Source organism: Brassica napus, chromosome C9, assembly GCF_020379485.1.
Source record: "Brassica napus cultivar Da-Ae chromosome C9, Da-Ae, whole genome shotgun sequence".
Classification (NCBI taxonomy): domain Eukaryota; kingdom Viridiplantae; phylum Streptophyta; class Magnoliopsida; order Brassicales; family Brassicaceae; genus Brassica; species Brassica napus.
Window position 1 is genome coordinate 11,493,611 of NC_063452.1, and position 126,387 is coordinate 11,619,997.

The following is a 126,387-nucleotide window of genomic DNA, read 5'->3' on the forward strand; positions in this document are numbered from 1 at the left end:
ATTATTATTATGATTTTTTTTGAAGGACTAGTTATTATTCTGATTAAACTAGGGAAATACCTTAAGATAGCAATAAAAAAAATTATGTCATAAATATAGACTCTAAAGATTAAAATGACCAAAATGTTTCATTAAAAAGTTAAATATACAATTATACCCTTATGGTTAACTAATCCAAACCTTAGGATTTAGAGTTAAGGGTGGAGATTTGGGATTGAGATTCAAAATTTTATAAAATAAAAAATAAATATTAAAAATTTGAAAATAAAAATTTTGAAAATAGTTTCAAAAAGTATTTTCGAATTACAAAAAAAAAATTTGGAAAAAATAAAAATAAAAATTGATAAAAAAAGTTCGAATTTGAAAACATATAATCTAAAACTATAAAAAAAAAATTTTTTTCAAATTTTTTTTTTAATTTTAATATTTTTTATATATATCTAAGGTATTAGGGTCATTTTACCTATTAAATGAAATATTTTGGTCATTTTTTTTCTTTGTGATTTATTTTTGTGATCAAAACTTGAAAATGATCTATTTAAGAGAACTGCCCCTTAAACTATCAAATTAAACATAGAAATAAATCAACTATTGTTTCTAAGCTCAGCTAAAAATTACTAACAATTAAACCTACTTTACCTGTCAAAATATTATTTGGTTGTGCCCTCCACTTTCCTCCCATATTTTCCTATCCAATTCTTTTTTTTTTTTGAAAACCAAAAGTTTTATCTTTTTTCTGTTTTATTGAATTATTTTTTTTAAAAAAGAGAGGAATCATATGTTTTAAATTATTCTCATAAACGCATGTTTTTAGTGTTATATGTAAAAATAGTATTCATTTACTAGTTTATCCATGCTAGTTAAGATTGATATAATGCTATAAACGAATAAAAATATATTTAGATTTGGTATTGCAACATTATACTAAAATGAAAAATATCATTTTTGAAAACAAATATGTCGGAATTTAAGTCAAATAATGAATAACTATTTTAAAATGGGTTTCTTGCTAGGATTAAAAAAAACAGTGTATGAACCTAATTAATTAACGTATGGAGGCGTTGGCGGTTGCAAGCGTCAGCAAAACGCAGTGCGTGGTGGCTGAATCAGCAGCGGCTCGTCACCGTTCAATTTGGTTATGTTTTGACACAAATACAACACATCTTTTTGGATGAAAAAATTACACTCAGAGCTACTTTTGTGCTCTCTCTTTGCGTTTACACATACTTTGGACATGTAGTGTACTTTCCAATGGTGTATTGACTAAAAAGTCCTTCTATTTTACCTAACTAAAAATAATCTCATCCGTTACAAATCTTCTTGCCTCCTCAACGTCAATAATATTTTTTTTTTTTGTTTCCTGAAAAAATCTAAAAACTAAAGAAATAAAAAATGTGTTTATGTCGGTGTTTTAGATTATCAAATTTTTTAAAAAACCTAGAAGTCTCTCTTGACTAAAGCAAATAGTCGTTAGCTTGTGTATCTACTCCAGTTGATTTCGCTCTCTCCGACGGTATGCACGGTGTCTCTGACGGTTGTTGGATGCGACTTGTACCAGATCTGTCTGCGGCGAAAATGTTGCAGGTTAGAAGACGGCGGTCTTATGGAGTTCCGGCGAGCCGTGTGTAGAGCAATCTCTGGAGAAGTTGCCGTTTAGGGTTTGATGGTGAATGGCGACAATCATTTTCACGAGATCTGTGGAGGAGAAGGAACTTAGCTTTGGATTATCCCCTCTGGAGTAGATCTAAAAGTATGAGTCTAACTAACCACATCAGTATTTGTGGTTGTGAACCACTCACCACTAACCACACAACCAATCACTGACCACACATCAATCTGGCAATCCATACAATATGAATATGTTACTAACCACTAACCACATGTAACAAAAAATACAAACACTTGCACCATGGGTACCTTAACTCACAACAACTTAGTTACCAGACTTCTTATTTTGTTTTTGGTTTCTTGATGTTATTTTGTTGTGTAAAATTTTGCAAATTCCATTAATATTTGTTTTTGACCACAACTATCGTAAACAACTCTTATGTGTCTTGTTAATGTTTTTCACATCCATTATTCTATTGACCACGTTTTGTTATCCACAATTAATATATTTGTACCAAATAAAAAAAAATGATAATATATATTTGATATATATACATATGGATGTCAAAACAAAAAGAAAAAAAAATATGTTTATTTTATAGATACATTTATATATATATATATATATATTTATATATTCAATATGAAATATTGATGTATAAGATATGAGGCTGTAAAAATTTTAACTAAATAAAAATATATTTTTATTACATACAGGAAACTAAAACTAACTAATGATACATAAAGTAACTAGCTTGTTACTTTATACCTAGCTAATAAAACAGAATCATGTTACTGAGATGGCAATTTAGGTATGTAACATTCATAAAGCAAGAAAGAAGTATACATCAAGCGAGAAGTATGTCAGGTAGTTACAACCTAAGAGCACCTACATCAATGAACCCCCTCTTGGGGTTCATCTTTTTAATTTTTTATTATTAAATTTTTTTTCTTTTTCTTTTTGATTTAAAAAAAAAAAAAAAAACTAGACCAATCGCGAGCCGCTACGACACGTGGGGTCCGCGAACTTTAGGAGAGAGGGGTTCAGCCCAGTGAACTTTAGAAGAGAAGAATTCATGGGATTAAATTATTTTATTTTATTTTTTTCTTGATTTCTGCGTGAACTCCCCGTAAATCCGCAATGCGGAAGCTGTAAGAGAAAATAACTCTAGCCCTAAACTACTCTTTTTGGATTTGCTATCATTGTCCAAAATAGGAAACCGAAAAGGCCCACGTACGATAGGTGCAACAATTTTGTTCATGTATGTCATTATTTTTCTTTTTTTTTGTAAAAAATGTCATTATTTTTCTACATGTTTTTAGTCAGATTTTCTGCTAACCTTATTTATACACTACACCATATTTTAAGAAAAGATACTCATTTGGGAGTGCAACTTATAAAGCGTGAAAATTTGTAACTTTTCATAGTTTTGCTTATTTAACATGCGCGATTCTATATTTGAAAATATATATACCTTTACACCACGAATAAAAAAAGAGAATATGCAAAAAAAAAATATGCTCAACCATGCTGGACTCCTTTATATTCTTTACTGTCCGTACGAACACGTGTTATGTTTGGACGTATCTTTCAAAACATGATTATATCTATATTATTAAAAGAGAAGTACCCATTTGAAAATGTTCTTAATTCGTTAATTAAACTCCTTTTTTCTTGTCTTTTTCAGTTGCATTTATGAAATATTCTAAAACGAATAAAACTGCCTAATTTATTACTTGTCTTTTCAGTTACATTAATGAAATATGCTTAAATGAATTTAAACTTCCTATTTTATTGTTTATCTTTTTAGTTACCTTAATGAAACATCCTTAAATAAATTTGAACATAATGTCATTTAATCAACCAAAAAAACTCATGAGTTATCCTTACGTGCATAATTTTAATAATGGAGATTTTTAAAAATGTGCATCATTAAAATGTTACCTAAAACATGCAACACTAATATATAACATGCATCAATAAAACTAGAATTTGACTCACACAATTGTACGGATATTATTTTCAGTTGATTAAATTTAAAAATAATTATTTATTCAAAAAATATTTAAGAATGACTATGTTTTTAAAAATTATATGATATTATTTGCTCATAACTCATTTGTCATTTGATAAATTGTTAGAAATAAAATTTTAGCATAATATAACTTAGTTGTCATTTGCTAAATTTATGGTTTTTATTTAATTATAATATTTTCATTTTATATTTGAAAGATAAATGAATTTTCTTTCAAACAATATTTTTGTAAATGTATTTTTTAAAAAATAATCAATTAAAATTGTTATTATCATTGAATATCATTATTTTTGACATAATTTGAGTTATCGTTTACATCAAAACTTATCATATTTTAGGATAATTTTAATTTAAAATGTAATTTTCATATTTTTCACAAAAATTCTAAAAATATTTTTTAAATGTTTTGTTATAATTGTTAAAAAAATATTGAGTTGCATTTCAAATAAAAAGGTAAAGATATTAAAAATATTCAAATTAAAATATGTAAAATTTAATATAGTTTTAAGGAAATTGTCAAAATAAAAAAAATTACACATAAAATAATCATGATTTTTGTTAACTGGGCGGATCATTATTTATATGATATCGCACACGAAAGAAAAATTTCTGTTTTTAAAATTATCTAATTAACTCTATACTCATTTTTTTATATTTTTTATATGATATCACGCATTCGTAAAAAAATAGATAGTTTAAGATGGAAAAAAAATATTTACTTAATGAATATAATATGAACGAATATTATAAATACATCATTTAATAAAATAAATAATTAAAAACTGAATATTATTACATACACATCTTGGTCTAACTAACCACTAAAAACAAATGCATTATAATTCAAAAAAAAAACAAATGCATTGATTTTTGATACTACATATTTTTTTGTTCACAATACTACATATGAAAACGATAAAACCACAACATTGCGAGCAGAAAAAGAGTGGACAATAAACAATACAGGAAATTGCAAATAAAAATAAAAATTGTATTTTAATAAAACAAAATAAGAGGAAGAAATTATTTTCGTTACTTACGTAATGATATCAGTAACTGTCAGAGCAGCAAACACAAGAAACAAAACTCCTCCGACATAAGATATTGCCTGTTTTAAACCAAGCAACATTTTGTTTACCTTCCCCTGAAGAAATCTTTCTTACTCGAGCACTTCATTCCTCATTTAAAAAAAAAAAAGTTCTGCACACCTCTCAAAACAGGTTTACAAAGTTTCTTTAGATCAAAGCAAAATTGATATAATTCTTCAATGTCAAAAACTCAGCATATTGTTTTTATATACATATTTTTGAAAGATTTGTCCGTGATCAGCTTCTTTGTTTAGGAATATCATGCGTCGTAGACAGATTGGATAGGACATAAGAAAGAATAAAAATAAGAAAAGATGTGATCGGACGGACTCTAGCTTTCTGGGGAACGAGGTAGGAATAGCTAGATACCAAATGATGTGGGAGGATTGAGATCAATGAAGCTTATAGTTGCCATTTGCCATAGAATGAGCACCTTAATCTCTACTTCACTCACTTTTCTTTAAATCAAGTGTAAAATGAGATCCTTTGACTTAAAACAAAACTCAAAAGTTTTTTTCAGAACTGAAATGAAAAGCAAAGAGGATAAAAGCAAGTAAATTGCCATTGGAGTCTGTTTTTTGTGTAATAAAAGTTGAATAATCCAAGGATATGCTTACATTAATATATTCACCCTTCATTTTTAAGATAACTAAGTACACACGCCAGTGCTCCAGCGATGACACCCAATGGCGATGATGTAGCGACAATAGCTTCAAATTCTTTGAAGCTCTCGAAGAATTACAAGTTTTGGAACTGAAATTCTTACGTTATCACGGAAGTTTGAAGTTGAAAGGCTCACCGAATTATTGAGAAGAAGGATTTATCATCCGATTCAACAACAAAAACAATTGCGAAAGTGCTGATGATGGTGTTCGTGGCTACTAGTATGATAGTATCCCGGCTCCGTTACCTGAAAGCTCCGAAACCGCTAGTTCTTTCTGCCTGTTGAAAAACAACTCAGCATAAATAAATTGAGTTCTTGAAGGTTGCATGGAGATATAAAAGTAAAAAAGAGATTTTACTTCTCTGTTTTTCGTGGCTTGAAGTCCATCGTCTGAAGTTGCTTCTGATAACGTTGAAACACCGAAGTAAACCTAATTGATGTAACAAAATTGTTTACTGCTACTATTTTATGGTTGAGTATGGAGGAATATTTCTGAAAAATCAAAAGAAGACAACTAAGGTGATGATTGTTTGGTTAGTTTCTAGATTTTGGATTTTGGTTTTTGGTTTTTAGTTTTTGGATTTTAGATTTTGATTTCTGGTTTTTGATTCTGCAATAGATTTTAGTTTTTGGAAAATCATAAATGGTGATTTTAGATTTTGGTTTCTGGTTTTTAATTTTTGTTTTTAAAATAATAAAGTAAAAAATTTATTAATAGTAAAATATTTATTATGGAAATAATAGAATATAAAACATTATTATCAAGACACACGTAACCTTTTTTTTTAAAGCAAACACAAAATAATATAATTCTATATTTAAACATAAACTTAAAATTAATTTTGTGTTGAAACATACATTTTTATATATATCTATACACTATATATTATAACTTGTACATATAATATATGCATATATCATACATATTAAAAGTAAAATGTACACACATAATTTTTAATAAAATTTTCCATAATTATAATATATATTCATCAGCGGTTAACTACAAAAAATTAATTATATGTGTAGAATTTAACTATACATGCATTAATTTTATGTAAATTTTAGAATTAAATAATTGTTGATAACTATAATTTACACATTTAAATTTAAAAGTTAACAAATATTTCTAAAATTGGGAAAACACAAGTCTATAGAGATGGTATAGTACACAATAATAATGATATTTCTTCATAAACTAAAAATTAATTTTATTGGGTAGAAAATGGATTTTGATAAATACTATTAATAGTAAAATATTTACTCTGGAAAATAAAAACAAAATAGCATTGTAATAACACACATAAAATTATTTAATAGTTTTGAGGTTCATGTTTACTTTGCGTGTGTTTGTAGAGTTGGTCTTATATAGTACTACTATTTAATAAAATTAACAATTTTATTTTTTTTAAAAAGAAGAAAAGCATTTTTTTTTGGTTTTGATCGTAGGTAATTTTACGAAAAAAACAAGTAGAATATGGATTTTCGTGTTTAAGAAGGAACTAGTAAGAGGAAGCAAAAACTAGTTTCCCTATTTGGGAATCTATTTGACCAAAATCATGATCGGGTAAAAAATAGTTTTTGAAAATTAAAAACAAAAAGCTAGTGTAGAATCTACAAAACAATCAACCTTTCGGTTTCCGTACTTACTCGAAATCAAAATTAGCTTATGCATTAATTAATTAAATACACACAGTTTCAAACCATGTACCATCAAAGTTTTTAGAACTGAGATAAACAAAAGTCATTAGCATACAAGCAACTTAGAGTTTTGTGTGTTCGATCCTTTACAGTGAAATTGAAAGAAGACTTCTGGCTGTCTATGTTTATAGTGCCACCAAACTTGTTATGCACCCGCACCACGTATGACGTATACGATTCATTGGTCGTGTCTCTGTCGAAAACTCAAGCGATTTATTCAATAAATAACACACCCAGAGAGTTAAGAACCGACTAATAACTGTATACTGGGCAAAATAAACCACATTAAATGCTTTTCTGTTATGGCTCATTATTCATTAGAGTAGGCATGGGCGTTCGGGTCTCCGGGTCGGGTTCAGGCCGGTTTCTTTTGGGTCTGGGTTCTCTGAGTCCTAAACATTTGGACCTAATAGGTATTTGTAAATTTTTGGTTTGCGTTCGAATCGGTTCTTTTCGGGTCCGGGTCGGTTCGAGTCTATAAATAAAATACCTGTGAAATACCCGTAATTTTCGAGGCCGTATCGGTTCCAGATCAGGTTCGGGTACTTAGGATTTTAAAAGGACATGAAATACCCAAACTCCATTAATTTTAGTCGATATTTGTCATATATATCTAAAATCTTACAAAATAACTTAAATTAAACTATTAATAATTTAAAACATTTGTAAACTCTAAATTTTACATTTTAAAGCTTCATATTAGCTAAAAATGTTACAAAATAATAAAAACTATTGTTAACAAAAGATATTTCAACTAAATTATAAAATAATATATATAAAATAGAACACAAAACATCATAGTTTTGGATGTACAAGGTTTTTAAGTTGGGTAAAAACCGGTTCTTATCGTGTCGGGTCTATTCCGATCGGTTTTTTCGGGTCCGGGTCTATTCGGGTTGGTTCTTTTCGGTTCCTATTTTTTTGGGTAAAAAATTTTGGACCCAAAAAATACTTGTAAATTTTTAGTTTGGTTTATGATCGGATATTTTCGGATAGGTTCCAGTTCGGGTTTTCAGGTTCAGGTTAAAATGTACAGGCCTACATTACAGGTTCGATACTAAGGCAATGTCAATTTGTTTGGATAAAAATATTTGATGATTTAAATGATTCCGATCATTTGGATAAAAGTATTGGACAATTTAAATATTTTGGATAAATTTTTTAATAATTTTTAATAATAATCAATTAATTTAGTTACTTTTTATTATTTGAACTAAAAATAAACAAACCTTTTGATCTATACTATTTTGTTTTTGACATCACCTTTTCATCTATACTAAAAGACAAGATAATATGGTGAGCAAAGTAAATCTTGATGAGAGTTCAACTGCATGACAGTTAGAGATGGCAATTCATGTACTTGCCAAAATGCCTGTGTTCAATTCATGTACTTGCTCAACTGCGTTATAGTTATAAGTCACATTTAAAATTCTGCAATTTGTTTGCTTTATTGGCTGCCAAAATGCCAGTGTTCAATTAAGTCGGCTAAGGATAACATAATTAATATAAAAAATGGGTGCATTGATGATAAAACGGTCACTACTGGATTTATTATATGGCAATGAATTTTTAGATTTGACATATTAACATGATTAGGAATCCCTTGCTTACTAAAGGAGAAGCATTCATAGAAATAAACCTTGGTCTCATATATTTATTACATGAATATCATTTTCTATGTGTCATCACCTCATGCACTCTTACTAACTTTTTAAAAAAAACCTTTGTGAACTAGAATAATTACAACCAAATGTCATTGGTCATATACATTATACTATATGATTACAATCCGATTTGAAAAAAACGGAAATTTATGACAGGCAGAATATTAACTATTTTGTAAAAGACAACAAAATAAGTTCGACATCTATCAAATCGTTTGGTTATTTGGTCAAATCTTAGAATCAAGATTCCTTTATATTTGTTTATTTCTTAATTGCAAAACTTTCCAACTTTTAAAAATATAGACTAAAAGTTAGGGATTATTAGTACTAAATGTAAGAGAGTATTCGTTTGTTTTGAATTTGGGTGAAATTAACCCTGACTATGGAGTACTATATATAAATCACGTGAACTATACTCTACGGTTTCACGACCTATAAGGATTAAAAGTAGCAAAATAAAATGAGTGTCATGAATTTCATTATGAACTGAAACCAAAAAAATCAACGTGAAAGATTAAGGCGAAAGTCATTAGATTTTGGAAGTCATGCTCAGCTATGTTAGAATCATAATCATAATCATAAATTTTCGGTCCGGTTATATATAACGTGGACTATAAGCTATATATATAATGTGGATTTTGCTAAATATATATATAACGTGGACTATAAGCTTATTTCCGGTCCGGTTATCTGAAATACAAAGATCTATTTATTTTTTTAAAAATGTCATACATTCTGGTAAATATAAAAATCTATTTAAGCGGACAGTATTTGTATGAAAATTAATCAATGAATCATAATCATAAGTCTTGAAGAATATTTAAAATTAATGAATGTATTTAACTATATATGGCATTATTTCCTGTTATATATTTACAAATTAGGAGTCAAAGAAGCATTATAGGAAAAATTTGACTCATGCCGGTATATATATATGGAAATTGGAACAATTTGTAAGTGTCTAACACCAATTATGACCAACGATTTGTTGAATAATTATTTTCAGAGTTGATCATGTATTTTAATTTCGTCAATTACGTCAATAAGTATTAATATATTTGTGGAGATTGATTATTCTCCGCAAGAGTAATTGTTGTATCAACAAGTAATTGAAAAACTAGACTAAATATGGATAACGTATTTACACAATCGTAATGACTCAGTCCGGTGCGGTTTATATAGGAAAGTAACTAATATTTTTCATATTTCGTAATAAGGCCGGCTTAAGAGGGTTACTACCATTGATGGGATTTCCAAAATTGTCTTCGACCCCATTGGTGTTCCAGAAATTGATGCTTTAAGATTGAGGTAATACATGCATTCACATATTTTGTTAAATAATATTTTTAAATTCTCTAGATAATCTATTTGCTATTGCTCATAATAGGATTGCAAACGAAGACTTCTGAAGGCATTATTGACAGCAGTTATTTTGTCTCTATTTTTAATTTTCTTTTGTTTTTTATACATTGTTCCTTTTATATTTTATTAGACTATTGCTTATGTTTCATTTAATATTATATTTATAATTTACCCGCATGCAAACAAATATACAATTTAATTTTAATGGCCATCGCATATAAATTTATATTTACATATTAAAATTCCTCGCTGTAATCCGTACTTTCTTACATATATTTTTTTTACTATGCCTTTAACTTTTAATATGTCTACATATTAAAAGTTATAATATTTTAATAATCTCTACGCTCCGCGCAGGGCGCGGGTTATCACCTAGTCCATAAAGAAAAGACACAGGTAAATTTAGCAGTATCCAAATGATTTTGAGAAGAAGAAAAAAAGTCCTAAATTTCTATATGTGGTTTCGTGCTGTGACAAAAAAAAGGTGGTATCAAAATTTTGTAAACCCAAACTTACATTTGATCTAGACATCATATATATATATATATATATATATATATATATATATATATATATATATAGGGCAGGTCCAATGTATTGGTTTTTACAAAATACATAATTTTGTGTAAATTTTCTTCTTCAGTTGGTTGTAAGTGTGAATATGTTAAAAGAATGAGATTGAGTTTTCAATTACCAGATTTTTTTACGTCAGCGTATCTAATACTGTAAAAAATAAAGTTTTAATTTTGAGGTAATCTTAGTCACTAAAAATATATTTTGTAGTTGTTAAGGACAATGTCATTGCTATTATTAGTACTTGTTGTTGATTTTTTTTTACATTTATGTTATATTTGAGGATTTATTTTTGCTTTATGTTATGTCAGTAATTTGCTAGAGATAAACTAAAACAAATGTAAAACACACCAAATAAACAGAGGAATAGTATGATTTGATGATTATATATTTATACTTACATGAAATTTTAATCTGGCTATAGAATATTATGCACAAACATAACTTATACGACCATATATTATTATGTACAAAAATATTATAAATCAGCAAAATATATATTAAATTAACTATTATTTTAAAATTATTTTATTGCGATATAATACATGTTAGTTAATAGAATAACTATATATACTTTTCGATATTTGTACTTAAATTCTTTGTAAATCTAAAATATGAATAAATTAACATCTCAGATTGATAGTAAAAGAAGACCTTTCTTATAATTTTTTTCATCTAATATTTAAATATTAAAATTAAGAATATATTTATAAAATAGTGATAATAATATTTCTGAAGTTCAAAACATAACTTTAAAAAAATTAAGTAAAATAACTAATGTACATAAATTTAATTTTTTATAAAACTTAAATTATCTAGTTTGTGGATATAAAAATAATTTCTATCTAAATATTTTTTTGAGGATAATATTGCACTCTAAACTAAACCCGGCTAATATAAATTGCACTCGCATCCAAAATGTGCAATTTTCCTATATATTTGTTTTAGTTTCAAAATCATAATAATCCCCGTATAGTACATTACATCTATTTATTATTTTTTTTTTCTTCAAACTAAAAACTAAAACATATTATAAGCACATTTTTTTCCTTTTTAGTCTAATTCACTATTACAATATATGTAACATAAATCGAGTACTATTTTCTATCTGTAAACATACTTGTTTAATATATATGCCTAAACATCTTATATAATCAATACTAACAAAGATATAATCTCTAAATAAGAATACTTTTCAATGATCCAAAAAAACAACTTTTGGATGTTTTAAAAATACATAAGCAGAACGAACTCGATGTCAGGCGTCGTCGATAATGTTAGATGCGCTCGTGACTGAGCCTTTGCTGTGTTTTATCTCTTGGCCATAACTAAAAGTTGTTTAAAAAAGATCTTAGAGTATTGTCAGGATATATAGTGGTTGCGATGGATCTCTTTATATACATATAAACGCTTATTGATGTGCTTTAAAGTGTCAGTTACATACTACTTGTATATATGGAAATGCGAAAAGATATATTCATTTAATAAAGTGGTGTGTTTTGAATGCAGGGACACGTGGCGCGACGACAGACAGCCTTCGACTTTTTGCGTGACATCCTATGTGGATGGTCTGAGTGAAAAAAACTATTTTTTATATATATAGATTTTTTTAATACTAAAATTTAAGAGACGGTGATTCTAAGTTTTAATAATAAAATAATAGAGATTCAATATTAATTATGAGTTAGAACAACACATTAATTTATTTTCGCATATATAAAACAAACTAAATTAAAAGTTTAAACATTAATTTTGTAAGAAAGGTGTTTAGTAAATCTAAATCCACATGCGAATATTATAAAAAGATAATGATTCATTAGCATGTCAGTGGCATTTGACTAAATTGGCATGTAAAATTATAAGGTATAGCGAAAACTCCCCGTGCTGATATTAGTGCTCCACCAACCCATGATTAAAAGACGATCGCACCATGCTAGTTGCTAAAATGATGTTTTATGCAAAATTTGAAAATATTTGGGAACTAACCAATTTTGGGATATAGTTTTATACATTCTTAAATCATCTTGAAATTCTGTAAGTTTTAGAGCAACTTCATAAGAACTCATGAAGGCAATAAAATTGTTTATTCAATTGATGGTCTCTAACACTGTTGGAACTCGATTTTTTTTTTTTTTTGATAGATCATATATATTTAGGTGACATTTCAAACGAAGTCGTTTGTCGGAAGGACCGGATTCGGGAAGGATGTTGTCGTTGCAATGAGCAGTATGCCAGTATTATAGTGTAGTTATATGTTAACATTGGAATATTTTTAAATGAAAAATGAAATTGAAAATATGTTGCTTGTATGAGACAAATGTAATTTGTCCCACACTGAAAACTAGAGATTAATATCTCTTGTACTTAAAGTCGAAAAATCCTAATAAGAACTGGATACACTTGAAATGTATTAGAGAAAAGAAATATGAAAATCATAATTTGGACAAATAACCAATAGTTATCATATATTTGATCTACATATTTTTGAAAATATATTGTAGATTAATTAAACAAATATAACGTTTCTTTTATATGGCCATTAATTTAGTTCTCTCCACTTTATGAGTAACGCTGGACACGGAGACTATAAGAAATCTTTGTCTCTTTCACATGTTATAGATTGCACATAGATCAAACTGATAAATAATCAACAATTCTCCGTATATTTGTTTTTGTTGTAAATAGAAGGTTTGAAACTGAATATTTCTGTGTTATTATTAATGAACAATAGGGGTTCTTTTATATAAGGATTATAAGATAGAGATAAAAGGAAAGAGTACAAATCCTAATCCAACAGGAAATAGGAAAACTACTAAAACATAGGAAAAAGAAACTATCTAAATCCTAAGTCGGTTAAGGCTTTGGCCGACTCTCTCTTCTCCTTGCGGCCGCGGTTGGGCTTGATGTGGCCGACGGACTTTCTCCTCTTGTCTTGGTTAATGGTAATCCACTCCATGATTTATAACACTCCCCTTGGATGCTATAACCATACAGGATTTGTAGTACGCTTCATGTTGCCTCATTAAAACCTTATCAGGAAAACCCAGTGGGATAAAACCATGATGAAGGAAAAAGAGTACAACACGCACTACTCCTCTTGATGTGAACCTCAGTGTAGGTTCTACATTCTACGCATCTTGGTGCGTGATATTTCCTGTATGTATAGGATGGGAGTAATCGGCCAGTTTCATTACTGAACCGTAATTAGACCACTTCGACTTCTTAGGTCGTTTCTCATGTCCTTTGACATCGAGTGTCCCAGTAAAGCATATGTGCTAAGCAATGTGAATCACATTGTCCTCGGAGATCACTATTGGGTCTTTGCAAATCGTGTTTGCATATGTCCATAGTCTAGACGTGATCGTCTACTCTTAACTCTTTACTATGGTCGGATAAACCAAGTACCCATGGGCAATTTACTAAACATGGTTATCATGAACCTATGTCTCGGTGTATCTTCTATACACAGATGTATATCAATGGCTTTATAATTTTACCATACTATGGCTTATTGGCCAGAACATATTCATGATCCATACATATGGTCATCGATCTTTCTTGCTTTAGAAAATACCATATGTATTTATCTCGGATATTGCAGTCCTTTATCCATCTCTTGATGGTGTCTCATGACATCTGTTGCTGTGGATTATATCACACACTGAAATATATATTATTAGGTCATAGATCTCGGCTCTCACAAGCTTATGGACTACAATACATTTGTATCCGGTTGATCTTTTGTCTCTACTGGCCCGTGATCAAGAAGAAGGGCCAGACGCCTTTTAGTCTTAAAAGCCGGACGCGTCTAGTAGAAGAGGTAGACGTTCTTTGCTGAAGAGCCGGACGCCCTTAGACGGACAGAGTCGGACATCTTTAGTTTGAAGGGCTGGGGCCAGACGCTTTTGGTCGGACACCCACATAGATTTATTCTATGCCTACTAACCTCTTTTAGGTTTAGTATAATCACAAGGAATTTCAAATATATGGACTGTATTGGATTGTCTTTTATACAACTCCAAGATCAATGATCATGCGTGATCAATTTCTTTTACATACTATATGCAGCTGCTTTATGTTTCAGTCCATGAATCAGCTTAGGAACGAAGCTGTTCTTTCATCTTATCCAGTGATCTATATGCTGCTTACTACATCATTGTATCTATTTTCTTATGACCAGACCTTTTGTCAATTTCGAAATTTGTAGCAGCATCCACCACATAGGAGTTTATCTCCTTATAATCTGTTCCTTTCACCTCTGTGAGTACCTTGTGTAACAAGCTATAATCTAATGCTGTTATTAGGAAACATGAACACTCTAAACCTCGTGATCATGTGCCTTTTCTCACGATTTCTTTATCTCACAAGATCCATCTATTTCACTGGTTTATCAGATGGCGTTTCTGTATATGTATATGGCCAATACACCCATCTCTCTTTTAGATACTTTGAACCTCCACGTTTTATCTTTTCTAATCTCTATGATCTTTTATGATTGTATGATCTTTATGATTGTATGAGTACTCATTCGTGGGTTCATGATCCTCGCTTATCTCTTTATGTTCAAGTGCTATAACTTTATGTATCTTTATACAAATGTGTGTGTGTGTGTGTCGACACTTTCATGTGGTTCCATTATGTTCCAGACATGATCTGATGACTTTGAGATTTCATTATCCAGGACCTTTGTTACCTAGTAGCTTGGCGTCCCAAGACTACATGGTTTGGTACCTTAGATGTGTAGCTGCGCAGCCTTTTCTCAATGTCTGGTATGGTTTCTCTTATAGTCTCGGATCTGTATTCTATGCACCATTCTTTTCTATCCGAGATTCCTTTATCTTATGGAACACTTGGTCTATCTTGTATAGACTCTATAGCAACTTGATTATGTCTCTTTTAGGACATTCATTTGGTGCTAAGCTGGTTAGTCATTTCTCGGGTCAGTGTATGGCATTTCGATTAGCTTCTCAATTAGCTAGCTTTATACAATATTTATTTGGACGTCTTAAATTATATTCTCTAGTCCGAGGATCTTTGCCAAGACAATGATGGTTAAAACCATTCTTATCATTCTTTATCCAGTTTATAATCTTTCTCATTTAATGTTGAATATCTGGATTCATTTGTTTTATGAAATCCGTACCTGGCCACTATTTTAATCACCAATGTTTTGGCTCACGGTCCTTTGAATTCGTGGAGAAGATCTTATTCTTATATATTCCCAATCATCTTCTGAGGTTCCATCTTAGACGGCACATATATGTATGTGGTGGTTTATTCAAAATCTCTTAAGATGGTGTATGTCTGGTTTTATGACCCGTATATAATCTGAGATGAGAATATCTATGCTCACTTATATGGCCTGATGCATATGATCATATTATCATTCTATACATGTAAAACATAATGTTCCAAGCTTATAGACTTTAGAATCTTAGTCTTATAGATAATGGCTTACATGGCCGAACCTTTATAGGTAATGGATTGTGTGCGGCCAAGCCTGCACTATGCGGCCAAGCCTGCACTATGCGGCCAAGTCACGGCCAAGTCACGGCCGAGTCATTTATTCTCATGGTCTCTTCAGCCGGGTAATGGCCTCTTTGGTTTGGCCGTTTGTATCATGGCCTCTACGGCCGAGGAATGGTCCTTAATGGCCGAGTAATGGCCAAGCCATATAACATGGTCTTAGACCATAGTGGTACACGAACTTGTAGTATTGATCATGGGTTTATCCTCTCTCCCCCTCATGACCATACTATAAGGTCGTGGTGCTTGGGATAATTAAGCCTAATGAGTTTCCCTTTGTGTACATGTTTCACAATGTGAGATCTTTTACGGGATAACTCTTTGTGCCTTTTCAATCTTTGCATCAAGTTTAGATTTTAAGATGGCTAATCCTATCATGCCATATAGTATAAATTTCGTGGGATATATCAATATAGTCACCACTTCTCTTGCCTCTTATCATACTGATCTTATAGCATAGTTTAAAATAAGTAGAGATCATAAGGTATAGTTTTGACCATTTTCGTATAAGGTCTTAGGCGATTTTTCTTTCAAAATCTAAAGGAACTTTTTTTTTTCTTTTTGTTTAGAAACCATATTATCATAACTCAATGGGTCACATTTTATTGGGTGTGTATAATGCCTTAGCCATAGTTTCTTTACTAGACTTTACTATACCTATTTTACGATTTCTTATTTGGTATTATGCCCATTAGGCAAAAATAGAATCATTTATATGTTCAAGTAAGATCAGGCAAGATAATGAACTCAAAATCAATTCTTTATTATATATATATAAAATCGTGAAACATCAAAGCAAATCATAAAGCAATAAGACAAGTCGTATCGAAATTTATTCCTTGAGACAATCAGAAGTCTCAAAGTCCATTTGGCCATCTTTAGCAATGTTGGAATCATCATCAGCCTCATATCCGGAATCATGAACCATGTGGGCCTCAGGGTTCTTGTTCTTAAGACTTTCTTGGTAGAGCTCACATAAATGCTTAGGGGTTCTACAGTTCTTGGCCCAATGGTTGCCCATTCCATATCTGTGACAAACGGATTTGGTCGAGTAAGACGGTTTGGATATGCAGCTTCGACCATGGCCATAACTACCTCGGCCACAGCCATAATTGGAACCACGACCACGGTTATTGTGGTTTCCTTTCCGGTCGGTCGAGTAGTTGTCTCGGCTGTTCGAGTAATTGTCACGGCCACGCCCCTTGTAACCATCACGGCCATTGCCGTGTGCTCTCTTATTGTTTTGGACGTAATTGCACTCGTTGGGTTCTTTCTTTTCAACCTCATTAGCTTCCGGTAATGGTGATGTTCCAACAGGTCTAGCTTCACTGTTCTTCATCAGGAGCTCACTGTTTGCCTCGGCCAGAAGCAGGCACGAGATCAGATCAGTATATGTGGTGAAGCCTTTCATTCTGTACTGCTGTTGCAGTATCACATTTGATGAATGAAATGTAGAGTAAGTCTTCTCAAGTAACTCTTCTTCGGTTACTACTTCACCACAAAGTCTCAGCATCGAGACCGTCTTAAATAAGACTGAATTGTACTCATCCACCGACTTATAATCCAAGAATCTAAGATTCTTCCAGTCGTTTCTAGCCTTTGGAAGTAACACTGTTTTCTGGTGATCATATCTATGCTGTAAAGCATCCCAAAGTTCTAGTGGATTTTCCATTATGATGTACTGATCTTTTAGACCTTCAATGAGATGATGGCGTATACTACTTATAGCCCTGTACCGATTCTTATCGGTCTCATTGTTGCCCTTGACGATAGTATCACCAAGTCCCTTTGATCTTAGACTGATCTTTGTATCTAGCGCCCACTGCAAGTAGTTATCTCCGGAGAGATTAAGGGCTGCCTAGTTTCTGTTTGAGTTTTTCGACATCTGAATCACATCATCATTCAAAATTAAGTTTCACAATGTGATCATGTGGCCGCAAGATAATCAACAAGCTCGGCCACAAACATGTCTTACGCATTTATGAAAATCAAGCAATCTAATCGACCATGGTGCGAAACAATCATCAAACCACACGGCCATGTAGTTCTACTTAATGCAAATGGTTTCAAGATTTTATAAACTACATGCTGGTCGATCCCTTTTAAACAGTATGAATGCAATCCATATTCAGATTCGAGTTTAAACAATCCTAGCAATATTTCTAGGTGATCAAACAAACAATCAAGGTTCAAATCAAACAATTAAAATCGATTTTCTAAATTAGTTTTCTTAGGGAATTTCGAAAACTTTGATCTTTGATCAAGGGAGTTTGATTTGAGATTCAAAATCATTAAGACTTTGATTTTAATTGATCAATGAATCAATCTCGAATTATGGTTTAGATCGAACTTATAGAGCTTCGATTTACTCATAGGGGATTGATCTATTTAACCTATGGCTTTTAGTTTTAGAGATTATCTTTTAGGGTTTCAATCTTTACAAACAATCAGGTTCGATTCTTGTTTTCAGATTTCAAATTACCTTTATTTTGTAGGGTTGAATCGGACCACCAAAGTCAGATGAATCTCTAGTTGCACACGGACAGACGCTGGCTCCTATCATGTCACGAGTTGGAGAACGGACGTGAGCTGTCTGGAACGGTCTTGCGTCTGGTCACATATGTGTATTGAGGTAGTCGGACGCGATCGGGACCCGTCTCCTTCTTATCTAGTTTGCGAGCTGCTGCCTTTGCAAGCGGCTGGTCTGAATTGCGAGCTGGCTGTGATGCGAACGTGGACTGGCTCTGTTGTGAACAGGAAGCTGTGAATGTCTAGGATCAGGAATGCTTAAGGGCTTTAGCTGATCAGGTGTTTACGAGCCGAAACGGAAGCAAGAACAAGTTAGGGTTCTTCGAGATTAGATCTTTGCACCAACTCCTCTCAGCTCATGAAATAAAAACAAGGAGTATTAGATTACATGAACATCATAATCTGAACAAGATACATCAAACAACTAAGGTATGATAAACTTATCTTTCACAAGATTTGAATTTGACTAGAAAATCTTGTTAGTTCGGATTAGGGTTCCAAAAGACCAAGACGGCGCCGTGTATTGTTTCTACGAGTGAGGGCGTGTCTGAGATCGGATCGACGAAAAATTTGCGGGGATGGATTCGTCTCGTCAAGAGCTTCAAGATGATATGTGGCTCGTTGTCTGGCTCCTTAGGGTTGGAGAGATCGATCGATTTTAAGTTGCGTCTGGTTTGGGGTTTATGTATGACGGATTTTAGGTTAGGTTTTGTCTCAGGGTTTTGGAGTCTATCGTGCTGATAACGTGTTGTAAATAGAAGGTTTGAGACTGAATATTTATGTGTTATTATTAATGAACAATGGGGTTTCTTTATATAAGGATTACAAGATAGAGATAAAAAGAAAGAGTACAAATCTTAATCCAACAGGAAATAGGAAAACTACTAAAACATAGAAAAAAGAAACTATCTATATCCTAAGTCGGTTAAGACTTTGGCCGACTCTCTCTCCTCCTTGCGGCCGCGGTTAGGCTTGATGTGGCCGACGGGTTTTTTCCTCTTGTCTTGATTAATGGCAATCCACTCCATGATTTATGACAATTTTTCTATTGTTTTATTTATTTATTTTGAGAATACAACATATTTTGGTTCGTTAGCTTCTGTTTCTGGGTGTTCAAAACAATCGATCAGGTAGTTGTATCATGTAATTTTTAATAACACTAAAGAAAGAAAGTGTGTATTCGGACAACCCGGTTTATCATTCATGATATTTTGCTATTGTTGTATTTTTACTCATGTTTCGTATCTTTGTTAATAACAAATATCCATTTAGCCGTAGAAATCATGTTAATACAAACACAAGTTCATAGACTTTAGAATAAGAGTGGAATTTGATGGTTTCTGGTGTACTGTTTTGGGCTTTATTAGGGAGATTGTGTGGCAACCCACAACGTTACTCTCTCTGCATAGGTATGGTAAAATGTGATGAGGTTTGAGCTAAGCCTATAACTATGAACTTGATGAGTCAGGATGATGGCAATGGTGGTTCTTCATATCTACCACCATTTCTTTCACATCAGATATGGTAGATGGTTTTTGGAAAAAATGTCAATAAAAAGAGTTTGATGGTGGCCAAAGTCTGTTATGTAGGAGCCTAACAAGCTGATCCTAATCTCTTGAATGCTAATTTGTGAATAGTCGCAACGTGTGAGTGCTCCAAATATCATAAGTTTGCTGAACAAATGTGTCCATGTTTTGCCATAAATAACCGAATTGATATCTCTCCGGCTTCTAAATTTATGTGGTGGAAGATGTTTTAGATCAATTAAAATTAAGCTATTTAGTATTTTTGATACTTCACAATGAATTCGTGTTATCTTAAACTGATTTCTTTATCATTTACAATTTGTGGGAATTGTTGAAAGGTGACTGAAACGCCTAATTTGAAAAGTTTCAGATATATCATCGTAAAGGATTTCACTTCGAGAAAAAGACAAAAATATCACTAAATCAAGTTTTCGTTCTCAAACTAGCATTCAAGGTCAAAAGTCACAAAAATAGCACTTAATGTTTTATCAAAAGTCACAAACTTAGGGTTTAGAGTTAAAGGGTGGGGTTTAGGATTTAGGATTTAGGGTTTAGGGTTTAGAGTTTAGAGTTTAGGATTTAGGGTTTAGATTTTAGGGTTTAGGGTTTAGGATTTAGGGTTTAGAGTTTAGGGTTTAGGGTTTAGGGTTTAGAATTTAGGGTTTATGGTTTAGGGTTTAAGGTTTAGAATTTAGGGTTTAGGGTTTAGAGTTTAGAAATGAGGTTTTGGGATAAGATTTTAAATTTTGAAAAATAAAAAAATTAAAATTTTCAAAGGATAAACTTAGAAAGGTGCTATTTTGGTCATTATAGTTTTTGAGTGCTATTTTTGTGATATAAACTTAGAAATGTGATATTTTAGAGATTTGCCCTTTCACTTTATAGTTTATATGCATAAACAAAGCTTTTCACCAACCTAATAAAATAAATATATTTAAGGTAGTCCACTTCTACATTATATTAACGCAGGCAAGAAAGCTCAAGTTGTATATAAACCCATCACACTTGCTAGTATATCAAGCAACACCTTCTTCATCAATTACATTTACACTCTCATTGTTCAGTTTAACATTTTCATAGACAAAAATATGGTAAGCCAAATAAAATCATTTCTCTTCTTATTCATCGTCATTGTTCTATCAAAAACTGTCATATCAGCTAGAAAACCATCCAAATCTCAATTAAAACCTTGCAAAAACTTCGTCCTCTACTACCATGACATAATGTTTGGCGTCGATGACGTGCAAAACGCGACATCTGCTGCCGTTACCAACCCTCCGGGACTCGGGAATTTCAAATTCGGAAAGCTCGTGATCTTCGACGATCCAGTGACCATAGACAAAAACTACCAATCCGAACCTGTGGCACGTGCTCAAGGCTTCTATTTCTACGACATGAAGAATGATTACAATGCGTGGTTCTCATACACACTTGTGTTTAACTCGACTCAACACAAAGGGACGTTAAACATAATGGGAGCAGATCTTATGATGGAGAAGACAAGAGATCTGTCTGTGGTCGGAGGGACAGGTGATTTCTTCATGTCTCGAGGGATTGTTACGTTTGAAACTGACACCTTTGAAGGTGCGAAGTATTTTAGGGTCAAGATGGATATCAAACTCTATGACTGTTATTAAAAGAAAAAGGAAAAAAAAAATGGGAGTGTGTGTGTGTGTGTGTGTTTTTGAGTACTCTGAACTTCTGATGATTGAATAAGCTTATGTAACAATCTTATTTTGGGATTTTATATGTTCTGCTAGATTTGTGTTTTGATGCAATTCATATCATCTAATATCTCTATTATGTCATGTCTTGTTCGTTTGATGAAAAACTTTTGTGTAATACAATTTTGGGTTTTACTACCGAGAGTTTATTTTTACTAACTTGTACTACTGAAAGTAAATCTAGCTTTACAATGAACGTGCAAGCGAAAGAAATGCCAAAGATGGTAGACCAAAAACAAATTCCTGCAAAGCCACTATCATGACAATCTTTAACAACATGAGTAAATCTATCCATCTAATTGTATCACTAATATTATTATTTTTGGTAAAAAGTATCACTAATTTTTAAACATATATATAATCTTACAAAACCTATACAAGCTCATGAAAAGGACTAAAGGAACATCATTTAATACATCATGTTGATGCACAAGATTTGTGTTACCCATCTTTTCAGTTTTTTCTTTTCATTTCATGGCGTCTCCACCACCGCAACAGAGACTGAACCCACAACGGAAGGATTTCTCGTGGTGTACTGCTGAACCACCAATACTGAAACCGAAGTTGATATGAGGATCAAGTTTCCAACCGGTCCAAGTTCCGGATAATCCATCTTCATCATAACCGGTAGCTTCGAAACAAAGGGCCTTTCCGAGGATTTTCCGACTAATAAAATATCACACTCGCAAAACTCCTGGATAATCTTAACCGCTTCATATGTCGAATTCACTATCCTCTCTTCAAATCTTGTCGAAATGGCTGCCTTGTTCCTGATTGCGACAAGGAATCGCTCGTCTAACAGAAAGGGAGGTGTTTCTTGCGCTTCAAGTATATAAGATTTAGAGATGTCTGAACCGGAGATAGCCACAATGGTCAACTTAATCCCAGGATGCTCCGCCATTCGTAACCCGTAAGCCAAGGCTTCACGATCATCGCCCCCACCAAAGAACAGAACATTGACGGAAAGCGAGAAGCTCCTTGAAGCTACCTCGGAATCATTGTCACTGAGACCGCCACGGTCGACCAAGATTCCTACAGAACACGGAGAATTTTCAAGAACTCTTTTGTTAATCCCCTGAAACTCTGATCTCACCGTTTCAAATTCTTGCTCAAGAGAACTCCACTGTCTGTGAAACGGCAGAATCACAAACGCTGCGTGTTTGCTATCCGCAGAGCTACATATATCCTCATGAACTGTTACCAAAGGTGAAATCGCGGTCACGGAACGCACTGAAACGTTTCTTACGTTACAAGACGCTTCGAACGCGACCAAAACGTTATCTCTTTTCTTGTTCCAAAAAGGCAGACCGTTTCTTCTCGCCTTCTGAACCATTCGAATCGAAGAAGGTCTCTTCGAGAGTTGGGTTAAATGCATAACGTAAACGCAAAAGGTCTCTTTATTTTGGTTTCTTCCGTGAGAAGCTTCGATTAGTTTCACCATCGGATTAATATCTTTACCGCTTTGAAGACATATCAAAACCTTAAGCTGCTGCGTTTGCTCTTCTTCTTTCTCACTCTCAATCTTGCGTCTGCGATTGCAGTTCTTGTAGCTATCGCTATCCTGCGTTTTCGTTGTCTCACTTGGTTTGTAAAGGGCCATGAGTAGTGGCGTTGTGATGAATGTCGTGAAGATCGCCATGAGAACCATAATTGCAAATGTCTGATCGCTCAAAACCTGCGTTACATAAAGTATATCATAATTAAATTATTGTTTAGTTTAATATAATGATTTAGGATTAGAGAAAAGACCTTTCTGTCTTTGCCAATGTTGAGAACAATAAGCTCGACCAAACCTCTCGTGTTCATCAAGACACCAAGAACAAGCGAATCACGAAGCCCTACCTTGCTTAACAAGGCAGCACTCACTGTCCCAACGATCTTCCCGAAACAAGCCGTAACGATCACCAGCGCGAGTCGTCCCCACGATTTCACACCGTGAATGGTAGTTATGTCCGTTTCCAAACCGCTCATAACGAAGTACAACGGCAGAAGAAGGCCCATGACGAGATCTTCAATCTTCTCCACAATCGCGTCTGCGAAATGCCCCTTAGGAAACAAACAACCGATTACAAACGCGCCGAAAATCCCGTGGATTCCAATCGCGTCTGTTGCGAAACCTGCGATCAGAACCGCGCAAAGCGCGAGGCAGACGTACTTCTCGGCTATCGGCTCGCCTTCGGGGCAGCGCCGAGAGATTAGTTTGAAAATTTGCGGCGCGATTGTAAAACAAGCGATCACAAACGCGGTTCCACTTAACAGAACCCAGAGAGGAACAAGTAAGGAACTCCTGTCGCCGGAGAGAGATATGGCGAGAGCGAGGAGAATCCAAGCGAAGACGTCGTTGATGGCGGCGGAGGAGATTGAAATACGGCCGAGATCGGTGGTGAGAAGCTTGAGCTCAGCGAGGATTCGAGCCAAGACTCCGAAAGCTGTGAGCGAGAGTGCTACTCCCATGAAAATGATGAACGGAACTCTGTTATTGTCACCGGAAGTGGAAGAAAATTCCGGGAAGGCGAAGGAGGTGACGACGCCCATCGCGAAAGGGAGGAGCATTCCGCCGGCGGCGATGGAAATCGCTTTTTTGCCGGTGCGTCGGAGAGATTTCAGGTCGATCTCGAGGCCTACGAGGAAGAGGAAGAGAAGGAGGCCGAGGTTTGCAAGTGTGTCGAGCACCGTCAGACTTTTCGCCGGAAACAATGAGTTCTTGTACGCCGTGACTCTGCCGAGAGCCGACGGGCCGAGAAGAATCCCACCCTGGGGAATTAATTTATGTTGTTACGGTTGAACCGGACATTATCAAATGTTTCTGAACCGATTTAGATAATTTATTTGAGAACTTATGATAGTTACTATTGGGCGTTCGCGGCAGCAGTAGATTTCGGTTCGGTTCATTCGAATTTCCGGTGAGACTCACAAGTCTCGTTCAAATTTTACTAATTATTGGTCGGTTTGGTTTATTTCAGATTTGGTTTGAATCAGATTGTAACCAATGTTTGAAATAGTAGACCAATATATTTTTTAAACCACAAACTTTAACCCAAAAAAAATTAAAATATAGAAATCATTCGCAAATCTAATTAAAATTAGTCAAATTATCTATTAATTAAAAAGTATTTAAAATAACAAATAAAACAAACTCTAAAAATATTTTAAATACTTTTAAATATTTAAATCATCTTAATATATATAAAAAGTAAAAACATTAACATATTTAACTATTTTCGGATCCTAATTTGGATTTCAGTTCGTTCGGATTATAACCAAACTCCAAAGTATTAAACTCATAATTTTCGTTCGAATATTTTTGTATAACAGTTCAGATCCGATTTTGGTTTTTCTGGTTTAGATTGAAGTAGGTACTTTGGGTTTGGGTTGGGTTGAAGTAGTTACTTTGAGTTTGGATTGGAGTAAAAACGTCCAAGCCTAGTTATTATTATTACTAAGGTTTGGTCCGTTTCTGTTTATAACTGATTTTTCCAAACGTAAAAACTAACCAAAAAATCTATATCTGAAGTCCTAACAAAGTTTTAATACGAATAACTAGGATGATACTGATTTTTCTTAATCCGAAAAAAAATTGAATCCGAATCCGACACAACTAAACTGGAATTAAAACTCAATTTTCCTAGAAAGAACATGACAAAATTTTTGATTTAAACCAAAACCAACTTCAGTTTAGTATATACTGGTTATCAGTAGATGGTTTGTCAGTTGTCAGTTTGTCACTATTTCTTATTCAAGCTCTAACAACAACAAAAACTGTACAAACGAAACCAAAAAAAATTGGATGTAACCATGATCAGCTCTCTAAAGAGACAACCAGAACGTCGGTACAGATCACTAAACCGAAAATTATAAAATAGATTTAAAGCGGTTGATCGAGGACTTACGATGATCTCAGCGACTACGCGTGGCTGTCTCATGGGACGGAGGAGGAACGCCAAAGAGCGAGTGACGGCGACGACAAGACAAATCTGTAGAATGACAAGAGGAAGAGCAAAGTCTAGCGGACTCTCTCCTTGGAACACTCCATTTGATGTCGCCTTCATCATCTCCACCGTCTCCGGAGATGTCCCGTTGACCAAAGTAGCCATCTTCTGTCTGAAAGTATTTTTATCTCTCTCTGTGTGTATCTTTGTAGTTGACAAAATAATTGAGATTGAGATTCTCTAGAGTATCTTCTGTTATGTCTTACCCAGGGTTGTCTTTACGGTATCTCCACGCATACCACAATTTTAATGCGAAGGATATACACTATTTTAATATATTTTTAATATTAATTGTTTTTCCGACTACAACATTAAATAGAAACCAAAACTGGATTTTTAACTTTTATATGAAAACAAATCTTTCAAAAGAACCTAAAACTCTTTTACCAAAAAGACGATAGGAAAACAATAGAAAGAAATTTTATTAAAGAGGCAAATTGATAATTATATACGCTTAGTCTATAAATATAAATCAATATTTTAATAAATAAAACCACATCGCGGTGGTCTAGTGGTTTCCACTAGAGTATGAGTTGCCCTGTTGGTCCAGACCAAGGATCGACTCTCCTCTAGTGCGAAATTATTAGCTCCACATGTGGCCACGCGGATATGGGCCCATGCTTACGGCCCATTTGAATACCCGGGAGAGGATCCATCCGTGGGTTGCACCTCCCACCCGGGGTTAGGTCTGTGTCTTTAATAGACCCGGGTTTAACCCTTTTTTTTTCAAAAAATATTTTAATAAATAATAAGAAATAAAACAACATTTAAAAAAACCTTTATTCAATATTCAAAAAATTTTGAATTTATTTTAAAAAGATTTAAATGCTATTTTGAAATCTGGAATTTGTTTTTAAATAATTTTAAAATTATTATCTTAAATTTTAAATCATAAATCCTAACTCTCTCAAAATCGCACCCTCAAAAATAAATCATAAATTTAAATTAGTTAATCTTAAAAATACAAATGTTTTTATCTTTTTAATAAACATTATTTTTAATCATGATCTTTGAAAATTATTTTTATGATAAAAACATTTTAGCGTATCTTGAATATTTATTTTTATATTATTAAGTTAGATATTTTCTTATTAATTTATATATGTATATATATAATAATGAAAACTTATTGTAACATCGTGAATATAAATTTGATGAAATATTATAATTTTATAATAAAATGCAATAATTTTTAGAGTTCGGTTAAAGAAGTTTAAATGTAAATATTATATTAAAATAATGCTTTACTATTGGATTTGAAATAGTTCCACAAATAGATGGTCGAACAAGATTCAAGTTTAAAAATAAAAAGATTTCAATTTTCGTTAATAAATATATAAATTAAAATCTAAAACTATAAAATTTAGATATATTTTAAAATTTAATATATATAATCTCAAAAATCGACAAGAAAACATTAAAATATAGAGATGAAATTATTAATATTAAAAACTACATCATTATCTCATTAAATCTTTTTAAACAGTAGAAAAAATTTAGACGGCACTGGTCTTATGTGGGAGTGTACATATATAATCTTACCCCCTGCGTTTATTGGTCTTATTTGTTCTTCATGTTAGCCATTTGGTTAGACAATTAATGTCCCGTTAAAAGTTAAAAGTTAAAACCGATAGTATCTACTAGCAATTACTTATAAAATATAATTTGTAACAAAAAAGTAAATTAATGTTCAGGATATTAATTTAGTTTCCGTTTAATGAATCTAGACAAGCATTCTCGTCCTGAACAAAGCCAAAAATGACAACCTATCTAAGTTGGATAAACCGAGTTCTTGTTCATTATTTATGTTATAAAATAAGGAAGATGAAAAGGATTTAATCTATATATTATTCATTCATAGAGGCTCGAAAATGTAAAGATACATATTACTAATCTAATTAGAAAAAAGAAAACTTAAGTACATAAGTAAAAGGAAAGTCGCTCAAGTAGAATGGAAAGCTTTCAGCTGCCTTTGGACATGTGGTACGAACCGGATGGGCAGGTTCTGGTCGGACTGGATCAGGCCGGTTATGGCTCGTCCACGTAAGGATTTATAACACTCCCCCTTGGACGCTATAACCATTCAGGGTTCGTAATGTGTTTCATGTTGCCTCATTAAAACCTTTCCAGGAAAATCCAGTGGGACAAAACCATGGATAAGGAAAAAAAGTACAACACACACACTACTCCCCCTAATTTGAACATTCCTGAATGTTGATATTGAAATAGCTCTTGCTGAATTGTAACTTGAACGTAATGCTTGAAATTCTCATGTCTTCTGGAAACTCGTGTGTGCATGGACAAGACGTGAATCTTTGCTGTCGACCACTCTATACTTTGGTCGGACAGATCTCGACTAAACATACTCATAGACAATATAGACTGAGCATGATACCATGAATTTGTAATTTCAGGTCGTAAACCTATGTTCTGGTGCATCTTCTCCACACGAATGTATATCAACCATATGCACCAATGTCTTGTCCATTATAGTTGATCTTTCTTTATTATCATCAGTCATACTCTAATCTGATCGATCCATGTTGAGTCATAGACCTCGTCTATACATGTCCATAAATTGTCTCATGAGTGTCTAAGATCATGATCAATGATCATTGCTGCAATGAGTTTCACAATCTCATCAAACTATGGCTCTGCGGCCAAATACACTCATGGACCTCATACATGGTTATCGATCTCTCTTGCTTTAGGTAATGTCATATACATTAGACCTTGACCAGACATACCCCTGGTCAATCTCTTTGGCCATTATGGTTCTACCTTGTCTATTGATATACATAATGGTCTATACTTACATTTGCAGTCCTATATTTATATCTTGATGGCGTTCTATGACCCTTCTTGCCGTGGATCATACCACTCACTGGAATATATATTAGGTCATGGACCTCGACCACACGTGCTTATGGACTGCCACATGATAGCTGGTCTTTCTTTTCCACTAGCCATACTACAATCTGGTCGGTCCATGTTGATATATCAACTTCAACTATAAATTCTTTTGGCTAGTGTTGCAGCGATGGTTTATAGTTTTTTATGAGATTTAATAGATAATCTGTATCAACCAATTAACCTCTCTTTAGGCTGGTTTAGTATAAAGTAAACACAAGGAATTCAAATTTCTTTGATAAGTATATAAGGACTGAATTGGATTGTTCTTATATAACTCCTTTACTAAGTATTACATACTATATGCAGCTGCTTTGTTTCAGTCCATAAACAGCTTAGAAACAATGTTGTTCTTTATCCAGTGATCCATATGCTGATTACTACATCATTATATGTCAATCTAATTTCTTTCTTATGACCAGACCTTTATCAATTTGAAAATATGTAGTAGCATCCACCACAATTGAGTATATCTCCTTATAAACTGTTTTTGGTCTCTGTGAGTATCCTTGTGTAACAAGCCATGTTTTAATGCTGTAAGTAGGAACATGAACACCTTAGACCACGTGATCATGTTCTTCATCTCACGATTTTCTTTTCCTCACAGGACCCATTTATCCACTGGCTTAATCATCATATGGCGTCTATATATCTATATGGCCAATACGCATATCTCTTTATATACTTTAATCCCATGTTCCTTTTCAATCTAATCTTAATCTTTACGAGTACTCTTACGTGGGTTCATGATCCTCGCTTATATCTTTATGTTCAAGTGCTACTTTCTTGTGCATCCTTATACAAATATATCATCTATGTGTCGACACTCTTATATAGTTCTATTGTGTTCCAGACATGATCTAATCGATTTGAGATCTCATTATCCAGGACCTTTATTACCTAGCTGCTTGGCGTCCCAAGCTATATGGTTTGGTACCTTAGATGTTCAGCTGGCCAGCCTTATCTCTATGTCTGGTCTGGTTTCGCTAATGACCTCGGATTTGTTTTATCTTTCTATGCACCTTTATCCTTTCTTTCTGAGGATTCTTATCTTATGGAACTCATTGGTCTATCTTGTATAGACTTTGTAGCAACTTGACTATGTCTCTTTCTAGGACATCAAATTCGTTTGTGCTAAGCTGGTATGACTTAGTCATTCTTTTCTTTTCGGGTCAATGTGTCTGGCATCTGATTAGCTAGCTTTGTATAATTTTTTTTTCTTTGGACGTCTTAAATCACATTCTTTAGTCCGAGGATCTTGCCATGACAATGATGGTTAATACCATTCTATTTCTCTTATCGTTCTTTTACTCTTTACCAGCTTATAACTTTCTCCTTCTAATGTTGGATAGTCGGATTCATTAGTCATGCAATCCGTGTACCTAGCCTTAATCTGATCACCCATATTTGGTTCAAGATTTCTTAAAACTCATGGGAGAAAGACATACTCATATCCAACATATATTCCCAATCCTTTTCTGAGGTTTCATCTTATACGGCATATATGTCTGTGGTGGTTTATTCAAAGTACCTTAAGATGGTATATGTCTGGCTCATAACCCGTATTCAATCTGAGATGCGAATATCTATGCTCACTTGTATAGCCTGAAGCATATTAACCTTATATACATGTAAAACTCGTGATGTCCCCAAGCTTTAGGGTGGATGTGGATTATGTGTTTTATAAAAGGGTCCAGCGAAGCCGTTTATAGCATGGTCATATGCCATGGTACACGAATTTGTAGTATGGTCATGTACCACAGGTTTATCCTCACTCCCCCTCATGAACATACTATAATTTCGTGATGCTTGGGACAATAAAGCCTAATGAGTTTCCCTTGTGTACATGTTACACAACGTGAGATCCTATGGGATAACTCTGTGTGCCTTTTGCAATATCAATATTTGCATCAAGTTTATACTAGGATGGCTAATCCAGTCGTGCCACAAAGTGTATAATTTCGTGGGGTATACCAATCTGGTTACCATGGCTCTTGCCTCTTATCATACTGATCTTTGGTATAGTCTAGATCAGTAGAGTACGCAGGTATAGTCTTGACCACTTTCTTATAAGGTCTTACGCGATTTTTCTTCTTAAATCTGAAGAAACTTTTTGTTTCCTTTTTGCCCATTGTTTCTATTTGGAAACCATTTTATTATAACTCAATGGGTCACGAATTCTTGGGTGTATATAATGCCCTTTAGGCAATGTATTGGCCATAGATTCCTCACTAGGCTACTATACCCGCAAATTTGTACTCTTTATCAATAAAATCATTCACATTATCAAGCAAAATCAGGCAAGGTATAATAGCAATGAACTTAAAATAATTATATTATTATAAGAAAATTTGTGAATGACAAGAAGGTCAAAGCAAAACATAAATCAAAAACTTAACACAAAATCAGTATGTCGAAATCTTATTTTCTTAGTCAATAGACAAGCCGGCCACACCATCCGTTACTTTGGACACGGCTACCTTGGATTCCTCCTTATCTACTTCAGTCTTATTTGCTTCAGGAGATCTCATCTCACTGCTTTTCTTTAGCAACTTATTCTGCTCAATTATCAATAGGCATGAAAGCAGATCATTATAGGTGGTGAAACCTCTTTCTATATAGATATGTGCTGACAACAGATCTCCTGGATGGAATGTGGAGTATGTCTTGAACAGTGAATCTTCGTCTGTTACCACTTCACCACATAGTCTCAGTTTGTAAACGATTTTAAACAAAGCAAAGTGATATTCATCCACAGACGACGTTTCAGCTCGTTCCAGCTAGTTTGCGTTCCCGATCAGCAACGTCCAGCTCGCGTCTCTTCTCATTGGTGGTCCATTCAACACATCTGAGGTTAAGGTAACTCGAAACCCTAATGATCAATCATTGAACCCAAAATCAAAATTTGATTGCTTGATATGAATTGAAAACATAAAACCATAAACCCTAATTCAAAACCTTAATGGTTTTGAATCGAAAACTTAATGATCTAATGATCAAAATCGAAACCCTAATACTTTAAATCCCTAGCCGCATGCATGCATAATGCATGTTATGCATAAAATCGATCCAAACCCTAATTAATCTTTGAAATCGAAATTGATTGTTTTGATTGATTGAATATGATCACATAGAAATCGTTTGCTAGGATTGCTAAACTCATACTTGAATTTGGTTGGTTGAATTGATGAACCGGTTGAATGTTTTGAGATTAAAAAAGTCGCCTAGGTTAATTGTTCTCATCCTGTTTAAGACTTAACCTGACCGGCTTTGTTCATATGTTTAAAAACCCTAATCGCATTGAATATGATCCGTTAAGTTGATAGTAATTAACACCTTGATGCATTGCTTGATTGCTTGATCACTTAGAAACCGATTGCTAAGATGTATGAACCGATTGCATTAAAATCATTTAGAAACCGTTTGATAAGATTGTTTATACCTTGTCTTTGTTGTGCGGCTTATCTTGCATCATACTCGTATGAACTGAATGCATCATATCCGTTTGGTCATGTGACCAATTCGCATTACATACCTGATTGTCTTATATAATCATAAGAACACTAAGAACTTTATAAATCTTTAAAGATCTAAATTATAAAACATATGATTTCAGATGTTGAAAATCAACAACTTGGATTTTGCTGCCCTAAATCTCTCTGGAGATAATTACTTGCAATGGACACTTGATGCTAAGATCATCCTGAAATCCAAGGGACTCGATGAGTGTATCACCGATGACAATAATGCTAGTGAGAAAGATAGATACAGAGCCATCTTGATCATTCGCCATCATCTAACTGAGAGTCTCAAAGATCAGTATCTGATCTTTGAGAATCCATTAGACCTTTGGACATAATTGAAAGCAAGATATGATCACCAGAGAACGGTGATCTTACCAAAGGCTATGTATGATTGGAAGAATCTCAGGATCCAGGACTATAAGTCCGTGGACGAGTATAACTCAGCCCTATTTAAGATTGTTTCGAAATTGAAACAGTGTGGTGAGGATATAACGAATAAGGATATGCTTGAGAAAACATTTTCCACCTTCCACACAAGCAATGTGTTGTTACAACAACAGTACCGTGAGAAAAACTTCACGACTTATGCTAATCTGATTTCTTGTATATTGCTCGTTGAGCAAAACAATGAATTGTTAATGAGAAACAGTGAAATGAGACCTCCTGGATCAGCCCCACCACCTGAAGCACACACGGCCACAGAGGCCAAGAAAGAAGCTACCACGTCCAAGGAAAGGGCCAACACGGCCGTGGTCGTGGAAAATGGCATGGACGTGGCCGTGGTCGAAATTCTTTTGGCCGCGGACGAGGAAATCAGTATGGTCGAGATCATGGTCGAGACCGTGGCCTAGGGCACTCGTTTGGCCGAGGTCATGGCCGAGGCCGTGGGACATCATTCAAACCGTAACACTCGACAAAATCAGTGTGACATAGATGTGGTATGGACAATCATTGGGCTAAGAAATGTAGGACTCCCAAACATCTAGTTGACCTCTATCAAGAGAGTTTGAAAGGGAAGAATCCTGAAGCCCACATGACATATTAAGATGGTGAAGATGATTTCAATCATGACTAAGACGATCCTATGGATTATGAAACTTCAGATTGTCTAAAAGATTGAAGTTGATTTCGACATTTGTGTTCTAAAACTTTTTGTGTTCTTTGCTTTGGTGTTTTTCTATGTTTTTGTTTCTTTGAACATGTTTTACTAAAACTTAATAAATGAATGATTTTCTATGAAGTCTCTAAAATATCATCCTATGAATCTTGTTTTAGAAATGAACGAAAATAAGGATGTATTCGTAGTGGACAGTGGGTCAAACCACACTATCTTAAGAGACAAAAGATATTTCATAAACTGAACCCTTAAAAACGCCAACATCTCCACAATTGCGGGTATAGCTAGTCTCATAGAGGGCCACAGCTAGGCTAACATTTTGTTGCCTATGGGTACGCATCTTGAAATATAAGATGCATTATATTCACCCAGCTCAAAGAGAATCCTATTGAGTTTTAAAGACATTCGAATAAATGATTTTCATATTGAGACTAAGGGCGAAGGAAACAAAGAGTTCCTTCAGATCATTGAAATCGTCCAAGGCAATAAGAAAGTTTTAGAATCTATACCAGCACTCTCTACTGGTCTTTACCATACCAAAGTCAGTATGATTGAGGCCAATGCCACATTTAATAAAATAGCCATCGAAAATTTCACTCTATGGCACGACCGGCTTGGCCATCATGGTTCGACCATGATGCGTAAATTGATCTCGAACACTAATGGCCATACACTGAAAGAGAAACGAGTTGTTCCTAAGCACATAACGTGTGTAGCATGTTCACGAGGGAAACTCATCGTTAGGCCATCACCAGTTAAAGTGACTAAGGAAACGATAAACTTTCTGGAAAGAATACAAGGATACATCTGTGGACCACAATACACCCATCTTGTGGGACGTTTAGATATTTCATGGTCATCATTGATGCGTCCACGAGATGGTCGCATGCATGTCCATAACCAGCCCATACTAGTGAGAGAGCCGGCGCCCTAGAGAGAGAGAGAGAGAGAGAGAGAGAGAGAGAGAGAGAGAGAGAGAGAGACCCTAGTTTTCTTTTCCTTATTGGTTTATGATTTGTACTCTTTCCACATTTGTATTTTCTTTTCTCTAGTCTTTTCATTATTCTATGACGGTGTAATTCTTTATATATAAAGGGTTCCTTATGTTTAAGATTAATAATAAGAATATATAGTTTTTATTCTCTAGTTTCACAACATTAAAAAGAATTATTGGCGTATTGGCTTTATTTAGTTGCAAGGTCCCCGTCCAAAAACACTTACAACAAAAATAAGAAAAGTTCAATGATGGAAATAGGCTTGGGTATTTTAACCTGGACCCGAAGACCCGAACCGGAACCGATCCAAAAATACCCAACCCGGAACTGGACCAAAAATTTACAAGTACCTTTTGGGTCTAAATATTTTTTACCGAAAGAACCGGAACGGATCCGAATAGACCCGGACCCGAAAAGAACCAATCTGAAAAGAACTGATTTGTACCCGACTTAAAAACATGTATATCTAAAACTATGATGTTTTTGTGTTTTATTTTATATATATTATTTTATGATTTAGTTGAAATATATTTTGTTAACAACATTTGTTATTATTTTTTTAACATTTTTAAGTAATATAAACTTTAAAATGTAAAATTTTGAGTTTTAAAATGTTTTATTTTAATTATTAATAGTTTCATTTAAGTTGTTTTGTAAAATTTTAAATATATATGACAAATATTCAACTAAAGTTGATGGAATTAGATATATCATGTCATTTTCAGATCCTAAATACCCGAACCCGATCCGGATCCGATATGGACCCGAAAAATTATGGATATTTTATAGGTATTTTAATTATAGATCCGAACCGACATGGATCCGAGAAGAACCGACCCGAACCTGGACCGAAAATTTCTAAGTACCTATTGGGTCTGAATATTTAGGATCCAAAAAGACCCGGACCCGAAAGAAACCGGTCCGAATACGACTCGAAAACCCGAACGTCCAGGCCTAGATGAAAATGGAGTCTCATTAATCTGGCTTTCTAAGTCAAAGTCAATGTTGTTACTTGTTAGTATAAAACTGTGCTTTAAGTATAAAATACCATGTAAAACTATTAATATCATATAATACAAGACAAATAGACTACCAGATTTGTTTATCACCGTAGTTTTGGCATAGTAATATCTGCTAACACCACAAGTGATACATATGTTTAGAGGGATCTAATCTCCATGGTAGAATTCAGTAAAAAAAAAAAAAGTTTGTAATATACTCAAACTCTTACATGCGCTTTCCATTTCTACCATCTAGGTTGTACTCTTACCTCCTTTGTTCGATGACTATGGAAAGTTAAAAGCATTCCCATACGATTAGAGAAAGTCTAAATGTTCAAGAACATGTAACTGTCACAAAGGAGAAGCAGCAACAATAATTTGACCGTAGGTACAAGGATATTTCTTTTTGGGGTTAAATAGTGAAAAACAAAAGTTAACATGATGCCAGTACATGCTCAGACTGTGACACGCACACTTAGGGCTGGGACTTCGGATATTCGGTTCGGGTTTGGATAAGATCCGATCGGGTCCGGGTTTTTCGGATAAATGAATTCTATACCCAATGGGTACTTAGTAAATTTCGGTTCGGGTTTCGGATCGGGTACTACCGGTTTCGGGTCGGTTCCGGGTACCCGTTTCTTATGTGAATTATATAAATATTTACAAAATAAAATAATTATATACCAGTTTTTTATTTATTTATTTTATTTTTTAAAAAAATGTTAATAGAAATCGTATATATATTAGTAATATGTATTAAATACAACGAAGTTGAACTAGTCTAGTGGTATTGCAGTTGTTGCTTTGCCTATCCAACCCGGGTTCAACCCTCGAAAGATACAAATCTATGTTTTTTAAGCATAGAATTCGGGTTAAACGGGTACCCGTTCGGTTTCGGGTAAAAACCGGAACCGAACCGATACCCATGGATAATTAACACTAATACCCATCAGATAAATTGCCTAGAACCGAAACCGAACCGAACCGGTCCATTTCGGGTCGGTTCCGGTTCGGGTATTCGGTTATGGATAAAAATCCCAGGCCTACACACACTCTTCTGTGTTGTTTTGTCTTCTTCGTAACATAAAAAATAAGATTGAATAAACTGATAAACACAAAAATTCGGATGATTACGAAACAAATGAATGGTCTACTAGGGCGAATTCTTAATTTGAGGTTATTAATTCATGATTTTACATTTTTTGTTTTTTGTTTTGTTTTTTTAATATTTTTTGGCTAAGAACCGGTTCTTATTTAAGAATCGATTCTTAATTTTTTTTACTTAAAAGCGAGGAAACGGTTCTTGACCGAAAAATGTCACCCGGTTAATCATGGTCGAACGAAGTGACAGACGAGTCTAACACTTTTTTTTTCCTTTTTGCGGCCGTTCAAGGAAACAAAACAAAAATCAAAAATTGAAGAACAACGACAACGGTTTCGTCTCCATGATTATGATGGACAGAGAAAAGGGGTTTCTTAGATCACTCCATTAATAAAAGAGAAAAAGGTAAGAACTTTTATTTCGGTAGCCGCTAAGCTCTAAAGAAATGAAAAGTAAAGAAGAGGAAGAGGAAGATGGAGGAGGAGGAGGAGGAGAAGGGCAAAAAGGGAAGAGCCTTATTGAAAAGTTAAGGAGAAGAGCCGTTTCTGTAGGCCATAGAAGAGTGTTTCGCCCACCTTCCACTCCAGCGCACATTAGCTTTAACCCTAATAACCCTTCTTCTTCTTCAAAATTCGCATCTTCCTCTAGAAAGCTTGCAGCTTCTCTCTGGGAGTTTTATCAGTACTACGACCAAGACCACGATATTCCTCCTGTAGCTAAAATGCACCGAGCTCCGTACAGTTCTGGTGGTGATCCTAGTAACCGCCGTCTCCGTCACGGCCATGGAAAGTCGGCGGTTGGAGATAATGGCCTTGATCTTACTGATGACCAGGTCTCTCTCTCTTTCCTTGTTTAAGATTCTACTCTTTCTCTGGAATTTTTAAGCTGATTAATATCTCATTGGTTTTAGGATTGGGCATCAGGTCTAGATTTATAGTGTTTTATTGACTCATCCAACTTGAATCTTTTATTGCTGAAGGGCACTACACATTACTGTTTACTCTAATCCTCATTTGGTTTTGGTTATTGATTACTAAATTTTGGCTTCTTAGAGCAGATGATGTGATTCTATCTAAAAATGTGACCCTTTAGTTAAACTGTGTAATCGTTTCTCGTACTAGTTTGTTTACTCTGCCCTTGAAGATGCCTTTTTTCCTCTGTCTTTTCAATTTTGGGGGTTTTTTTTTTTATGGTTTTGATTCTTTCTTGTGTCCCAGCCAGAGAGTGCGGGGAGCATAAGGAAACAGATAGGTCAAATGCTAATGAAGCATCATCAATTAACACAAAGAAACGACCATCCTTTGCAGCCCTTGTCTCCTGCTAGCTCCCTCGAGGTATTCACATTCAGTCCCCAAGCTTATTACTATCCTGTTCTTTTGCCATCATCAAGGTATTGAGATGAATCAATCTGCAGGTGGCTCCATATAAAGGAGCAATAACTCCGGGAAGCTCATTGGATCTTCATGGAAGAAGACGAGCTGGTGAGCCTAACAACAACAATCTCAAGACATCAACCGAACTTCTTAAAGTACTGAACCGGATCTGGAGTCTCGAGGAGCAGCATTCCGCTAACATCTCCTTAATAAAATCCCTAAAAAGCGAGCTTGCTCACTCACGCGCCAGGATCAAAGAGCTTCTCAGATGCCAGCAAGCCGACAGACGCGAGATGGACGAGTTAGTGAAGCAGCTCGCGGAAGAGAGGCTCTCAAAGGACACGAAGGAACGCGACCGGTTAAGCTCCGCGGTTCAGTCGCTGGAAGAGGAGCGGAAGCTCAGGAGACGGTCCGAGAGTTTGCAGAGGAAACTAGCACGGGAGCTCTCCGAGGCGAAGTCGACATTGTCTCACTGCGTCGACGAGATGGAGAGAGGGAGTAAGTCGAAGAAGATGCTGGAGAGGCTATGCGACGAGTTCGCGAGAGGGATCAAGAGCTACGAGAGGGAGGTTCACGGTTTGAAGCAGAAGGTGGATAAGAGCTGGGAAGGATGGGGTGAGGAGGATCAGATGGTTCTTTGTATAGCGGAAACGTGGCTTGACGAAAGGATCCAGAGCGGTGAGGAAGGATCTGTGCTGGAGAAGCTGAAGCTTGAGATAGAAGCGTTTCTTGAGAGTAAGCAGAAGCTGAGTGGTAATGAGATACCCAAGAATCGTAGGAGTTCACTTGAGTCGGCTCCGTTTCACGCCACGAGCGCGCCGATTCAGGAAGTGGACAGCGAGGAGGAGGAGGAGGAAGATTCGAATTGCTTTGAGCTCAAGAAACATGGAACGGTGGAAAGAAGACGGAGTCAAAGCCCGTCGAGTTTACAGGTGAAGTTCGAGGATCAGATGGCGTGGGCCATGTCTAATAATGAGAAGAAGAAGAAGAATAAGTCTAGAGACATTGAAGCTGATAAGGGGGAGAAAGAGGGGGAGAAAGAGAGGAACAATGCGGTTGGAGAGATGATAAGAACTCATCGGAGGTTACTGTCGGAAACTCAGGGAATCGATGAGGGTTCTTGCAGTTACCAACCAAGTAGGAGAGCAGAGAGCCCGATTCGGCATTGGAATCCGAGAGCCATGACGTCTGATCTAACGGCGCAAGGAGTGAAGGACAACACTTTGAAAGCTAAACTAAGCGAAGCGAGAACCAAAAGTTCCCGGCCACGGATTCGGCTATTCAAGGGCTAAGAATCTGTATAACTGCCCGTAGATGGAACAATCTGAGAGATTTTGTCGGGAAATAGACACAAGTTTGATGGCTATATTCCATGAGTCGGGCGGGATATGTTCAGTCTGTAAATTGTTTTTAACTATAGTATATCTGTGTAATATCAGTTTCATTTTCTCTGAAATTTGGTTTGTTTGTCGTTGTAGTAGAAAACAGAGTAGTGAAACTGTGAATCAAATGTTATAAAGAAGAGATCAAAACGGCATCGTGTAAGTTGATTTGTGGGGTTTATTACCGACGTGATCGTTGTTTTTTCCGTCTCTCTGGAGAGAGATGGCGACGGCGTCGTTCAGGTGGATTTTGCAGCTACACAAAGATGTACCAGAAGCGGCTCGCTTCTACGCGCAAGGTCTCGATTTTTCCGTCAATGTCGTCACTTTACGTTGGGCCGAGCTTCAGTCTGGTCCTCTGAAGCTAGCTCTGATGCAATCTCCCAGGTATTAATCGACGTGAATATCTACCGATGCAGATCACCTGTTCGATCATTTGTCTCAATGAAACTTTTTTTCCTAGGTTTGTTCTTCGAGAGTAGTTTTTCTTTTTTCTTGGTTACGTTCAGTTTACTGTTCCTGTCTGATGAAAAAGGGATTTGTTTTGTTCATTCATTGAAAAGATAAAGAAGATCAATGTTTTGGTGCAGCGACCATGTGGTGAGTGAAAAGGGATACTCTTCGCTACTATCGTTCACTGTGACAGACATTAATACATCAATCTCCAAACTTATGGAGTTAGGAGGGGAGCTCGATGGCTCTATCAAATACGAAGTCCACGGCAAGGTAAAAAAAAACAAGCAGCAACCATCTTCTTTATCTTTCCTGCAAATGCTCAAATCTCATATACATTGTTAACGTTTCTTTTTGAATCTTCTGATAAATCAGGTTGCATCTGTAAGATGTCTGGACGGTCATGTGCTTGGCCTCTATGAACCTTCTTAGGTTTTATCAATTTATGAGTTTACTCTGTTCGGATGATTTCTTAGTGCATTTGATTGAAATATTGATTAGACAGCCGGTCAGTGAACTAGTAGTAGCCAGACAAACTATAGAGTAAACAAAGATCAATGTAGTGCATTTCTTATTTTTGAAATCTTAATAAAATGCTCTTGAAACAATTTTGGGTTTAACAAAACCACCATAAGCAAGACAACGGTTTCACGAATACAAATAACCTCAATTGCTCTTCCTAGCAAGCTTAGTCCACTCCGTGTGGTACGCACCAGAACGATCAGTCCTCTCGTAAGTATGAGCTCCAAAGAGATCTCTCTGCGCCTGAACCAGATTCGCCGGTAATCTCGCACGCCTATAAGTATCGAAATACGCAAGACTCGCGCACATTCCAGGGGTGCTTATCCCAGCAGAGACAGCCAAACCCACCACTCTCCTCCAAGCAGCTTGTCTCTGAACCATCTCTTTAGCGAACTCAGGATCAACCACAAGGCTCGCCAAATCCGGGTTCCTCTGGTAAGCTTTCTTGATCCTATCCAAGAACACCGCCCTTATGATACACCCTCCTTTCCAAATCCTAGCCAACTCACCAAAGTTCAAGTTCCAGCTCTTCTCTAAGCTCTTAGCTCTAAGCAGATTCATCCCTTGAGCGTAACTACATATCTTCGAAGCGTATAGAGCTTGTCTAACATCATCAACCAACCTCTTCTTATCGATCCCGCTCGACGCAGAACCAATCTCTTCCTTCAACCCAGCTTCTCTCAACACTTTAGCAGCATTCTCCCTCTCATCTTTCAACCCGCTCAAGTACCGACAGTCCAACGAAGCAGCAATCGTCGGAGTTGCCACAGAGAGCTCCGCCGCCTGCTGAACGGTCCATTTCCCGGTCCCTTTCATACCAGTCTTATCCAAAATCTTATCCACCAACTCTCCATCACCAAACTCATCCTTAACCCTAAAGATATCGGAAGTAATCTCAACCAAGAAACTCTCGAGCTCACCTCGGTTCCACTCCGTGAAGATCTCCGCAAGCTCCTCGTTGCTCAATCCACCAACGTTCTTCAACACGTCGTAAGCCTCAGAGATAAGCTGCATATCTCCATACTCAATCCCGTTGTGAACCATCTTCACGAAGTTCCCAGATCCGCCTTCACCGATGTAAGTGACGCAAGGCCCGTCCTCGACCTGAGCCGCGACTTTCCCCAAGATGTCTTTGATGTTATCGTAGGCCTGAAACGAACCTCCTGGCATCAGCGAGGGACCGTTACGAGCCCCTTCTTCTCCGCCGGAGACTCCCATGCCTAAGTAGAGCAATCCTTTCTGCTCAGCTTCGGAGATCCGCCGCTCTGTGTTCTGGTACCACTCGTTTCCTCCGTCGATGATGCAGTCTCCGGGCTCCATGTACTCGGAGAAGGCGGCGATGGTCTGGTCGACGGGGGCTCCGGCTTTGACGAGGATGATGAGGGAACGAGGGCGTTGGAGCGAGAGGACGAAGTCGCGCGGGGAGTATTGGCCGGAGACCGGGAGGTTTCCTTCGACGGCGGCGCGATCTAGGGTTTCGTCGACTTTAGATGTGGTTCGGTTGTAGACGGAGATTGGGAAGCCTTTCTCGGCGATGTTCAAGGCGAGGTTCTGGCCCATTACGGCGAGACCGGCGAGGCCGATTCGGGAGAGAGCGGCGGACTCCATTGGAGAAGAGAGTGTAGAGAGAGATAGAGAAAGTGAAATGAGAGTGATGAGAGAGAGATTGTTGGAGGAGATATTTTTATACAGTGAAAGAGACGGGGCTCGTCGATGGAACCAAGGGACAAAACACGAAACGTGATTCGGACAATAACTGTGAATTTTATTATTTGGTAGACGACGATCTCAATGCTTTAAAACGTTGTCGTTTATTGGTTTTATGTGAAACGATGTCGTTTGATGTTGTTTGAACGCCATTGAATTTTGATGCTCTCATTTCTCAGGCTTAACGATAATAGCATCTTCAAACCATATCTTTTAAGGTCTTGTTTGTCGTTCTATGCAAGTGGACTTGTGCCAAAATGAAAACAATAAATCAATAACATTCATTTTTAATATCCAACTAGTGGCTGGTGGGTTGGGTTAGTTTAGTCTCTAATCATGTTCTATGTTTAATATATTTTCTTATAACTATATATTTTAAAAACTTCTATCAATATGGTGGTGTCCATGTTGAATTGGACTCTATACCCTTGTAGTCTCTTTTTAAGTTTTTCAATATTGTACATCAACTTGATATTAACCTTTTGACGATGTCCAATGGTCGGACAAGGATACATCTACATGGTCTCTAAAGGTAGAATGTAACTCTTTAACTGTTTAACATGATTACCAAATATCTAAAAAAAAGAAACAAAATTATTGATATAACTCCGAAAATTTAATAAATAACACATACGAAGAAGCAAAATACAAAATAAATAAGGTACTGTCTTTTTTTTTTCGTGAACAACATAAGAAAGACGCGATCTTAAATTACCATAAACTGTCGACTATAGCAGCCTGCCTGCGTATTTTTTCACTTTCTGATTTATCCTTTTTTATCCGCACAAATTATTCAGCTAAAGAAATGTTCTCTGTTTACAGGTAGAGAAACAAAACAACTAGTTTCTTACAATGCACGTCTTCTTCTTCTTCTCTTTGTTTCTCATTTACTTCGAGACTCTTGAACACGATAAGAAAGCTTCGCTTGTTTCTTGTCAAATTTCAGAGTATCTCTTCACCGCTGGAACCAGAGCTCTCCGGTTTGCCATCGCTGGACCGGAGTTTCATGCAGCCAAGACCGAGATCGAATTGTATCCGTTAGATTTCCCAGTGTGATTCCACCTTTCTGAAGATTCTAAGCCTTTAGAAAGAACCAACTCACCGGAAACTTCCCTTGTATGATTTCATCAAATCTCAAGAACTCGATTCATCTCTATCTACAACACAGCCGCCTCTCCGGTCCACTACCACCGATTCTCTCGGAGTTAAAGAGTCGATCTAATTTTGATCGGCCAAGCCTGACGCAAATCGACCTGTGGAACAATACAATACCAAAATCTTTTCAAAGATTCCAAAAGTTGATCCTTTTCTGGCAACATCATAACCCAAAAGGAGAAAGAAACACAAAGACTTTCCAGAATATCTTGTATAATGATGATCACTTGTTTCGGGAAGGCTAGAATCTCAGGGAAGTTTCGGAAGAGAGACTCTTCATCGTCTTCTCCTCCAAGAAACTGGACATCTAAAGACGATAACACTGAAGAAGAAGGCAGCAAGATCATCTTCTTCGGGGGAAAGAACCATTCATTTGATTTAGATGATCTGCTAAGCTCATCAGCTCAAGTTTTGGGTAAAGGCGCTTTTGGTACAACCTATAAGGTAACAATGGATGACATGAGCGCTGTCGTGGTGAAGCGTCTGAAGGAAGTAGTGGTGGGGAGAAGAGAATTTGAGCAACAAATGGAGATGATTGGCATGATCAGACATGAGAATGTAGTTGAGCTAAAGGCTTACTACTTTTCCAAAGACGATAAACTCGCTGTTTATAGCTACTACACTCAAGGAAGCCTCTTCCAGATGCTGCACGGTTAGCTACATATTATTTTTATTGCTCTTGAATCAAAAGAAAAATGTTCGATATTGTTTGGTGTAGGAAACAGAGGAACGTATGATCGAGTGCCTTTAAGTTGGGACGCTAGATTGAGGATAGCAACAGGAGCAGCGAGAGGCTTGGCTAAGATCCATGAAGGGAACAACGGGAGATTCATCCATGGGAACATCAAATCATCAAACATCTTCTTAGACTCGCAAGGCCACGGCTGCATAGGAGACATTGGCTTGACGACCATCATGAGATCTCTTCCTCAAAGGACTTGCCTTAGTTCAGGTTACCACGCACCTGAAATAACAGACACGAGAAGAAGCACGCAGTCTTCAGATGTATACAGCTTCGGGGTGGTTCTACTCGAGCTTTTGACTGGGGCAAGTCCAGCGATTACAGAGGCGGAACACAGTGGTGAGAACATGGATTTGGCTAGCTGGATAAGGAATGTGGTGGCGAAAGATTGGACAGGGGAAGTGTTTGATATGGAGATTGTGAGTGAATCAGGTGTGGAGGATGAAATGGTAGAGATGCTGCAGATAGGATTGGCTTGCGTTGGTGTGAAGCAACAAGAACGACCTCATATAGCTCAAGTTGTGAAATTGATTCAAGACATTCGATCAACCGAGTGAAGGAAGGAAGGAAGGAAGGAACACAAAGTTTTGGTAGCCTTAATCCACAAAACACACAAAATCAATTCTTTCTTCTTCAATGATCATTTTTTTTTTTTTTAAATTCAATTTGAACATGAATGTTGTTTTATTGATATATTGTTTCAGAGCAGCAGATTTGCAAAGAAGAAAACTTTTAAGTAATTTCAAATATATATTATAAAAAAGAAAACAGAACAAAGTTTGGAAAGTAAAGCAACTAAAACATTACGAAGATGTTTTCTAAGCCAAGTTGTTAGACGGGGCTGAGAAGCTGGAAAAGGTGAGTATTTGGATCTGACTTCACGCCGAGGATGATGATGAGAGGGATGAATCCATAGTGAGTCGCGACCTTGGCTTTCTTCAGCGACCAGTTGGTCCAATCCTTGAAGAGCTCGTACTTTGATGGCGATTCCTTTGATCCTTTTCCTTTCCCTTTGATCTTCAACGAAGCCTTAGCCGCCGCCATTGAGTCTGATCTGTTTGTTTCTCAGTGTTTTGGAAGCGGTGACTTTTTTGCTCAACCCCTTTAAGGGTTTAACCCCCTTTTAAAGCCTCCTTTTTTGCAAATACTCTACCTCACCCAGAAGGTTTCCAATAATGCTTTCGTTTTTTCTTTTTTTTTGGATATTTTATACTTTGGGTTGCTCAAAAAGAAGAAGATATTTTATCTACCAAAAAAAAAAAGAAGAAGATATTTAAACTTCGTCACTAGCTGGAAAATAGCTGGCAATTTGCACAAAAGAAAAGAAAAAAAAGAAGCATAAATCCCACCAAAAAGTTGGGTCTCGAAGTCTTTCTCTCTCTCTCTCTCTAGTGAACCGAGTTTGGAGGATCTGTGAAGAAAAGCAAGAAATGGCTTCGAAGCGGATCTTGAAAGAGCTCAAGGATCTCCACAAGGATCCTCCTTCCTCCTGCAGTGCTGGTTTGACTCCACTCTTAATCAACATAAACCATTGTAGATCTTGAATCATGTCATTGCAGCTAAGTAATAATATTCATACTGAATAAAACTGATACTGAATTGGGATTACCTATAGTGCAGAATACAAATTTGATATTTTGCTCGACCAGCCCTGGCTGGATAGGATACTCTGTTGCAGCTCTCTCTCTAGTTATCATAATCAATAAGAAAAAAGTCGTAACTTTTTTCTTACAACAAACTCATGGGTATCTAAGATCTGTCTTCTTGTCGTTGCAACTATCTTATGCTCATAGAGAAATTGATCTTAAGAGATAGTAATTGATTATAGTCTAAGAGATAGCATCTGAAAACTCGAGGCTTTATGTTTTGTTGCGTGTATTATTTTGTTTAAGAGAGGCTAAACTTTTATTTAATGCCTTCTATGAACAATTAATTGTGAAAACCTTCAAAGGCCCAGTTGCGGAAGACATGTTTCATTGGCAAGCTACAATAATGGGTCCATCCGATAGTCCTTACTCTGGCGGAGTCTTTCTCGTAACCATTCACTTCCCTCCCGATTATCCTTTCAAACCACCAAAGGTAACTTACAATCATTTCTTAATCTAAATCATTAGATGACTTCTGTTGGCTTGGATTCAGGATCCTTTTTCTTCACGCAGGTTGCATTTAGGACAAAGGTGTTTCACCCTAATGTCAACAGCAATGGAAGCATTTGCCTCGACATTTTGAAAGAACAATGGAGTCCTGCACTCACCATATCCAAGGTGAATAAAAAAAAACAACAACACTCTTTTACAATAGTCTGGACTCTGATTTATACAATGCATTGTGAATTTCTAGGTTTTGCTTTCGATATGTTCATTGTTAACGGATCCAAACCCAGATGATCCTTTGGTTCCAGAGATTGCTCACATGTATAAAACGGACAGAGCCAAGTATGAGTCTACTGCTAGGAGCTGGACTCAGAAATATGCTATGGGGTAAAGTTTCTGCTTTTGATCCATCAAGAATCGGTTTTTAAGGGAGGGAGAGAGAGAGAGAGGACTTTACAAAGGATCTTCCATAAAATTAAGTTAGATTCCTGTGTTATTGTTTGATCTCTTTGTTTCTAAACTCTTTGATATCACTTGTTAAACAAGAAAAAAAAAACATTTACTTCTCCTATTTATTTCCTGTTTCTTTTGTTTTTCCTTTCAACATTTAAAAAATATGTAGAAATAATATTTCTATAATTTTCTACACCAAACAAACCAGTTGACTTACTGTTTACCTCAAGGCTATATTTGCACAATGCTAATTACGTTCATGTTGATTAGCAAGATAAAACGCGTTTATTATGCAATACCATACGATATGTGAATCATTGTTGATTCAATAAATACCTCAACAAGTTTTCAAACATTTTTTCTTAAACAAGAATAGGAATCCGAATAATCTAAACGAAGAACTAAACATGAAGATGGTAGCATTGTTACTCATCACATTTGTTATAGCCTTGGCATCATTCCCTCCTCCGACAAGTTCCAAGAGCAATGCGAAATCATGTCTTACAAGTGCGGTTAAGGTTTGCTTTGATGGCATAGCTCGTGGAGCGCCGGTGAAGCCTGCATGTTGTGCGAGTCTGAAAGAGCATCATACATGTCTGTGTGATATAATTAAATCCCGTATGGTCGATACCAGTGTTCTTAGCTCTAGTCTCAAGTCTTGTGGTATGCCTAACCCCAAATGTTGAACACAGTAAAAGAATATCGATACACCATACCAAAGAATCTGTGCTTCTTTCTTATCTTTTTTCAGTTTTTATACAGTTTCTGATTGATTAGAATAAATTACTATAATTTGTAAACCATTTTTGGTAACCAATTCGAAATTTAAATAGTATTTCTATAAATTTCTTAACCTATTATGGAAAAGTAATTGAACTTTGCATACATAGCTAATTACGTACGTGTTGATAAAGAAGGCGAATCGAGTCTATTACGCAATACCATACAACGTGAATCCTTGATTATCCAATAAATACCTAAACAGATCTTCACTTTTTTTTTACCCAGAAAACAAAAAGAATCCAAACAATTTGGTAAAAAGAGATACAAACAAACAAATATATATACATGAAGATCGTAGCAGTGTTGCTTATCGCATTCGTCGTACTCTTGGCATCATTCCCTTCTCCGACAAAAGCTATCGCTGTCAAGGGAAGTCGTTCCAAGAGGAATGGAGAATCATGTGCGACAAATGCGCTTCAGGTTTGTTTCGACGGTATTGCTAAGAGAATGATGATGTCGACTACATGCTGTGAACAGCTAAAAGAGCACCATTCATGTCTATGTGATGTTATTAAAACTCGTATCCTCGATAGCAATGTCCTTAGCATTTATCTCAAGTCTTGTGGTATTACTGACCCCAAATGTTAAACAATTGTGATGGGAACACGGAACCATTTGTTTGAAACACTATATCGAAGATACGTTGAATAGAGTCTTTGACTTTGACTCATTTTCAATTTGTATTCACAGTTTCACACTTTCAATTAGTGCTTACTACTGGTTGGGAACATTTTGTCTACCTTTCACATTTTCTCTTGCTTCTAAGAATCAATGATTCCATATTTGTAGTTTATCTATGTAATAACCAATTAATAAAGGAGTGTTTCAAAAAAAAAAAAAAAAAAAAAAAACCAATTAATAAAGGTTGAAAATGCTAAACAATTATGGAAGAACCAGAGTCGGTCCAGACCCAAGACCCATGAAAAGGAGAATCAGGACATAGAAGTGGAGGATCCGAATTATTCCAAAAGTAGAACCAGAGTCGGTCCAGACCCAAGACCCATGTACCACGGTCGTCTAACTTTTCTAAACCGAGTTCCTTTGGTTTGTCAACACCGCCGAAAGAAATCTTGTAAAGTCCGTCGGAAGATTTCATGATGGTGAAGGTGCTGTCATTGCTCGACTTAGACCCCGTCAGGACTACAGCTTTGGTTGACGATGACCTATCTTCGACTCTCCAATACCCGGTCTCACGGCAGATAGGGGGCATTAATACCGACCTGATGTTAAGCTCTGTTGATACACGTACCACATCTGATGATAAGTCAAATGCAAATGCTTCAGGTGGGTTCATAATTCCAGCAGGGGCCGATACCACTCTTTTTGGGCATGGGTCGAAACTTAATATGCCACTTCCGTAACGCGAAATCCATGATGTCCTTTCCGGACTCTGGACCTTGAGGAAATACAGAGCAGTGGACTTTACTGGATTCCCATTAGAATCAAGAACTACTTCCTTCTCACCAGCAACAACACCGAATGGTGTTGTAACAACGAGCAAGTCAGATATCATCATCAATCGTAATATTGTGATTGCAACATCTTTTTTCATCTTTTTGTTTTTCTGATTTCTTGATTTGTGCTCTTTTTGTTGAGTTCCCTCTGACAAATGCTTTATGCTTACTACTCTATTTATAGAGATTAGCTATGGATATAATATAATGGGGGAGGGGGTTCAGTACCCATTTTTTCTTTTGTTCTCCACTCGCCATGTTGAACACATGCTTACATTTATTTATTCCTTACAAGCTGGATATGGATTACGAATTGATCTCAGTCAACACAAATTGATGCGAATGGCTATGCCTAATTTTGTGAAACAAGCTTCAGGCGAGCTTATAAATGCCACACTGTCTTTATCTCTACTTGAAAAATGGAAAGTGCTTCTGAAGCTCTCATTATCTTTCCTTTTCCCTCCTTGCCAGCTGGAGATTACGAGTGGATACCTTAGTCAACGCCACTGATATGAAGATTTGGAGCGCTAATATTCGCAATTATGAGATTTATTCAAATAAGTTTTGCTTAATTGTTTGCGTATACGATTTTACATAAGTTCAGTATAGGATATGATCATTCATTCATCCCACTTTGACAAGAACCTTTTATTTATTTTTTGGGGTTTCCTTTATAACTGAAAGATAGATTTTGCATAAACAAGTGTCAATCTCTGCGGAATCCATCTCAGCAGTAATATATAAGGAAATCATCTCAGGAGTAATTTGCATAATCTAGTGTCAGTCTCTGCCGAATCCATCTCAGGAGTAATTTTGCGTAACCTAGACCTTTTTAACACTTGTAGTTCAATAAGTATTCTTACAGTTCAAAAAAAACTCAAAAGAAATACCAGTAGGCATTGTTAGACTAATCTCATACAAATGTGGGTAAGAAGTAAAATTCAGAAACCCAAAAAGTCATGAGATTGTGAAAGAGAGCTAGATTCACAAAGCAAGAGTCACATAGATGTTTTTCAACCTAGCTCTCTCACGGAGTCACGGTGTTAGAAACCACCTTTCCCAAGAGAGACCATTTCTCCATCACCAAGAACTCATGGCTTCATAATCCGGCAAGTTAAGTATACATGTCCTATTATTCCGTATCTCGCCTCTTATGTAATCCAACTTCGATGCTAGATCTGGCTCAACATTTACAATTCACCTCCTTTTGTACTTGTTACAAATCAGCTTCATATTTATATGAAATTCACATATTTAATGAATTAAATAAAATAAAAATGTTGGATGCATTGAAACTATGAGATGAACATTAAGCTTGAAACAACTTCCGGCTGCTGCAGACTAAAGTGCATCCTGAAAGTTCGTGCATGAACGTTGCCAAACGTTTGGAGAACAGTTTCTTGTTGACCTTAAACTGTGGTGATAGCAAGGGAAACTGAATATTATTTTGGTTCTTAGAAGAAGATAATTAGTAGATAACCATTTGTCATTTTTTCACACTTTGCTTCTTGTAAACTCTGTAACACCATCACGGGTTATTGTTATGGTACATACCTGCGATCTAAAACACAGGATGTGTATGAAGAATAAAATATATGACGCCTATGGCCAAAAAAAAAACTATACGACGGCAACTATAGACAGTAAACAATCATGAAAACAGAATAATATATGGTGCAGCGAAAAAAATTACCCCAAGAGTCTCAGCGACGCCGATGGTAGAGTTTAGACCTCTTTCCAGCTTTTGATTTGGACGTGGAAGAAGACGAAGCTGAGAGAGAGGAATTTCCATGTTCCTCCTTGTCCTCAGTATAGGCCTTCTTCACAGTCTCCTGTATTTCCATGTACCTCTGCTTCTTTTGTAATCTTTTCTCAGGTGTGTCGCCTTCTCCGCAAGCCAGCTGAGTCAAATCGTCAGAGTCCATAATCTGATCAAGTACTGCCGAACATCGTGGGAAGAAGCGTTTCCCCAGTTCCACTGATGATTGTTAAATAAAGAGAACAAGATCAATGATGACATGGTTTCTTTCAGTTATCTATTACAAGTTAGAAAGCAACTATGTTTAAAAGATCGATACCGGTTTTAGAAAGCGCTTTTAATCTGCTTTGATGCTCTTCTAGGATTTTAAAAGGTGATGTTCTCTTTGCACCAGCGAGATAGTCAGGGTCGAGGCTAGACACAGTGAACTCGGATGTTCCCTTCACTTGGGCGATATTCATTGCAACTTGTGCTTCCGTTGGGAAGAGACGTTGAGCCAGTGCAACTAAACAGTAAGTGGATACAAAGTATAGTTTTATCATTAATTTCATGGAAATTTTCAAGTTGCCACATTGTTGGTACCTTTATTAATGAAATATTTTCACAAATACTTTTTCATTAAAGAGGTAAAAGTGAAATTTCCCATATATATATAAATAGTTATTTAAATAAACAAAAATAAAAAATAATATTTTTTACAGTTTTCGAATTATATCTTTTTTAATTCATTTTTATAATTTTTTCTTTTTTCAAATTTTTTAAAATGAAAGCATGTATTTATATATTTATTTGAATCATAAACTTCACTTCCTAAACCCTACTCAGCCCTCGACTCTAAAACCTAAGCGTAGATGAGATAGCTCTAGAGCTATAAATATTTGTTTATCTTTTTAAAAGTCAGAATAAAAGTAGCTAAGATAAACATGCAAATTGGTATGAGAATTTGGTAGTTTAGACAATTTTCTTTAATTTCACTGCTTTCTTAATAGAGTTATAAAGAATTCGATTCAAACATAAAAGGAGTGAGAGAATACTACTACCTCTGTTTTCAAGATCGAGCAGCCTCATCTTGAGTTCATGGTCCGCCATTGCAAGAGAGGGAGAAACATCCCAAGGAAATGGATCTCCTTTGTCCGCTTGCTCTAGTATCTCCACGCATATCCTACCTTTGAGAGAAGGCTTGCATTGCTCCGCAAGATTATTATACTCAGCCAACATAGTGACTTGCTTCGCAATCAAGAGAGCCGTTCTACCTTCCAAAGACGTTTCCGATGCACGTGACCCTTTTGTCAATAGAGATAGTATCAGATCAGGCTCCTTGCGCATGGCGGCAACATGAAGCACCGTATATCCCCTTGGATTCCTAAGGTTAACGTCGGCAATCTCTAGGTCAAGGAGATCATTCGCGGTCTTGACATCGCAATACTTAACAGCGAAATGAAGAGCGTAGGCATCATCAAGATTAGTGTGGCCTTCGGTCAAAAGCATCTTGACAAGCTCGACATCGTCAGAGTCAAGTGCCTTGTATATATTCAAGACATGTTTCTCTAGCTCAGGCACCTCAAAGCCGAGATCGTTACGGAATTTAACTATCTCTTTGACGATGTGTTGCGGCAATGACTTGTCAAGAGTAACTAAGTCGACATCAGACTTGACAATAATCTCTAAGCACTTATCTGTTAGCTTCTTGCAAGCTTCACCACAGATACTAGAAAGCTTGAGTACGAGCAATGTGTCCTCTATTACAACAACTTTGTCTACAACGTCCAGTAAATGCCTCTGGTAGAGCGTAGCTAGTTCATGAATCTCGAAGACGGAAGCTATATACAGAACCTCCACCATGAAATCCACCGCCGGCCTGTTGGAGCAAATTCAGAGCCGAGAATAAAGGAGTCGTTAGAGAAGTCTGTTTTGATTAAGTCATGTTTTGTGTTTTGGTTCAAATAAAGACCGAGTCTTGTGGTCTTAGTTGTTAGCGTAACTTTAGCATCACGTTACGTCTTTCCGTTGAAATTGTAAGGCTATATATAGTCATTGATCTTTATTCAATAAGAGAAGAGTATTATTCAGATATTTACAGAGCATTTGGTCTTTCAAATTGGTATCAGAGCTCTGTTTTTCTGAAAAACAAAAGAAGCCGAAGCTTCGATCATAAGTGAGAGGAAAGATGGGAGACGACAAGATGAAGCTTCCTCAGTTCGATGGACACTGGGATCACTGGAGTGAGGTGATGGAGAACTTCTTCCGTGCGAGAGGTTTATGGAGCCTGATCGAGAATGGGTATGAGGAACCGGCGGTAACAACGGTTCTATCAGATGAGCAGAGGCAACAGCTGGACAACGCCAAGACAAACGATCACAAGGTGAAACACTACCTTTATCAGAGCATCGATAGAGTCACTTTTGAACAGATCTTGGACAGAAAGTCATCCAAGATCATTTGGGAGTCGATGAAGGCAAAGTTTGGTGGGAATGCACGAGTGAAGAGGTCACTCCTGCAGAAGCTGAGAAGAGATTTCGAAGTATTAGAGATGAAGGAATCAGAGAACATTGAAGAATACTTCACTCGCGTGTTGGCAATCACGAACCAGATGAGAAGCAATGGAGAGACCTTGAACGACACCAAGGTCGTGGAGAAGATCCTCAGGACCCTCAGTGAGAAATTTATGTATGTTGTGGTCTCAATAGAGGAGTCGAAGGACATTGAGAGCATCACACTAGATGAGCTGCAGAGCTCTCTTGCAGTTCATGAGCAGAAGTTTAAGAAGCCAGAGAAGGCAGAGGATCAAGTGTTGAAGGTGACTTACGGGAGAGGAAGAGGCTTCACTGGAAGAGGAAGAGGACGTGGTCGAGGCAGAACATTCAACAAGAGCACGGTTGAGTGTTACAAGTGCCACAAGTTGGGGCATTTTCAAAACGAGTGTCCCAAATGGGATGAGGAAGCAAACTACGCTGATCTTGAGACCGAAGAGATGCTGTTGATGGCATACATTGAAGATGAAGATGATAAAGCTTCAGACGTGGAGGAGGGTGTGAATTGGGCTCTAATGGCTAAGTCTGAAGAACATGGAAGTGGAAGAAAACGAGCTTGGTTCCTTGACTCAGGGTGCTCAAATCACATGAGTGGAGATAAGGAATTATTTTCAAACGTTGACATGGAGTTCAAGCATTCTGTGAAGCTGGGAAACAATAAAAGAATGGAGGTTAGTGGCAAAGGGAGTGTCAAGTTGGTACTAAATGGATCAGCGTACATCATCAGCAACGTCTACTACGTACCTGAGCTGAGGAACAACTTGCTGAGTCTTGGACAGCTACAAGAGAAGGAGCTGACAATCATCATACGAAGGGGAACCTGCAAGATCTTTCATGATGAGAAAGGTCTGATAGCTGAGAGCAGAATGAGTTCAAACAGGATGTTTGTGGTGTTCGATCAAACCAAAGATGACACATTCAGACATCAACAATGCCTACAGACAACCGCAGAAGACATACCAAGACTGTGGCATGAAAGGTACGGACACCTCAATCACCGAGGAATGAAGACATTACAGAGGAAGGGAATGGTACGTGGACTCCCAGAATTTGAAGCGCAAAACTTCACCTGTTCAGAGTGTCTTGTTGGCAAGCAACCAAGGACTGCTATTCCAAAGAAGAGCACATGGAGAGCTAAAGAAGTGTTGGAGCTCATACACTCTGACATCTGTGGACCGATCAATCCCATCTCCACAACTGGAAAGAGGTATATCCTATGCTTCATTGATGATCATAGTAGAAAGGCTTGGGTTTATTTCATACAAGAGAAATCAGAGGCGTTTAATCTCTTTAAAGTGTTTAAGAAGAAGGTAGAAGTTGAGACAGGAAGGAGCATAAAGTGCTTGAGGACAGATAGAGGAGGGGAATACACCTCACTGGAGTTCACTGACTACTGCAACACGCATGGGATTCGAAGGCAACTCACCACTGCCTACACTCCGCAGCAGAATGGCATCGCAGAGAGGAAGAATCGCACAGTCATGAACATGGTGAGGTCCCTACTCGTAACAAGGAAGGTTCCGAGATCTTTCTGGCCAGATGCAGTAATGTGGACTTTCCACATACTCAACAGGAGTCCTACACATGCCGTTAAGGATATCACACCTCAAGAAGCTTGGAGCGGTGTGAAACCAAACGTGGAGTACTTTCGTGTATGGGGAAGCCTTGCACACGCACACATTCCAGATGAGAAGAGACACAAGTTGGATGACAAGAGTACCGTGTGTGTTCTAATTGGTTTCTCTGAAGAGTCTAAAGGTTACAAGCTATACAACCCAAAGACTAAGAAAGTCATCATAAGCCGAGATGTGGTCTTTGAAGAAGGAAAAGGTTGGGATTGGGAAGGAGAACTAGATCACAACTCAGATGGTGTTTTGACCTGGAATGATGATGCAGTTTGGGAAGAAAGCGAAGCAGAAGGTAGTGAAGATGACAGACAGATTGGTGAAGAAGAACCTGAAGAAGCAGAGGAACCAGTTGCAGCCGCAGATGATGTTCAGAATGAGGAGATCGTGGGAGTCAGGGAGGGAAGAAGGACAAGACCCCCACGATATCTCAATGACTATGTCACTGGTTTCGCACTCATTGATGAAGAAAACGAGGCAGACATGGCGTACATGGTGGAAGTAAACTCATCTGATCCTGCAACTTTTGAGGAAGCACAAAAGAATCTCAAATGGAGAAGAGCTATGGATGATGAGATGAACTCCATCGAGAAGAATCAAACCTGGGAACTCACTGATCTTCCAGATGGAGCCAAGTGCATTGGGGTGAAGTGGATTTTTAAAACAAAGCTTAATGAGCATGGAAAAGTAAACAAGTTCAAAGCTCGCTTAGTGGCCAAGGGTTACTCTCAAAAACACGGCATAGATTACACGGAGGTCTACGCCCCAGTTGCTAGAATGGACACGGTCAGGACAATACTGGCTAGAGCTGCTCAGAAGGGTTGGATTGTGTATCAGCTAGACGTAAAGTCTGCATTTCTACATGGAGTACTTGAAGAGGACGTGTACGTGCAACAACCAAATGGATATGAAGCTGAGGGTCATGAAGAGAAAGTCTACAAGCTTCACAAAGCCTTGTATGGCTTAAAACAAGCTCCAAGGGCATGGTTCAGCCGCATTGAAGAGTACTTCATCAAAGCCGGGTTTGTCAAGTCTCAGAATGAAGAAACTCTGTTTCTGAAGAGTAACAAACACGGTGACATTCTCATGGTCAGTGTTTATGTTGATGATCTCATATATACTGGAGATAATATGTCAATGATGGAAGAGTTCAAGAGATCAATGCAACGTGAGTTCGACATGACAGACTTGGGGAAGATGAGATACTTCTTGGGGCTAGAGGTGTTGCAGACATCACAAGGAACTCACATATCTCAGCTGAAGTATGCCCTTGAGATTTTGAGACGTTTCGAGATGGAGGGATGCAATGCAGTCTGCAATCCAATGGTTCCAGGAAACAAGTTGGAGATGGACAGAGAAGGAGAACCGGTGGATGAGATACTCTACAAACAAATCATTGGGAGCCTTATGTACATCACAACCACAAGACCAGACCTGCAATTTTCTGTAAGTCTCTTAAGTCGCTTTATGTCTAGTCCCACAAAGCTACACATGCAAGCGGCTAAGAGGGTTCTGAGATATTTGAAAGGGACTATGGATTATGGAATCTGGTACAAGAGAGGAGGAGCTAGAGACGTTGTGGTCTACACAGACAGTGATTTCGCTGGTGACATTGACAGTAGGAAGAGCACATCGGGTTATGTGTTCCTCATGGATGAAGCTGCAGTAGCTTGGCTATCTAAGAAGCAACCAATAGTTACACTCTCCACTACTGAGGCTGAGTACGTTGCTGCATCCGTGTGTGCTTGTCAAGCAATTTGGTTCAAGAGAATACAAGAAGAGTTGGGATATGAAGTCAGTAAGAGTACAAGGATTATGTGCGACAATACATCAACTATCAAGCTTTCAAAGAATCCTGTATTTCACGGAAGGTGCAAACATATTGGTGTCCGTTTTCATTTTCTGAGAGACTTAGTCAACAATGGTGAAATCAGTCTTGAGCATTGTGGATCGCAAGAACAGGTGGCTGATATTTTCACTAAGGCATTGAGTCGTGAAGCGTTTGAGAAGCTGAGGAGCAGACTTGGAATTTGCTCAGTTGAAGATAAGCTAAGCTTTCACCAAGCTTAGTTTAGGGAGGGTTTGTTGGAGCAAATTCAGAGCCGAGAATAAAGGAGTCGTTAGAGAAGTCTGTTTTGATTAAGTCATGTTTTGTGTTTTGGTTCAAATAAAGACCGAGTCTTGTGGTCTTAGTTGTTAGCGTAACTTTAGCATCACGTTACGTCTTTCCGTTGAAATTGTAAGGCTATATATAGTCATTGATCTTTATTCAATAAGAGAAGAGTATTATTCAGATATTTACAGAGCATTTGGTCTTTCACGGCCGGCAGGACACGTGGCAGCAACTCTCGTCTGCGCATTCGGAGACTCCTTTCGGCGGCGGCTTCACTCTGCCGCTGTAAATGTACGCTAAAACGGCGACCACCGAGTCAACGCCGACGACGTGATCCTTGGCGATCTCCTTCAGCTCGAGCTTCACGACGGCGGTGGTCAGCGCGTTTCTGAAGAAGGGGCTCCTCGCTGCGAGAAGAACGCGGTGGAAGGATAATTCCCGTCCGCCGGAGAGAACAAGCTTGGCGTCGCTGTAGAAAGATTCCGGCGAGTCAAAGACGGACTCGAGGCTGTTGGAGAGAAGTTGCAGCGCCGATGCATCGGGTGCGGTGGGGGCATAAAGAATAGATGAGTCGGTGGGTGCGGTGAAGAAGAAGCTAGTGCTGCTGAATTCATAAGAATTGCCGAATCCAGCAAAGGAATCCATTGACGGAAGATAACTTAAAGGAGACAAAGAGAGCAGAGTCAAGTCGATCAGAAAGAGTGGTGGTGAGTGAGAGAGAGAGAGAGAGAGATGAACGGTTAAATTTCCTACAAAGGACCGTCAAAGAAACCAATGGACTCGTAATATCGTTATCTTTTCCTTATTATTATCGCTTGATCTTTTCTCCCAGCTACGCTTATGTCATTATTTTTTATATTTAAAAATAGTCTAGATTATTTTACAATAAAAATTTCATAAAATATGCAAAATAAAAAAAGTTAATAATATTTTAATATTTTTTATTTTCATTCTTTGGATGAATTTTATTATATTTTGTATTTTGATGCATTTATTATTTACATACGTATGATTTTAGTTTTTAAATTATTCCTTTTTAAAGTAGTTAAATAAACTTCATTTCAGATAAATATATTAATATTTGTTATAAATGTATTGTATTTCAGAAATATTTTACTATATTTTTGATAAATATTTGAATGATAATAGTTTTTATTATTAATGAAATTCACTCAATTAAATCTTTAAATCTTTAAATCTTGAATCAATATTCTTATGTCTTTTTTGCTATTTACTATAATATATCTCAACATAAACGCATTCTATTTTAAGTTATTTCATAAATGTATGTTAGATACATTACATTGATGCATATGGAAAACATATTGTATTTGGTATTATGTAAAAGTCAACATGGCCTTTCAGTTTTGTTTGTAAAAGCAAGAACCAAGTTAATACTATCTAAATTTTGTAAAAACTTCTCAAAAATATCAAAACTATTCAAATGATCTGGGGTGATATATTTAAAAGTTGATCTTTACACAAAGTAAAGAAAGAAGGTTAAAAAAGATAAAGATATCACTATAAATATGCATAAAAACCTGAAAATCCTAATTTACTTCACAACGAAGTGTTTACCCCGAGTACATTAGTACGTATGATATAATATCACAATATTAGTATAAGCAAAAGAAATGAACTTAGTATGTAGCCTCAATGAAATATGTGTATATTCAATGGTCATTCTATTTTTTTTAAATAGAGTATTTTATAATATAGTTGGACTCTATTTCAAAAGTACTTTATGATGAACAATAAAAAAATGGACTAGTTATAGAACAAAATAATTTTTTACACTATTATAGAATGGAAAACAGAGTGCAATTATAGCATTTTACTCTAAATTATATTTCAAAATATAAGATAAAGTAAAGTTGGAAATGCTTAAAACGGAAATTAAACTTAGTGCAACGATATACTTATGTACCTACGTTTAACACTGATCCAATCGTTTTCTTAGAGCAGGTTGGTGAGTCATTAGAAATATCTACCTTTCCTCTTACACTCATCGTTATGTTTTCTCTACTTTTTTTTATCTGTGTGTTCTTTTAAGTACTTTAGAAACTGGTCTTCGCTACACACTGATTATTATATAAAATATTACTATTATTATTGTAATGCTTAAACAAAATGAAGTTGGATTTTCAATACAACATTTCAAGTGACTTTATGTATGTAAAAATAATGGATTACATTATTGCAAAGCATATTTAAACTGAAGAAATACCTAGTTTTCTAAAAGACTTTGATGAAGCCTATAATAATGAATTATTCATTGTAGGGATTAGAGTGTATCTAACTTTTCTCCTCACTTATATCTTCTAAATGGTAGAAACTTAAATGATATGAGAGGATAAAAAAAGGAAGTGATATAGATTTATATGAACCTATAATTCTTAAGAATATTAGATATCTTAAATCATCTTGTAACGAAAAACACTTTAGGTAAATCTCAATACAGTTTTTCCCCAACCTGTTAGAACCACTGATGGGTAGATCATGTCTTCATCTTAGGTTTTTGGGGATGGTTCTTTTACGGTATGTAGTTGGGATTGGGAGATCTCCTATACGGTAGCAACAAATATCCACGTGCTCTGTTTTCTTTTGTTTATGAGTATTTGACTGGTGTGTTTTGTTCTTGAAGCCACTTTCATGTCGTAGGTTCAGACAAAAGAAGTCTCAGTGACAATAAACAAAAGCTATGATCATAAGAAATTTACTATTTATCAGAATCCTACAAAATTTGAAAATGTGGCCATTACTTCTGTATGTTAAACTCTAATTGGGTGATATCAATGAAAATATAAAACATACAGCGAAAAAAAGAAATAAAACTATAACATTTTTACTAAAACAGAAGAAAGAAAGATGAGATACTTGGTAACTCTGTCACCTCGAAAGACTTTGCAATCACCTGAGGATTATCAAACAATATCCAGATTAGAATAAGGTCTATGAATCATAAAAGCATCCTACAAATCTATGAGAAGTTTGTGAAACTTCATCGAATACATAAAGAAAATAATATTTCAGTTGCACGTTTGGTTAACCTGTGCATGCATGTGAAAACAAATTAAAAAAAAATTATTCACCCACATGTGGTATCAGCTCATGCGTAGCAGAAAATAAAAGTAAAAGTATAGAAACTACTCCAAAAAATTACAAATACCAAATGGTCAAAGTTTTTCTTCCAGTCACTACAACTAAGCCATGAGAGAACAATCAAATGCTTAAAATTACCATGGTTATGTAGGATGCAGATCCAGAGACTTAACTCTCTCAAACCTTTGAGCTAATTCTTTCTGATTAACAAAAAATAATATATAGTGAATCATTAAACACAGCTTAAGACCATAGTGAATCTCCAAAATACAACATGGATATCGCAAAAAATACCTTGACTGATCAAATCTTTTATTCCCATTCGATCGTTGAAGGAGGCTTTGATGTAATGTCTCGAACCACATGAGAGTTTACTCCTTGAATACTCCTTGTGCTCAAAACTGGAGCCTGCAAAATCATCACCAATCTCAATACAATCACAAACAGATTCGTGTTTGCGTTTACACAACTAAACCAAGCAAACAGGAAGGCCACCAGTGATACAGTGATACGTAGCGCACTGAAGACAAATACTTTTTATCCTAAGAATCAATATACTTTTTGTCTATATTTGATGGAGACATGAAAGTTACATCACAGATAGTGAAGAAACGTTTAAACAGGTATGAGACACACGAAATATATATATACATGAGTTTTAGATACTTGAATACATAAAACAAATCGATCGGGCGGGCTGGTTGGGAAGGGGTTATTGGCGGAGAAAAGAATCGACAGTCATAAAGTTCTCAAATATAAAAATACTCACAATAACTGAATTAACCAACCTTAAGTATTCACATCAACAAAGCAGTAAGTCGAATGGTCAAACGGGTTCTATATGGATCGGTAATAAGGAAAGTAAGAAGTTTACCAATTTGCAGTCATTCCGTCTTGGCTTGTAACTACGCGATGAGAAACGACATAGAATGTGTTCTCGTGTCACCTTGGACTCCAACTGATATTACTTGAAAGAAAACTTCAAAAGTTTCTTGATGAATCAAAGAGAACCGTCTGATTAATATTACAAACATGATGAGCACTACAAAGCAATGATATAAATTCTAGATCATTGCTGGAGACAAAAAAGTGGCCATGGGTTGTTTTCTTAATAAAATTTGGTAAGACAAAACTCCAACGGAACATTAGTTAACCTAAAGTTTGAACACAATTTAGAACCACAAAACTTTTCAACACAATCTGATTAAAGACATCACTGACCAGTCGCAAACCTTCGATAATCATACGTTTTTTTTTTGGCCGATAAGTTTGTGGGGGCAAGTACCTGAAATAAAAATTCTCTTTTTTGTTAGCTAAACATTTTAAACACTCTGATCGCCACAGACGTCAAAAACGTCAGAATCCCCTCCGAACCGGTCTTCGCTCTTCTCGTCATGTGCACAACCTGCTATAATTATTAGTTGGATATGACCCAATAAAAATGATGCTCTCTGATTGGTTGGAATTTTCATGCTGATGTGGACACTCTCTTCGCTCACCATATTCCCCTTTTAGTATTGTAAGATTTTTTCACTTAATGCAATTTCTTCTTCCTTAGACCATCTCCAACGATAAATATGGTCTTAGAGTTCTAAATCAATTTTTTAATTGAAAATAATCAAATTAAAATTTTAGATACTTGTTTAGTTTTAACCCCCCCCCCCAAATGGTAGAATCAATTAAAGGTTATAAGTTTCAAAATACTAACCAATTAGAAATGAGAGAGAGAGAGAGAGAAATTGGGTGTAATTTTTTGTTTCTTAAAAATACTAACAAATCAGAAAGTGACACGTATTAACTTAGAGTTGGTTCCAAATTTCCATTTTTAGAACTATATCTATCTATTTTTCTTTTTTTTTGATTTAATTTTGAGCATATAATTAGATAGAACCTTCCTAGATACCCCAATGGAGATGGTTTTAATATCGTTATCTTTTACTTGAACTTTATCAACTACAAGAGTGAATCCATATTTATAATTAAAATTTAGTTATTTTTTAATATTTTCAAAAACTATATTTTATTCATAGAATATTTTTTTGTCAAAACATAATTATATACACTTTTTTACTTATATTTGTTTATAGAAATTTACCATTAAAAATAATTACTATATGGATATTATTTTTTATTATAAATTATGTTTCTATTATTTATAAAATATAAATTTTACTTATAAAATATTATATAGATTACTCAATACATATAAAATGCTATATATGATACTAGTATAAATGTTTTTATTATATATTTGCTGTCGTTTTATTTGAATAACATGAATGGTTAATCTTTATATAATATGGGAAAATAGCATAAGAAACTTTGAAAGTGTCATTTCCTAACACTTTAAATATTGAATTTTTTTCGCTAACACTTTTGACCTTCAAAGTGACATTTGTATCATAAAAACCTCCAAAATAAAAAGTTGACATGTTGAACAGGTAAAAAAATATGTGTCAGTTTTTTTTCAAAAATAATTATTTAATTAATAAAATAGATAAACAAAAAAATAAATAAAAATTCAGAAAATTAAATAAAAATCGAAAATTTTAATACAAATTCAGAAAACCAAAACAAAACTCAGATTAAATAAAATTTCAGAAAATTAAAAAAAATATTAAAAACTAACTAAAAATAAATAAAAATTCAATAATAAATAAGATTTAATTAAAATACAGAAAACTAAATAAAAATTAATAAATTTCAAAAATTTAGAAAATTCAAAATATTTTTATTAATTACAAAATTTTTTAAAAAATATATATCATATCATCGTTGACAATAATAATATCAAATATATCACTAGTGACGATGATGGTTTCTCACATAACCATTAAAATGATGATTTTTGGCATATCTCCAATGATAGTTTCCGACATCATCATGGAAAATGGAAAAAAAAAACTTTTTTGAACTTCTGAATTATCAAAAACTATTAAAATTTATGATTATTTTTTATTTATCTGTATTTTAACTTGTTCTCATTTATTTTTTGAATTTTCTAGTATTTAATTAATTTTCTAATGTTTTTAATTTTTCTAAATTTTCATTTAATTTATGAGTTTTTATTTAATTTTCTGATTTTATTTAATTTTCTGATTTTTATTTAATTGTTTTGTTTATTTTATTAATTAATTAATTATTTTTGAAAAAAATGCAACATCATTTTTTACCTGTTTAACAGGTCAATTTTTTTTTGGAGGGTTTTTATGATATAAATGTCACTTTGAAGATTAAAAGTGTTAGTGAAAAATTTCAAAGTTTAAAGTTTTAGCAAGTGACAATTTCAAGGTTTTTTATGCGATTTTCCTATATTGTTTTGTATTTAGAAAATTTTACAAAGAATGTGTGATCGGTTGATCGTGTAACTAAATCAGATTACTATGATTTAATTTATGTTCATTGCAAGATTATATTATATAGAGCATGCAAAGAAATATATTGTCTCTAGGTGTTGGAGAAAGTATGTAGTATGCTTTTTTTAAGAACATTATTGATAATTTATGTGATGAGAAAAACTTGACGATGATAATTATGATAATTGGTATCAAAATGTTCAGCATGTCCTTGAGCAGGAAGAGATAAAAGAGACATCTTTTCTATTTCATGGAAGAGGTTTAGCAGACTAATACAACTCAATATGAGAGAGATCAAGAGGCATATGTTTCCTAAACACATATACATATATAGCATAGCTCTCATCAGATTGTTGAGTTGTATGCATGATGATCTTATGAGTTTGGAGAATATGAAACTACAAAAGGCATGTGGAAAGTTTTGAAAGAGAAATTTAGTACTATGTTGGTGACTAAACTTTGGATACTTAATCAAAAGTTTAATAACTACAAGAAGCTCCAAATCATTTGATGAGACTGCATCTTAGAATCATGTCAAACATAATTAGAGAGATCAAAAATGTTGGTCAGATTATCCAAGTATTTCTCTGCTTGTTACATGAAAGTTGGGATCGTATGAAGGTTTAGATGATGTCGAATATATCAATATTAAAACATTTGAAGATATATCATGTCATTTTGAGTTAGAGACCAACTTTGCAAATTCAGACTTGGGTTTGAAATGCAAGAATGGTAACAATGGATATAATGCTCCCGATCAAACTTATCTTCAGAAGCAAAAGAAAAGTTCCAAATGTAAAGCGTTGAGGCAAGAAGGATAAGACCAATATGAAATACTACAACTGTAGCTTACTAGGTCACTTTGTTCATGAATGCACTCAAGAAAGCACAAAATATTCTTAGTCTCTTTGATAATAATAATGATGAAAAATAGTATTTAAGTTTATCTATTAATAATAGCAATCTTGATTAATTCGAATGGATATGTCTTTTCATTATAATATTACTTATTATATATTTTTGTTCATAACCATTTGTGATACTTTTTTGTTTATAAATTACTTTGATCTTTTCAATCCCAATTAATTCTTATGGATTTTTCTTTTCATTATAATTATTACAGGTACTTTTTTGTTTACAACTGTTTTTCATTTTTAAATTACATTTTTTTTTAATTTATGTCTTTTCATTTTATTTATTATGATTTGTGTGTTTCATAACTGTATTTCATATTTTTAGTTTATTACCACTTTTGATTTGGAAAATTGCATCTTTTCCATTTACATATTTTCAACTCTATAAATACAATATTTTTTGCCTATCAAACTGTTTCTTCAAAAATATTAATGTCTCCGGCGACTAAGGCCGACTAAGGCAGTCGGATTGTCTTCTTCATCTTTTTCTTATTGCATTGTCTACACAAGTTCTACGTAATTTAGTATCTATGCTGAAAAGATAGTTACAACATAAATAATATATGGTTTAAAAGGAGAAGAAAGAATAGTTGCGACTCGCATCTGCAAAATATGTATCCTCCCTCAAAAAACGTTATGCATGCGTGACTTTTCATGTCTTTAAACTAGTCTTCATTCTCGGCAATCTATCAACAAAGACAGGCTTGCGAGTTCTGTTTCTTCAAGTGGTAATATAATCTGGTTTCCTCTTGTTGGCTATACCCATTTGGTTCATCACTATCAAGTAATCTAATATATATATATATATATATATATCTAAATGAGAGTGTTTTCATGGGTAGAGGAGAAGTTCATAGTTAATGTAATGATTCATGTCTTTTTGTAAAAGACATAAGAGTTTTTTTAAAAGTTGTTAATATATGTCAGAAGTGTTTTTTTATAGTTATGGTGTTTTGATGCGTCTTTTCAAAATATATTGTAAAGATATTATTTTAGAATAACTACTTATAATTTGAAAAGTCATATGACTATTCATATATAACTTTGAAAAGGTATCTATGAGTTTTTATTAAAAATCTTCAACAATGTTTTTTAGAAATGATGAAGAAAAAAGGTCGTGTGTAGTTATTTGATTACAATTACTCAAAAAGTATTCAAATGAAACGTTGCCAACAAAGAATAATAGGAAGGGTCATTCGTATTTGGCTAGCAATCCTAAACGAAATAATGAAGTTATTAATCTTAATTTTCTTCTACTAGATAAAAAGTGTATTTTTTTCTTCAATTTTTTTCATAAACACATGATTTGTGCTCCATATATTCATGCACTTTGGTTATATAAGAGTGTTTGATCATGCCACAAAAGCCGGTTTTAAGCATGTGCATCACACAATAACAACGGGCTTCTCTTGGTTTGTTTCATATTAGTGCATTAACAACCATCATTTCTAATAACATATTATTTATTTTTCACATGTTGCTTGATAGTGTGTGACATATCTGTATGCCTTTAATATTAAGAGTTGTGTTTTTTATTAAAAAAATGACATTAGTTTTTTTCCCAACATTTAACTATTGGAAATTTTGTTGAAAGTAGTTGAAATATTCTAATAAGTGTTTCTATAATTATTAGTTTTAAGAGTTATACCTTTTCATTGTAAAAGACAAATTATTTTTAAACATAATATTAAGAGTTGTGTCTTTTCATTAAAAACTGACATTAGTTTTTCTTTCCAACATGCAACTATTGATAATTTTTTAAGTAGTTAAAATCTCTCAATAAGTGGATTTCTATAATTTTTAGTTATAAGAGTTGTAAATTCTCATTATAAAAGAAAAATTATTTTTAAACATAATGTTAAGAGTTGTATCCTTTAATTAAAAACTTTAATTAGTTTTGTTTATCCAACAAGCAACTATTGAGACTTGTTTTAAAGTAGTTAAAATATTCCAATAAGTGTATTTCTACAATTATTAGTTTTAAGAGTTGCGTCTTCTTATTATAAAAGATAAATTATTTTAAATCCCATTTAGTGTTAAAAGTGTATCCTTTATAGAAAAATAATAATATGAATCCCATTTAATGTTAAGAGTTGTGACTTTTATTAAAAAACTGAAATTGTTTTTTTTTTCAAATATCTAACTATTGGAAAAAAAGTAGTTCAAATATTTCAATAAGTGTATTTCTACAATTATTAATTTTAAGAGTTATATATTCTCATTAAGAAAGGTAATTTTTTTTTTAAAATATAATGTTAAGAGTTGTGTTTTTTCATTAAAATTAATAATGTGAATCTAATTTAATGTTAAGAATTGTAACTTTTCATAAAAGAAAAACTAATATTAATTTTTTTTACAACCTTTAACTATTGAATTTTTTTTCAGAAAGTAGTTAAAATATCTCAATAAGTGTTTTTTCTTACAATTCTTAGTTTTAAGAGTTTTATTTTCTCAAAATATAAGGTATTTTTAAACATAATGTTTAGAATTGCTATTTTTCGTAAAAACTGACATTAGTTTTGTTTTCCAACATGCAACTATTGGGATTTTTTTTAAGTAGTTAAAATATTCCAATAAGTGTTTTCTACAATTATTAGTTTTAAGAGTCATATCTTCTCATAATAAAAAAAATTATCTTAAAAAAATTGTTAAGTTGTGTATTTTCATTAAAAACTGACATTAGTTTTATTTTTCCAACATGCAACTATTGAGAATATTTTTTTAAGTTGTTAAAATATTCCAATAAGTGTATTTCTACAATTATTAGTTTTTAGAGTTGTGTCTTTTCATTATGAAAGAAAGATTATGTTAAATCCTATTTAATGTTAAAAGTTGTGTCTTTTCATAGAAAAATAATAATATGAATCTTATTATTAAAAAGAATCTTATTTAATGTTAAGAGTTATTTCCAACATGTAACCATTGGATTTTTTGAGAAAGTAGTTAAAATATCCCAGTAAGTGTTTTTACAATTATTAGTTTTAAGAGTTGTATTTTCTCACAATAAAAGACAAATTAGTTTTAAATATAATGTCAAGAGTTGTGTCTTATCATAAAAACTGACATTAGTTTTTTTTTTCAACATGCAACTTTTGAGAATTTTTTAAAGTAGTTAAAATATTTGGGTATTTCTACAATTATTAATTTTAGGAGTTGTATCTTCTCATTTTAAAGGACAAGTTATTTTTACTCTCATTTGATATTAAAAGTTATATCTTCATTAAAAATTGAGATTAATTTTGTTCTTCCAACATGCAACTATTATAAATATTTCTGAAAGTAGTTAAAATATCTTCAATAAATGTCTTTTTACAATTATTAGTTTCACTAGTTGTGTCTTCTCATAATAAAAAAAAATATATTTTTAATATTTTTAAAAATATTTCAATAAGTGTATCTTCTATAATTGTTTTGATAAAATTTCAAATTTATTGATCTATCAAATAAGAATGAAATTTACATTGTCACAAACAATTTAAGATTCTTTCAATTTGTGTATTGTTATACCAAAATCTCTTTTTTAATTTGTAAGGATATAATTCTTTGAAAACACTTTACTTTATAGAAGATACACAAAAAAGAAGAATGTATGTGTAATTTGCTTAGAAAAATATACTAATGAATAAGATCTCTTAAAATTACCATCAAATCATGTTTTTTACCACACATATCTTATATGGTTTCAAATAAATTATGAATATTCGATTCGTCGTTATAAGTTATCTTATTAGTAAATGGTAAAAATGAAATGTGTTTACTTTTTATTAGTTTCAAATATTCAGTTTTCTTCGATATTTTTAAATAACTTAGCTAAACAAATAATAAGAAAAATATCTTATTTGGTATTGACATATTTATAATTTTATTACAGCCAAACCTATAAACAAAATATAGATTTTTAGTATTATCAATAAAAAAAATATAGCTGCATGCAAGATAACTTTGTAACACTTGTATTTTTCAAAAGTAGTTATATAAAATGTTGCATATTTTTTTATATAAAATGAGTTCTCGTGCGATATCGCACGGGTTCCTTACCTAGTTATATTAACAAAATAATCGTACAAAAAAAGGAAAAGCAAGACAGTCAGACTGAACAAGACTTCTGTGTATCTTTTTGCTATTTTGTTTGCTTTGGAGATAGCTAATAGAAAGGTAATGTTGGTACTTTTCCTTTTCCTTAAAGAAAAATGTACATACATGAACACTTCGTGATTGTCAACCGATACTGATTCTTTTCATTCTGTTCTTATTCAGGGTTCTCATCTCTTTTCACAGAGAGGATCATGAGTTCTTCGGTGATAAATCAAGACATGATCCTAGAGATTCTCTCTCGTTTTCCGGTTCGGATGTTGGAAAATCCAGGCTTCTTAACAAAGAGTGCAACAAGAGAAGCTACGAGTCTTGGTTTCTCAACCTCAATCACGACAGAACCAATTCTATTTCCGGCTACTTTGCGCAATACAATGGAGGAGAATACAACTATCATACCAGATTTATCCATGAGAAGACAGTTTCTGAAAACAACGGAGTCTCAATCGATTTTCTACCGCCGGGAAAAGTAAAGATTGAAGCTTGCGATGCAAGTCATAGGATTTTGCTCTGTGTTAATGAAACAAGACCAAGTGTAACGGAGTACATAGTCTGCAAACCAACCACAAAACAGTATCAGATCATACCGAACCCAACAATGCAGACTTGCGCTGTCTCATTCGGTTTAGCGGTAAACCGACTGAACCCTTTCCGGTATAAAATACTCAGGCTTTCTAGGTTACCGGGTATACTGAATCGGAGTCATAGAACTTTCGTCAGTGAAGTTTTCGATTCTTATTCGTTTACGTGGAAGAGGATAAATAATTTGGGTCTACCAAGAAAAGACGGTCTTATTCCTTCAAACCCGGTTCATGCTTCTAGATTCTTGCACTGGTTATCACCGGACGACAATGTGATTCGGTTCTGTCTCAAAACTGAAACTTGGTCTTTCTTTAAAACTCCAAACTTTGGCGTTTCTCCAACATTGGTCAGATACGAAGGGAAGCTAGGTGTTAGCCGTTGGTGGATGACGGGTTCCGGAGAGGAATTAAACCGGTTATGGGTTTTAAAGAGCAGTTTTGAAAAGTCGTGGGTAAAAGTGAAAGATATTAAACGGATGGGGATAGGAGAAAACGTGTTGTGGACTCCAAGCAACGACATGGTAACGCTTTCAAGCTGGGATCGTCTTTGGTTGTACAACGTAAACACACAGAAACTGAACATGATTCACGTAAAAAAGGAACGCACCAATTACGTTTTGTTCCCGTTTCGTTCTGACTACGAGAGGGTTGATATGGATGAAAGCAGAGAACTGCAACTGAGTCAAAGGCCAATAGGGTCAAGGTGAAGGGAAAATTTCAGTGTATGGTTGATTATCTAAAGAATATTCAAACCTCGCTTGGAAGAAGACCATATTACATTATATGCTATGGTTTCAGAAATAAAGATCAGAGGAATTAGGCCTTTAAAACCATTAACTATCTATCTAAATACCCTAACTCACTGATACACCGCTTCTCTTTTATAAATAATAGTTATATTGTCCTCGTGAATAGCCAGAGAAACCTACAAACAAAAAACAAAATTTAATAATAATTAATGTGGCAAAGTTACTTGTGTCCCTTTGTTAGTCATACCTTTTGATAATCTTTAAATGTTATTTATATTAGTAAATATTAGAAAGATTAATCAATTTTGTTAGATGTGTAGCGCCTCCGACAAACTCTATTGTGTTTATGGCGAAGGATTACAATGAGCACATACAAAACTATTTCATTTCTTTTTCTTTTTTTCTTAAATCATTGATTACTTACAATCATGCTTTTACTTTAATACTTTGTTTTTGTTTCTGGTTTTGTTTTCCAGATACAGTGGTGAAGAATAACGACGACGGATTGGTAAAAATGTCGCATTGTCGGAAAAAGAAAGGAGATGAAGACGAGCTCTATATGGTGATGAAGAATAATGATTGTGAGCCTAGTAAATGTGTATCACCATCAACATGTCTAAAAAAAGAAATGAAGAATATGAACTCTACGTCCATACTATATTCGGTGAAAGGAATATTATAGTATATATATTTTAGTGTACCTATTTATGTAAGAGTACCATACTATTTGAGACATATTTCTATACTATTTCTTAAGGATATAATAATATGTCTTTTTTAACACAATAATAATAATAATATGTCATATTTTCAAATTTGATAGTTCTCTTCTCTGTAATTTTTTGTGATTGATTGTAATATAAAATTCAGTTTTTTCGAATGTTGGACAAATTTGATTATTTGTAAGATTTGCTTAATATACTACTTAGACTATATGGAATAGAAGATATACAACATGTTAACCAAGTAAATGGCATCCAAGTGTCAAATATTGGAAAACAATTTATAGATTGTATTTGGGTTTATAGGTTCTTTCTTAGGGTTTAGATTTACTAAGTCGATGTTTGGGTATAGTAAACCATATTATATACATTATATTTGGGTTTATATTTCCTTTATTAGGGTTTAGTTTTACTAATTAGTGGCGTGTCTTGTATTGTTTGTATTTTTTCGAGTGGGGAGAGCTTATTGTTTGCATTTCATACTATGGATACATCACTGGACAAATTTGATTATTTGGAACATTAGTTTACTATATTATTTAGACTATATGGAATATAAGATATGCAACATGCTAACCAAATAAGTGTGCCTTCAAGTGTTCAATATTGGAAAATAATTTATAGATTGTATTTGAGTTTATATGTTCCTGCCTAGGGTTTAGATTTATTAAGTAGAGGTTTGTGTATAGTAAACCATATTATATACATTCTATTTGGGTTTATGATTTCTTGATTAGGGTTTAGTTTTACTAATCGGTGGCGTGTCTTGTATTGTTGTATTTTTTCGGGTGGGGAGAGCTTATTGTTTGCATTTCATACTATGGATACATCACTGGATAAATTTGATTATTTGGAACATTCGTTTACTATACTATTTAGACTATAGAAATAGAAGATATGCAACATGCTAACTAAGTAAGTGTGTCTTCAAATGTCCAATATTAGAAAACAATTTATAGATTGTATTTGAGTTTATAGGTTCATGCCTAGGGTTTAGATTTACTAAGTAGAGGTTTGTGTATAGTAAACCATATTATATACATTCTATTTGGGTTTATGATTCCTTGATTAAGGTTTAGCTTTATTAATCACTGGTGTGTCTTATATAGTTTCCAGTAGAGGTTTGAGTGATATACAATAGTACATGCGTGTAACCGAGATAGAATAGTATACACGCAATCTGGTAAGCGTTAACTTCTTCATGCATTCATCTTCTTTTATCTATATTTATTTATGTGGTAAAAAATTAAAGTGATGTGGTTCTTTTTTTCTTTCGTAAGTTATGCAAGGGTCACGTAAATTGTAGGCCACATAAGTTGGTGTCAACGTCACTCTTTATCATTTGTCACCGGTAAATACACATATTTCACATGGACGACGTGAACTTACCTTCTTCTCTTCACCTGCTATTTGTAGGACAGAGAGTTATAACCAAATGAAAGGAAACATAATTGTTATTTCTCTAATTATGTCAAAATCAATCATTTGCACTTAATTAAACTACCAAACTTACATATCTCCTAAATTCTCCCTAAAGATTATGCGATCTTAGTCCAAAAAACACTCATAAAAGTTAAAGTTCAAAAAACAAAACAGAGGACCATGTGGAAGACTTCCATATTATTATTTTCCCTCCTTTTTGGTTCAAACTCTAATTAATTACAATATATTTTTCTTGTTAAAAATTACATTTATTTAATAAATAGTTACGACGAAGTCGCGGGAACATAAATGGCTCCCAGAGAGTGCGGACAACGGGCAAACACAAACCAAATCAAACCTGTTCCAATGTTATTTTTTTGGCAATTAATAAAAAGATTTTCTGGAGAAAACATTTTTCTGCTTTCTCTTCAAAACCGTTACATTGAGACAGCGAAAACCTTCGAGGAGATTTTTTTTCTAGGGACTTTCAGAAGCAAGCAGCAAACCCTAAAGAGATAAAAGGGAAACTAATTTACTTTTTTTTTTCTTTTCTTTTTGAAACTTCTTCTGATTCAAAGTTATATAGGTAAGATCTAGGTTTCATCTCGAATTTCTAGTTTTGAACCTAATTTTATAGGTAAGATCTAGGTTGGAGATCGTTTATGTTTTGCTCGGAATCGATTACTATAGTATGTGATTTCAAATAATCCAAACAGAACTCAACGATCCTTGAAGAACAAGGATCTTCATTACAGGTCTTTCTCTTGATTCTGTTTTGTTTTTTATTTTCTTTTTCTTTTTCCTCCATTGTAAAATCATTCAACAGTTTTAATATAATTGAATTTTCCTCTGCTTTTGAATTGATATTTCTTTTCCTTTCTTTGGCAGACAACCTTAGTTCTACCATTTACAAGCCTTTGATGGAGCAATTCAGGCAAATCGGCGAGGTTCTTGGAAGCTTAAACGCGCTTATGGTGTTACAAGACGATATCTTGATCAACCAAAGACAATGCTGTTTGTTGTTAGAGATTTTCAGTTTGGCGTTCAACACCGTAGCGGAAGATATCAGACAAAACTTGAAGCTCGAAGAGAAGCATTCCAAATGGAGAGCCCTTGAACAGCCTTTGAGAGAGCTCTACAGAGTGTTTAAAGAAGGTGAAACCTATGTTCGAAGCTGCATGTCTAATAAAGATTGGTGGGGAAAAGTAATCAACTTTCATCAGAACAAAGATTGTGTTGAGTTTCACATACACAACTTGTTCTGTTACTTTCCCGCCGTGATCGAGGCGATAGAGACAGCTGGAGAGATTTCTGGTCTCGACCCTTCAGAGATGGATAGAAGGAGAGTTGTCTTCTCTAGAAAGTACGATAGAGAGTGGAATGATCCTAAGCTGTTTCAGTGGAGGTTTGGGAAACAGTATCTGGTTCCCAAGGATATTTGTAGCCGCTTTGAGCATTCATGGAGAGAAGACAGATGGAATCTAGTTGAGGCGTTACAAGAGAAGAGAAAGTCCAAGAGCGATGAGATTGGGAAAACCGAGAAGCGTTTAGCTGACTTTCTGTTGAAGAAACTAACCGGTTTGGAACAGTTTAACGGTAGGCTCTTCCCGAGTTCGATACTCGTTGGCTCTAAAGATTACCAAGTGAGGAGGAGACTAGGCCGTGGTGGTCAGTACAAGGAGATTCAATGGTTAGGTGATTCTTTTGTCCTGAGACATTTTTTCGGAGATCTTGAGCCGTTGGATGCAGAGATATCTTCTCTGTTATCGCTATGTCACTCGAATATACTTCAGTACCTATGTGGATTCTATGACGAAGAGAAGAAAGAATGTTCTCTGGTAATGGAGTTAATGCACAAAGACTTGAAAAGCTACATGAAGGAGAACTGTGGACCTCGAAGAAGATATCTCTTCTCTGTTCCCGTTGTAATTGATATAATGCTTCAGATCGCGCGAGGCATGGAGTATCTTCATTCAAACGAGATCTTCCATGGAGACTTGAATCCAATGAATATTCTTTTGAAAGAGAGAAGTCACACCGAAGGTTACTTCCACGCCAAGATATCCGGTTTCGGTTTGAACTCAGTCAAAACTTTTACTCGAGCTTCCTCTAGACCAACCACTCCTGCTCCTGTGATTTGGTATGCACCTGAGGTTCTAACAGAGATGGAACAAGATCTCAAAGGTATAACAGTTCCGAGATCAAAGTTTACTCATAAAGCTGATGTGTATAGCTTTGCTATGGTGTGTTTTGAGCTTATAACCGGTAAGGTACCATTTGAAGATAGTCATCTACAAGGAGATGAGATGGGTAAGAACATAAGAAGGGGAGATAGACCTCTCTTCCCATTCCCTTCTCCTAAATACCTCGTTAGTCTTATCAGACGGTGTTGGCACTCAGAACCTAGCCAGCGTCCGACTTTCTCTTCCATTTGCCGGATACTCCGCTACGTAAAGAAGTTCTTAGTTGTGAATCCGGATCAGGGTCACATCCAAATCCAAACTCCGCTTGTTGATTGCTGGGACCTGGAAACAAGATTCTTGAAAAAGTTCTCAATCGAGACAGGGTCTCACGCGGAGTCCGTGATGCAAATACCGTTCCAGCTTTACTCTTACAGGGTCGCAGAGAAAGAGAAGATGTCTCCAAACTTGAACAAAGAAGAGAGTTCGGACACAGGAGGTGAGTCTGCTTCAGAAAGCGTTTCAGATCCACCAACAACGCCGAAGTATACAAAGTCATTGTGCTTAGATGCAATATCTGAATACTCAGAGTCGGATACAAGATCAGTGTACTCAGAGGCTCCCACGAAAAAGATCTCATCAGCTCTAAAGAAAAGTGGTGACATGGCCAAACTCAGAAGAAACTCAAGTACAGGTTAGATACATTTTATAAAAGTAAAACTGATATTAGTTATCTGATCATAATTATTTTTATTTTTTTTCTAAATGTTGTATAGGTTTACGGTCAACAGGATCATCGCCAGTAAAGCCAAGACCAGCACCAAAAGTGACATTGCCGTTAAGTCCGTTTGGAAGAAACAGTAAAGCAAGGAAGGATACAAGATTGCCTTTGAGTCCTATGAGTCCTTTAGGCCATGGAAGACGCAGACATCTCTCTGGTCCTGCTTCGGACTCTGAGCTAACTTAGCCTTTGAAACCCACACTTGTTGTCATATTTGTGTGTGAAAAATTAACTAGTTTCAATTCGTTCGTTAGATACTTCCCCTTGTTGATTTTCTAGTTTCTGATATTTGATTTTTTTCCGACTGTATGTCATCGAAGACGCAATTACGTTTGATTATCAATGAGCTTTGCGCGTGATCCTTATTTCGTGACGCAGCTTGTAAGATTCTATGCGTTAGACGCTTTGTATCTGTTTAGTGAGCTGAGAATAAGTAGTAGGAAGCCAGATTTTGTTCTTGTTGCCATTGCATTAGGGTCTTGTGCTGGTTTATTGAATTCTCTCTACCGACAAGAAATGCATAGTTATGTTATTCGACTAGGACTTGAACTGGATATAAGGGTTTGCTCTGCCCTTTATAGACATGCACTCAAAATGTGGGGAGCATTATTGTCATGTTGTGAAGTTGTAGCGGAGTGTTGGGTAATATCGCACATGCAAACTATTACGAGCTAATTCTTATGATACCATTCTGTTGGGAACATGCCCAATGGAATGTATGTTTGCGTTCTCCTGACCTTGGTTAATCTGTGAGGAAAGACTTTGATGATATCAGGATATACAATGAGCAATAATTAAATCAGATAAGCACATTCACTACAAGAAAACAGCAAGGATTCTGAGGGAAAAAATCGTCGGAATTTCGTCGGAATATCGTTATTCCGACGACATACTGATATCTTGCATATTTGCATTGTTTTATCTATTCATCCATGTGCATTTTCATCATAGAGATTAGGATTTAGACATGTTTAGGTTGCATTTTGCATACATGAGTCTCTATTAGGTACTGGAGTGCCACATGGAGTTCTTAGGGACATTTGGATGCATTTGGAGCTCGAAGGAGGTGAAATAGGTGATCATTAAACGAGCAGAGCATGGGAGCGACCTCCCGGAGCGACATCACGAAGTCGCTGTGTCCCACCTCTCAGAGCGACCTTCCTAAAGCGACGCCATGAAGTCGCTCGCGTTCTCGTTACTCCGAACCGTCTTAGATGACTCTGGAGCGACCTCTCAGAGCGACCTACCAAGGTCGCTCCCGATCCAGAGCGACCCGTTGGAGCGACACACCAAAGTCGCTCGCGACCTCTCACCCGGAGACACCAAAAATCGGCCTTGGAGCGACTTCCCGGAGCGACACCTGCAAGTCGCTCCGCGTTACTTTGCTGCCGAAAATCATGATTTTCCGAGGACCTTTTTGCAATTTATTTTGGACGTTTTGCACTTGGAAAAACCTATGTTTTAAACATCTTTTGTAGCCACCAGGAAGACTATCTTTGGATCTATTGAGAAATACACAAAAACTCTCTTGAGAAGTTCATCTCTTGGATTTTGATTGTTATGTTCTTGTGTTCTTGTTGATTTCTTACCTATTTCTCTACATGATTAATCTGAAATCCAGTATGGGTTTAAGAGGAATCATGGAGATTAGTGAGTAATCACCTTTTGAATTCATGGGTTAGGGAGATCAAGGGTGATTAGGTTAGTTCTAGGATGTTTTAGTATAGATCATTCTTGTTCCTTGCTAGTAGAGTATTGATAATGCATCTTCTGAGTTGGCCACTCAAAAGTTGATCAATAGACATTTCCCACCCAAAAGGTGTTTGATGAAATGCCTGAGACAACTCTCCTAGGCTTTTAGTATACTTTGCCAAAGACATTTGTTGTTAAAGATGCTAAGATAGCTAATAGACTTGTTAGTAATGATTGCTTTCATATTATTCAACCAAAGACATTTGATGTTTGAGATATGTTAGCAAATGAGCATTCATCTAGACATAGAACTTGCTTAGAATTGTATCTAGGCTTAAGGTTGATAGTTTGATTGATCATTTGCCATCCTTAGTTCGATACTTGATCACCCAAGGTCTAATCCCTATGCCCATGAGTTCTCTTTTCCCTTAGTCAAGAAAGTGTCATTCTGTTATTGCTTTCTAGTTTTAGTCATAGCTTAAAACCCATCTAAATCATTGGTTGCACTTAGATTAAGTGAGTACTTGCATTCTCAGTGCTTTGATATCCCTCAGAACTGGTTCGACAATCTTTTATACTACAACATTTGTCTTAGGAGCCTTGAAAACTCTTAACACCAAATTGGCGCCGTTGCCAAATTCTGAGTAGATTTGAACATTAAGATTTAGTCACTTACTTGAGACTAAGTCATTTTTATTTTCTTTTGTTACTGATTCTTCTTCTTCACCTACCTTTAACTTTCAGGTGTATGAACTTGAGGAGCAGGGGTCCATCAAACCTAGTTCCAATAGTAGCAGACATCAGAGCTTTCGAGAGGGAGTGTGCTAGAGCTAGAAGAGAAGAAGAACAACAAGCCCACTTGCAGAGATTGGATATTGATATGGCAGATCCACCGCAAGGGGCAGAAAACCAACCACGGGCAGCTCTACCCATTGGTACTTATGACCGGCCCAACATTCATGGTCACAGACTGGGAATCCGAGCACCGGCTGTGGCAGCCAACAACTTTGAGGTCAAGTCCGCACTCCTCAATGTGATCGAGAACAACAAATATCATGGCTTGGCTTTAGAGGACCCATTCGATCACTTGGACAGGTTCGACAGCTACTGTGGGTTGTCAAAAACCAATGGTGTGTCAGAGGATGCCTTAAAGCTGAAGTTATTCCCTTTCTCTTTGGGGGATAAGGCACGTCAGTGGGAGAAGTCTCTACCCAGCCACTCTGTCACCACTTGGGATGAGTGCAAGAGAGCATTCTTAGAGAAATTCTTCTCATCCTCAAGAACTGCTAAGCTGAGAAATGAGATCTCCAGTTTCCAACAGAAGAACTTGGAAGGATTCAGTGAAGCCTGGGAGAGATTCAAGGGCTACCAAGCTCAATGCCCACACCATGGTTTCTCTAAGGAGAGCTTGCTGAGCACATTCTACTGTGGTGCTCTTCCTAAGTACAGGGCCAGACTGGATACAGCTAGCAATGGGTTCTTCTTGGGGAGAACTGAGGAAGATGCAGAGGAGCTGGTTGACAACATGGTCAAGAGTGATGCAGTCTACAGTGGAGACCACGACAGAAGCAGTCGAATAGATGATAAGCAGACGAGGAAGGAGTTGAAAGCTCTACAGGATAAGATAGACATCCTCCTTGCTGATAAAGCCACACAAGAGCAACTGCACTTTGTTGGTAACCTAAGCCAAGATACACCACCTGTTGTCCATGAGGTTGAGGGTTTGGAAGGTCAGGAAGAGCTGTGTTTCATCAACAACAATGGTAGCTGGTACAAAAAAGAGCCCAACTTTCAGTACAACAACTACCAACAGAAATCCTATCCCAACAACCAACAGAGTGGTTATCCACCTCGAAACAACCAGCAAGGCAGCTATCAACCTCATCAAAACCCCTCATCTGGTTCCTCTGCTCCTCAAGAGAGCAGCACTGACACCCTGCTGAAACAAATCTTGGAGTCTCAGACTAGAAGTGAGAAGCATGTTGGTTATGAGTTGAAGAACCTTCATTCCAAGATTGATGGGAGCTACAATGAGCTCAACAACAAGTTCTCACATCTTGCTTCTACAGTCAAGAATTTAGAGAATCAGTTTGCTTCCATGAACACTCACCAGACTCGCCAGCAAGGATCTCTACCTGGAAAATCTGACCAAAACCCCAAGGAGGCCAAAGCTATCACCCTTAGGAGTGGTAAGCAGTTACCTCCTACAACCCTCACCAGGGATGCTGAGAAACTAGGTGAGGAGGTGGCCATCAACTTAGATGATGAAGTGGTGATTGTTGATGAGAAATTCAATGATGAAATCTTGGAGAAGATTGTGGAAGCCAAGGGTAAAGGAAAGGTTGGGGAAGAGAAGAAAACAGTGAAGGATGGTGAAGTTCTTGCTCCAGCAAGTGAGAATTCTTTTGTTCCTCCTCCCTATGAACCCAAACTACCATTCCCTGGTAGATTCAAGAGGCAGCTGCTAGAGAAGTACAAGGCTTTGTTTGACAAGCAAATGAGTGAAGCTCAGGTTGCAATGCCCATCATCGATGCTTTCATGTTGATTCCTCAATACAACAAGTTCCTGAAAGATGTTGTAGCTGCAAAGAAGAAGGAAATGGAAAGCATGATGATTCTTACCCATGAGTGCAGTGCCATCATCCAAAGGCTTGATGTTCCAGAGAAGTTAGAGGATCCAGGATGCTTCACACTACCTTGTGCTCTTGGACCTATGGTATTTGAGAAATGTCTCTGCGATTTGGGAGCTAGTGTCAGCGTGATGCCTTTGTCTGTTGCAAAGAAGCTTGGATTCACTCAGTACAAGAAGTGTAAACTCTCTCTGGTGTTAGCTGATCGTTCAGTGAAGTACCCTGTGGGCATCTTAGAGGAACTACCTGTGAAGATTGGAAGGTATGAGATACCTACAGATTTTGTGGTGCTTGAGATGGGTGAGGAGGCTCAGGACCCATTGATTCTTGGAAGGCCATTCTTAGCTACAGCAGGAGCAATTGTTAAGGTGAAAGAGGGCACGATTGATCTCCATTTGGGTAAAGGGCATGTTCTCCACTTTGACATCAAGGAGAAAATGAAGAAACCAACTGTGTTCGGGCAAGCCTTCAACATTGAAGAGATGGGCACTCTTACTGATGAGCACCTTGAAGAGTTACCACCTGAGGACGACAAGGAGGGAGCATCTCCCTCTACTCATTCTCCATAGAAGGTAACCCACTACTTTCCCTTGTATATACCATTTCGTTTTTTGCATATTAGTTTTCTCTTTTTGGGTATCTCTCTCTCCTTGACAACACATAGACTGTGTCATTTAAGTTTGGGGGAGGTACCAAGTATTTGATCACGTTTGCTTTGATGATTTTGAGTCTCATTGCATTATACATATATATTTGCATTAAAAAAAATTCATTTAGTTTGCATCATTGGCATTTCTAGGAGAGTCTAGAGCATATATGTTGCATTTACTTGCATTAGGAGCAATGATTTGAAATGCCTTGTAAAGGACATTACTTTGCCCCTGAATAGCTTATGCACCTCTCAAAAACACTTGTATGCTTCGAGCCTTGAAGACTCTTCCTGAAACTTGTTGATTGCTGAAACTCAGTCTTTGAAGTCAACTACAACCTTATTTGAACTGAACGAACTTAATGCTTCTTGCTCATGGTCCCTTGTATACTGAGTCATGGCTATACACACCTGAGTTGTCACATCCTTTATGCCAATCTTATTCTGACAAACTCTAGTGGTAGACCACTCCCAAAACCTTTCCCTCCTTTTAAGCTTTCATTGTTTGATGAGTGAGGCCTTCTTCGGAAAGTCTTACATGTGCATAATGTTGAGAGTATCGGGAACGACAATGCTTGATCTTCATTCTTGCTAGATTGGGCACTCTATTGTCTAGCTATAGGTGGGGGGGGGGGTGAGAGTTGTGATTATGATTTGGGAGCAATGAAAAAGGAAAAGAAATAACTCTTTGTGTTTAAGTGAATTGTCTTACTGGGATAAGTAAAAAAAAAAAAACCTCTAGCTCAAGTTATGAAAAGTCTTGGCCCCCATTTAAAAAAAAAAATGAAAAGAAAAGAAAAAGAAAGAAAAAGGGGGCTAGCAAAGTTGTTAGGAGCTAAGTAATGTTTTGAGGTTGTGAAAAATCCCTTGTAGATTTCAAAGAGAAGGAGTTAATGTTCTTAGGATCTTTTGGTGAGAGATGTGAGTTGGGTTTGACATTTGAGAATGATTGTGTAATTGTATGTTTGGGAAAAGGGTAGAACAATGGAGATTGAGCATTGTATGCATGAGTTGATCCCTTTCTTAGATATATTATGTGCAATGTCAAGGCTACTTGTTTCGAGAGTAAACCACCTTAAAGATTTTATGTTTCGAACCTCTTGAATCACTTGAATAAAAGCCTTCCCTTACCCAACCCAATGACTTGGACCAACTGACCATTTGCAAGAATTCACTTGATGCTATGCTTAATGAACTTGAGAGTTGGCTGATTTGCATGTGTGAATGCATGATGATGAGTGTAGGGATGAAAAGAGTTGAATAGGCCTAGAGAAGCTAGAGTATAATAAGAGAGGATGTACTAATGCTGAATTTAGATGTTGATTTGAGTGCTTTATGTGTTTCTTTTGGCTATGAGCTCTCACCTTCAAACCTCTCTCCCTATGAGTTCTAGAAAGTTCACTTGTGGACAAGTAAAAGAACAAGTTTGGGAGAGTTGATATCTTGCATATTTGCATTGTTTTATCTATTCATCCATGTGCATTTTCATCATAGAGATTAGGATTTAGACATGTTTAGGTTGAATTTTGCATACATGAGTCTCTATTAGGTACTGGAGTGCCACATGGAGTTCTTAGGGACATTTGGATGCATTTGGAGCTCGAAGGAGGTGAAATAGGTGATCATTAAACGAGCAGAGCATGGGAGCGACCTCCCGGAGCGACATCACGAAGTCGCTGTGTCCCACCTCTCAGGGCGACCTTCCTAAAGCGACGCCATGAAGTCGCTCGCGTTCTCGTTACTCCGAACCGTCTTAGATGACCCTGGAGCAACCTCTCAGAGCGACCTACCAAGGTCGTTCCCGATCCAGAGCGACCCGTTGGAGCGACACACCAAAGTCGCTCGCGACCTCTCACCCGGAGACACCAAAAATCGGCCTTGGAGCGACTTCCCGGAGCGACACCTGCAAGTCGCTCCGCGTTACTTTGCTGCCGAAAATCATGATTTCCCGAGGACCTTTTTGCAATTTATTTTGGACGTTTTGCACTTGGAAAAACCTATGTTTTTAACATCTTTTGTAGCCACCAGGCAGACTATCTTTGGATCTATTGAGAAATACACAAAAACTCTCTTGAGAAGTTCATCTCTTGGATTTTGATTGTTATGTTCTTGTGTTCTTGTTGATTTCTTATCTATTTATCTACATGATTAATCTGAAATCCAATATGGGTTTAAGAGGAATCATGGAGATTAGTGAGTAATCACCTTTTGAATTCATGGGTTAGGGAGATCAAGGGTGATTAGGTTAGTTCTAGGATGTTTTAGTGTAGATCATTCTTGTTCCTTGCTAGTAGAGTATTGATAATGCACCTTCTGAGTTGGCCACTCAAAAGTTGATCAATAGACATTTCCCACCCAAAAGGTGTTTGATGAAATGCCTGAGACAACTCTCCTAGGCTTTTAGTATACTTTGCCAAAGACATTTGTTGTTAAAGATGCTAAGATAGCTAATAGACTTGTTAGTAATGATTGCTTTCATATTATTCAACCAAAGACATTTGATGTTTGAGATATGTTAGCAAATGAGCATTCATCTAGACATAGAGCTTGCTTAGAATTGTGTCTAGGCTTAAGGTTGATAGTTTGATTGATCATTTGCCATCCTTAGTTCGATACTTGATCACCCAAGGTTTAATCCCTATGCCCATGAGTTCTCTTTTCCCTTAGTCAAGAAAGTGTCATTCTGTTATTGCTTTCTAGTTTTAGTCATAGCTTAAAACCCATCTAAATCATTGGTTGCACTTAGATTAAGTGAGTACTTGCATTCTCAGTGCTTTGATATCCCTCAGAACTGGTTCGACAATCTTTTATACTACAACATTTGTCTTAGGATCCTTGAAAACTCTTAACACCACATACCGACGAAACAAGTCGTCGGAAATAATTCCTCGGAATTTCTTCTTTCCTCGGAAATTCCTCGGAATTTTCCGACGGAATTCCGAGGAAACAAACTTCCGAGGAAAGTCCGAGGATCATTAGTTTGTCGGAAAGGTCCTCGGAATATACCGAGGGAGAACTTCGTCGGGATACTTCCTCGGACGTTCATCGATCGATGCATTTTTAGGCATATATACATCAATCGATAGGAATATACCGAGGGATCTGTCCCTCGGAATATTCCGAGGGAAATGTCCCTCGGTATATACCGAGGAACCGTTCCCTCGGTATATTCCGAGGAAAGGTTTCCCTCGGTATATTCCGAACGTTTTTTTATAAACAGATCGATCGATGTATTTATGTCCAAAAACGCATCGATCGATCGAGTAAAAAATATAATTAATTTCCTCGGAATGTAAAATTTCTGAAATTTAAATTCGAAAATATGAAATTAAAATTAAAATTGAAATCATATTAATTAATATTCAAAGTTTCACAAATAAAAATAAAACATTCCGAGTTTTTGGAAAAAAAAAAAACTACGGGTCTGGCACGTCCGGGAAGACCTCGTTCGGGTACATCCTCTGCATCATCTCCATCATTTGCTGGTTCAGCCTCCTCTGTGCCTCATAGCCCGCCTGTTGAGCCGCCATCTGGGTCTCCAACAAAGATATACGATCATCTTTGTCCTTCAACTAAGCCGTAAGCACTTCTGGATCAACAAAGGGCGGTGGTGCAGAAGAAGGAGGAACCGACCGGGTGCGACGACCCAAACCGACCAAACGTCCCTTCTTCTTTGGAACCGACTGAATAGAAAATAGTCAAATTTACAAATTTAAACCAAGAAATAAATGAATTGAACTTTAAAAAAAAAGAACTTACGGATTCAACGATTTCGTTGATTCGAAACCGGGACAAGTTGGTCGAAGCCATCGAAGCGTCATCCTCGGTTTGAAGCTGAGACACTTCGTCTACCACCTGAGTTTCGACCAGGTCGACCACGTCCCTCCCAAGACCGTCATCAATCTGGCCGGTCTTCTTGTTGGTATACGCCCTCCTCATTAGGGCGAGATCATCAACCGGCTCGCCATCATTTTCTTCCGCCTTGAAAAAAACATAAATTAAAGAAACATTAGAAATTAGAAGAAATGCACAATAAATTAAAATTCTGAAACTCAAATAATTGAATAAAAAACGGTTGAACTTACCATGCGATCTCCCAGAGTGGCAATAGATTGAGCACCCAAGTTATGCTTGTAGATGCCCTTCCCTTTACGGTCGCTCCTGCGGTTGGTGGAGTTGGTGGAAGAAGTTTATTTCGTCTCTTCTTTATCCCAATGCGCACACAACTCCTTCCAGACCGTGTCGTTCATCGACTTTGGGACCTTTTAATAAAAAAAAAAAGAAAATAGTTTAATAATTTAAAAAATACTTTAATAAATTAAAAAATTATTTAATAAATTAAATCGAACCTTATTGATTTCCCACTTCTTCTTCCACTCGTGGATCTGCTTCCCATAGTTGTACATTACTTTATGGACGAAGTGGTGATAGATAAAGAGCGTCTCATCGGAATTCCAGTTGAACTCTTGCTAAAAAAAAAACACAATTAGTAGAAAAATTATATTAAAGATTAAAAATATAAGTAAGAAATTAGAATACTTACCGCAAACTGACGAAACCACAGAACCTTCTTCTCGGTAGGGAAGTGAGTGAAAGTCGGATGTCCACTGTCGAGGGCCGAGTACATCATACGGTTGATCCATGCGCTGATCCCGTTCCCGGATCGGTTGAACCTAATAAAAAGAATAAACGGTTAATAATGAATCCAAATTTAAAGAACAAAAATGTTTAATTACCATGTTTGACCCTGTCCATGTGGATACGGAGTGAGATACGGAAGATGGTCACGACCGGGCTGTTGAACCAACTCCGAACACGCATCACTCCCAGAGCACCCTGAGGAACATGAGCGGATAAACAAAAAATAGTTTTACTAAATAAAAATAGTTTAATAATTAAAAAAAATAGTTTTAATAATATATATATATATTAAAAATATTTTTAAATCCCAAATAATAGTTTTTAATCACAAAAAAAATTTTATAGATATTTAAAATGTTTTGTAAAATCCAAAAAATCGAATTTGTATACCAAATGTTTTTTGTAAAATCCAAAAAATCGAATTTATATAGAAAAATCGATTTGTAAAATACAAAAATCGATTTTATATACAAAAAATCGATTTTATAAATACAAAAAAATAAAAAAATTATAAAAAAATTTTACATCAATTCAACAAAACAAATTATTCAACCAAATCATAATTCTAAACCTATTATACAACCAAATCACAATCCTAACCAATCACCCTAACAAAAATCTATCGAAACTACACAAAAACCTAAGAGAGTGGGATAGGGTCCTTACATGGTTTGTGTAAGAGAAGGGGGAGATCGCCGGAGATATCGTCGGATTTCAGGGGGAAATCGCTGGAGAGAAGAGAGGAGTCGCGCAGAGGAAGAAGAGAGAAATGGGGAAGAAGAAGGGGCTCGTGGTTATAAAACCTAGGGTCCGTCGGAATTCCGTCAGAATTCTAATTTCAATTTTCGCGAAATATTTGCCCGGTAAAATGAAAATATTCAGAGGAAATTCCGAGGAAATACCGAGGAACTAGTGTTTGGGGTTTCAAAACATCAATTTTTTTTTGCCGTATTTCATTTCTTATACAATTGTAATGCATACCATTGAGAATTCTTTGTATAGATGAGCATAAACCATGAAATAACAAATTTCAAAACTAATTGAAAGTATTCTCTTATAATCGGAAAAGTGTTAATTATACGGTAAGGAACAAATATTTGACTTCATAATAAACGTAAGACACTTAATAAGGGTTATATAGGTGTTATTCAAACCGCAAAACGTTGTTTTTGGTTTAAAAACCCTATTTCCTCGGGATTTCCTCGGATTATTCCGAGGGAACTCCGAGGAAACCCTCTTCTTCCTCGGAATTTCCTCGGAATTTCCTCGGAATATTCCGAGGAAATTCCGAGGAACTAGCGTTTGGGGTTTCAAAACGTCAATTTTTTTATAAACGCATCGATCGATGGATATATGTTCAAAAACGCATCGATCGATCACAAAGATGCACCGGGCCGTAAGAATGTGATCGATCGATGAGATGATCAAATCGATCGATCGAGAATCTCAATTGTTCCTCGGAATTTCCTCGGAAAATCTAGTGAGTTTTTGTATAAACGAATCGATCGATCGCTATATGTATAAAAATGAATCGATCGATCACTAAGATGCACATGGCCGTAAGAATGTGATCGATCGATCTGTATGTGTTCAAAAAAGCATCGATCGATGCGTGTGCGGGAAACAGAATTATAAGGCAAAACCCGACCTTTTTTGGATCTAAACCTCAGAACTCTCACCCCCTCCGATTTCCCCTATAATTCGCCCCCCCCCCCCCTTTCTCTCTATAATCATCCGATTTGAACAATTTTGGGCTCTATTCCCCTTGATTTTTCGAGCTCTACCTGATTCCTACACTCGTTTTCACCCTAAGACAGGTATACTCCGCGAATCTCCACATTCTGAAATCGTGTTCTTGAGCAATATTTGGGTTTTGTGAATTTCTTATTTCCTTGTTGATTCCTTGATCAAATATGCATGAAAAAGATGTTTAAACATGGAATAGAACACAATTGTCTGTGATCAACGAGTTTGGAACACAATTGAGATGATTTAGGGATTGAGAATTTTTTTCAATTTCGTTTTTTTTTATCACAACTCGATTTCGCCTTTCATTTTCATGTTGCTTTGAGTTCTTAATTGATTATAACCATGTTGAGAGCAATGATTCTATTTTGTAGAGAATGAAGCGCACGAAAACATCAGCAAAGAAGAACACACAAGAAGAGGGTTCGTCTCAGTGAGAGACGCAAAGGCCAAAGAAGTGGGATAAGTCTGATACGACCCACTACAACAACATGAAGAAGGTAGCCGTTCCGGCTACACAACTAGCATGTTCTGAGACGATGACAATATTGGGAATCAAAGCAGACATTGAAGGGCTATTCCAGAACATGGGTCTAGGCCAACTATGCAACCTCAAGGAACCCACTTATCCGGAGTTGGTACGCCAGTTCATAGCATCTGCATACGTCAGCCGTCCCGATGATAGCCATCAGGAAGGTTTTCTTGCATTCGTAGTGCAGAAAGTATACTATGAGGTATCTTTCACAGACCTCTGCGGACTATTTGGATTGAGTGCGGGGGAGAGGACATCTGGTCTTTATTGGACTTCAGAGCTGTTGAACTTCTGGGAAACGATTGGCACAGGGGTTTATAGATCTTCTCAGGCGAAGGAATCACTTATCCGGAGCCCAGTACTGAGATATGCGACACGCCTCATTGGCTCATTGCTATACGGGACAACCACAGCCGCATCAGTCACGCAATGGGAGTTGTGCCTCCTGTACCAAGGTGTGAGGCATTTGCTACCGACATTTGGAAACTATACATTCCCACCTGCTACTGCCTTCAACATGGGAGCGGTGCTGGCCGCAAACTTAGCAGGATACAAGGGGAAAGTAACCAAATCCAAGAGCAATGCATGTGGATTTGGTGCAGTGATTACTCGGATCCTTAGACATGTGGGTGTAGACTGCCAGAACCAGCAGGTAGCACTGGACAGATCGAACAACATTGCTTGGAACTACCTGGATGTCATTTCTCTAGTAAGTAAGGAGTTCATAGCTGGTCCCCACTCGAGGATCGATCGGGATGGTCCTTACGTCTACGTATTCCAGGACCGAGCGAAGAAAACACTCTACTGCCACCTGCCTCAGATCGGCCTGACTGCTCTACTTTCAGAGGCTGCAGTTGAGTTCCTACCCCCTGCTACCGCACTAGTAGACAAGCCATCCTTCTTCACGCCAAAATATCAGACCAAAGGCAAGGCCGTGGTTGATGAAGAAGGAGAAGATGAGGCTGCACAAGCCATTCCAGATGATTCACAACCCCATCAGCGACTCCCATCAGACTCCAGCCAGTACAAGCTGCAAGAGCTTCCACCGAACGCCACTTCGCGCCAGCAACAACATTGGAGTGATCAGAGCATAAAGACAAACAACGACATGCTACACAAGATCTGGGCTGCCATTTCACGTATCAGGCCGTGTCGTTGCCAAAAGGATGATGTAGTTCATCGGGACAACTCTCCATCCAGCTCTGGTTCGGGTTCGAGAGGTACACACAGGGTAAGAAAGAGGTCCAAGAGACCCAACGATGCAGGAACATCTGAAGCAGGAGACGAGGAGTAGGAGCTATCACCGGCCAGTATTGCCATTTGATTTCCGACCGCGCTATTTTATTTTCTTTTTTATTCTAACGTTTTATGGTCTTATTTTCTGTTAATTTTGAACTTAGTTTTTTTTTTCTTAATTATGAGTTCGTATTTCTTTTACATGGTTTCTTCGTTTTGTTTGGTTGTGTTTTGAGTAGTTTTTAATTCGTATTCAGCTTTGACTTGCTAGATAAACCAAATAACTATTATCCGAGGAAAGAGGTTATATCAAGTGTTCCTCAGAATTTCCTCGGTATTTCTTAAAAAAAAAAAAATCAATGGTAGTCTGTTTCCGAGTCATCATCACCAGATGAATCTGAATTTGGATCTTGGTGAAACTCTCCAATCACTGGTTCATCCTCTACGTGAACGACGGCTTCCTCTCCAAAGTCGGTTAAATCGACTACAAGGCCAACTCCAGCTAAATCTTCTGCTGCACTTAAGTTGCCGGATGTGCTTGGTTGTAGTGGGTCTTCCAGCTCAGAACTTCCCTGAACTCGGCCTCTCGGGTTGAGTCTTGTAACAGTAACCCATGGATCATCTCTGTTCCTCACCCGGGGGTACTTGATATAACAAACCTGTAACATTTAAAAAAATTATAAATTAATACACATGATGATGAATCATTCTGAATAATTAACATTTAAATACCTGATCGGCCTGAGAAGCAAGAATGAAAGGATCATAATATTGCAGCTTTCGCCTCGAATTTACTGATGTAACAACAAATGCATCTGTTCTCACACCTCGATCTGGAGTGTTGTCGTGCCAATCACAATAGAAAACAGTACAGCGCAATCCAACCATGCCCAAATACTTGATTTCCAAAATCTCATGTATGTGTCCGTAGTATACATCATCTCCTGATGCAGAACAAACGCCAGCATCATAAGTCGTACTCGAACGTCTCCTCTTCTGAGTTGTGAATGCATATCCTCGAGTACAAAATCTCGGATATGACTTCACAACAAAGTTTGGTCCAACGACCATCTCACGTATCCAATCGTCAAATGTTTCACCTCTGGCCAAACCAGCAGACACCTATTAATAGCACATATATATATGTTATATCAATAAATGTGAATTAGTATAAATATGTGATAAAATATATTTTAATTTGTTTAAAGCACTCACATAAGTAAACATCCATCCAGTAAATTCTCTCTCCTTCATTTCTTCTAGTTCGTCCTCTGTGGCGTATGTATACTCGAACCGCTTTTCTGCCATGAAAATCCTGTATATGATGACAATAATGTAATTAATTAAGATTTAAATTTCAACTTGTTAAAATAAAAATTTGTAAGCTCATTTATTTACCTCTCATATTGAAGAACGTCTTCGCAGTTGGTGAGCAAATATGTTTGTAAATGACTGCGCTCCTGCTCAGTAAGTCGACGGTCCTTTGGTTTTCCGCTAAGTCGTCCAACGTCTGTGAAAATGTCTGGAACCGTAACATGATATGTTGCCCGTTCGCCTCTATCATCATGCCGAGCAGGTCTTCTGTTTTTGGTCTGAACTTCTGCTGGAAAGTAGTACTCAGCAAAGTTTGAAGTTTCTTCATTGATCATCTGTGCGACTATAGAACCTTCCACCCTACTTAAAATTTTCACCATCTTTTTCAAATGGAACATATACCGCTCATACAGATACATCTATCTATACTGCACAGGACCACCAAGTTCCAATTCTCTTGCCAGGTGAATAACAAGATGCTCCATAACATCAAAAAATGAGGGAGGAAATATCTTCTCAAGGTTGCACTGAATCACGGCTATGTTAGTTTTCAAATTTTCAATACCTTCAAGAGTCACTGATCTCCTGCATAAATCGCGGAAGAAACCACTTATCCCTGCAATTGCTTCATGAACATTTCGTGGTAATAGTTCCTTGAAGGCGAACGGAAGGAGGCGCTGCATCATTACATGGCAATCGTGGCTTTTCAAGCCAGTAAACTTTCCTTCCTTTCTGTCGATACAGTTACGCAAATTTGATGCGTAACCGTCTGGAAATTCCACATCGTTTGAAATCCAATCAAAGAACGCATCTTTTCCCTCTGCATCAAGTCGGTATATGGGAAAAGGAGCCCTACCATTCTCATCAACATGAAGTTCTGAACGAGCACATATATCGACTAAATCCAGTCTTGACTTCAAATTATCCTTTGTTTTACCTTGAACATTAAGGATCGTGTTCATGAGATTGTCAAAAAAGTTCTTCTCAATATGCATGACATCTAAATTATGCCTTAGCAGATGATCCTCCCTGTATGGCAGATCCCAGAAAATACTTTTTTTGTGCCAGTTATGCAGTTCTCCAACAGCATCTACCGGAAAACGCTCATGTCCACCGACATCTGGCGTCCTTTCTGCACCAAAATCTCTTAGTTGTATCTTCAAATCTTTCCCACAAATTTCCGGAGGTGGACTGTCAAACACCCTCTTGTTCTTCGTAAACAAATTCCTACTCCTACGATATGGATGATCAGGTGGTAGGAATCTCCTGTGACAGTCAAACCAACACGTTTTTTCCTTTCGTGTTTTAGTTGGAAAGCATCAGTGTTATCTTGACAATATGGACATGATAGCCTTCCATGCGTTGTCCATCCAGACAACATACCATATGCTGGAAAATCACTTATTGTCCACATTAGTACTGCCCGCATTTGAAAGTTTTCTTTACACGAAACATCGTATGTTTCAGCACCTTGAGCCCATAGTTGTTGCAACTCATATATTAGTGGCTGAAGAAACACATCAAGTGATCTCTTAGGATGCTCTGGTCCGGGAACGAGAATCGAGAGAAACAAAAACTCTCGTCGCAAGCACAAGTTTGGGGGTAGGTTGTATGGTGTAAGAATGACGGGCCATAGAGAATATTGTCTTCCACTCTTGCCAAACGGACTGAAACCATCAGTACATAATCCAAGGTAGACATTTCTTCTCTCATACGCAAAGTCGGGATACTTTGATTGGAAATGTTTCCACGCTTTTGCATCTGAAGGATGTCTGATCTCACCATCTGTTGAGTGCTCCGCATGCCATCTCATTGGTTGCGCTGTGCGTTCAGACAGATACAACCTCTGCAACCTTTCCGTCAAAGGTAAATACCACATCCTTTTATATGGCACTGGAACTCTTCCACTCGTATCTTTATAACGAGGCTTTCCACAAAATTTGCATGTAACCCGCTGTTCATCCGCCCTCCAATAAATCATGCAGTTGTCGCTGCATACATCTATTACCTGATACGATAAACCAAGACCAGCTACGAGTTTCTGAACCTCGTAGTATGAACCAGGAGCTACATTATCCTCGGGTAGAATACCTTTTACAAAATCAGCAATCGCATCCACACAGTCTTCAGCCAAATTATAATCTGTTTTAATGCCCATCAATCTTGTAGCAGATGATAAAGCTGAATGACCATCTCTGCAACCTTCGTACAATGGTTGCTTTCCAGCATCCAACATATCATAAAATCTCCTAGCTTCTGCATTGGGTAAATCTTCCCCTCTAAAATGATCATTTACCATCTGCTCAGTACCTACACCATAATCTACATCTGTTCTAATTGGTTCTTCTAATCTAACCGCTGGCTGAGGTTCGCTAGTACTACCATGTTCATAATCAGTTTCCCCATGATGATACCAAATTTTGTAACTTCGTGTAAACCCACTCAAATATAGATGAGTCCAAACATCCCACTCTTTAATAACCTTTCTATTTTTACAATTAGAGCAAGGACATCTTAACATACCTGTTTTTTCTTCCGGTTGTCGGTGAACTAACCCCATGAATTCGGTTATACCTCGTTGGTATTCTTCCGTAAGCAATCTCGTGTTCGGATCCAAATGAGGTCGATCGATCCAAGAACGAAAATAATTTGAAGAAGACATATTTTTTATGAATCAAATTCGTGTGTAAATAGAGTAAGAGGGATGATGAAGATATGGAGTGAATGAAGAGGAAGAGGAGTGCTTGTATTTATAGTTTAAATCCTGCCGACAGACCGAGGAAATTCCGACGGAATTCCGACGGAAAAGGCTAGTTCGTCGGAATTTCCTCGGAATTTTGTAAAATCCCCCAACGGCTCTCCAACGGCTATAATATTTCCTCGGAATTCATCGGTTTTTTCCGAGGAACCCATTTTCCCTCGGAGTTTCCTCGGAATATTCTGACGGATAGATATTTCCTCGGAATTCCGTCAGTATATTCCGAGGAAATTCCGAGTAAACCCAATTTTGTGCTTCCTCGGAAATTCCTCGGGATATTCCGAGGATTTCATTTTCCGTCGGAATGTCCGTCAGAATACCGCTGTTTTCTTGTAGTGATTTTACGTAAGAAACCTACTTGATGTAATTAAAACGTACGGCACCATAGTCCAATCATAAATCTACTAAATAAATGTGTATAAGTACAACTACATCCTCTCTGTTCAATACCCTTAAACAGAACAGAAATTTAGCTACAAAGAGTTATCTCCAATAAAAGATACTACAATAACAAGAGAGCAATCCGAGCTTCAAAAACCGGCAGCAATAAAACGACCTCAACTCACAAGGATTACAACAACCAGACACTGAGCCCACCGTACAAATCCAAGTTTAAGAAGTTAATAATACTTGTCAAATTTCAACTCAGTTAGAGAAGATCTCACCGTCGGATTTACTACACTCAAAACAACACTGTTGGAAAACTGTGACAACCAGCTTCGCGGAGACCTAGATAACATATAAGATCCAACAGTTGAAATTCAAATCCTCTAGGTGAACCACTAAATCGTTGTGACTAAGGTTCCCGCAAAATATCATTTAGATCAGGATCCGTATGACGCTCCAAAACATGCCTTGACAAACTCAAACGAATTCTGCCTCTTTTCTCATTTTCTCTCTTTTGTCTAATTAGTCTTCTTGAATACTTTTCTTTTTAATGACAACTTTAATCACACATTTAGATTAAAAGAATTTATATAGTGTCTTATTAATCCCCAAGGCTCAATACTAATCTCATGACTAGTATCATTCGTTCAAACCAAGTTTGGTTCTCTCTCCAACCAAACCTATTGGGTTTTTTCCACTAGGAGAAACCCAACAAACTCTCTCTCTCTCTCTGGTTAGGTGGAGAAAACAGCCATCCCGGCTAGTCTTCGGCATATCTCAAGCTTTTCTCTTGTCAATGAATTTTTTTACCATATCAGCTTCATTATCATATGAATTTTCTCAAGTTCCAATTTTTTTAGAAATAACCACATCGTGGATCCAATGATATTTTTAATTTGTTTCGACTTCGAATAAAATGTAGAGCTCTTCCGGAGACTAATGGTGCTTTGTAAAGTACTCCATTAATAGTTTGAAATTTGAAAAGTATACTATCCATTTTATTTTTTGAAAACTACACTTTTCTAAATATGAATTGACATTTTTACCCAGATTAGAATTCATTAATTGAAATATAAATTCGAAATTAATAAAATTAATATTATTATAATTATTTATGTTTAAGATAAATATGTGTGCTGAGATAAATCTTTTATTTTACCATTTAAAAATTTACAAAAATAAGGATATGATAAAATAACATAACGTAGGAATTATATTGAAACTATAATCATGGAAAAAAAATCATTTAAATTTCCATAGCAACATACGAAAGTAACATGTTATAGTCGTTTATGTTGCTGTTATTAATTTGAATTGGAGGAAATAAGCAATGTCTTGTGGAGGAAGCAACATCATGTTTAAACAATGATGTTTTGGAAAGTTTCCTGCTTATACGCCCATATCTATGCATCTTCATGGTACCATTCTACAAACATTACAACAAAAGGCTGAGAAAAAAGGAAACCAACTCCTGCAATTCATAGTCCATCAAGCCGCATAAACGACACTTACGTCGAACTTGAACAAAATCAGATAAGTTCTTCAAAGGTATAGAAAAACATCTACCTCTCCAGAACTTATTGATTTGTTCATCACCAGGCTTTCTTGAAAAGCTGAGTTCATTATGCCAATCTCTGAAGCACCTTTCTTTTCTCTTATATCTTATGGAATGCTCATGTCTTGCTTTGAATTCTCTTTCGGAAGTTCATAGACAAAAAAAAACACAGGTTCCCAGACATTACTTGCCTCAACTCAGCCAAATCACACAGCAAAACCACAATTGTCTTTGCTTCTACTCGCGCAGAGAAAAGCATCAAGTGAAATAGTCATAGTGTTGACTTATCGGGTGTGACCAGCAAGAGTCGACCTAAGCCAACAGTTCGAGACATTCTACACTTATACGATTTTGTATAGACTAGCGTTAGCGTTGTATCACTAAAACTCATAGTTGAGACGTTCTAAATCATTACCCAACCTATCTATACCAAAATCTTCATGAAACATCTGAACAATATCTTCAAACTTCAAACTTCAAACCTTCTTTAATGGTAAATAATTTTCCTCATTTTTTGTATTCGCCGTGAAATTCTATGATTCTTTATCCAACTTCCTCTCTCCAAAATCTCCGGTTATATGCATCATGATTTTTCTAAAAGAAAAACCATTTAAAATAAAATAGAAACTGAAATCTAATTCATGAATTAACAAACCTCTGAATGAGATCAGAGGAAGAAAAAAGTTCTTTCATACATGGAAGGGAGAATAAAGAGAAGAAGAAAACGAGACGTTGACTTGTCTCGAAGGTTTTTTTTTTCAGAAAAGTAAAAAGTTTAAAACATATCAAAAAGAATATTGTCTGGATATTCTAAAGATTTTTTTTTTTGAAACATCTGTTTGTTAAAACCGTTACTTTGAGGATAAAATAATTATGATGATAAATAATTAAGAAATATTGAAATTGGACAATTTAGTAAATTTATATATATCAAAGTGTATTTTTCTAAAAACTTAAACAATGATGTAGTTTTCAAATTAATATCATAAGTGTATTTCTCCAAATTTTCCCCTTTTTTTTTTATCTACAACGACTATTTACAAGCTTTATCTCTTTTATATCTTAAATGATCGGTATAGGATTCTATCAACCTATTAGAGTTTTGACTTTTCTTTTTATTATTATTTTTTTTAATTTTCAGCTGTATAATAAGAAAAAAATAGTTTAATATGAAGAATATAAAAAAAAACTAGAAAGAAAACACGTTGCATGTAAATAAATAATTAGATCTATATAATGCCTATATATATAGTAACGTAGACGTGGCCAGCTTGTTCCTGCTATGTTTCAGATTTATGTATTTATAAGAAATGATTTGTGTAGATTGCTTCGCGTCCAACTTAGATATATAACAGCGCAATTCTATTGTTTAAGCAAGTATGTTAGAGTTCAGTCAAAAAAAAAAATTAGAGTCACGTCGCTTAAACTAAGGGACGAGCGAGGACCACGAGGCTGAATAAATATATATCATAGGGTTTGGGCCCAAAAGAGTTATAAACAAGTAGTTATTAGAACTAACATTAACCCTATAACCCAAATGGGTTCTTAATGCTTTTGTAATTAATTGATTGTACTTTATTTTACTTAAGAACTTGAGTTAAGAAACTATTAAAAATGTGGGTTCCAATAGTAGCTTCTTAATTAGGGGTTTTTAGATTTTTTTTTTAAAAGATAAAATTTATTTATTAAATAAAACATAATAAAAGAGAACATTTTAAATATATATTTTCAAATTAAAAAAAAACAAGGATTACTAAAATAAACGAGAATAATTTGAAAGAAACATTCCGAACTCAGTTGTTGTCTTCATCACGTCCAAATTTACTCCATAAATATTCAACCAAATCATGTTTGAGTTGTTGATGCATTTGTCTATCATGAATGTTATGGAGAGAATGGATTTGTTATCAAGGAGAAGAGAAGAAAACTGTGATGATGGAAGGAGAGTGGCTTGTGTTCGTGATGATGATCAGAATGGAAGGGGAGTGGCTTGTGTTTTGCAAACAAGAGTGTTCGTGATGATGAAAAGAATGGAAGGAGAGTGTAATGTGATGATAAGAATGGAAGGAGAGTGGCTTGTGTTTTGCAAGCAAGAGTGTTTGTGATGATGATAAGAATGGAAGGAGAGTGTTTGTGATGATGATATGTATACAAAACTTACAATGCAATGCTTTAGATCGAGCAAGAGAGAAGAGTGTAACAATCATCTACAAAACTCGTGACACATACATACAAAGCACAAGAATGCAAAACACAAACTGATTTCCGTGACATAAACATACAAAACTCGTGACACACAAACATACAACACTCTTGACTTCAACTTGCATACAAACATACAACTTCAACTTGTGACACACAAACATACAACACTCGTCAGACATCTCTCCTGTCACATACAACTTGCATTTTGTCTCCTTCGTCTCCTGCCTTATTTCACTCTGCACACGGGAAGAGAGGCAATAAGATACACAGTTTATCACATATCACATAAACTCGAAACAATTTATTATAAAACAGAACGGATCAAAGATACATAGACACATACACCAAATAAACATAACATAACATAACACAAGAACATGAACAGAACATGACACATACACCAAATACACTCGATTTAAACATGCCACGGAGACATTCCTACTAGTTATTCAGCATCTCTGTAAGAAGCTTAGTCTTTAGTGCTTCTTCTTTTTTCAGAAAGTGGCACATTTTTTGAAATGAGAGTGTTAAGCAGATCCATTTTCGAAAGTCTCTCTTTCAGGGCCAAGTCTTTCTCTCTAATAGAGCACATGGTCTGAAACTTTAACACAGCCTCCTTATCTACTATTGGTTTCTTTGCAGAAGCTGCTTTCGCAGCCTTAACACCCGCTGGACGTTTGGTAGGTTGCTCATCTAGATTGACAGTTGTTTGAGAGCTTGATGTTTCTGCTCCATCCTCACACTTTCTCTTCTTAGCGCTTCCACCAAGCTTACTACTAGCATGCTCACACCATTTCTGGTCATAGCGGAGCTCCTTCCAAGCATGGTGAAGGTTAAATTTAAGCTTGTGATCGTTGCAAAAGATCTCGTGTGCCAGTTTCACAACATCACTCTCACTCTGACCACTTGTTTTCTGTCTTGTTGCAGCCGCATAGGATCCACAGAAGTTGCACACAAGATCGTTCAGCTTCTGTCACCTTTGCTTACACTGAAGAGGTTCTCGCTTATCACCCCTTTCCACCTTTGGACTAGCTGCATAGTAAGCTGCAATGCGGCTCCAGAAAGTACCTGCTTTCTGCTCATTGCTTATGACAGGATCCTTACTGGTGTTTAACCAGACACTAATGAGCACTAGATCATCAGAGGGAGTTCACTTCTTTTTTTCTTTGCGCTGGGTAGGTGACTCTTCACAGAAGCTTGATGTTTCTGTACATTGGGTACTAAAGACAGGGAGTTACGATGAACCGAGTTCAGGAAGGAGACTATCTTGTTGACTGTTAAGCAGATCAACAAAATTGGGGGCCTGGCTATATGGATTATACAAATCCATATTCTAATATGATAAAGAAGAGAGAATAAGAAGTTGGAAGATGAAGAGAAGAAGATGTTGGAAGATGAAGAGAAGAAGACAAGAATGATACTCAGATTTAAAGATGAAAAGATAAGAAGATGTTGGAAGATACGGCTCCTCATTTAAAGATAAAAAGAGAAGAAGATGATAAGAGTTGAACTGACATATATCTAGCATATTTATTACCTAACCATCTCCTAAAGTAACACTAAAACAAACATTAAACACAAGCACAACATGGAACATAGACCAAGCATTAAGGTGAGTTGACATGTATCTAACAAGCATTCAGTTCTATCCACTATTGAAACATTAATCAGACGCATTCATCACACGCTTTACCCTAACCACAACCTAATTCTCACAACCAGATGATCTTAAACTCTATCAACTACTACCAGACGCAATCAATTAAGATAAAAGCAAGAAAAGCTTTTAGTAATAGAACGTTACCTGGACTTGCAATCAGGACCAGCTTCAGACACTTCCAAGTTACTCTCCTCTGGTCCGCCTCATTGCTCCCTGCACTATAAGCCCAAAGATTTAAATAAAACTTGTTGAAACTATTTACTTGGACGACATTGAACAAGCATCTATCAAATAGTATAGATCTTTTTAAAATTAACAATGGAAAGTATACTTTCCAGAGTAGAAGCCGTTCTTGTTCTCAGGATCAGTGACATCAATCTGATGAAACACAAGGCTTTGATTGCTCCAGTCTCACTGTCTCAACAAGAACGTGGTCCTTTATTATCTTCTCAGTCTCTCAACAGATTCAATTGCTCCGGTAACTACAAAACTGAAACAAAACTGATAAACAACTAATAAGATCACAGATGAAAACAAGAGAACTTAATGAAGGGGATGATGATTTAGACATACCTTCAGAGAGTTTTGATAGTTTCGCTACAATCCAGACGACATCCTACAAAAATAACAGAGGAATAGAGTGAGACATCAAACGATTTGAAGAAGGACAGAGGAATCGAGGGACTCGCCGTGGAACTGAGAAGATTTGAAGAATCGATCGACGGAGGAATCGAGGTACAGAAGAATCGAGGGACAGAGTAATCGTCGGCCTTGGTGGTGGGTTTCCATCGGTGGTGTGTTTTGATCCTTCCTCTGTCACGGAGAACCGAGAAGACAGAGACACGGTGGTGGTTTCGATCGGTGGTGGTTTCGAACCTTTCCTTCGAACGGTGGTGGTTTCGATCGGTGGTGGTTTGGATGATCGGTGGAGGATCGGTGGTGGTTTCGATCGGTGGAGAATTGATCGGTGGTGATCTGTGTGGAGGATCGGTGGTGGTTTCGATGGGTTTGGCCCCTTTCCTTCGAACGGAGAACACGAAAAGACAGAGCGACGAAGTGAGAGAAGAAAAGAAAGAAAAAAAAAATTCAACTAGAAGACTGACACGTGGGTTTAAAACTTCGCTAATAATCGATCACCAAACATCCAAATTAAGGATCGGTAATCCCTTTTTTCTCTTCTTCTGATTTAATTTTAATCACTTTTTTCTCTAAAAAACCCATTAAGGTTCAGGGTTAACGATGTTCTTAGTCAAAAACAAAGTAGTTTAGCTCCGCGACCCGCGTGATGACATGTACTGATCTCCGTATTATTGAACGTGGATTAAAATCTCCCGTATTAATTAAATGGTTAAGGTTTACTGAATAGATATCATATGGTGGGGGGGGGGGGGGGGGGGGGGGGGGGGGGGTGGGGGGGGGGGGGGGGGGGGTTTGGGTGGGGGGGGGCGGGGGAGTGTTTGGGTGGGGGGGGGCGGGGGAGTGTTTGGGCCCAAATGACTTATATTTATCACAAGTGGTTACGTTCCGCGTGATGACATGCACTGATCTTCCGCATTCTTGAACGTGGCTAAAAATCTCCCGTATTAATTAAATGGTTAAGGTTTGCGTGATGGCATGGGTACGACTAAGAATAGTAACAATCAATAATCTAATGATTATCCATTACCAAATATATGCATACATACACATGATAGGCATAGGATTAGGATCCAATATTAGTATTAGGCATAGGATTAGGATCCAATATTAGTATTATTATTATAACTAAGCTCCAATATTATTATTATTATTATTATTATTATTATTATTATTATTATTATTACACCAAAAATATTATTATTATTTTTCGTATATAACGAGGATCCAAAATTTAGTGCAGTATTTTCTCTAAATTATTACTACAATTTAAACATTGTTCGTATTTACTATTTTACAAACCAATAAAAAGTTTCTAAAATTAATAAAAAGAGAACGCCAGGTGGCCTAGCGGCAGTACTGAACGTTTCTCACACACGACTACCCAAGGTCGCCAGTTCGATACTCGGGGAAAGCGGGGTGGTACTGGGTTAGCTAAAAAATCCCTACGGGAATTTCTGGCGAAGTGGCCGTTCGGGGTGAGTCCAGTCATTATAAAAAGTTCAACCTATACAGTTTGTGGTAAAGGAGGTACAGCTGTACTGTCCGCCACCCGGGTTCGAGCCTTGGCCACAACGGATTTAAAATCCCTTCCGTTGGAGCGCTGGACCCCTTTTGGTGGGATAGTTGGGAACGTGGCTGTCCAGATACCAGAATTATAAAAAAAAAAAAAAAACTATTGGATCCGATCATAATGTTAAGAAAGATTTGAAGTGCGTCATGATTTTGGGATACGACAGCTCGCCCTCCTAATTCGTTGTTGGCTAGTTAAAGACTTCTTCTGTTTTATTTTAACTTATGTTTAGATTATTACATATTATATATTAAGAAAATACTTTTGTTATATAATTTATCTTAGTTACATAAAAAATATTTTCAAATGTCAAACGACGTTAAATGTAAAAAGGAAAATTTCAATGATTTTGAAGCAAAAAATTTTTCTTAAACTTATAGGTCTGTAAACTGAAAAGTCTCTGAACAAAATTATTGACAGTATAAAAAATATTTGAAGGTACTAAGAAAATGTTATATTGTTCATATTAATACATATATTATATATATAGTTGCATTGTCTCCAGATTCTGCACGTGAGACTGCCATGAACCTCGCATTACGTAACGGGTATATTTTCACATTAATTTCTAAACGATAATGCATGTGATATTCTTTTTTTTTTGTAAATGGTCGTAACGTTTAGACGTTGAAATACTTACCGGAACCTTATAAACTTGATTTGTTTATAGTTTCTAAAAAATGAAATGAAAAATGCTGACAAAATATGGCGTTATTATAAAATTGGTTGTGCATGTTACTGTGTTGGGTTAATTTAGAACAAAATAGAAAGTTATTTTATAGAAATGTTTGAATCATATAAGCAGAAAACAATTTTGTTAATACTAATTGAGATGTTTGATACGATGAAGAGTATTGTTTTAGTTATTTCTTCTCGCACAAGTTTTCGGTGAATATAACATAAATAAAAACAAAATAAGTTTTCTGGGAAGACAAAGCTAAAAAGAAGTGATTCATGCTATATAAAGAAAGTGTCATCATATATCATCGTTGGTTTTAAAACCCTTAAAAAAAATCATCAGTTGGTTTTGGAGATAGCCACATAGAAATACTGACGACCTTATATTCGAAATTTCTAGATATTAGATATAAATAAAACATATAGAGAGGGTATTAATTGCAACGTATGACATATGAAGAGACCGTGTGCAGTTGAAGTCTCAAACATAGACAATTTATTTCGCTACGCGTTTCATTCTTCACCAAACACTCCAACTCTATAGCTCTCAGTTTATATACAATCTGCAAATAACCACTACCGAAAGAAAAAGTAAAAGGTTGATAAGGTTCCACCATAGAGAGAAAGATGGAGATAATTAAACCAAAAGCCTCAGACTCAAAGAAGATAGCAACAAAAGCTGAGGATGAAAAGAAGACAAAGAAAGATGATGTGATGACCAGTAATGGTCAAAAGTTAACTACTATTAAAGGGCATCTCAAAATCATTGAGGGTTTAAGACAAGGTAAGACAAAAGACGATCAATCTAGGAGCCCGAGATCCTCATCATCATCATATGTGATGGAAATCAAGATGGGAAATTGTGAGTTTTTATGTTTTCTCATCACAGTCTTTGTTTTTAATTACAATAAAGTAATTGAATATGGTTCCAAATTATTAAGTTTGAACATCGATTATTAGGTTTGTTATAACCTATATCATGCATGAACCTTTTTCTAGTAAATATAGAAATTAAAGTGAAAGTTTATATCTCTATATCATTTATATAATTATTTTGATGAGCACTCTCTTGATTACTTCTTGTCTCATATTGAGTTAGCAATCTAATTTTACAGACAAACATTCGATTCAAAGATCAGAAAATACTAAAAGGATAGAAACTCAAGACAAGGGTAAGAAGGTGATGAACCTGAAACAAAACACAGAAGACGAGAGTAACGTTCTTAAGATGAAGAATAAGAAAGTATGGGATTGCGAAAGCACACTCTATGACTCGTTCGAGCTCAACTCGTTCAATCGTCAACTCGACAACGCAATCTCTTCGTCCGCTAGATCCATGTCAATGCCTCACCTTCCTCCTCCACCGTCAGAAACCACGTCTTCGTCTGCGACAAAAAAGCAGCCATCAAACAAGATCTCACGCTCTCTACAGAAACTCGTAAAGTCAATCTTCAGACAGAAACAGTCAAACACTCCCTTTAAGGCATGTCACGGCGTAGATATGGATAAATACTACGTCGTTTTCGACAAGACGGGATCCCTCACGACGATTCCCGAGTCAAGAGAGTCAATAGAATTGGCTGGCTCAGAGATCAACTCGCTTGATAGAAAAACCGTGTCAGAGCGATTCCCACCGAGTCGACTCGCGGGTATATCTTGTTCCGGATCAGAATTATATAATTTATATTGATTGATGTAAGCGTAACTCATTAATGAATAGAAAGTCTTTAAAAGTACTGTATTTGAAATAAGTATTATGGTCATGTTCTTTTCTATTTTGAAACACTGTTTATTTACTGTATTATGACTTTTATTCTTGTCATCTAAGTAGTTAACTGAAAACATCTATATATAATAGTACACCCAAGATGACGTAATCACTTTTTTATAGGCAAATTTAATGGTTGAGTTTATCAATATTTTGTAATCCAATGGACAAGATCATTCCTCATCTATAAGATCCTACGTCATCAACTTATTTCAGTAAAAAACGCAACGGTTCTCTACATCCGCCTCTTTGCAAAGGACATCTCATGTGTTTCCTTTCGGATTCAACCCTCATCAATTACACCTTTTTGGAGCCAGACTCTTTAATCAATCTATAGATGGAAGTTTCAGATTTCTTATTTTTACATATTCTATCATCGTACTTCAGTTTTCGAGAAGTGTGAATTGTCCGCTCATACAGTTCACCATCATCGTCGTTTTTCTTTGGGACATGCATTTGTAATTGCAATTTTCCTCTCACATAGTAGAGAGGCTCTGGGTATACGTTTTATGAGAACCTGATTTTATGATTTAACAAAACACTAAATTACAAATAGAAACATAGTCTCTTCCTAATATAACCTACTTTGTATTAATGTAGATTATGTGCTTTGAGTTCAAAATGATTAAAATTTTTATTTAGTTGTGTTGTTCTTTGTCCCTCAAAAAGAAACACTGTAAAAATAGATGAAGAAAGAGGCAGAGAGCAGCAGGCTCGGTCTTCTATTATCTTTTGAAAAAGTCATCACTACAAGAAAACAGCGATATTCTGACAGGCATTCCGACGGAAAATAAAATCCTCGGAATATACCGAGGAATTTCCGAGGAAATTCCGAGGAAACCCAAAATTGGGTTTCCTCGGAATTTCCTCGGAATATACCGACGGAATTCCGAGGAAACTACAGTCCGTCGGAATATTCCGAGGAAATTCCGAGGAAAACTGTGTTCCTTGGAAAAAACCGATGAATTCCGAGGAAATATTATAGCCGTTGGAGAGCCGTTGGGGGATTTTACAAAATTCCGAGGAAATTCCGACGAACTAGTTTTGTCCGTCGGAATTCCGTCGGAATTTCCTCGGTATGTCGGCAGGATTTAAACTATAAATACAAGCACTCCTCTTCCTCTTCATTCACTTCATATCTTCATCCTCCCTCTTACTCTATTTACACACGAATTTGATTCATAAAAAATATGTCTTCTTCAAATTATTTTCGTTCTTGGATCGATCGACCTCATTTGGATCCGAACACGAGATTGCTTACGGAAGAATACCAACGAGGTATAACTGAATTCATGGGGTTAGTTCACCGACAACCGGAAGCAAAAACAGGTATGTTAAGATGTCCTTGCTCTAATTGTAAAAATAGAAAGGTTATTAAAGAGTGGGATGTTTGGACTCATCTATATTTGAGTGGGTTTACACGAAGTTACAAAATTTGGTATCATCATGGGGAAACTGATTATGAACATGGTAGTACTAGTGAACCTCAGCCAGCGGTTAGATTAGAAGAACCAATTAGAACGGATGTAGATTATGGTGTAGGTACTGAGCAGATGGTAAATGATCATTTTAGAGGGGAAGATTTACCCAATGCAGAAGCTAGGAGATTTTATGATATGTTGGATGCTGGAAAGCAACCATTGTACGAAGGTTGCAGAGATGGTCATTCAGCTTTATCATCTGCTACAAGATTGATGGGCATTAAAACAGATTATAATTTGGCTGAAGACTGTGTGGATGCGATTGCTGATTTTGTAAAAGGTATTCTACCCGAGGATAATGTAGCTCCTGGTTCATACTACGAGGTTCAGAAACTCGTAGCTGGTCTTGGTTTATCGTATCAGGTAATAGATGTATGCAGCGACAACTGCATGATTTATTGGAGGGCGGATGAACAGCGGGTTACATGCAAATTTTGTGGAAAGCCTCGTTATAAAGATACGAGTGGAAGAGTTCCAGTGCCATATAAAAGGATGTGGTATTTACCTTTGACGGAAAGGTTGCAGAGGTTGTATCTGTCTGAACGCACAGCGCAACCAATGAGATGGCATGCGGAGCACTCAACAGATGGTGAGATCAGACATCCTTCAGATGCAAAAGCGTGGAAGCATTTCCAATCAAAGTATCCCGACTTTGCGTATGAGAGAAGAAATGTCTACCTTGGATTATGTACTGATGGTTTCAGTCCGTTTGGCAAGAGTGGAAGACAGTATTCTCTATGGCCCGTCATTCTTACACCATACAACCTCCCCCCAAACTTGTGCTTGCGACGAGAGTTTTTGTTTCTCTCGATTCTCGTTCCCGGACCAGAGCATCCTAAGAGATCACTTGATGTGTTTCTTCAGCCACTAATATATGAGTTGCAACAACTATGGGCTCAAGGTGCTGAAACATACGATGTTTCGTGTAAAGAAAACTTTCAAATGCGGGCAGTACTAATGTGGACAATAAGTGATTTTCCAGCATATGGTATGTTGTCTGGATGGACAACGCATGGAAGGCTATCATGTCCATATTGTCAAGATAACACTGATGCTTTCCAACTAAAGCACGGAAGGAAAACGTGTTGGTTTGACTGTCACAGGAGATTCCTACCACCTGATCATCCATATCGTAGGAGTAGGAATTTGTTTACGAAGAACAAGAGGGTGTTTGACAGTCCACCTCCGGAAATTTGTGGGAAAGATTTGAAGATACAACTAAGAGATTTTGGTGCAGAAAGGACGCCAGAAGTCGGTGGACATGAGCGTTTTCCGGTAGATGCTGTTGGAGAACTACATAACTGGCACAAAAAAAGTATTTTCTGGGATCTGCCATACTGGGAGGATCATCTGCTAAGGCATAATTTAGATGTCATGCATATTGAGAAGAACTTTTTTGACAATCTCATGAACACGATCCTTAGGGTGAAGTCAAGACTGGATTTAGTCGATATATGTGCTCGTTCAGAACTTCATGTTGATGAGAATGGTAGGCTCCTTTTCCCATATACCGACTTGATGCAGCGGGAAAAGATGCGTTCTTTGATTGGATTTCAAACGATGTGGAATTTCCAGACGGTTACGCATCAAATTTGCGTAACTGTATCGACAGAAAGGAAGGAAAGCTTACTGGCTTGAAAAGCCACGATTGCCATGTAATGATGCAGCGCCTCCTTCCGTTCGCCTTAAAGGAACTGTTACCACGAAATGTTCATGAAGCAATTGCAGGGATAAGTGGTTTCTTCCGCGATTTATGCACGAGATCAGTGACTCTTGAAGGTATTGAAAATTTGAAGACTAACATAGCCGTGATTCAGTGCAACCTTGAGAAGATATTTCCTCCCTCATTTTTTGATGTTATGGAGCATCTTGTTATTCACCTGGCAAGAGAATTGGAACTTGGTGGTCCTGTGCAGTATAGATGGATGTATCTGTATGAGCGGTATATGTTCCATTTGAAGAAGATGGTGAAAAATTTAAGTAGGGTGGAAGGTTCTATAGTCGCACAGATGATCAATGAAGAAACTTCAAACTTTGCCGAGTACTACTTTCCAGCAGAAGTTCAGACCAAAAACAGAAGACCTGCTCGGCATGATGATAGAGGCGAACGGGCAACATATCATGTTACGGTTCCAGACATTTTCACAGACGTTGGACGACTTAGCGGAAAACCAAAGGACCGTCGACTTACTGAGCAGGAGCGCAGTCATTTGCAAACATATTTGCTCACCAACTGCGAAGACGTTCTTCAATATGAGAGGTAAATAAATGAGCTTACAAATTTTTATTTTAACAAGTTGAAATTTAAATCTTAATTAATTACATTATTGTCATCATATACAGGATTTTCATGGCAGAAAAGCGGTTCGAGTATAGATACGCCACAGAGGACGAACTAGAAGAAATGAAGCAGAGAGAATTTACTGGATGGATGTTTACTTATGTGAGTGCTTTAAACAAATTAAAATATATTTTATCACATATTTATACTAATTCACATTTATTGATATAATATATATATATGTGCTATTAATAGGTGTCTGCTGGTTTGGCCAGAGGTGAAACATTTGACGATTGGATACGTGAGATGGTCGTTGGACCAAACTTTGTTGTGAAGTCATATCCGAGATTTTGTACTCGAGGATATGCATTCACAACTCAGAAGAGGAGACGTTCGAGTACGACTTATGATGCTGGCGTTTGTTCTGCATCAGGAGATGATGTATACTACGGACACATACATGAGATTTTGGAAATCAAGTATTTGGGCATGGTTGGATTGCGCTGTACTGTTTTCTATTGTGATTGGCACGACAACACCCCAGATCGAGGTGTGAGAACAGATGCATTTGGTGTTACATCAGTAAATTCGAGGCGAAAGCTGCAATATTATGATCCTTTCATTCTTGCTTCCCAGGCCGATCAGGTAATTAAATGTTAATTATTCAGAATGATTCATCATCATGTGTATTAATTTATAATTTTTCTAAATGTTACAGGTTTGTTATATCAAGTACCCCCGGGTAAGGAACAGAGATGATCCATGGGTTACTGTTACAAGACTCAACCCGAGAGGCCGAGTTCAGGGAAGTTCTGAGCTGGAAGACCCACTACAACCAAGCACATCCGGCAACTGTAGTGCAGCAGAAGATTTAGCTGGAGTTGGCCTTGTAGTCGATTTAACCGACTTTGGAGAGGAAGCCGTCGTTCACGTAGAGGATGAACCAGTGATTGGAGAGTTTCACCAAGATCCAGATTCAGATTCATCTGGTGATGATGACTCGGAAACAGACTACCATTGAACTTATTATTTTTTTTTTTTAAGAAATACCGAGGAAATTCTGAGGAACACTTGATATAACCTCTTTCCTCGGATAATAGTTATTTGGTTTATCTAGCAAGGAAAGCTGAATACGAATTAAAAGCTACTCAAAACACAACCAAATAAAACAAAGAAACCATGTAAAAGAAATACGAACTCATAATTAAGAAACCTAAAAAAAAACTCAGTTCAAAATTAACAGAAAATAAGACCATAAAACGTTAGAATAGAAAAGAAAATAAAATAGCCGGTGATAGCTCCTACTCCTCGTCTCCTGCTCCAGATGTTCCTGCATCGTTGGGTCTCTTGGACCTCTTTCTTACCCTGTGTGTACCACTCGAACCCGAACCAGAGCTGGATGGAGAGTTGTCCCGATGAACTACATCATCCTTTTGGCAACGACACGGCCTGATACGTGAAATGGCAGCCCAGATCTTGTGTAGCATGTCGTTGTTTGTCTTTATGCTCTGATCTCTCCAATGTTGTTGCTGGCGCGAAGTGGCGTTCGGTGGAAGCTCTTGCAGCTTGTACTGGCTGGAGTCTGATGGGAGTAGCTGATGGGGTTGTGAATCATCTGGAATGGCTTGTGCAGCCTCATCTTGTCCTTCTTCATCAACCACGCCCTTGCCTTTGGTCTGATATTTTGGCGTGAAGAAGGATGGCTTGTCTACTAGTGCGGTAGCAGGGGGTAGGAACTCAACTGCAGCCTCTGAAAGTAGAGCAGTCAGGCCGATCTGAGGCAGGTGGCAGTAGAGTGTTTTCTTCGCTCGGTCCTGGAATACGTAGACGTAAGGACCATCCCGATGGATCCTCGAGTGGGGACCAGCTATGAACTCCTTACTTACTAGAGAAATGACATCCAGGTAGTTCCAAGCAATGTTGTTCGATCTGTCCAGTGCTACCTGCTGGTTCTCGCAGTCTACACCCACATGTCTAAGGATCCGAGTAATCACTGCACCAAATCCACATGCATTGCTCTTGGATTTGGTTACTTTCCCCTTGTATCCTGCTAAGTTTGCGGCCAGCACCGCTCCCATGTTGAAGGCAGTAGCAGGTGGGAATGTAGAGTTTCCAAATGCCGGTAGCAAATGCCTCACACCTTGGTACAGGAGGCACAACTCCCATTGCGTGACTGATGCGGCTGTGGTTGTCCCGTATAGCAATGAGCCAATGAGGCGTGTCGCATATCTCAGTACTGGGCTCCGGATAAGTGACTCCTTTGCCTGAGAAGATCTATAAACCCCTGTGCCAATCGTTTCCCAGAAGTTCAACAGCTCTGAAGTCCAATAAAGACCAGATGTCCTCTCCCCCGCACTCAATCCAAATAGTCCGCAGAGGTCTGTGAAAGATACCTCATAGTATACTTTCTGCACTACGAATGCCAGAAAACCTTCCTGATGGCTATCATCGGGACGGGTGACGTATGCGGATGCTATGAACTGGCGTACCAACTCCGGATAAGTGGGTTCCTTGAGGTTGCATAGTTGGCCTAGACCCATGTTCTGGAACAGTCCTTCAATGTCTGCTTTGATTCCCAATATTGTCATCGTCTCAGGACATGCTAGTTGTGTAGCCGGAACGGCTACCTTCTTCATGTTGTTGTAGTGGGTGGTATCAGACTTATCCCACTTCTTTGGCCTTTGCTTCTCCAGCTGTGACGAACCCTCTTCTTGTGTGTTTTTCTTTGCTGATGTTTTCGTGCGCTTCATTCTCTACAAAATAGAATCATTGCTCTCAACATGGTTATAATCAATTAAGAACTCAAAGCAACATGAAAATGAAAAGCGAAATCGAGTTGTGATAAAAAAAACGAAATTGAAAAAAATTCTCTATCCCTAAATCATCTCAAATCATGTTCCAAACTCGTTGATCACAGACAATTGTGTTCTATTCCATGTTTAAACATCTGTTTCATGCATATTTGATCAAGGAATCAACACGGAAATAAGAAATTCACAAAACCCAAAAAATTGCTCAAGAACACGATTTCAGAATGTGGAGATTCGCGGAGTATACCTGTCTTAGGGTGAAGACGAGTGTAGGAATCAGGTAGAGCTCGAAAAATCAAGTGGAATAGAGCCCAAAATTGTTCAAATCGGATGATTATAGAGAGAGAAAAATGGGGGGGGGGGGGCGAATTATAGGGGAAATCGGAGGGGATGAGAGTTCTAAGGTTTAGATCCAAAAAAGGTCGGGTTTTGCCTTATAATTCTGTTTTCCGAACACGCATCGATCGATGCGTTTTTGTTCTATAACGCATCGATCGATCACATTCTTACGGCCCGGGCCATCTTGGTAATCGATCGATGCGTTTTTGTTCTATAACGCATCGATCGATGCGTTTTTAAAAAAACATACAAGATTTTCCGAGGAAATTCCGAGGAACAATTCAGATTGTCGATCGATCGATGGGATACTCTCATCGATCGATCACAATCTTACGGCCCGGTCCATCCTAGTAATCGATCGATTTGTTTTTGTTCAAAAACGCATCGATCGATGCGTTTTTAAAAAAAACATACAAGATTTTCCGAGGAAATTCCGAGGAACAATTCAGATTGTCGATAGATCGATGGGATACTCTCATCGATCGATCACAATCTTACGGCCCGGGCCATCTTAGTAATCGATCGATTTGTTTTTGTTCAAAAACGCATCGATCGATGCGTTTTTTAAAAACATACAAGATTTTCCGAGGAAATTCCGAGGAACAATTCAGATTGTCGATAGATCGATGGGATACTCTCATCGATCGATCACAATCTTACGGCCCGGGCCATCTTAGTAATCGATCGATTTGTTTTTGTTCAAAAACGCATCGATCGATGCGTTTTTTTTAAAAAAATTACGTTTTGAAACCCCAAACACTAGTTCGTCGGAATTTCCTCGGAATATTCCGAGGAAATTCCGAGGAAGAAGAGGGTTTCCTCGGAGTTCCCTCGGAATAATCCGAGGAAATTCCGAGGAAATAGGGTTTTTAAACCGAAAACAACGTTTTGCCGTTTGAATAACACCTATATAACCCTTATTAAGTGTCTTACGTTCATTATGAAGTCAAAAATTTGTTCCTTACCGTATAATTAACACTTTTCCGATTGTATGAACGAAATCTCGCAACATAAGAGAAACACTTATACCTTTTAATGAACGGTAAAGGGAATACTTTCAATTAGTTTTGAAATTTGTTATTTCATGGTTTATGCTCATGTATACAAAGAATCCTCAATGGTATGCATTACAATTGTATAAGAAATGAAATACGGCAAAAAAAATTGATGTTTTGAAACCCCAAACACTAGTTCCTCGGTATTTCCTCGGAATATTCCGAGGAAATTCCGACGGATATTTTACTATCTGTCGGAATTTCCTCGGAATATTTTCATTTTACCGGGCAAATATTTCGCGAAAATTGAAATTAGAATTCCGACGGAATTCCGACGGATAATGTCCGTCGGACCCTAGGTTTTTAACCACGAGCCCCTTCTTCTTCCCCCATTTCTCTCTTCTTCCTCTGCGCGACTCCTCTCTTTCTCTCCGGCGATTTCCCCCTGAAATCCGACGATATCTCCGGCGATCTCCCTCTTCTCTTACACAAATCATGTAAGGACCCTATCCCACTCTCTTAGGTTCTATTTGTTAGGTTTTTGTGTAGTTTTGATAGATTTTTGTTAGGGTGATTGGTTAGGATTGTGATTTGGTTGTATAATAGGTTTAGAATTGTGATTTGGTTGAATAATTTGTTTTGTTGAATTGATTTAGAATTTTTTTATAATTTTTTATTTTTTGTATTTATAAAATCGATTTTTGTATATAAAATCGATTTTTTTATTTTACAAAACGATTTTTCTATATAAATTCGATTTTTTGGATTTTACAAAAAAACATTTCTATATAAATTCGATTTTTTGGATTTTACAAAACATTTTAAATATCTATAAAACTTTTTTGTGATTAAATACTATTATTTGGGATTTAAAAATATTTTTCATATATATATATTATTAAAACTATTTTTTTGTAATTATTAAACTATTTTTATTTATTAAAACTATTTTTGTTTATTAGAACTATTTTTATATATTTATTAAAAAAATTTAATATATATAAATCTTTTTCTGTGATTAAATTATTTGGGATTTTTTTTAATAAAAAAATTAATTTATATATTTCTGTATTTATTAAATATATTTTTTTAATTTACAGGTCTCATGATGATCAGACCCGGCCTCGACAGCGTCGTGGTCGTGGTGGTACGGGGAGCCAGTCTCGGGATTCCAGCCATTTTCAGGATTCCCCTTCGCCCCACAGCTCCAACCATACATCTCCCTCTGCTGCACCCGCTCATGCTCCTCTCGCTCCCGCTGCTGCATCCGCTCCTGTTCCTCCGGGTCCTCCGGGAGTGATGAGGGTTGCGGAGTTGGTTCAACAGCCCGGTCGTGACCATCTTCCGTATCTCACTCCGTATCCACATGGACGGGGTCAAACATGGTAATTAAACATTTTTTTTCTTTAAATTTGGATTCATTATTAACCGTTTGTTCTTTTAATAAGGTTCAACCGATCCGGGAACGGGATCAGCGCATGGATCAACCGTATGATGTACTCGGCCCTCGACAGTGGACATCCGACTTTCACTCACTTCCCAACCGACAAGCAGGTTCTGTGGTTTCGTCAGTTTGCGGTAAGTATTCTAATTTTTTACTTATATTTTTAATCTTTAATATAAATTTTCTACTAATTGTGTTTTTTTTTCAGCAAGAGTTCAACTGGAATTCCGATGAGACGCTCTTTATCTATCACCACTTCGTCCATAAAGTAATGGACAACTATGGGAAGCAGATCCACGAGTGGAAGAAGAAGTGGGAAATCAATAAGGTTCGATTTAATTTATTAAACAATTTTTTAATTTATTAAACTATTTTTTAATTTATTAAACTTTTTTTTTTTAATTAAAAGGTCCCAAAGTCGATGAACGACACGGTCTGGAAGGAGTTGTGTGCGCATTGGGATAAGGAGGAGACGAAAGAAACTTCTTCCACCAACTCCACCAACCGCAGGAGCGACCGTAAAGGGAAGGGCATCTACAAGCATAACTTGGGTGCTCAATCTATTGCCACTCTCGGAGATCGCATGGTAAGTTCAACCGCTTTTTCTTCAATTATTTGAGTTTCAGAATTTAAATTTATTGTGCATTTCTTCTAATTTCTAATGTTTCTTTAATTTTATGTTTTTTTTCAAGGCGGAAGAAAATGATGGCGAGCCGGTCGATGATCTCGCCCTAATGAGGAGGGCGTATACCAACAAGAAGACCGGCCAGATTGATGACGGTCTTGTGAGGGACGTGGTCGACCTGGTCCAAACTCAGGTGGTAGACGAAGTGTCTCAGCTTCAAACCGAGGATGACGCTTCGACGGCTTCGACCAACTTGTCCCGGTTTCGAATCAACGAAATCGTTGAATCCGTAAGTTCTTTTTTTTTAAAGTTCAATTCATTTATTTCTTGGTTTAAATTTTAAATTTGGCTTTTTTCTATTCAGTCGGTTCCAAAGAAGAAGGGACGTTTGTTCGGTTTGGGTCGTCGCACCCGGTCGGTTCCTCCTTCTTCTGCACCACCGCCCTTTGTTGATCCAGAAGTACTTACGGCTCAGTTGAAGGACAAAGATGATCGAATATCTTTGTTGGAGACCCAGATGGCGGCTCAACAGGCGGGCTATGAGGCACAGAGGAGGCTGAACCAGCAAATGATGGAGATGATGCAGAGGATGTACCCGAACGAGGTGTTCCCGGACGTGCCAGACCCGTAGTTTTTTTTTCCCCAATCTCGGAATGTTTTATTTTTATTTGTGAAACTTTGAATATTAATTAATATGATTTCAATTTTACTTTTAATTTCATATTTTCGAATTTAAATTTCAGAAATTTTATTTTTTCAAAAAAATAATATTTTTTACATTCCGAGGAAATTAATTATATTTTTCACTAGATCGATCGATGCATTTTTGAACAAAAATGCATCGATCGATCCGTTTTTTTTTTAAAATATAGCGAGGGACATTTCCCTCGGAATTTTCCGAGGGACAACTCCCTCGGAAAATTCCGAGGAACGGATCCCTCGGAATATACCGAGGGAACAGTTCCTCGGAATAAACCGAGGAAAAAGTCCGTCGGTATACTCCTATCGATCGATGTATATATGTCCAAACACGCATCGATCGATGAACTTCCGAGGAATTATCCCGACGAATTCTACCTCGGTATATTCCGAGGACTTTTCCGACAAACAAGGGATCCTCGGAATTTCCTTGGAAATTTATTTCCTCGAAATTCCGTCAGAAAATTCCGAGGGATTTCAGAGGAAAAAAGAAATTTCGAGGAATTATTTCCGACGACGTGTTTCATCGGAATTTCGTCGGAATAACGATATTCCGACGAAATTCCGACGATTTTTTCCCTCAGCATCCTTGATGTTTTCTTGTAGTGCATGAGTGCAAGCAGTAGACTAATTTGTCACCAAAAGCTTGAGACTCCAAAACCTTAACTCGAATTCACGCACTTCACAGTATGCTAATATGTTGGAACTTGGAACATGATAAATAAAAGGGAACTCTTCCAGCCTCATGCATAGGAACCACACACTGAAGAATACCATTAGATATAACATCTGCTGGAACTTCTGTTTGCCAAACATGCAAGACCACTCTGTAGTCTCAGCCTCCTCTCGAGTCTCTAAGAATTTTCCAGTAACAAGAACATATATTTTTTTGCAAAAGAAAACAAGCACATACTTATCCTTTGATTCCCCAAAAGGACAACCAAATTACTAGTGTTACCTTCACTTCACAACCCAGTGACCCACATAAGTCCAGTCTAGAGCAGAGTCAATAATGCTAAAGTAAAGAGCTGTTCCTCTAACAGGGAAGGACTCATAACATATACAGACAAGTCCCTCCTCGACTTATGATTACTGGACCCATCCTCACTCTGAACTTCTTCCCAGTAGACTGTTGAACTGGAATGAGTAAAATACTCGACTGCATCAGCAATTGAAATTGAAATTATCCATTTTTTTTCACCGCCTAACCAATGTTGTTTCATCGTAGATAGATATGGAGTTTTTTCTCTTGAAGCTAAACTGCTTATAGCATTTAGCTATATATCTGCGGTTGATACGAAAACGCTGAAGATTAGCTTTCATACCAAGTAAATTTCAACCTTTTAACAAGATGAGTCCAGTGTAAAGTTACAAACCTTGTCTTGGAGCCGCATGGTACGATCTGGTGTAACAAAAAACTAGAAAAGCAATACATAATGAATACATAGCCTATTTAGGACCTGACTAGCAGCAGTTGCGGGTGGTTGCGGTTTCTATTGGTTTTAAGAGATTTGTAATGGTTCTGCGGTTAGAAATTGGTGCATTTGCGGGATATTTATGACTGGTTAACTACCAAATGCAGCAGCGGTTAAATAATTAATTAACAATATTTACATTTTATATAATTATATAAATATCAAAAATCATAATATTATAATAAATAGAAAATTTATATTTAGAAATTTATAGTTTTAAATTTTTAAAAATTATAGAAAATATTTTTATTTTAAAATTTTATAAAATTAATTAAAATATAATAGATATATTTTGTATTTTTTTATAATTCCAATTTAAAAATTTTATTGAATATTTTTACCTTTGTATTTATATTGTTTTAAAAAGATCATCCTCCTGCAACCGCCACAACCGCAAACGCTAGCTGGAACCAGCTTTTGAATTTATAAGGTTTAGAGCGGTTTGAAACGGTTTAGAGTAGTTTGAGTGATTGTTCATTGTTGCCAACTGCAAAAGCTGCGTTTACGGGTGGTAGGGGGAAACCAGTTATACCCTTAGACAAATAGACTTAGAACTGTTTATAACTTTTGAACATGGACTCCTATAGTCTGGCAAAATCTTGCATAGTAATCTGAGTATTTGGTCCATAATTTTTTGCTCGCTGTTAGGCTGTATAGGTCAACTTTCAGCTCCAAAGCCACATTTTCCCAGAATCTCTTTCCAAATTTGGGAATCAAGAAGGAATCAGTGTACTTTTTTTTGTCTTGTCAGCCATTTGTTACTTAAGTAGCGTTGATAGTTCTGCTTTTGGCTATTGATATCTTGCATATTTACATTGTTTTATCCATTTATTTATGTGCATTTTCATCATATAGATTAGGATTTAGCCATGTCTAGGTTGCATTTTGCATACATATGTCTCTATTAGGTATTGGAGTACCACATGGAGTTCCTGGAGACATTTGAGTGCATTTGGAGCTCAAAGGAGGTGATTAGAGTGATCTTTTGACGAGCACTGCCTAGAGCAACTTCCCGGAGCGACTACATGAAGTCGCTGTGCACCAAATCCCGGAGTGACTTTCCCAGAGCGACCGCACGAAGTCGCTCGCGTTTTCACGTCCGGAGACACACAGATTTGACCCTGGATCGACCTCCCAGAGCGACGTGCCAAAGTCGCTCCCGATATTCAGAGCGACCTGTTGAAGCGACACACCAAGGTCGCTCGTGTCCTCTCGTCCGGAGACACCAAAATCGAGCATCCTGGAGCGACCTCTCAGAGCGACCTACCAAGGTCGCTCTCAGCCAGAGCGACCAGCCAGAGCGACCAGCTCAAGTCGCTCGCGTTTTGACGGGGTGAGATACAAAGAAACGCGTCGGGAGCGACTATGCTAGGTCGCTCCGCGTGTTTTGTTTGGACGATTTTTATGTTATTCCAGGGGCCTTTTGGTCATTTGTTTTGTTGTTTTACATTGCCTAAACCTAAGTTAAGTACCCTGGGGGAAGCCACCAGAGGAAAACAATCTTTTTTCTGGAGAATAACTAGTAAAACTTCTTTTGATTCATATTTCATTGCTTTCATCTTGTGTTCTTGTTGATTTCTTATCTATTTCTCTACATGATTAATCTGAAATCCAGAATGAGTTTAAGAGGAATCATGGAGATTAGTGAGTAATCACCTTTTGAATTCATGGGTTACGGAGATTAAGGGTGATTAGGTTAGTTCTAGGATGTTTTAGTGTAGATCATTCTTGTTCCTTGCTAGTAGAGTATTCATAATGCATCTTCTGAGTTGGCCACTCAAACGTTGATCAATAGGCATTCCCCACCCAAAAGGTGTTTGATGAAATGCCTGAGACAACTCTCCTAGGCTTTTAGTATACTTTGCCAAAGACATTTGTTGTTAAAGATGCTAAGATAGCCAATAGACTTGTTAGTAATGATTGCTTTCACATTATTCAACCAAAGACATTTGATGTTTGAGATATGTTAGCAAATGAGCATTCATCTAGACATAGAACTTGCTTAGAATTGTGTCTAGGTTTAAGGTCGATAGTTTGATTGATCATTTGTCATCCTTAGTTCGATACTTGATCACCCAAGGTCTAATCCCCATGCCCATGAGTTCTCTTTTCTCTTAGTCAAGAAAGTATCATTCTGTAATTGCTTTCTAGTATTAATCATTAGTTTAGAACACTCTTTAGATCATCGGTTACACTTAGATTAAGTAAGTACTATTAAGTAAGTACTTGCATTCTCAGTGCTTTAAATCCGTTAGAATTGGTTCAACAATCATTTATACTACAACATTTGTCTTAGGAGCCTTGAAAACTCCTAACATCAGCTATCATTATGGAAGAGTCTGTTACGGGAACTATGCAAAGCTCTTCTTGATAATTATCTGGCTGCTTAAAAAGGCAAAGACCGTTTGCAAGTATCAGATGGTAATTACAAGAAATTACGCTTCCGTTGGACATAATGAAAGTATTAATTGTGCATAACATAAGATACATACTACTTCTAAGGTAAGGCATCCTTCACGTGCCAACATGACATTATGCGTGAAAGAAGGAATACCTGATCCAGCATCTTCAAGTTTAGGGGTATGAACACCATAAACACTTGCTGCTTGAGAATGATAGTTATGATCAATGTTCTAAAAATCGCTAGGCGGTAACTAGGCGCTTTATAGAGGACTAGCGACTAGGCGAACTATTTGAGGCTTAGGCGAGGCATTAGCAAATTATTGATTTATTAAATATATATATATATATATTATACATTTTATGACATATTTTAGTTTTAAGTATAATTACAAAATTATTGTGAAAAATTATCAAAATTAGATATACAAAACAAAAGAAATTAGACAAATTTTTAGATTTATAATAATATTATTGTTTAATTTAACATATTTAGACCAAGTTAAACCGACTTAAACTAATTTAAAACAGTTTAAACCAACTTGAATAATATAAAGCGGTATAAATCAGATTTTAAGAAAATTATTTCGGATATAACCGATTTGTCGCCTAGACACCGCCTATACCGCTTCTTAGAACTTTGGTTATGATCATATTGATTAATGCTGTCAGAACATGTCCACCCTTGAGTTGGCCAGTTACACAAACTTCGAATATTAATTAGTTATGTAAATGCCTTAAAACATTATGAAGATATTTGTACATTTGATGGATAATTCATAGTTTTCGAAGATGCATATATATATTATCAAAAAGAAAAAAAAATGTGGAAAGAGATTATAAAATAAGCATCACTTTAAGATACACCTGATCAATTATGTATTTTTCACGTTTTATTAAAAAATTACGAATTTATTAAAAATATGTAGTTCATGTTGGAAACATCTTTACTGAAAACATTAGATTCCAGCAAAAATAAGAATTTTAATGTTCCAATGACAAAATTTATAACAAATTCATCATTCTTCCCCAAACATTGCATTAAAAATAACTTATTTTTTTCACTCAGAAATTAGTAATTTTTCAATTTATAATGATATAATCTATTAATTTTAACATTAATTTCAGAAACATTTTATATATTAAAAATATTTATCATCATTTTTCATTCTACACACTTCTATCTATAGTTATTTTGTTAAAAAGTTACATATAAAATTTGATATTGTTTCCCCCGCGAGCTGCAGGGGGTTCCAAATCCTAGTTTTATTAACAGAAAGGCCAACAAATTCCCAAGAACAAATGTTTTGTCAGAAATTTTACTTTCATCCTTTATTTTACTTTCATTTTTTCCAATGTCGTACTCTACTTTTCATCGAAATTAGCAATCTTTATAATTCGGTTATTGTTTTTGTTATTTGAGTATCTTATAGATAATATTAATTGAAAAGTCACTTACGTGATTTCTCCTGATGTATCAATCATAGGAAATCTCTCTAATTAATTATTTTAATTTGATTACTTATTGATTTTATTTATTTATTTAGATTAGTTAAAAATTAAATCAAAAACTAACTTACATCAATAACCAAATAAATAATACTTAACAATAATGGTATCCCAAATATGTATTTAAAGAAACTGAGTCATCAGTGCTTAGATTTGTGTCATAAATTATTTTGTCCATTTAAGAAAATAAAATTTTCAAAAAGAACAGAGATTTAAAAACTTTCCTTTGCATATTTTATAGATAAAAAAAGATACAATTAGTGGTTAGTAATTTTATTACATCTGTATTATATAGATAATAATATACAAAATTATATATAATATAATCTGAAGTAAAAAATAAAAGAAAATTTAGATAGTAAACTTACTTAAGATTTTACATTAACAAATCTGTAATTAAATATTTACTGTAAAATCTGGTAAGTGAATTCACATTTTAAATTAATCGTTTAAGAAAATAGAGATTTGAAAAATTCCTTGTATCTTATAACGATAAATAAAAATAAAATGTGCATATTATATAGATAATAATATACAAAGCAGGTATATATAATTTCATTTTAAAGTAAATGTTAAAATAATATTAGATATAAAAAAATTGAAATTACTTTTTTCATCATCAAACCAGTAGAAAGCTATATCGTTTGTAAAAACAGATAAATTATTTAATACATATTTAAAAATATTCTGTTTAAGATTTTTTTTTAATTCCTTTGCATGTTATAGATAACTGGAAATAAATTAGTAGCTAACAGTTTTTGTTATTTGAATATGTTATAGATAATATTAATTAAGAAGTCACTTAACTGATTTTTGCTGATGTATTTATCAAAGGAAATCTCTCTAGTTAATTATTTTTATTTGATTGGTTAGTGATTTATTTTCTTTTATTTATTTATTTTAGTTAAAAAATTAAATAAAAAACTAACTTACATCAATAACCAAACAAATCATACTTAACAATAATGGTAACACAAATATGTATTTAAAGAAATTGTGTCATCAATGCTCGGATTTGTGTCATATATTATTTTTCCTATTTAAGAAAATATTTTTTTCAAGAAACAAAGATTTAAAAACTTCCTTTGCATATTTTATAGATAATAAAACAAGATAAAATTAGTGGTTAGTATTTTTTTTACTTGTGTATTATATATATTATTACATACAAAACTATATATAATATAATCTAAAGTAAAAAAAATAAAATTAATTCTAGATTGTAAACATATTTAAGATTTTCCATTAACAAATATGTAAATTCAATATTTACTGTAAAATCTGGTAAATTATTTCACATTTTAAATTAATTGTGTAAGAAAGAAAAGACTTGAAAATTTCCTTATATATTATATAGATGAATAAAAATAAATACAATTTTTAATTTTCATTAGGTGCATATTGTATTGATAATGATATACACAACATGAATATAATTTCATTTTAAAGTTAATGTTAGAAAAAAATTAGATATAAAAATATGTGTAGTTACTTTTTTCATAATCAAACAAGTAGAAAGCTATATTGTTTGTAAAAACAGATAAATCATTTTACAGATATTAAAATTATCTGTTTTAATTTATTTTTATAAAAATTAGTAGCTAGCAGTTTTTTTTTTATTTGTATATCTTATAGATAATTATATACAAAATATGAATAATCATGTAGACTTGACGTACAAATCATATCAGTTATATAAATATGTGGTGTGTACTGTTTGAATTTAATCGATCATTTTACTGAAAGTTATTCATAATTTCTTAGAACTTTGTGCTAGCATGTTATATATATAACTAAAAACAAAATAAAATTTGTAGTTAACAGTTTTTTGCTATTTGTGTATCTTATAGATAATGATATACAAAAAATTTAACAATCATTTAAACTTGACTTACAAGACATTTCAATTATATATATGTGGAGTGGCTAACTATTTTAATTTATCTGAATCATTTAACTGAAATTTGTTCATAATGTCTTTGAATTTTTTTTAATATAGTTATTTATTTCAAAATTTTGCATGCTTGGCGTTAAATAATCTACATGGCGAATTACTCTAAGCTATATTAGCCGATGAAATATTTTGTGATTTCACCAATTACTATCATGTATATATCATTTAAAAAAAAAAATTATTTGTGATGTGTATATATTATTTTTAGAAAACATTATTTGATGTATAAACGAATGTAATATTAATTGAATGACATTCACAAATAAAAAGTACATAGTTAGTTATTCTAAAATGACATTTAAAGGATACACTAACTATTTTTACTATAGTTGTTGTTGATAAGAAATCTAATAAATACTTCAAAATCATATTTTCTATTTTAAAACGTTATAAATAAACAAAAAATAAATTTAATTATATAGAAAATACATAACAAATTAAATTCACACTCAATTTGAAAAAATATATATATTATAACATGTGAAAAACATAGCAAATATTATATTATATTGAATTTAAAAAGTGTTATAAAAGAGATGTTGTGTAAGCTTATTATTACTCATGACCAGAGGTCTATATTTATACAAGTATTAGACTGTCTTATTTAGACCGTCATAAGAGAAAAAGAAATCTTATTCCTAATACGAATAGGAAATAGTACTTATCCTAAATACATATGAAAAATGATAAACATCAAGTATAGATAAATGTAAACTCTCATTCGCCTAAGTCATTAGCGAATGGGCCGGATGGATAGCTGATGGGCCGGACGGTTTGGGCCTGATATGGGTTGATTACAACTTGGTTTATAACACTTCCCTTGATCGACACATCCGGTTCAGGGCTTGTAACATGCTTAATGTTGCCTCATTAAAACATTTCCAAGAAAACCCAGTTGGACAAAACCATGGATAAGGAAAAATAGTATAACACATGAACTCCCCCTGACTTGTACCCCCGTGTATGTTCTTCAAGTTGGCGCATGGAAAATTTGATAGTTTAGCTTCATGGGCGCCAAATCTTGAACTGGTCCTTTAATTGGCACGTTCCAAACTGATAGATAAATTTCATGGACGTGTGGTTGGTGTAGACATGGTGAAGAAGTCGGCTGACATATCATATGACTGAACTTGTAGTCCTTTGAGCTTTTTGAACGTTGATGTAGGGATAGCTCTTGCCGAATTGTAACTTGAGTTATCTTGTAACTCTCATATCTTCTGGAACTTCATTAAGACATGGTCAAGACGTGCATCTTTGCAGCTGACCACTCTATGTCCTGGTCGGACGGATGGCACTCGACCAGTACTCGGATGGACCTCTAATTTGCGATCAAACTTTACTTGCAAGTCCTCTCATGTCCCACGGATCCTCTAGTCACATGGCTTTGCCATACCGTGGACACTTTAATATATATTGAGTCATCGACCCAAACACATACGAATCACTTGGCTTCTCACGGACATGCCTTCGTCCATTCAGACATACATCACCCGTATGTGCTAATGGCTTATCCATTATAGCCGATCTTTCTTCATTGGTCGATCCATGTTCAGTTATAGACCTTGTCTATACTCGTCCATACCCCATGAGTGTCTAAGGTCATATCATTAATAATCATTGCTGCAATGAGTTTTATAATCTCATCAAACTATGGATCTGCAGTCAAATACACTCAATGACCTTTATACATGGTTATCGATCTTTCTTGCCTTCAGCAATGCCATATCCATTTGACCTCGGCCAGACATACTTCTGGTCACTGTCTTGGACCATTATAGTTTCCTTTTATTCACTGATATAAATATAATGGCTTGTGCTTACATTGCAGTCCCATACTATAATCTTATTACTTGAAAACATCGCAGTCCACACTTTCTTTGATGGCATCTCATGACCTACTTGCAGTGCTGATTTATCATAAACACAAGGGATTTCTTTTATAAGAATATATGGACTGATTTGGATTGTTCTTTATCGAACTCTTTCACTAAGTTTTACTTGGTCTTATCAATGCAGCTGCTTTTGCTTCAGTCCATGAACAACTTAGGAACAATGTTGTTCTTTGAGAACTTCTTTTCTCATCTTTCTGGTACCTTTATTTTCTTTATCCAGTGATCAATATACTGCTTACTACATCATTATTTCTTTTGTTTCCAGACTTCATCAATTTCGAGTTTGTGTAGTAGCATCCACTACATAGGAGCATATTTCCTTATAATTTGTTCCTTTGGTCTCTATGAGTATCCTTGTGTAACAAGCCATTCTTTGAATGTTGTAAGTAGTAATGTGAACTACCTCTTGACTACTTGGTCACGTTCCACATCTCACGATTTTATTTCCCTCACAAGACCCATTTATCCACTGGTCTATATCATCATATGGCGTTTCTATATATTTGGCCAATACGCCCATCTCTTCTTTAAACTCTTTAAACCTCACGTTTTCTTTTAATCTGATCTTTATTCTTTATGAGTACTCTTACGTGGGTTCATGATCCTCGCTTTATATCTTTAAACTCAAGTGCTACTTTCTTTTATGAGCTCTCTTATATGTAAATACTTCATTGGTGTTAACACTCTTATGTAGTTCCATAGTGTTCCAGACATGATCAAATAAATTTGAGATCTTATTATCCAGGACCTTTACTACCTTGCACTTTGGCGTCCCAAACTACATGGTTTGGTACCTTTGATGTTTAGCTGGCCAGCCTTATCTCTCTATCTGGACTGGTTTCCTTTGAACTCGGATTTGTATCATTCTATGCACCTTTCATTTCTTCCCGAGGTTTCTTATCTTTTGGAACTTATTGGTCTATCTTGTATAGACACTGTATTAACTTGATTGTGTCTCTTAGGACATCAAATTCGTGGTGCTAAGCTGGTATGACTTAGTCATTCTTTTCTTTTCGGGTCAATGTGTCTGGCATCTAGTTCTGCTAGCTTTTGTATCATTTGATCACATTCTTTGGACGTCTTAAATCATATTTTCTAGTCCGAGGATCTTGCCAAGACAATAATGGTAAATACTATTCTATTTCTCTTATTCTCTTTTACCATCTTATTTATTTCTCCCCCTGATGTTGGATAGCCGGATTCATCAGTCATGCGATCCGTGTACCTGGCCATAATTTGATCACCCATATTTGGCACAAGGTCTCTTAAAAAAAACGTGGGAGAAAGACATGTTCCTATCCAACATATATTTCCAATATTTTTCTCATCCTCTTCTGAGGTTTCATCCTAGACGGCATATATGTATGTGGTGGTTTATTCAAAATCTCTTAGGATGGTATATGTCTGGTTTATGACCCGTATTCATTATGAGATGGGATTATCTATACTCACTTATATGACCTGATGCATATTAACTTTTCACATGTAAATCCTTGTGTCCCCAAGCATTAGGTAGTGGCCTTTGTAGTATAAAGAATTCGGCCAAGTCTTACTATGGTCATAGACCATGTCACACGGATTTGTAGTATGTTCATGGATCACAGTTTGTCCTCACTCCCCCTCATGGACATACTATAATCACGTGGTACTTGGGACAATAGAGCCTAATGAGTTTCCCTTGTGTACATGTTACACAACGTGAGTGGGATAACTCTTTGTGCCTTTTGCAATATGTGCATCAATTTTTAAAGACATGGATGGCTAATCCAGTCATGCCATAAAGTGTATAAAATTTTGTGGGTATACAGGTTACCATGGTTTTTGTCTTTATCATACTGATCCTTGGCATAGTCTAGATCAGTAGAGTATGTAGGTATAGTCTTAACCACTTTCTTATAAGGCCTTAGGCGATTTTCTTATAATCTGAAAGGAACTTTTGTTTCTTTTGCCCATTGGTTCAATGTGGAAACCATTCATGCTCAAGTCTTTATAACTCAATGGGTCTTTTATTGGGTGAATAAATTTGTGCCCCTTTAGGCAATGCCGTGGTCTATAATAGACTGAATATCCTTTTATTAAGTTTTCATTGTCATTTATCAATCAAGAAATCATCAAGCAAATCAAACATGATAACTAAAAACAACTCTTATTATTGCTATAAAATTGTAAATGACAAGCAAATCAAAGCAAAACATAAAACATAAAATAAAAATGTCGAAATCTCGTTTCTTTAGTCAATGTATATGCCGGCCTCACAATCCATATATTTCCACACGGCTTCCTTGGATTCATCCTTATCATTTTTAGCCTCATTGGCTTCAGGAGGTTTCATCTCACTGTTTCGTTGCTCAATGTATCTTTTCTGAAGTTTTTCAAATCTGGTAATGGTATCTATAACTTTCTGCTCTCTTTGCTCAGTTGCCAATAGGCATGACAATAGGTCATTATAGGTGGTGAAACCCTTAGCCTTATGTGATAACAACAGATCCTTTGGATGGAATGTGGAATAGGCTTTATATAATAAATCCTCATTTGTTACCACTTCACCACATAGTTCAAGACTATAGGCGATTTTCATCAGAGCAGATTATATTCGTCCACGGATTCAAAATCCTAGAACCTGAGAATCTTCCATTCATTCATGGTTTTTCGCCATAATGCCATTGAGTATCTGGAATTTAGTTTTGTCCAAAGGTCACAAGGATCTTCAATATTTAAGTACTGATCTCTCATATCCTCAGTGAGATGATAGCGCATAATTGTTATGGCTCTATGCTTTTCACTTTCAATTGCATTATTGCCATCAATGATACAATTCTCGAGTCCTCTAGACTTCAAGGTAACTGAAGTGTTCATTACCCATTCTAGATAATTATCTCCAGAGAGATTTAGGGCAGCATAATCCGAAGGCTCAAATTTCGACATCTGAAACATATTATTAATCAATTCAAGATGCAACCGAGTCAATAAAATCAATGCATACGGTTTCACAAGTCTCTCGGCCAAAGAATTAACTACTCGACCATGGTGCGAGAAAAACAAGTATGCGAGGTCTATATGATGCTTTAGGCCACACAGCCTTATAAAATTGTGATGCAACAACCCTAGAGGTCGGATTTTATATCTAAATGCAATCAAAGCATCAATCATAATAACAATCATATTCAGGCCGATTTTTAATCAATGTGAGACTAGGTTAATCATTCTTATGTTTTATTTTTCTTAAAACATTTAGTATGATCAAGCAATCAGAATAATAATGCAAGTATCATCAGATCATATTAGGGTTTGAAGGTCCATTTTTTCGGTTTGATTTTATCAATATCAAGCTTTACAAAAGAATTAAATCAGATCAATTAGTCAATTTTAGCAATTCTCTAGCAATCCTAACAGTAAAATGAAATTTTCCAGCAAGTAAAAAATGAAATTTCTGGAAAAATGAAATTTTCTACTTTTAGCAACAAAAAAAATTCACAATTCTGGACAGATTATGGTTTTAATCAAAACTAGCAATTTTTCTAATCAGTTCATTTGATATTCAAACAATTAATTACAATATGAAAACTTGTTTATCAATCGATTTATGCAAAAAAGAAAATTAGGGTTTTCAGCAATTTAACAATTTTAAGATCAAATTCGATTCTAAACAGTTCTATTTACTCAAACAATCATCAAAGATAATTCAAGGTTTTAATCTAGCAACCTAAACCTCAGATACATCAAAACCAATCAATCAAAATAGTCGGATCAATTTAGGTTTTTGATATTTCAGATTTTCAAAACATCATAAAGGAAACGGATCATATAATTTAGATTTAGGGTTTCAATGCCCTTACTGATCAATCAATGTTCTAGCAACCCTAACAGTCATTGATCTATCAACTTAACAGGAAAACAATCTAACCAAAACTTAGTTTCATATGTTAGGGTTTCTATTATCCTAGATTAGGGTTCTTCAAATTTTAATGGTTCAGATCTTTATCAATCAACCAAATTCAGTATATGTTCTTTTAAGTTTCGAGTTTTACCTTTAGAAACTTATGGAGTGTAGATTTGGACCACCAAAGAGAGAAGGAGGCCGTGAGCTGATCGTTCTTCGAGTCGGGTCGCGAACGGGCAGCTTGCTTGGTCGGATCACGAACA

At 36.0% G+C, this 126,387-nt stretch overlaps 14 protein-coding genes, 1 non-coding gene and 1 pseudogene across 21 annotated transcripts; 8 read left to right on the top strand and 8 right to left on the bottom strand.

Moving 5' to 3' along the window:
• Positions 1-16,635: 16,635 nt before the first annotated feature.
• LOC125592471 lies at positions 16,636-17,558 on the bottom strand. Its single transcript, XM_048767659.1, has 2 exons — positions 17,066-17,558; positions 16,636-16,667 (listed from the first exon to the last, which is right to left on the bottom strand). The coding sequence occupies exons 1-2, from the start codon at positions 17,556-17,558 to the stop codon at positions 16,636-16,638; spliced, it is 525 nt and encodes a 174-aa protein (XP_048623616.1).
• Positions 17,559-21,265: 3,707 nt separating this feature from the next.
• On the top strand, positions 21,266-22,043 carry LOC106385825 (dirigent protein 5). The gene has a single exon (XM_013825723.3). The coding sequence runs from the start codon at positions 21,363-21,365 to the stop codon at positions 21,909-21,911; it is 549 nt and encodes a 182-aa protein (XP_013681177.2). The 5' UTR covers positions 21,266-21,362; the 3' UTR covers positions 21,912-22,043.
• A 177-nt stretch (positions 22,044-22,220) lies between these two features.
• On the bottom strand, positions 22,221-26,214 carry LOC106385826 (cation/H(+) antiporter 16). Its single transcript, XM_013825724.3, has 3 exons — positions 25,889-26,214; positions 23,748-24,752; positions 22,221-23,673 (listed from the first exon to the last, which is right to left on the bottom strand). The coding sequence occupies exons 1-3, from the start codon at positions 26,090-26,092 to the stop codon at positions 22,471-22,473; spliced, it is 2,412 nt and encodes an 803-aa protein (XP_013681178.2). The 5' UTR covers positions 26,093-26,214; the 3' UTR covers positions 22,221-22,470.
• A 10,678-nt stretch (positions 26,215-36,892) lies between these two features.
• LOC106389239 (uncharacterized protein At5g41620) lies at positions 36,893-39,559 on the top strand. 2 transcript variants are annotated; one of them, XM_013829447.3, is made up of 3 exons: positions 36,893-37,468; positions 37,854-37,970; positions 38,051-39,559. In XM_013829447.3, exons 1-3 carry the CDS (start codon positions 37,082-37,084, stop codon positions 39,299-39,301), a joined length of 1,755 nt encoding a protein of 584 aa, XP_013684901.1. In that variant the 5' UTR covers positions 36,893-37,081; the 3' UTR covers positions 39,302-39,559. The 2 variants fall into 2 exon arrangements, with proteins under 2 accessions (XP_013684901.1, XP_022550890.1); XM_022695169.2 differs by having other exon boundaries at positions 37,242-37,468; positions 37,858-37,970.
• On the top strand, positions 39,558-40,452 carry LOC106389244. The gene is made up of 3 exons (XM_013829451.3): positions 39,558-39,778; positions 39,982-40,117; positions 40,220-40,452. The coding sequence occupies exons 1-3, from the start codon at positions 39,615-39,617 to the stop codon at positions 40,274-40,276; spliced, it is 357 nt and encodes a 118-aa protein (XP_013684905.1). The 5' UTR covers positions 39,558-39,614; the 3' UTR covers positions 40,277-40,452.
• LOC106389242 (6-phosphogluconate dehydrogenase, decarboxylating 1, chloroplastic) lies at positions 40,389-57,515 on the bottom strand. Its single transcript, XM_013829449.3, has 2 exons — positions 57,499-57,515; positions 40,389-41,998 (listed from the first exon to the last, which is right to left on the bottom strand). Exon 2 carries the CDS (start codon positions 41,972-41,974, stop codon positions 40,511-40,513), a length of 1,464 nt encoding a protein of 487 aa, XP_013684903.2. The 5' UTR covers positions 41,975-41,998; positions 57,499-57,515; the 3' UTR covers positions 40,389-40,510.
• LOC106389240 (putative inactive receptor-like protein kinase At1g64210) lies at positions 42,718-44,757 on the top strand. The gene is given in 4 exon segments (XM_022695170.2): positions 42,718-42,998; positions 43,001-43,368; positions 43,370-43,880; positions 43,947-44,757. Coding segments are annotated over 4 exon segments (1,533 nt in total). The 5' UTR covers positions 42,718-42,925; the 3' UTR covers positions 44,528-44,757.
• LOC106389245 (mitochondrial import receptor subunit TOM7-2) lies at positions 44,684-45,078 on the bottom strand. Its single transcript, XM_013829453.3, has one exon. It carries the CDS (start codon positions 45,012-45,014, stop codon positions 44,802-44,804), a length of 213 nt encoding a protein of 70 aa, XP_013684907.1. The 5' UTR covers positions 45,015-45,078; the 3' UTR covers positions 44,684-44,801.
• Positions 45,219-46,732, top strand: LOC106389243 (ubiquitin-conjugating enzyme E2 28). Its single transcript, XM_013829450.3, has 4 exons — positions 45,219-45,470; positions 45,922-46,049; positions 46,130-46,234; positions 46,311-46,732. The coding sequence occupies exons 1-4, from the start codon at positions 45,401-45,403 to the stop codon at positions 46,452-46,454; spliced, it is 447 nt and encodes a 148-aa protein (XP_013684904.1). The 5' UTR covers positions 45,219-45,400; the 3' UTR covers positions 46,455-46,732.
• LOC106384357 (kunitz trypsin inhibitor 7-like) lies at positions 48,174-48,815 on the bottom strand. Its single transcript, XM_013824332.1, has one exon. The coding sequence runs from the start codon at positions 48,813-48,815 to the stop codon at positions 48,174-48,176; it is 642 nt and encodes a 213-aa protein (XP_013679786.1).
• LOC106389246 (regulatory protein NPR1) lies at positions 49,565-57,491 on the bottom strand. 6 transcript variants are annotated; one of them, XM_048769974.1, is made up of 5 exons: positions 56,993-57,491; positions 51,553-52,370; positions 50,832-51,017; positions 50,447-50,731; positions 49,565-50,167 (listed from the first exon to the last, which is right to left on the bottom strand). In XM_048769974.1, exons 1-4 carry the CDS (start codon positions 57,424-57,426, stop codon positions 50,457-50,459), a joined length of 1,713 nt encoding a protein of 570 aa, XP_048625931.1. In that variant the 5' UTR covers positions 57,427-57,491; the 3' UTR covers positions 49,565-50,167; positions 50,447-50,456. The 6 variants fall into 6 exon arrangements, with proteins under 6 accessions (XP_048625931.1, XP_048625930.1, XP_048625928.1 ...); XM_048769973.1 differs by having other exon boundaries at positions 49,565-50,270; XM_048769971.1 differs by having other exon boundaries at positions 51,550-52,370.
• A 10,924-nt stretch (positions 57,516-68,439) lies between the features above and the next one.
• LOC106384358 lies at positions 68,440-71,950 on the top strand (annotated as a pseudogene).
• Positions 71,951-72,024: 74 nt separating this feature from the next.
• On the top strand, positions 72,025-74,937 carry LOC106384359 (mitogen-activated protein kinase kinase kinase 7). The gene is made up of 3 exons (XM_013824333.3): positions 72,025-72,474; positions 72,608-74,593; positions 74,676-74,937. Exons 2-3 carry the CDS (start codon positions 72,640-72,642, stop codon positions 74,864-74,866), a joined length of 2,145 nt encoding a protein of 714 aa, XP_013679787.2. The 5' UTR covers positions 72,025-72,474; positions 72,608-72,639; the 3' UTR covers positions 74,867-74,937.
• Positions 74,938-77,660: 2,723 nt separating this feature from the next.
• Positions 77,661-77,767, bottom strand: LOC125593547. The gene has a single exon (XR_007329450.1). It is a non-coding gene; the product is annotated as a small nucleolar RNA R71 (small nucleolar RNA).
• An 18,727-nt stretch (positions 77,768-96,494) lies between these two features.
• Positions 96,495-97,108, bottom strand: LOC125592472 (glutathione S-transferase T2-like). The gene is made up of 2 exons (XM_048767660.1): positions 97,094-97,108; positions 96,495-96,995 (listed from the first exon to the last, which is right to left on the bottom strand). The coding sequence occupies exons 1-2, from the start codon at positions 97,106-97,108 to the stop codon at positions 96,495-96,497; spliced, it is 516 nt and encodes a 171-aa protein (XP_048623617.1).
• Positions 97,109-101,142: 4,034 nt separating this feature from the next.
• On the top strand, positions 101,143-102,416 carry LOC125593400. Its single transcript, XM_048769975.1, has 2 exons — positions 101,143-101,434; positions 101,688-102,416. Exons 1-2 carry the CDS (start codon positions 101,200-101,202, stop codon positions 102,260-102,262), a joined length of 810 nt encoding a protein of 269 aa, XP_048625932.1. The 5' UTR covers positions 101,143-101,199; the 3' UTR covers positions 102,263-102,416.
• Positions 102,417-126,387: the final 23,971 nt, after the last annotated feature.

Coding starts and splice junctions, on each gene's coding strand:
- LOC106384357 (XM_013824332.1), bottom strand. CDS start 48,815: ATGATGATATCTGACTTGCTCGTTGTTACAACACCATTCGGTGTTGTT.
- LOC106389245 (XM_013829453.3), bottom strand. CDS start 45,014: ATGGCGGCGGCTAAGGCTTCGTTGAAGATCAAAGGGAAAGGAAAAGGA.
- LOC106384359 (XM_013824333.3), top strand. CDS start 72,640: ATGGAGCAATTCAGGCAAATCGGCGAGGTTCTTGGAAGCTTAAACGCG. Junction 74,594..74,675: donor CAGAAGAAACTCAAGTACAG/GTTAGATACATT, acceptor AATGTTGTATAG/GTTTACGGTCAACAGGATCA.
- LOC106385826 (XM_013825724.3), bottom strand. CDS start 26,092: ATGGCTACTTTGGTCAACGGGACATCTCCGGAGACGGTGGAGATGATG. Junction 24,753..25,888: donor GCGTAGTCGCTGAGATCATC/GTAAGTCCTCGA, acceptor TTAATTCCCCAG/GGTGGGATTCTTCTCGGCCC. Junction 23,674..23,747: donor ACATTGGCAAAGACAGAAAG/GTCTTTTCTCTA, acceptor TATGTAACGCAG/GTTTTGAGCGATCAGACATT.
- LOC106389239 (XM_013829447.3), top strand. CDS start 37,082: ATGAAAAGTAAAGAAGAGGAAGAGGAAGATGGAGGAGGAGGAGGAGGA. Junction 37,469..37,853: donor TTGATCTTACTGATGACCAG/GTCTCTCTCTCT, acceptor CTTGTGTCCCAG/CCAGAGAGTGCGGGGAGCAT. Junction 37,971..38,050: donor CTCCTGCTAGCTCCCTCGAG/GTATTCACATTC, acceptor ATCAATCTGCAG/GTGGCTCCATATAAAGGAGC.
- LOC106389242 (XM_013829449.3), bottom strand. CDS start 41,974: ATGGAGTCCGCCGCTCTCTCCCGAATCGGCCTCGCCGGTCTCGCCGTA.
- LOC125592471 (XM_048767659.1), bottom strand. CDS start 17,558: ATGAAGAACAGTGAAGCTAGACCTGTTGGAACATCACCATTACCGGAA. Junction 16,668..17,065: donor GGACTTTGAGACTTCTGATT/GTCTCAAGGAAT, acceptor CTATGCTATAAG/ATCAGTATGATAAGAGGCAA.
- LOC106389243 (XM_013829450.3), top strand. CDS start 45,401: ATGGCTTCGAAGCGGATCTTGAAAGAGCTCAAGGATCTCCACAAGGAT. Junction 45,471..45,921: donor TCCTTCCTCCTGCAGTGCTG/GTTTGACTCCAC, acceptor AAACCTTCAAAG/GCCCAGTTGCGGAAGACATG. Junction 46,235..46,310: donor CTGCACTCACCATATCCAAG/GTGAATAAAAAA, acceptor GTGAATTTCTAG/GTTTTGCTTTCGATATGTTC.
- LOC106389246 (XM_048769971.1), bottom strand. CDS start 57,426: ATGGATTCCTTTGCTGGATTCGGCAATTCTTATGAATTCAGCAGCACT. Junction 51,018..51,549: donor CGATCTTGAAAACAGAGGTA/GTAGTATTCTCT, acceptor CTTACTGTTTAG/TTGCACTGGCTCAACGTCTC. Junction 50,732..50,831: donor AAAAGCGCTTTCTAAAACCG/GTATCGATCTTT, acceptor AACAATCATCAG/TGGAACTGGGGAAACGCTTC.
- LOC125593400 (XM_048769975.1), top strand. CDS start 101,200: ATGGAGATAATTAAACCAAAAGCCTCAGACTCAAAGAAGATAGCAACA. Junction 101,435..101,687: donor GGAAATCAAGATGGGAAATT/GTGAGTTTTTAT, acceptor CTAATTTTACAG/ACAAACATTCGATTCAAAGA.
- LOC106389244 (XM_013829451.3), top strand. CDS start 39,615: ATGGCGACGGCGTCGTTCAGGTGGATTTTGCAGCTACACAAAGATGTA. Junction 39,779..39,981: donor GCTCTGATGCAATCTCCCAG/GTATTAATCGAC, acceptor GTTTTGGTGCAG/CGACCATGTGGTGAGTGAAA. Junction 40,118..40,219: donor AATACGAAGTCCACGGCAAG/GTAAAAAAAAAC, acceptor CTGATAAATCAG/GTTGCATCTGTAAGATGTCT.
- LOC106385825 (XM_013825723.3), top strand. CDS start 21,363: ATGGTAAGCCAAATAAAATCATTTCTCTTCTTATTCATCGTCATTGTT.